The sequence below is a fragment of the Clinocottus analis genome, unplaced genomic scaffold, assembly GCF_023055335.1.
Source record: "Clinocottus analis isolate CAN_PGR_092001 unplaced genomic scaffold, fCliAna1.0.p SCAF_10, whole genome shotgun sequence".
NCBI classification, from domain to species: Eukaryota; Metazoa; Chordata; class Actinopteri; order Perciformes; family Cottidae; genus Clinocottus; species Clinocottus analis.
The window spans coordinates 7,583,677-7,727,855 of record NW_027175821.1 but is presented as its reverse complement, the minus strand read 5'-3'; the positions used below and the strand labels follow the sequence as shown (position 1 = coordinate 7,727,855).

The window sequence follows — 144,179 nt, the reverse complement described above, 5'->3', positions numbered from 1 at the left end:
GAATTCATCAAGGTTCCTCAGCTGTATTTCAGGAGAAATATTCTGCACTGGAAAAAAAACAAAAACTATGACTATGATCTATGGAAAATAGAGGATATTGTACAGATATATAAATATATATTTTTAAATATATATTGATCACATGTATTGCGTAACACATCTGAAGGTATTACCCCACAACAACATTCAAACAACAAAGATTGCTGCAAAGTCAGACACAAAGTATGTTGTTAGATAAAGCTTAAGGTGTTGCTGGGCAGGTTCAAAGGCTGACAGAGAGTTATTGCTTTGAACTATTGAATAATTCAACAATTTATTCTGTGGGGTGGGGTGATAATAATAATATTATTCCTGGACCCCCTTGCTGCCTCCTTCACTGTGGCAAATGTTTCCGTTCATTTTCCACACCACATTTTTCCAGATAAGGGAATTTGTGATTATTCATAGCAGTTGTAAAATGGACTGAATGAGTATTTTTGTTTTGATAGTTGTTCTTATGACGTTAGGTTGTTAGACCTTTGGAGAACCAAACCTATCGGTGTAAATGGACTCTATTTATATCGTGCGTTTCTCATCTATGTGACCACTCAAAGCGCTTTACAACATAATATCAGAGATTTGTTCCATAATGTTAACACAAGGACTTTAGTTGAGTCAGTCACACATGCAGGGCTTTTGTTTTTAATCAGTTACACGTACACTATTCTGCTGCTGTGCAACACCCGTCTGCTAAAAATAGCACCATTTCCTCTTGTTTGAGTAGCGTATGACAAAAACAGGGGCCAGCTATGTTTTTTTAATTTTTTAATTTTTTACTGCTTTCACTTCTCATGTGGTTTATTAACAATAAAAAGAATCGTGTTGGCTTAATCATTTAACCTTAGACTTGTACTTTTCTTTTCTACACATTATGTTATAGTTCTATAAATTCAGAGTTCCTTCTCATTGCATCTATGTTACAGGAAGAGGGGCAGACTGAGCCCAGCAAAGTTTAAATGTGCCACTTGCTATTAATTTGGCCAGTTAATCACAAATGCTCCATATTCTTCACAAATTAAACTTCTAATGCCCTCATTAAGAATGAATATGATCCTGCTTTGCACTTCACATGGGTGAGCTCATTAGGCAAAATCTCTGAACATGGCTCTTCTCCGGCCAGCCATGACAAAATACATAAAAATCCAGGTCTGGATTATATTGTTGGGGAATAAATCTGGTCCACTTAAATCAGTAGTCCAGCCAGGTCCCTTATTACCTCCTTGTTTAATCTGGATCTGGATCCTAAATTATACTGTATTTTTATGATTGAAAGGTCCTTGCCTCTGTCCTCTCTTCTTTCTTTTCTTCTTTATTTCTTCAGCATGAAAAATAGCAAAACACTTTACAAACTGGCCGAGACCTTTTATGACCCTTATTCATCTGCTGTAGAAAATATAACAGGGGACCAAATGATGGAGCAGCACTGTGTTCTTCTGCTACCTAAACTGTGGAATACAATCACAGTGCAGTGGGAGAACTCAAGTGAAATTCTGCGGGGATCTTTTTCATTTAAATTAGAGCTGAGCGAGACTCGCTCTGTCTATCACACTGACTTACAAAGGAAGCGGAAGAGGCACCCCAGTCACACAAACATCCATCAACAAATGAATCTGTCTTGTGTGTTTGTGTGTATCGAATAAATATTGTACAGGTAACATATGTGTGTGTGTGTGTGTGTGTGTGTGTGTGTGTGTGTGTGTGTGTGCGTGTGTATAGACGTGAGGACAGCAGGAGTTTTTGCAATATCACAGCAGGCTGCATCCGAAAGATTTCATTTCCAACATCTCCCTGCCTCTTAATCTGTGTTCCAGTTTAGAGCTGGAGAGTCAAATTGAGGGAGAAAGGGGAGAGTTGTATGGAACATGCAAAGCATCAAAGTACCTGGAAAGATTTTTGAGCAAGAATCAAACACAAATACATTCTTGGCAATGTTAGATTTAACCACCACTGGCTACATTTGACCACTTGTACGTTTTACTGCAATGGCTGCAACATGTGGATTGATTACTTTATTTTTGAGCATAATAACAAAATCGTACATCCTCACGCAATCTTGTGCATTCATACATGTCTGCTTACTAGCCTTTAGTATATACATCTTTTGTGAGGTTCATCCTGGACACAGATAAACTAACACCAGGTGATGATCAACCATGCGAAAGTAAATCAATGTCATTCATGTAATGATCACTGGACCAACTTGAGACCTCATGAACATCCAAGTATTGATCCTCACCTGCAGACGTCACACTAGCCATGACAATAACCACTCTCATAACTCTGCTTTGTGGTTTCTGCAGGGCTAATCTGTCCAGCAGTGATGTGATGAAGCTGTTTCTGATTCTGAGGTTACTATATTTGACATGTCATATTTCCTGGCCAGCCCCTTATTGCATTACAATTGCTCAGCCATATGAATGAATGTATGGAGCAGCACATACTTGCTGAGACAACATGAATTCCCATTACAATCATTTCAGAACAGTGTTTGGCCATTATGCAGCAGGAGTAAAATAAATAGAAACCCCATGCCCTGTGAAATATGTATTTGTATGCTGCACTTTGAATTGGTGAAATGCTGTGTGTATAGTATGTGTGTGTTGGCTAAAAGAATATGAGGTTTGTGCGGATGTGAGCTGAATGGGGTGGGAAAGCCTGCAGGCTCTAGATCAGCCCGACATAATCAATGGGATCAATTAACACAGGGCCGACTGAAAGCTAACACAATATCAAATCCATCTGTGATCCACTGGTGTTTCTTCAGTGTGTGCATGTTTGTATTTTGCACAGGTTCATGATAATAAATTTAAGATCAACATACAATATTTAGTGAAAGGATAAAGAATAACTCTCGGAACCTTCTCTCACTGACAGAAGACCGGCGGGAAGCAAGACATAGCACATTTTTAAAGGTTCTCTCTACGGGATTCAGAATATTAATATAGCATCAAACAACTCGGCCTATTTTCAATGTAAAGATATAGTGGACTAATGTCTACATGAGCAGAGAATAAAGTCGCCCATCCACTGTGTGTGTGTGTAAGACGAGTTTCTCCTTGCTTTCTATTCATAGCCGGGCGACCAATAGCCAGCCCAACTGGCTATCTAATGGCCGCCGCTCTGCACTGTGTCATCACTTGTGGGAAGTCCTGGTGGAGGGATGTCAAAAGTGGGCTTCCTTGGAATGCTGATGTATAGATTAGATATTGTGACCACCAGCTAAGGACGAAGCAAGTGTCTCAGCAGGTGCGGCTGTAGTTCATTGGGAGCGTGGTCAGGATTTATTTCTATTTCTTCTTCTTATGCAGTGGTGAGGCTTTGGTTTAACTTTAACGCATAGGTAACGATTCCCCTTTAATTCTGTATGTTGGTTAGACTACAACACCACTTAATCTAAGGCTTCCTTTTATGCTATCTGGTAAATGCTCTCATCTCGCAAAGTTTGTAACCTTTTGTTAAAAAAATGTCCTCCCCAAAACCAAACTGTTATGACCGGTAATTTTCTCAGACATGACAAAGCTCCTCTAGAAGACATTACACAACTGTTTTTACAGACGGAGCAGTCCTCACTGTGACCATCAAATTAACTTCATCTTTGTAAATTGTCACCGTGGAGTGCGGCCCTTTATCGATCCAAAGGGCCCAGATGTGTTGATGTGCGTTTCAGTCAGTCACGTGTTCAAGGTAATGTGAAGACAGCTATTTAGTATGTTCACTGTGGGTCTTTGACGAGGAACATTAAATAAGTATTTTGTGAGACAAATACCTACTTTGAGTCTGAAACAGTATATGTGGGCATCATCCAGACACCCTTTAGACAGTAAGTGTCTGTCTGTGCCTGCTTTTCATTTACTCAAAGCCAACATGACTATTTATGTGGGGTGCTGGGAAATGATAAATGATGGTGTGCTGCCTAATAAATATAAAATCCCGGGATCATTAGCTGAATTAGAGATTGGAGGGAAAAGTGCATAATCAGCCCGTGGATGCACTGTCGTCAGGGAGCCATCGATATTATTGCATCAGCTCACCCTCAGAGAGACAGAGATAGTTCGAGAGGGAGGGAGAGACAGTGGAGAGACAGTTCTAGACCAGGGGGGATAAGAGAGAGAAAGAGAGAAATTATTAATTCAGTAATGGACAGTGAGCAGACTGAAACAATTATAGAATATGGCTGTCTATTTAGCCTTGAAATGAGAGCACTATTGTCATGTATAGAGAGACTCTCAAGTCTTGAAGCTTGGAGAAGGCTGCAGGATGTAAAGCAGAGGAAGAGAGGAGGAACACATACATTTTCTGTCAGTACATGCTTTTTTGTGTCATATTTATTTTTGCTGACATCACATTACATCCAGTGTTGCTTCCACCTTTTAGCTTCCAGCTTATGCACAGAGGTGGTAGAGAAGCGGTGCCATAGGTTGCTGCAGCGGGCCATCCCTCCGGCCCATTGACAGAGCACTCGATGTGTTAAATCAACCAAAGACAAGATATAGGGAAACAGGCTCTGTGTCAAATAAGTGCTGATACATTGATTAACTTCACCTCCAAACATAACAGCCTATCTGCTTTGCTCGACAGGAGCACATATGGTCGTCATGACAGAGAGAGAGAGAAAGCTGAGAGACAAGATATTTCGTAGGAAATGGAAGATGTGTGCTACTGGAAAATCAATATGGCTCTAACGTCAGGGCAACACAGAATTGATCTGGACATCCTGCTCAATCTGAGGGCTTCAAATTTACATTTTTCGTGTTGTCCTGACACTGTCATCAAATACAGTTGAATATAAAATGTGAAATTATAAAGTTTCACAACTAGCAACGCTGTCGGTAAATCTCCCCTCATCTGGATTTGAAAGCTGTTCACCAAATCATACAGATTGGCTATTATCTCCTCAATAATTGGGCTCTGTCTTACTTCCACTGTGTCCCTGTGGGACCTTAAAATTGAGCAATAGCAGATGTCATTGTCTTTCATGGGACAGTAACTTTTCCCAAGCAGTTTTCTTTAAACAATAAGATATTGTTTAATCTCGTCCTGTAAGCCCTCCTGTATCCTCATACTTCAAACTACATCGCTTGTGTGTGTGTGTGTGTGTGTGTGTGTGTGTGTGTGTGTGTGTATGTGTGTGTGTGTGTGGCATACATGTCCAACATACATTTCCATCATATCAACATCAGCCTTTTTAAAATAAGCCACTGAACTAATTGTCTCTGAAGAGGTTTTTCTCTGGTGCAGATTTCAGTGCCAGTGTAGGAAATAGGTTTGCTGTAATGTATCCTCTTCATCCTTTGACTTGGTTCTTCTTTCATATGAATACACCATAGAATATGCACCCTTCACTTTTTTGCCTCATACATTCAAAGAGAATAACAGCAAAACTAGTTTTCTTTGAGGATATAGCTTGTAAGATTACATTCCCCTTTACATCATCCTTTCTCATCTGCTCCGACTCCTCCCACTCCCAGAAAAGGCGCTGATGGAGGCACGGCTGCAACCCTCTAGGTTTCCTTATTCGTCCCACTGCCCCTCGCCCAGGCACGGCATCGTTAGCTCACCGCAGGCCTAATTGGGCTGCGTCTAATAACTGTGGTCCTTAGGGTATGCTCTAACGAATAGAGAATATAATTAATGCCACGGTGACGGATATTGGCTCACAGCCCTTAGGCAGGAGCTGCTCCGCATTCAACTTCTTCATCAACTTATCTACGTCTGTCTCTTTCTGCCTCGACATCCAGTCCGCTGAGCAACCGCAGCATTATAAGCATTGTCTCTTCACCCAAGTTTCACAAGTGGGCTTTGCTCCAGAGAGTTTCGAAACAGCTACAGATGCATGAACTTACATTTGATATCGCTAATTATGACTGGAATTATAATCACAATAATCTTATCGTGAACAATGCTGTGGCTGCCTGCCCCACTGCTCTGTGCTATGGCTTTTTAAGCATGTTTGTGTGTGCTTGACTGGCGGTGGGTGGATGCATGAGTGTGTGGTACCAGTGCTGTGTCAGCATATGTGTCAATGAGGCATCCAGGTGAATCCAGCAAAAATACAGAGGAGTGAATAGCCAGCTGCTCTGCCCTAAGTGGGCACACCTACAGGCATCCGTCTAGCTGTCCGGCGCTCTGTCACGCCTCACAGGAAGATGCTGATGGATTCACCCTAGATCTCGCCATCTCTCCTCTCTCTCTCTCTCTCTATGTCGCTTCTCTCTGCCCTCCCTTCTCCATCTGTCTGCCATCTGCTCCATCCTTCTAACTTCCTCGCTCCCATGTGACCTCGAGTACAGTCGGATTTCAGTTCGGTAAAGGAGTTCCGAACTTATTAATTCAGTCAAGACATCTGCTGATGAAACACAAGGGTTCACCTTATGATGTGGGCATTTTGAGCTTTGAAATAACACTTTTTTGGTTTGGAAAGAGAAGCTCTTTGTGGCAGATTACCGGCCCCTGGTGGTAGTTTGTGGCCACTGCACCTCACAGGCACGATTACCTCCAGTTTGACTGGAAAGGGTCTCTGGCCAGGCATGAGTCCATGGTAAGCTCTTAATGAGCATCTAAGGAAGAAAATGAGGGAGGAGATGAAGTGGAGGATAAGAAGACCTGAGAAGGAGAGAGAGAAAGAGAAAGATAGAGTACAAAGAGTTGCATTGAATGGGGGTAAAAAAAAAGGAAGTTATAATGAGGTGTTGCTCATGTTGCCTCAGTTGTCTGGACGTAAAACTTTAGCAGGATTAGAGAGTAAAAAGGCATTTGCACAACGAGAAGCACGCTAATGACCATGCCAGAGATTATGGATGTCTTTGACCAAAGAAATGCTTTGTTGACTAAAAATAATTATGAACTAATTACGCCAATTTATCAATTAGATGATATAATCGAAAAATATGTAAAACTAAGTTTCTCCCCAAAGATTCTCTGTTTACCAGAGATATGTTCATATGTTTCTTAGAAATAAATCAATTAGGATGAAAACACATTAAAAAAAACACTTATCAACTAAATAAATAAACCATCTTAGACCAAAGTCTAAAAGACAAAATGAGTAGAGTAATAAACTAAAAGGGGGCAGCCCTACTAAATGTGGATGAACCAATGAACAATGTGTTTGTTTTAGGTCATGTTCATGCATGAGCATACCCGTCTGTGGTTGCGTGGTGCCGCTTCTGCTTGACTGACAAGTTATTAATGAACATGTAATTCTGCATATTTATTAGACTGGCAGAGTAAAGCTTTATAATTAAACAATTAGCAGGAGGCTGAATTCATGACATGCTTGGCTTCTATGCCAGTTCACTGAAATAGCTTTAAATGGATTAAATTAAGTATGGAAACATCCTGACTGACATAGAAAACATGCTGCATTACATTTGTCATTTCACAGAAGGTTTTGGCCGCTGCAATGTATTTATATGGGACAGAAATAATGTCTTTGTTTGAACGAAATGGAGATTACCTTTCCCTTTTGTCTGCATAACTGTGTGTGTGTGTGTGTGTGTGTGTGTGTGTTTGTGTGTGTGTGTGTGTGTGTGTGTGTGTGTGTGTGTGTCTATGCATGACAGGATAGGGATGCCATAAAAGCCTCCGTTCAACATCTTAACATTACGGCACACTGCACTGACCTTGCCTGTAATTGCAGCAGGACCTTTTCTTTTATGCATTGGTCACCAGGATGGAGATTGAAATGTCAACCAAGCCTGAGGGGAAAGAAGCAAAGGTATCGGATTGGAAGCTCTCCAAAATGTCCAACATTCAGTCCCCACTGTTCCCTCTGCTCCTCATGAGAGAGCTCCAGTCTCACTTAGCACACACACACACACACACACACACACACACACACACACACACACACACACATACACACACACACACACACACACACACACACACACACACAGTACTTGGGGAGATGTCAGAAACAGAAAAAAACCCTCCACTGAAATGGATACTAATGGAATTCTGTGGGAGTCGATCTAATTGCAGAGGAAAATTGCGAACACAGTGAAACACATCCATTCATGCACGCAGCCAGAAGCAGAACACATACACAAGAGTACAAAAATACTGTATGTGCATGCACACATAGGCACACGCAAAACACTTGTCGCTAAGCGGTACGGAAGACAGAGGGATTGAGAGTATTCACATTTGGAGGGGAAATAGAGCATGTGGTGACAGCAGAGCGGTGGCAGCGTCCAGAGGGAGTCGGTGATGTGCGGCAGAGAGGAACAGCTTTGAGTCAAGGTTTCTCAGAGTCACAGAGGGAGGAACACAACACCAGGCTGTCTAAAAGGTTTTTCTCATTCAAAAAGTGTCCCAGACAGTTTTTGGTTGTGCACTACCGTCACACCGGTACATTGGAGTGCTGAATGTTCAGGCGTCTAAAATTGATTCGAGATTAAAATTTGATTGTTTCTGTGAAGCGAGTACATTTGTATTCTGCCAGGACTTGTGTGGACATGAAGTACCAAATGATACATTGGCTGATCAGGAAACACTTTTACATGACGAGTTTTTAAGTTTATAGCACAAAATACACGCGTTTATTTGATATTGATCTGATATCTGTTGCTATTCACCACGTGACACACAGCAAGAGTTCTCTTCATGTTGTAAATATGTCATGGCAGATCTTTCTGCGTCCCTTCTTTTGTTCATCAGTGGAGCAGTATGACTTAAAAAGTATAAGATTAATTAAAAATCATGTTCCCTCATGGATTTTACAATCTTGGAAGAATGCATCATTAAAGTCTAAGATCAACAACACTGATCTCACTCAAGCTTCAAAAAGCTTTTCAGGCAACTTTTAATCATGCATGTGCTTACTGTGTGATCTATGTGTCCAGCAGTGAACACAATGTACTGTATTTTCCCAACCTTAAGACACTGAAACCAAGTATTTTGCCTTGTCATCCATAGTAAATTATTTTTGAGCAGGCCTCACCACTAGCTTAACCTGTCTCGAAGGCATTTAGTGGATTCATTGCTAGTATTGTCTTCTTTAGCCGGGGCTTTTCCTTGCAAGGTGGTTTTCAACAAAAAACATGTTTTAATTTGTTTTCCCCACCAGGTCCCAGTGATTGTGTAGAATTGAAGAAATTGCTGTTTTCTGAAAGAGGTCTGAGACAAAATTGCCCCAAATCATGAGTGCAGGTTAAGTCATGCATCTCAGTTCGGGGAACTCGACCTTGTGCAGAGTTTCTGATAGATCATGGCAGTCAGCAGCACACTAGAAGTGAGAGCGTGATCTTCTGGACCGACTACTGTTTCAGAATGTTGGACATAATGAGATGGTCCTCTGCTGCTGGGGAAAGATAGAAGAAAATATAGTAATTTTAGTTCTGTTAATAATGGTGTTCGGCAAGCACCGTTTTTGTCCCCATCAATCACCCTCCAACTCTTTTAAATGAAACAAATAAAACAGTGTGATACATTTTTAACAGAAACTGACGGTTACACTCTGAACAAATTGTACGTATCACACTTTGAGTGACACCTTGGGCTGTTGGTGAGTCAGTTACGTTTTTTTACTGCGCTGTGTGAACATTCTTGTATTGCGTGTGTGTGTGCGTGTGTGTGTTTGTACGTGCGTGCGTGTGCGTGCATGTGTGTGTGTGTGTGTGTGTGTGTGTGTGTGTGTATAGTATGCATGTATTTTTCTTCGAACCTGTCGCCCAGAAATCCAATCACACAGTGAAACTCAGCTCAGTTTGTCACACCACAATGACCCCTGTATGTAATCACATCTTATTCTGGAAAAGTTTCAAAAGTCCGAAGGAATAGGACATTTTAATCACCAAAAGCAGCTCCCTCAGCAGATATTGCTTTAGCAGAAGGCATTATATGCTTTTTCCTACTTTGAAATGGAAATTAAAGGCTTATGCACAACTACTTACATCCAGTATGGCTGAGCTTTGGCTGTGAATGGTTTGCTATTTTTTTTTTAAAGATATATGTGCAACTGTAGTACATTTTTATAATTGTAAGACCTGGCTTACAATTCTGTTTTAGTAGGCTGTAAATGGTCAATTTTACAGCCTGTAATGCAGTATTTTTCAAAACGTTCGTTTTGAAAAATATGTTGTCTTTGATTACAGATGTATGATTCTTCTATGGTTCACTGAGACGAGAATTGAATTAAGAATCAAAGTGAAATGTTTCTGATTTGCTGTTGGATCATTCTGTTGTAAAAAAATAAAATAAACTACACACACATACCCACATACAATGCAGGCTGAATACCACTATATGTCTTGTGTATAATATAATTTTACTGTTCAAGATTAATAAAATTCTATGAAGACAGGGAAACAATACAAGTGTAGGTAGTTTATCTGTGAGCTTTAGTGTTTGAAGCTTACAACTGTGTAACTTGATCACATCTTGAGATATAAACTGTCCTAAGAGGCATCAATTACAAATTAGGGGTATGATATTACATACACAATGTGTCCTGGTACCAATGTTACAGTCAACAATATCATAATCGATCAATATTTGTGATATTAACAATGATTTAATTGATACCCTCTGATGTGAAATAGGTATTTGTATCAACATTCCAGTCTACTACTCTTCACAAGGTGTTAAACTGTTTTGGAGCAGCTATTCGTACAACAGATGGATGAGATTATAGTTTCAAACAAATAAGGTCACGAAAAACCACAAGGTAAAAATGCGACATTTTTCAAAACATGCATCGTAGCACACATAAAAACCTGCCATTTGCCAGCAAACTACAGTATAACAGCAAAAACCCATAAAAGATGCCGGGAATGGAATTAGGCAAAGCTTCACTCATTTGAAACTGTGTTAATAAGGAATTTGTGGAATAACAAGCTCACGGGGAATGCAAAAATAGACTCTGAAGAAACACAAATCACAAACTACATCCATTTGTAATCCCAATAAAGTTTGTATATTTAACAACGCACAATGAATGAATTACTATTTGTATTAAACTGTAGATAACCATTGTTATATAAAACCATCAGTCTATCACCTTTATCAAACCTGAAATAGAAGCCATCACCAAATTGTTTGAAACTTAAGTAGTCCAACAAACACTTAACTTCATATTGATCAGCAAAGCACAGATCATAAAGTCTGACAAACTGTAGCACTTCACATAAAACCAGCCATAAACACAGCATGTTTATGGCTGGTTTAGTGTTATTAAGCCAGTTTGAGGGCTAAATGACAGAGCAGATTACTTTAGATATATCTATCTGGGTAATTGTATACTCTAAGCTAAAAATGAAGTTTTCCTCTTGAGATATTGAACATTTTCCAACCATCACTTACTGCTCGATATGCTCGATCTCCAGAAGAGTAGCAATTGTTTCTGTCAAGTGAGGTGAGTAAGTGAGGCCAGCAACAGTGACAACTAATCATATACAACGGCCAATCGTGGAACATAAATAAGGATATGTGGTTGCTTAATTTATGTATGTGGTCCCTCAGGGGAACCAAATAAGCTTTGATAAAATTCAACAACCTTTGATGAAAGAAATTGTAGAAAAAGTCACATTTGCAGACTTCGATTGTGAGTTTACCGACACTGACATCACCCGACTGCAGTGTTTACAATGTCGGCCTTAATTGCATCACCACAACATATCAGGAAACATATAAATTCTGAGTGAGAGGTCGATTAACCTAATAAATATTCCCAGAGGAAGTGACAGATGGGTGAGTGGAAAAACAGATGTTTTTGATTTTTTAGAAAGCTTCAGACCAGGTGAGACAGTAGTGAGGAGATACAAGCGAGGGAGATATAGCTGCACAAATCAGCTCTGAGTTGGTGCTGTGACACTGGAGAACTATAGTCTTCAGAATGAGAATTAACACAAATTTGCACATATTAACATAATCCTTTCCTTTCTTCCACTTTTCATGATGTCTGTCGGTTTGGGCATCTCTGGTTCTCCATCCGGTCTCTTTATCGCTCCATTCTAGTGTCTTTGAGAGTCTTTGCCCCATTGAACTATAACTAAAAAGGCAACAACTCCAAATCCGCTGAATTAGTTTTTGCTGCACAGGCCGATAACAGATGTGTGACATTAGTGATCTGTGAGATTAAAAAACTGGACGCAACACAGAAGAGAAAAGAAGACAACGAGGAATTGGAGGATTATAGAAGAGTGACTGAGGCTGTTGCTCTGAGGTCATGGGCACTGATTGAGAAACTGACAGCCCAAATATATTAATAAACTGGACTGATAAATACTGCATACCTGAAACAAGATTGGTTTAAGGGCGAGATTCAGATGAGGCCATGTGTATCCAACAATATATCTCAATATTTAAGGACGGGTGGGTGACATTTTCAATACTAATGCCAACACGATACCAATACAACAGCAAGCCACGCTTGTGTGCTCTGCTCTTGGGATGTTCATGACAGTCGCTCCAGCACTTTGTCCAGAGATCCAAATATCTAAACAACATGTCACGAGTAACATTAAATTGAATAAAATTTGGTAAAAAAAATCATGGTATGTTGGTCATACTGACCAACTTTGAACTTTGGAGTTCAAAGTTGCTGAAAATCATGGTATATCATGGTATAGAGGATGACTCCCCTGACTCATCCTCTAGTGCCATCGTGAGGTTGACAGTTGTCGTTTTGACCGAAAGTATTGGACAAATTGGCAAGAAATTTTGTGCAGCCATTCTTGTCCTAGTTAGTATGAATTGTAATAACTCTGAATTGTAATTAGTGCCATCATCAGTTCAACATTTCAACATTTTTCCAGTGAAAATAATGACATTAGCATCAGTCTCGACTTGAATGGTGATGGTGATTAGGATAAACAATATGGTGCCTAAAGCACTGAGCCATGTTGTTGGTCTTACAGAGCCACAGGAATGGTGTATACGTGGCTTGTTTCAATGCACAAGCACATAAGCAGTTGGACAAGAACTATTTTGAAATTGGCAAAATTGAAAAAGAAACCAAGAAATTACAAGATTGGAGTATGAGTAAATAAGATCACAAATCTGATCAATTCCAGTTTTATGGAGTTCAAAGTTGCTGCTACGGACATCGCAGTAATTATCCTGAAGATACTAACATATATAAATATAAATAAGAATAGATAATTAAATACATATACAATTAAATTAAAATATCTAAACTATATGAAAAAAACACATATGGATAAAAAAGGTTCAATCAAGTCACAAAAAATGGTTTCATATATTGGATCTTTAACCTGTGAAATCATATACTCAAAATGAGTATATTCTACTTGCTGGTTTCAATACTGATGAATATCAATGTAGCATTCTCCACACGGCAAAGGATAACACAACATATATTTGATATATTGAGATATGTTATTAAAAAAAAACATATTCAATTTAAATTCTACCACTTCCATGCATTTCTAAATTGCCCAAATTTCGAGAGAAACCCACATATGACATGACCTCAATGTCCTTAATAGGAGCTACTTCCCTGGAGACAGAGATATATGATTCACTCCAGCTCAATAAAAAAGCATATATATATTTAAGAATAATGCCTATCTGATATTCAACATGTCCTCAAATAAGAGGATTGCATTACTTGCTGTGTCGCTCCACTACTCTCTCAATTTATCTTATACCCTGAAATCCATATCCTTGGAGTTTGAAAGGAGCAAAAGAATTGAAGCAGTCATTAAAAGCAATGATGTCAGACTCTGGGGCCGGTTGGCAGAGAGATCCGCCATCCAAGCCTCAACATTTAGATACTCTGTGTACACTCACACACAGACAGAGAGACAGGCTCTCGATATGTGTTTGTGTGTGTGTGTTTCAGGTCTTGTGTTAGGTCCTGCAGCTCTCTGACAAATACAAAAATACCTATTTTATATCAGCTACTACTGGCGGGTAACAACGTCATGCTCCTGCTGCCTGGCAACGCCTCATCACTGGAGGATGAGAAGTGCTTCATTGTTTTTCTGCCATTCGGAGCAGCCGTCTCAAGGTCCCTGCCTCGAGGAGAGAGGAGGACACGTTTGTTTTTCTCTCTGTGTGTTTGTGTGAACCTGCGTGTGAGACAAACCGACATTTACTGACTGAAACAAACAAGGTGGACCCTTGAGCACACAAGGGATGCAACGTATCCAAGGTCTCCATTGAATGGAAACTAAATGAAAACGAGGAGCCCAGATCCAAAAATAATCCCAAATAAGTTTGGTAGACCTCGAGAAGAGATGAACCCCCAGTGGGAAAAAGACTATCACTGTCATATTGTAAGTCCAATCACGTAAAGCTACCTCACCTATGTCATACTTAGCTCCAACTTGGCTGCAAATCAATGAAATGTCACCTGTGACCAGAGGCATGGTGTCTCATACTAACCCTGAGGACAAGTCTGTTTTTAAACCATGCAGATTCATCACACCCGCTCTCTCTCTCTTACTCTCTAACTTTCTTTTCCCTGAAGGTATTAGCAGTTTCAAAGCAATGTTCATCCTTCTTCTACTCTTCACACTTCAGTGCCTTCGCCAAAGAAAGTCTCCCAGTTGACCCTTTATTCTTACAGTAATGACCGGTCTATCAAATCAGAGGATGGGCTATTGCGGCCTGTAAACAAACAGCTTAGTAACATATATACTCTTCTTGCGCGCGCACACACACACACACACACACACACACACACACACACACACACACACACACACAGCCACACACACACACACGCACAACAGAGATTGGAGATGCATACAGTAGAGGCGTGCGCACACACATAATCTGACGAAAGCGAGGCAGTGGAGTGAGGGACGAGACACTTTTGTACTTGAAAGCAATTGCGCCGTCGGGATCAGAGCAGATAAAATAAGGTTCAGGGAAAAGAAATAAAAACGCCACTCCAGTTTTAAACCTTTGATATAAGAGTCACCGCCTTCGTTTGATTCTCAGGGCCTGCAAATTGGAGAGATGGTGACAATGCACCTTATCTTTTTTTCGGCACTCTGTCACTCTTTTGTGCTCATTTTAGTTGGGCACATAAAGAGACTGGTGTCTCTGATAAAGGTGTCCAGTGTTGGACTCTTTCACCTCTATTTTAAGAAGCATCATTACTCATTCATATGGGCTGGAGGACAGAACAGTATGGACGGTGTTGCTTATCACTCTGTGGTATTTAAGTCACTGCCCAGGCTCAGATGTTTGGATTCACAACAAATAATGAATTACAACCAAACTGTGCTGATAAAATGACACAATCTAAACCAAACCAGACAAACAAAACCAGCAATCTTTCAAAACAAACGTTTTATCTATATCACAAACATAACCACAGGACCTTGAAATGGTGACTGCACATTGTGTTATGATAGATAGCCATTGTTTTTTTTAGTTAATTGAGCTCTTAGCTTTCCAGTAGAATAGTTTATTTTGTTCGCAGAAAGCTAATTACAAAATGGCAAAAAAAATAAAAGCCTCAAAAGTGATAAATAAGGTTCATAATAGCTTTTTCTCCCAAAAATCAAATCCAGTTTTGTGTCAAATAAATATCCTATGGTGATTGTTTGCTTCATTTCATTAAACTGTATCGCATAATTTAAGAACGCTGTAAGAGATCGTTAGATCAACAATATCAGTGAAGTTGACGAGTCATTTTAGCCTTAATGGGTTCATGGGCTTGGATGATTAATGGTTTAAGGAAAGGATTGACGGCGCGTTCCTCTGCCTTGGATATCTGAGAAAAGAGGCACTTTTACTCTCTGTGGAATAACTGGATTCGAAACACACTGTTTTGTACCTGGAGAGATAGACATCAAAGTAAAATATAAACTCTGGCAGAGAGTCAGATGGTATCAAGCTCTTATTATGAACAAAAAATTTCTTTGGGATGTTTTGCAGGTATGATTTCATATTTGGGCGAAAGGAAGCAATATGTAAATGAAGCTAAAACTCAATAAAGTTGATGTAGATGAGATGTGACCCACAGTGGGATGTGTGTTACTCTGGTTTGAAGCAAGAACACAATGATCTAGACCGTTGTGGATAGAGGGAGACGTGTTCTCAGTGTTGGTAGCAGCTTGTTTGCTCATAGAAAAATTGAAAACTGAAATAAATGTTTTAACTTGAGAACACCTTTGGACCTAACCTCAAGGAATAAATTCAAAGTTCAATATTTTCATTAGCACTATTTAACATGTTTTGAAGAGAGAAAGCCCTTTAAACATTCGTAGTTTTATTAAAAGACGTATCCCTTTTTTGTAAGTGTGTAGAGATCAGACAACAAACCTAAACTGAGTGAAAAGAAAAAATAATGGCTCAATCCAATAATAAAACTTAAAAGCTTTTCACTGATTTAATGTAGCAGTTAGAGGCAAAAGCAATTTTTTAGGCCGCCATCAGAAAGTAATGTTCTGAATAATGATATATGCTGCCGGCGGTAAGCATACATTCTGCTCCGTCTGAATCCTATAAAGTGAAAATGTTATTACACACATCAGGACAATCCAAGAGAAGACTTTGGCCTCAGATCTGAAAGTGTATATTATCCCAACAGTTTATGAAACACATGTTGTTGTGAGAGTCACTTCTGCTTGAATGATTAGTCAATTGATCAATTAGTTGATCAACAGTTATTGACCATCAGCAATTTAGATACTCAAATGAGATGCGGAGGTTATTTTTCCTTTTATTTATCTATTAAAGTATACCAATGACCTCAAAACTACAACAATGTAACACACACGCCCACGCACACACACACACACACACACACACACACACACACACACACACACACACACACACACACACACACTAGTGTGTGCATGCATGTATCGCAACAGTGTTTAATCATAATTAAAGACAGACGAGAACCAAAAGGACAAGCAGTTAAAACAAAACCAATGAGCCAACAAGACAGGACAGCCTAGCACAGCGGCAAAATAACCACACACACACACACACACACACACACACACACACACACACACACACACACACACACACACACACATACACACACACACACACACACACACACACAGACACACACACTTGGCGGAATCGTCGATCGTTTCATTTGAATGCCTGTGTATCCTTTCAGGGTCACAGAAATAGCTTCATACAATTAAATTGCACTCATTAGGTTTCCATTAAAAATATGCCCAATAAACAGTGATATGCAATATACGAGGATAAAGAAGGAAGCTAGCTTTCCCTTCATGGTAACACAATACTGGTATAATTTATTTATAGTCTAATGGACTAGTCAGATATCAACTATGATATCAACTAAGTGTTCAGCTTCTGTGTCTTTGTGATGAAAACAGTTTATCTACAACTGACAGCTGAGAAGACACTTTTCCAAGCACAGCTTTCAGGTGGCGCCTGAGGCCATTTATGTTGGCAACTATCTCATTTGGACAAGTGTCAAGTGCTTCAAAAAATATGGAAAATCCCTCCTATTTCTGACCTTTCTCTTAAACTGCTGTACAAACACTCTACGTTATGTACTCCAGTGATGGACAAGTGGTGCTGGCGGGCTGTGTTAGGGCTGAATTAGCAGCTAAGGGGGAAAACAGTGCAGATGCATGCTGGCTGAATCCTCTCCATTCTTTCTGCTACTCAGATTGTTGTTTTGTGACAAGTCTATGTGAAGTACTCCATTTCTCCATTTTCTAACCTTAACATTCCTTACATTAATGCAAAAAGAATACATTCTTTCATTTAAAAAAATGTGTCAAAGAGCTGTTCAACAATGACAATATAATAATTCAGAAGGCTGAACCAGTCGTTATTGTTGCTCGACTGGAGTTCACTGTCACGTGCCATTGTATCAACCCTTGTGAAAGGACCTTTGCCTCCACCAACAATCTGCCGCTGTTCTGTTTCTGCTCTGATACCAGAGAAACAACAAACATGGCTGCTAGGTTGAATATCTACATTACTGCATGAGGGCCGCTATCACTTTAGTTTCTGCACCCACCAAAACAGTTTAAATTTAATGGCCACTTGTGACTGAATTTAGTTGCAGGATACTACAGTTCGGGGTGAATGTGTGTGTGTGTGTGTGTGTGTGTGTGTGTGTGTGTGTGTGTATACAGATTCCACCCTCTCTTCTAAGAAAGGCAGGATAAGCTCTTGGCTTCAGGCAAAAAGATGACAGATGCTGAGAGTTCGGGAGTGAAGACTCTCTGGGTGTCTCCAATGTTGAAATAAGAACGAGTTTAAACAACTTTTTTTTCTGTCACTGAGTCACTCTCAGTCTGGGAGACTTGGTCCCTGTGTTGGAGTTGTCTGAAAAAACTTTGCACAACGAAAGACACCAGACAGAACTGTGACAAAAGTGTGGGTATAAGTGCAGTACTCCAGTGTGGATTTTCAAATGGTACTCCGCTCACATGGTAATGGGGTTTGTCTTCCTCTGATCAGCCGGCCGGTTCAACACAAAGCACACAAGCTCAATGCCATGTTCAGACTGACAACAGTGCTGTATCAATATCCTAATGTATTCCTATGTGGCCACTGCATTGGCACAGCAAGTGATTAAGAGTTGAGTTCATCCTAGTGCAACTTTCACCATTTCACCAACGTCAACAACAAAACACTGCACTTGCAACATTACATTTTGGTTTAAAAACTTTAGCAGTGGCGGGCCGTCAGGGTCTGCTAAGCCTTCTCTGCTGGCCTCAACAGATTCAAAAAGGTAAAGCTATTTTCTAATTTTAAAATTGTTTTTATTGAAGTGTATCAGCATGGCAATTCAGTCTCATTATCAGGTAATTACAATACCAGATATTAGTATTACCTAAAACAGTTGCTACTTTGCGTTGAGTTATACAATCCAGTCTCATAGTATATACTGGTGTGCAGTGTTTTAACACCTGGAAAGCCTGTAAACTTATTGCGAGATTACACTTCCTCACTGCTACATGGAGCAACACGCCAACACCAACATGGCCCATCGCATTTTATTTCAACACAATGCTATTTTCAGTCTGAACACAACTCAAAGGTGAAGGAACGGAAGTCTCAGCCAAGAAAGACTTTATAGGATTATTGATGTGAACATAGACAATTCTGTCCCAATCTGGGTATCCTATGGTGAAAAGTGCATTTGTAGTATGTGGCAAAAAAGTGTAAAGCGTCTGGCTTCCTCTTTTCTTCATCATCAGGTCCATTAGCTTTTCTCGCCTTCAGTCCTTCATGGCCAATAATAGAGCTAATTCCTCTGGGTTCATAGGTGTAAATCATACATTTGGCTGGTGTTTAATTAAATACTGTGGCCCTGATATCATGGCTGCAGGGATGTCAATCACTTTACCCCATTGCATAAAGCATGGAGGTCCTGGTTATATGGGAGAACCTCATGCCTCGGTGTGTTCCTGACTCAATCAGCTGAAGCATACAGCTACAGCTTTAGCTTATAACCACAGATGGCTTGAATCTGTGTCTGCATTCATAATAAGGTGGCGCACAGATAGCACGGTCTTTGGTCACAGTTTGTCTTATTGATTCACCGTCTCTGTCTCTGTGGGTCTGTGTCATCTTTTTAACTCCTTCTTTCTGATACTCTGCCAACTCGAGCAGTAATAAAACATTATATTTCATGTGATTTTCTGTTAAATCAGACTCATTACAGGTACTTTGCACTCCACATTCTGTATCACCGGAGGAAACTACTTCTATAAGCTCCATTTAATAGGCATACCATGTGAAGACTTGGTTTTCACATGCAAAAACATTTATTGGAGACCAAAGGAAATATTCATAATGGAAATAGAAACTGTCTTCCTCGGGCGACCACTGAGAACTAAATATGCAAAATGTTTATCCACCCACAGAGTTTCTTTTATTGTAACCTGACATGCAGAAAGTGGTCTGTGGCATTTTCTTCTTGAAGGACAGAGGCCAGGTGGAAGTGCACTTTCAAAGATTTGGGGAGAAATTGACAACGTTTGTAATGTACATGAACAGCAGTAAAATGTCAGATAGAGAGAGAGAGAGAGAGAGAGAGAGAGAGAGAGAGAGAGAGAGGTAGGTTGTTTAATACTACCCACTCACTGACTGAATGAGAAGAACACATCATCTCCAACCAATTAATTTAAATCTATCAGCAGACTTCAATCTTCCAAGGTGCTTCTGAACACTGAACAAGGCTCACATACATACACATAGTGTTTGAGTTTAGGCACCACAGGAAGTCCCACTGCAGAGAAGCACACAGGTCATCGTATGAACAACTGTCACATACTCAGTGCACTGTGATAAACTCGCTATGCTGCAAACGGAAATCACAGGACTGTGACAGCGCCTATATTCTGCAAAGCTTCCCTTACTGACATTTACATGAAATCCACTTTTAGGTGGTTCATCTCGTCGTGCCAAAAACAGCATGTTTGCATGAATGAATTACTTTGCATTTCAAATTTCATTTGTAAAGTAAATATTTCATTTAGACAAGACACCCTGAGGGTATTGATCATGCAATATTACAGAAGCAGTTCGTGCATATTACAATATGTCGGTCTCTTGATTTCACGGTCTTTTAACACTTTACAGCACAATGTTATAAAAAAAAATGTTAAAAATGCAAATGAAGAACAAAAACGCATCACATTTCTTTTTTAATTATCGCTAGCTGTAGCATACAGAATGAATCCACAGCACTTCAACTGTATAACAGTTTTTTGGACTGAGCTACAGTAAGTAAAGAGTTCACTTTTCTTTCCCTGATCATCCACATCTGAGTCAATATACTTTGTCCTCCATGAGTGCTGTCAAAGGACTATGGTGTAAATTACACCTCTGCATATTAATGTAATGCAGTTAGTCTGCTGGAGTGCTTGACCCCCCTAAGGAGAGATAAACCAGGACACGCTCCTTTGTCTGCCCGCCTGCTTGGTTAAATATTGATGCCCTCAGTGCTGTCTCAGACTATTGTTTTGGCTGACTGTAACGTTGCTATAGTCTGATTACACTGATGCGGCCGCAGCTTTGTAAACAGGCTATCCCTTGTGTGTCGGCCAACCTGTGTTGCGGTGTCAGTCAGCCTAATCAGATAGCACAGTCTTTTTGTTCTCCATCACGCTGAGCCAACAGCTGATGGAGCCGGAGTTTAATGCACTTGCCAATCACAAAACCTGTAGGTGTGCTAGAGGGAAAGTCAAGCTGTCGAGTTTACTCTGTTAAAATTCATCAGCTTTTAAACTGTGTCTAGAGGGATATTTTTCATATATCCCATCACTTCACAGTTCCCTGGATACCAAGACTAAGGTTAGAATCCACTGTATCATGTGATTGATTGAGCAATTGGATCAAGGAAACCAATTGCAGACCAAGTGTCGTCCATCCAGCCAGCCATTTAGGGAAATGTCTGCATTGAGTGAGAGTGCTTTTCGTTGGAGCGCCAGAAAATGTGGTTTGGCACAATGGATAAACCATAATTTCCCAGTTTGAGGTTTCAAATTAAAACATTTTTGTCTGTAGGGAGTTTTTCCCAAAGTGGTCATTTTCTTAAATTTTCTGGCTCAACTTTTCTACTCCATCATTCCAGCTGAAGCCAATGGAAAAGAAACAGATTGTATAACTGTGCAGTCAACTTCTTCAACTTCCCACTCAATAGCAATCGAGAAGTAGCAGGGACTGGTGGATGATTTCCTGTCGGCTCGTTGTAAAAAACACTATGCCCCTCCCACTACCCCCCAGTCGAGACTTTTGTTCTGTAAAGTTGAAGGGGAGTGAATAAAGCTGGTTCTCTTTGAATGATGAGGTCATTAGCAGAGATAATAGGACTTTGCTGTAACAATCTTAAAAATGGGATAACACATCACATTTTAAAAAGCTAATCTGTACAACCATAAGTCACAGGCCTCATTTTCCTGCTCAGTTCTCCCCCATCACTACCGTAATTTTCAACAGGGACTTAATTTAACACTTGCATCGCAACACCCATCTGAACTCCACAGTCTATGACAAGGTGAATCATTTCTGCTCCCTGACGAAACTTCTGACACTCAAATTATTTCTGCGTTGAGAAAAGGTTGGTCATGCATACTGAAAGCCATTATGTGTCAATGGGAATGAGGTTATAGACTCTCGCCTTTCTCTTGCTCTCTCTCACTCTTTTTCAGTGCGTTCGTGTGTACATCGAGCGAGTGAAGAGTTCAGTGGTCCTTTTGTGTGTAACTGTGGAATGTGTGATCATTATGATATGAGGCAGATGTGAAAACAACAAGGTCACTCTGACAGGGACGTATCTTAACCGAATAAATAAACAGCAAGGAGAGCTGTGAGGTTCAGTCATATGTAAAGGTGCAAGTAGACAGGCTGCCTATCTTCATGCGTTGTCTGGAGCAAACAACAGGAACCTATGGCTCATAAGCCATACGTGATGGTCAGGCACTAATGCCGGCTTATCTCTGTCAACCTCAACTGCACATTAGGATTAACACTAACACTGTATGTTAATAGGTATGTTATGCAATCAATGAAACAAGCCACATGTCGGAAGGAAATAAAATAAAGTATTCATGATGTGAAACATGTTGACTGAACTTTTGTACCCATGCACTGCAAGTCAACTCCCACAGCAGTTTAAAATAGATAAATAAATGCAGTCAAGTTCTGAGTTGAATCTCCAGAGGTGAGGGCTTTTTTTTAAAAGCACAATCGATCCTCATAAGCAGAGAAAAATATGAGACAGGGAACACACTTCCATCCTTCACGCTTTCTTTCTCTGCCGTCGAAGCTCAATGACACCAGAAGCTGGTGTTCTGAAGTGTAAATGGAGGAGATGTTATTTTTATGCTGAGCCAAACCCATCATTCCATAGATGAGAGGTGAGATTTCAGACTGCCAATTACTTCAGACTAGCAGGAGGTCAAGCATAGCAGCCAGGATCCGTCAGCTCAGCCAACTCTGTGCAGATGACCGCTGGGAACATCAGCAGGCTAAGCTGAACCTAAACCCCACAGAGAGGTGCTCTGAAGAGCTGGCCTTGTTGACTATGGCCTTGTTTACACTGGACCACAATTACACAACAACATCATGTGAATGCTGAATCTGTACATTACATTGTATCAATGCTAAAATTAACAACTTTCACTGCAACCATCATTTTTTTGACAAGCTCAGTGGTGAAATGTTTTACTTTGCAGTTTGTAGCGTCAGCAGGTTCACACAAGGTTAAGATTAATTATCACAAATCATGCAGGGCCTCCAGTTAATACTAGCCTGGTTCAAAAGGCATTTATTGAAGCAGTGGGACAACATTATACACCTCAAAACAGTGCAATCTTCAACATATTTTATAACAAGCAGGCTTCTTCTAAAAAGATAACCATTGTTTGATTTATAAGGAATAAAGGTAAGGTTCATGGTATGTATTGCTTATGAATGAAATCAGCTAGCAGAGGTGAACATGTGAGTGTATTACCTCTGGCTTGTTAGCCTACAGTCAAGGAAAGGCTGTGACTTTGCTCTTTCGAGTAGCAAGAAGGTCAGCTCACCCCTGTTGACCAGGTAGAAAAAGCAGTCTGGGCCTGTGAAGGCGAGAGCAAAGCACACCGTTGTGTAAAAAAGCAGAACACAGCCCTTGTAAGTGTCCTTGAGGTAAATGGATTCAACACCAAATGTAATGTACTGGCGCTGTGATTCCACTGCTCTTCCTTGTAGAGCCCAGAGGACGTGTCCACACTGGTCACATCTGCCACAATCCAATCACACTGTACCATTCCTTAGACATTTTGTGTATTCATACTTGTTTTTATTGCTAAGGATCTAGGGGGCGACATGTTAACCTTGGCTCATCAATTTCTTTGTTCTTAAAAGATATGACTAAATGCATTATGAATAGCACAAGTTATTGTTATTTTGAGCCAGGGTTTTACCCTGAGTCAGGGTAAAAGTGTAGATTATTAACTAGAGTAATCAATGTCCAGCTGGAGAGGCATAACAATAACAAAAAGGTGAACAGTGCAAGCCAGCTCAGTACCAACCCAGCAAAACTGGTTTACTAGGCCCATTCGTCTTGTTGTTGCTACTGGTGAAAATGGGCTGTGTGATAGATGATATGACAGAGACACAACAGGACTTCCACCCTAACATTAATCACCAGGTTGGTATTTACACACCGTTAACAAAGACAACTGACGAGGAGGGCGGGTTGAGTAACAAGAGCATTTCAGAGCACTATTCTGCTGCTAAATTGGGCTTTCATGTATATGTTAATTTGTAATTATTGAATATTGCATAGGTTATGGAGTGGAACACCTGTTGTATTCTGCTTATAAAACATATAACCACACACACACACACACCATCTGGCTCTGACACTTGTGAAATCCCACTAACAGACCACAAGGCCATTGGGAAATATAGATCTCAAAGACTGAGTCTAGCTATCAGCTCTAAACAGATCAGCAACATGAACCACAGGGCTCCTCATTGCACTCATAAAGTTGTCATGCCGCTGTCGAGCTAATCTCTCATTGAATACGACTTCCCTTGCTGCAGATAGTCCGTCAATTACTGGAAATCTGTGACTGTATATTATATGTTGTAGTTTGTGGCAGATTTATCCGCATCATGGATCTCCTTTATATTGTCAGAGCTGTTTGACAACTTTACTTTTGTAAGTAAATGACAGCTGCCATTTGGGGTTCACTTTATGGATTCAAATATTCCCAGAGACCCTGAGGCCAAATTTATTTAAATGTCAATGAATAAATGTCAGTGTGTGTGTGTGTGTGTCTGCATGTGTGTCTGCGTGTGCATGCGCGTGTGTGTATGTGTGTGTGTCTGCGTGTGCATGCGCGTGTGTGTATGTGTGTGTATATGTGTGTGTGCGTGTGTGTGTGTGTGTGTCTGTGTGTGTCTGTGTGTGTTTGTGCGTGTGTGTAGGGGGATGTTCGTGACTTTGGCCTGTCCTATGTGGGGTAACATAGGCATCTGTATATCTTTGCACACCACACATGTAAAGTATTTACTGGACACACTATATCTGACTCTATGTGTGTTTTGTCTCTGAGGGAAGAACAATAAAAACATCTTAATGTTTCACTTAAAAGAATCATACCTTTGCATTTAAAATCTTAAACGCAACTACAAGGACAATATAAATGCAAAGACAATATAAATGGGCAAGGACAATATAAATGCAATTTGTGTATTCTTTAGGTCCAACAAACGTGGTGAATCCATGTCCTTCCTCAAAAAACATTTGCGATCTTTACATCCATGTTTGCTGCCAAACCACCTTCTACTGCATGGCTTTCGATGCCTAATGCCACTTCTGGCAGTGGCATTAATGTGTATTGCGTAACCATTTAGAAAAACATTGCTTCACAGTGTTGATAGTGGTCATTGACTGCACAGGGTAACAAAGTATGAATGTTTAAGCTTAGTAAGCAATACAACAGTTTAGAATTTCATCCGTACTTACTTTTGTATAGAGCGGATGAAGAGAAGATTAAGGAGAATCCTTTGTACTGACAATGATATCCTGTTGCCTCAATGGACAATCAGTGTGATTGGATGATCAACGGTCAGCCAGTGTGACTGGCTGACGACTAATTACATTGTTAGTATAATCAAATGACTTTGCATCATCCATTGTTCTGCCAACTTGATAGAAGATGTGCAGTTATGAGACTTTAACTACTAAATGTTTGCAGTATTCTAACATTGATTGTATATGCCTTTGTTCAGTTGCACAAGGAAATATTTTCTTTCAAAGACAATATAACAATGACGACTTAAAGGGTGCCCATCTGTAGTCACACAAACCAATCAAGTGTCATAAGTTAATCATTCTGTGAATAGCATCTGGTCTCCCTCCTGAACAGCAGGATAGAAGGCAAGTCTGGCCACACAATAGATGGCTGATTCCCAACCTGGGGGCTAATTAAAAGAGGTGACATTCAACTAACAACAGAGCCAATGGAGTATGGCAGCCGTGCTAATGACTATCTTCTCTTAATCAAAAGTGTTTATGGCTTAAGTTGGGAACTCATAATGGCCACACTCAGGGGTAAACCAAAACTAAGATCCAATATACACCCTTATTTCATCATTAGTTGCTCTTATGGTGAACAGAATGGACAGCTGAGAGTGAATAATTACTCGTTAAGTCAGTTATTGTTGTGTGTAATTGCTTTCATAGTTTCATTATTATTATTGAGGAGAATTCTTAACATTCAGTTTCCAAACATCTGCCACGTGGCTGTCCATGACCAAATGATAAACATCAGAAAACTACATAACTGATTACATTGTATTAATCTAGTCAATACAATACAAACACCCTTCACCGTAACACACCATTTGGCACTCTTAAAAGTATGCATGATAAGCAATTAGCAGTCTCTGTGTGAAATATGCCTATGGAGGATGCATCACTGCTTCAAAACTTATTGATTCTCAGGCAAGTCCTGGACTTAAACCATTGTCTTTTTCTTATGATTTTAAAGCGGCTTTATGGATGTTTGCATTAGAATGGTAACCTCAGAATGTAAGTCACACCTCGTCTGAATATGTGAATGTGTATCATGTCTGTGTGTTCAAATATGATTGAGTTATGACTCCAAGAAGTAGTACAATTACAAATTGCAACAAGTGGGCACTACTGGTAAGTACCTTATTTGACACCATAAGCTGTGTGTCACAGCCTCTGCTTCAACTGCTGACCATGCTGGTCAGTGGGCCAAACTACAACTGACTTTGTGTTTCCATCTCTCTCTCCTGCATCCCACTGGCTGGGACAGCCTCCAGTTAAAAACCTCTGTTTTAAGACAATTTGTTTGGTAATGATATGGGTGATATTAGGTCATAAAGGCAATAAATCAGCGTAGTGTCTGTGTCAGACTACAGTCAAGTCAAGTAATTTATTTTCCTTGCAGATATATCCCTTAGATATATAATCAAATCTCTGTATCTGTATATTTAAAAGCTACGACTTTGAATCAATATGTGGTATCATGTTATGAAGGAAATTAAAATCCAGATCACCACTAAAAATTAATCAATTGTTCCTTGGCTCGAGGCCTACCTGTCTGCAATATTTTATAAAAAAATCCCTTTATATTTTAATAAGGGTAACGCTTAACCTCTTTGGCAAAGTTGATGAAATTAGATCCACCAAACAACTTAAAAAGTCCTCAAGGAGATGGCTTAAAGAAGTAAGCAGGTGAGAATGGCAGGCAGTAGAACAAGAGGAGAGTTATTTGCAAGGAGTAGATTGCATGATGGATTCATGCTGCCTGGTATTTGTCCTAAATTTTACAAAAAAACAGAACTTGTGCTGTCTTTACTCTGGATTTCATCATCTGTATTGCTGGTTTCATGTCCTTCGCCGCAGCTTGCAAACCCCGACTCTCTCACACAGAGAGCCAGACCTCCAGAGGGCCTTTGCAGTATCTTTTTGTGGATTACACTCACTTATCACACAGTTCATTAGAAAATGATAGTTGATGAGGTCAAATGACCAAAACAGGACACTGGGAAGATCAGAGCAAAGTCGCTGAATAACAGAATCAGGCTCAGACAGCATCAGCACGCCATGTTGTCATACTTGTCTGTATGAAGTCAAATCAAACATTTACACACAAACCAAATCTAAATGGCAAAATCCTGTTTCTCCACCATTCTGCTAGGAGTTGAAGCACACACACATGTACAAACATTGACAATTATTGATGTCATGATACAGCGTAACACACACACACACACACACCTGTGAAAAACCTGCAAACCAAACTCGACATCTACCCCTCTCTAAAAGAATTTCTCTTTTTCAATACAAGGCCCCAGTCCTCCTGCAGTATATTTTTTAAGGTTGACGTCCTCTCTTCGACAAAGTGGATTCTGGACACTTCGATTGCTATGATTCAAGAGAAGACCTGTCAATCTTTGAGCACTCTGACTCGTTCTTCGGTTGTATAGTTCACTGAATGGCTTTTCCTTGAAATTGACTCTCCACTCGTCTCTTGTCTCCCACATCCGTCACGACCAGAGCAGACAGGACACGGTCATCCTCAAAGCTAACGGGTCACATCAGAGAAGTTGAGCTCCCGAGGCCAAGACCGCATGACATACAATGCATTCCTCAAACTTCTGCCCAAACTTGTCTGTGTGTTCAAGCATGGTTATCGAAAAACTCTGGCGGGTTTCTTTGCGTCAAATTGTCCAATTAATGATGCTGGGCGATAACTTTATTGGTGCAGTCTGTTTCTCTCCCTTTCCCTCTCTTTCCTCTTCTCCCTCTCTCTCTTCCACCTCCCAAATCAATAATTTCTAATAGATTCAGGACATGATTGAGTATGGGCATCATTTTTCTGAAGGCTGGAAGAGTAGCGTATTAATCACAGAAAACTTATTTTTATTATTTTGCACAACAGAGCCCTGTAGCAAGCCTTCAGCAAAGTTTAACTAAAAATTAGTGTGTTTGTGTGTGTGTGTGTGTGTGTGTGTGTGTTTATGTTTATGATAGACACTGTCATCGTAAATGCACATTTATTTGTAAAACTATGACTACACATCACAGTCTGAACATAGTTTGGTATGAGAGATTGGTCAAATTTAAGAATTATTTCACAGTCTTGTATCAAAAACACTGGTTTAAACTTACTGTGAACTCTAACTTTGCCTTTTTTAACTAAGCGGATGATTTCCGCTCTGTGTTTTCTGTGCCAACTCTGTCTCACTCAGTGATACAAAACACACTCAGGCCAACACCCATTGCACCTGCACATTGTGCACCTGTTTCTACACACAAGGGTACATACATACATACAAAGACACAAGCAATTCACAGATTAAAATAAACTATAAAAAAACAACTCTGTGTTGTCTGCTTACAACAGAATATGAAAAAAAAAATATGTATGAATGTTAACAAAATGTCTATCTAAAGACAAAGTAACAGGGTGACCTCTATATACAAAGCAACACATAAAGGCACACAATTATCCCAAACCAGAAAAACAGTGGTCCTCTCGTTGGACTTGAAAGCTGACAGCTCTCTGGTACATTTAACCTCAACAGTGCAATCACTGTCCAGAGTATTCACCAGGGAAACAGACACTCTGTGCTCTCAGTCTCGTGAAATATGTTTCCCAGAGCAGTCGGCTTATATTTGTGTTGATTCCACGGAAGTATTATCAAAGCCAGTTTGGTTGCCCTGTATGAGCCAGCTCAAAGCCTTTACATTTAATTTTGCTGAAATGCAATGTGGGAGTTGTAGTTAACTTCTTTCTCGAGGTGTCTATGTTCACACGGTATATTTTTTCACAGAATTCTTGATCTGTTTTACCCAGAAGAGTTTCTTGCTGATTCAAGCAGTAAAGGAGCTTCAACGGTGATGTATCCTTGGGCCTTATGCAGAAATTATCTCGTACATTTTTCTCATATTGAGATATAAAAAAATAAGAGAAGTCAACTTCAGATGCACCAAACGTTCGTAACCATCCAAATCTTCTCAGGTTTGCTGAATGAATAATTCCTCTTGATCATAAATTGGTTGCAATATGGGTAATTGTGTATTATTAGGATAGGTAACTCTATAAGGAACACTTTATAATGGCAGGTGTTGTGTGAAATAACTCTGGCATATGCCCAATAACTTAAAGAGATGCCACAAGGCTGTGAGAAGAACACACAATATCATCCATGTTATTGTCTTTATTATGTGGTTATTATGTTCCTCAAATATAAAACATGTTTACTAGCATAAAACAATGTGTGTACTGCAAAAGGAAGATGTGTCTTGGTAAGATTACTCTTAAGCGCAAAAATAAGAAAACGTTGGTGAGTGACAGAAATCAATGGGTACTATCAAAAATATGAACAAATCATGGATACTTTTATCATGTTTTTATTCTGAAATCGCATCCTTCTCGAGGCACAATCCTAATCCGAGCCTTATGATATTGTTATGTTACATTAAAAAAAAAAACATTATTTCTACACTTCTACACTCTCAAGACAAATGTTCCTGCCCTTTAAGTAACCCGCAGCAAACAAGAACATGAATTGTCATTTCAAATAGAGATTTTGTCAACAGGGATCTCATTTTCAAACCAGTCAGCCGGAGAAACCACAAAGTCTGTCAGAGACATTCCCCTCAGGGATTAAGGATTCAGTGTCTCACTCAAGGACTCTGCAGCGGCTTGAGCCTGGGCCCTTTGATTAAACAGCATTCTCTGTCTGCTCCTGTTCCCACCTTGCTTTCTGCTATACAAGGTACAGCGTGATCCCGGAAAACTAAAACTAAGGCAAAGCAAACAAAATCCACACAGCATCCACATACACATTGCAATGTGTTAAAATAGAGACATGCAAGAGTGAATTAAATCCGTCTGAAGGCTCATCAGCCTGCTTCTTCAGAAAATTGGCATCACACATGGCCAGACCACATGGCAGATGCGAAGTCAGAGGAAACTAACTGGCTCCTGCCAACGTTGCCCATTATCTGCTGGGCATGAATGCAGGGCACAAGGTTAAACTAATAGGCCTGCTTGTCCCAGATCAAGCTTTGCTGACTAAACACACCAACACCACCCCACACATGACACAAACAGCTGACACAATAGTAACGCATACTGTTCATGTAGATGTTAATGCAGACAGCTTAAATCTGATTCATTTCAGCGTGTGTGGAGGTTGCATTGGTGACAATCTTCATCACAGTCAAGATGGAGACGCATGCAAAGGATATGTACGTAGGACCTGTGTGTGCATGTCAGGGAAAGAAGGGAGGAAAGCACGAGAGACTTGCTGCTTGCATGTAAACAACTCTATTAGCCAGCTGTCCTTGGATGATGAAGAGAGCCACGGTCTTGATGTCTTTCTCTCGTCTTCTGTCAAACCGCCTTCTTCTTTTCTCTCGCTCCTTTTTCAGGCAGCACAAGATGGCACCTAATGGAGTACTTAACAGAATGTGGTCACCTTTATTGTTTTCCCTGTCACCTCTAATGCACCTACCACTAGTCACCGCACCGTGCAGGCAAGCCTTCAAGCTCTGATTAAGTGTTGCTTGCCTTCTGTTCAGACGTCCATTTGACATTTTGCATTTCCCGTTCATTATTTCAATATTCAATCCCCCCAGACGCCCACCTCATAATCCCATTACTGTCAAAAGCCTGCTTTGTGCCCCTCGCTGTCTCAAGTTCTCATTTTTCTTCTCTGACAATGAGCCGGCACAGAAATGAGACTCATTCTACGCTCAGGAGGGAAGAGGGAAGAAAGAGAGTAGCAGGGAGACGTTGGACAAAAGAAGAGCAGGAAAAAAGATGAACGGACGGATGAAGGTTTGGGTTTGAAAAGAAGGGCAAGGGAAAAAAGAAGCAACTCAAAATAAACAATTTTGAGTAAAATAGGTAAATAACAAGAAGGCAGGACAGGTTTGGGTATGCTAGGGGATAAATAAGTGTTTGTGCTCACTCATTATCTACTTTTCTCATTTACTTTCAGCAAAGTGCAAAGGTTTATAGCGCCTCTTTTGTGCAACTGTGGCATCATGCTCAAAATGTATTGTCGGCTCACCTTCAGGTTCTCTGCAGTCTATTAGTTCACATAAGACCTCCTCTTATCTCCTGCTCCCCTGCAGCTCGCACATGTTCAGTGCTACTTCATCAGCATCCGAAGCACCACACAGATGAAAGGGCAGTAGTGTTGACAATCTTCCTCCCTCATCAGCATAACCTGGCGGGCAGAACACACAGGAATGTAAACGCTTCACCTTGGAGCTGTCTCTGGTTAACAGTGTGCGCCATTATGTCCTTATACTGCAGGACAATAAAAGACTGATGATACCGTAGGGCATGGTGTGTGCGTGAATGTTTACTTGTAAAATATTTGATACACGACTGTAATACCTCATTCCGCTATCAGCAGGAGGAAAAAAACATTGAACAGAGGAAATCTCTCACACACACACACACACACCGGCTGAAACAGTGTTATCTTTAGCATCTTCACCTCTGAGACACTGCCTATTACCGTACATCCAACTAACAAAAACAGAGCACGTTCATACACACACACCAACACACACACACACACACACACACACACACACACACACACATACATACACACAGCTGTTCAGAGTCACAGCCTAGGGCAGAGGCCGGGATACAGACAGAAGCATACTCTCATGAGAAACGAGCTATGTTATCTCTGTTATCTTCCTCCCCAGCTGGGCCCAGCAAGACACAATAGTGTTGTCGCAACGATCGATGCATTTCCACAATTCACGGAGCTGATGGAGTGGGTGTCAAACTCTGTAACTTACTTTTTTACATCACACTCCCCGATGCATGTACACGCACACACAAACACCTGCCTACACAATGCCAGAGCTCTTCAATCAAACACCGTTATCTGAGTTATGAAGAAGGTCAAAAACATCAAAGGTCAAAGCGGGGAGTGGATGTGTTGGGAGGAAACTTTATGATGTCATCATGCTGCTTGGCAGCTTTTATTTGCCATTGATGAAGCTGGTGCTGTGTCACAAGAACGTATCTCTCACAGGGAGGAAGAATAACGGCTTCAAAGGGTGTGAATTGCATACTAAGTATCTTATATAATAGGCCTGGTCATTCACAATGGTTGCTGCAGAACTGAGTCAATGCTTAATCAATTGAAAGAAAGCTATTTGAGCAACTAATTATCATTATTTACGTAAGCTAAAAAGAAAACATGCTAATTACAGCTTTTCATCTGTGTCGCGGTTTTTCGTTGTCTCATTATGTGTGATTGATCTGAGGTGTAAATGTCAAGCTGCAATGCAAATCATCATCATCAACTCAGAAAGTCTGTGCAACAACTGTCTCTCAGAGGAAAATAATCAGTAAAGCTTCTGTAGGTTACCAATAATCATTATTAAGGTTATTCATAAGGTTATTCATAAGTACAATGTATACAAAAGAAAAGACTAATGGAGCACATGAGCTTATTGTGTGTGTGTGTGTATATATATATATATATATATATATATATATATATATATATATATATATATATATATATATATATATATATATATATAGTAGCAGCATATGGACTGTTTTTTCTCTTTCCTGACAAACATGGTCTTGTAATGAAAAAGAGAAAAACCTCAGAGATTCTGGGAGAGGTGATGTCAGGTTTGGTTTGCAGGTTTATTGTGCATCTCTCTGTGTATGTGTGTGTGTGTGTGTGTGTGTGTGCGTGTGTCTGTGTGTGTGTGTGTGTGTGTGTGTGCAGGATGTTTATGCCATCAACATGCGTCTGTTGTCTGTGTTTGTATTTGTGTGTGTGTGTGTGTGTGACCACGGGACTTTGCAGTTTCCTGCTCTTTATGAGTTTCGTGATTAAAGGCCTGTGGCCGTGAATACTCTTCTAAGTCTTTGTCCATTTGTCTCTAAATGGTTTTCTCAAGAGCTTCCTCTCTCCCTTGTCCAACATGGGCCTGGACAAAAGCCTCTTTCAACCATCCTGCTCCATCCACAAAAGACGACGTCTTTTTAACACCCATTTACAAGACTATAAGAACTACTATGATATTATGAAATAGTAAAATTAAATTCATATCGTACAATATAAGGATTTAACTGTCAAACACAGACAGTGGAGAGTGCCTCAGTGCAGAGGGGGAACAATACATTGAAGCTGGGCCGGGCACATGTGTAGTTAAAAAACGATATATTCCACTTAGATAATTGAATTTCCAAGAAACTCTCTCAATCCCAAGTGGAGAATAAACGAGAAACCTGTGATTAAGTTGAAGGTGAGTGTGGAGAAATAGAAAATAAACTCTGTAATTAGCCAGTGCATTAGATTTAATTTGAATGGTGTCGAGCAGTATTCCCATGTTTCCTACAGCGGAGCTGTGGGCTAATTGAGACAAACACCTGTAATCATTGCCACGGAGCATCTGGCTTCACTTGAAATAAAGGACTCAACCTTTAATGAGTAAATTATTTTTTCATCTATTTTAAAAATGGTAAATAAAGAAAGCAAATATCAATAACAATGTAAGAGGCTTTAAAATCACAGCACTGCAGTTGTATATGTTGTACACTTTTTTAAATAAATACAAACATTCTGATCTGGCTGACTCAGTCACCAGGCAGGCTTTCCTGCAGCATTTTTTAGCTGAGGCGCCTCGCCTGAAATAAAAAAAAACACCCAGATAAAGGCCGTAGAAAATAAGAAGTGGTGTTTGCATCTCATTGGCCCTCATATTTAATGAGGCAACTGTTTCAACTGTTAACAATTCAATGATCTGTTGGATGGTTTACCTCATACGATGGATTCACGTCGATGAACACAAGGCTGACCTTATAATCAGGTGAACACAGGGTTCAACCTTCAAGGACTTGATGGATTCAAAGTTAATTCAAAGTTAATTTGAATGTCCGTAACGACCATCTGGACGAGCACAACGGTCAGACTGTCAACTGTACTCACCATGGAACATGGAAAAGCCAGTCCTTCATTTATCTCTGCCAGTTGAGATCATACGTTGTCAGGTAAACATGCTTTTATATGGCTCAAGTCCTTGAAGGTTGAGTACATGTAAATATCGAAATAGATTGTTTTTTATTTGACTCACAAAGTTTGGTGTTATTTTAGATTCTTGAAGTCAGAGACAACACGTTAGGAGAAGTCTACACTGTCTGTTCCCGCCTGCACATTTACGAAACCACTATGGACTTTCTGTCTTTGATAAAGCTGCCAAGATGCTCAAAGCAAAGCTATTGGGTACTGCCTGCAGGGAGTGCAGAACAGAGATACGACGATACGTCTTAGTCTCTCTCAAATGTTAAGGCTTTTCAGTGTCTTTTTATATTCCCTATTCAATTTCTCAGAAATGCATAGAAGTACTTCTACCCTCGCCTCATTTTATATTGTGGCTTTTTGGATCCCAGGCGCTGTTTGGGATATCAACAAAACATAAGCGTGTGTGTTTATATATCCAGCAGAACTCTGTTGGACTTTTCATGTATTTGCGATACGCTGCTAATGAGTACAATATTATCCAATTATCGGCACAGCAATGTAAACATCTATGTTGGCAGGAAGAAAACAACACTCACAAACCTCTCTCTGTCTAAACACTGCACAGCGTGGAAACACTGCAACGCTTTCACAATCTGTATCATATTTGTATTGACGGCTCCAGTGTTGAACCTGACCCTTGGTTCACTGTGTATACACACTGCTGAATCTCTAGGCAATTACATTACATTTTGTTTGCATTGGTCATGTGCAATTACATTCTCAGTTTACAGAAGTTGATTATAATAAGAAAATGGCACTGTGGCATGCAACAAAACCAAATAAATGAATCGGCATCAGCTTGGATTTGGCAGCATTGTCTTTGAGCCTCTCTGATTTATTAAACTAGTTTTCATTTTCAAAACATTTATAAATGTGAATCAAGGCTTCATCTATGTGTTTCTGTGTTTTAGCAGCAGAGAAAATGTGCTCTCATAAGCACCGACGGCAGTTAAGTGACCTACCGTTTCCATCATAATGAGTTGTGTGAGTACGCTGGCGAACAGGAGAGAGCTGCCCTGTCTGTGAAACTGCTGAGATATACAAATTCACTGTTGAACCAATGCAGTGAGATGACAATCTCAGTAGGTTTAGTGATATGAGCAACACTTACACATAACCGACGGTTTCAGTCAGAGTTGCATTCAATTACATTTGCACTGAACAGAGTTTGCTTGAAAGTGTGTCAACATCGTCATCAGCATTGTCCTTTTTAAATTGGACCCAAGGTTTGTTCAGTTTGCCGTCACGCTGCAGCTATAACCAGAGAAGGTTTGGTGCTTTTAAAAATCACATAAATGATGAATTGATTAATCAACTAATCGTTACAGCTCTATTGATTTCCAATCACATATATTGTGTTGATAATTTGGAGTGGACAAATTAGGGTTTCAGGTTTATAAGAGAATACAAATGTTGAGGAAGTGTAAGTGTGAATCTGTTCAGATTGCTGAATTGTTCTATTTGTCATGTGCTCAAGTGGTCTGAACATTCTTCTTCTTTCTTCTACAGCTCCAGGGTTGCAGAAGGCTCTTAGACACAGCAAACCAGTTGTGTTCAATCATTCTGAAATTTCATCTGATAATGTCAATATTATTCCGGCATATCAAAGATACTAACACGGATCGAGTGTGTTTAATTCAGAATCACAGCCATTCAACAGGTTCTTTGGGCAATGGGCAGCAAAGTGATCTGTGAGAAGAAAGGAAATGACTCATGCAGGCAGATGATTTCTAATGGCAGGAAATAGGCAGCTTTTCTGGTTTGTAAAAAAAAATAAAAAATTCTAAAAGCCTCTTGCCAGACAGAAAAGGTTCCTCTAACTTAACAAAAGCGATAAAGGATATATAGGCGGATGAGCCACTGATTTAAATGTTTTTTCTCTCTGCTTCATTGACGTGAAGGAGTTGTCAGCTGGTATCTCTACAGGCTGCCAAGGATGAGTAAAGGTTTTTGCTTGGTTATAATTCTTTGTCTGAATTAAGTGTACTGCTTTGCAACAGTGCTGACTTTGCAAACTAAAGTATATTGCCATACATGCCCGGCATAGTCTAATACCCCTCATTCCCATTCAACACGCAAGTTATTTCCTATAATAAGCATTTTTCACTGCACAAGAGCGAAACTCCTCAGGCGGCAGTGAGAATATTTCAGACGGAATAATTGGATCAACAACAGCTAGTGAAATATTAAGAAGATAAACACACACACTCAAAAACAAAAAAAATCAACCAACTGTAAGTTATCCAGCCCAATGAGACTCCTATTTGGTTTGATTAGAACCAATTGGTTTCAGTTTGTCAATGCTAAAGCAGTGAGTAAAAACTGAGTGCTTTTCTAACAAATGTTAGTCTCATGCAAAAAAAGGGGAGTAGTACGGTTAGCGGGACGCTGAGACAAATTTAGGAAGGTAATATGGAATCCAAACACATTGTTCTGTATTTATTGAAGAATAGAGGCTTTATGGTTTGCATGCACTTAGATAAAAGCATTTGTTGCAGTGCCACAGAGGGATGTTGCTGAGGAGCATCAGTGAGGAGAGATTCATAAATGAATAAATACAACACTTTGACACTTTTGACTTATTCATGCTGAGCTTTCAGTTGCTGAAATGTACTCTGGGTATTCTCATGCAGCTGAGGATCCTTGAAAGCCGAACATGCAAATCAAAAATCTCCATAAAAAATGAATCCCTGTCTTTTTCAAGCTCTCTAATAATACCACTGAGTAAGTCTGTTGTGTGATTAAATAACATACATATTGCATCCAAAGTTCAAAAGTAGTCATCTTACAGTTTTTTGTCATAAAACTACTGTTTTGGCTAACCTCAAATGTTTTCATGAAAACAAAATGGATGTATTGTCGTGAGGCACAGTGTAGAAGGTCCAATCAATGTTGAAGCATGTTGTGTGTTCCTTCTACCGGCACTTTGGGGATTTATACGAATTGAAACGCAATCTCCCCTTGGTCATCTTTCTCACGGCCTAATCACAGTTGCACCTGTAAAGATTCATCAATAAGAACATAAGGAAGTTTGCACAAAAATCTTGTTGACAAAAAAAGTAAAAGATTGGCTCAGTTGTTTACTGACAGTTAAAGTTTGTTCTTTGTATGTTCGTCCAATCTTAAAATACATCTCTTGAATCAGAAAGATAAATATTCCTTGTTGGCTTGTGTCTCTATTTCTTAAGCAAAATGGCTTTCTGCTAAAGCTATAATCTCTTTTTTACCAGTCTCGGATTAAATAGATTTAGTTTAAGTCCGTTAAGATGTCAGTCATAAAATTAAAGGTGAGGGTAAACAAAATAATAACCAAATAAAATACTAACAAAATACTCAGAATATCAAAAGAAGCCTCGTACCCAATGCCATTTTCATCATTCAAGAACAACATAAAATCACCATGTCACCAGAGGCAAGAGAGGAAGGAAGAGTGAGAGCCACGATGGATGAGGATGCCATGAAATATGAAGCAGTTGGAGAAGCACACGCTCAGTTGTTGTGCCCACTCAAAACAAGCAGATGTGAAGAATTATGAAAAAAACATTAAGTAGGAGGACTCAACACAAACTAAATTCTCAAAAACTGTTTTATCACAACAGGGAGTTAGCTCCAAAGAAAATGTGTATCATGAGAAAAAATGTCTGCTTCCAGCAGTTACATATTTTATCGTAGGGTCACATAAGTAGTCAGACTCTCAATCAGAGGGAACTGATAAATAGGATTTAATGTTTCTTTGGAGAGAAGCCGCTTACGGTCCCATCCAGCAGGAACTGGAATGGCCAGAGGAAGATTTTGTCTGCTGCAATTTGTATGAACGTAGGATTTGCTATCAAGTATCACAATTCCAAATGCAAAAGCACCACATATTGACAACAGAGCGCTAGTTAAAAAGTGCACATCATAATAAAAAGTCCAGCAGTCGGCGTATCCTCGTGATCAGAGGGGAGCTTTGTGACACATGTGAATGTTAAAGAGAGCCTCACAAAGCTTCTGCATGTGTGCACACTGTAGGAGTATAAGTTGGTTGGGGAAGGATAATTAATAGGAGAGCAAACAGGAGCAGTTCAGTGTTGGCACTCTCGTTCTGCTCCATTAGAGGGAGAGAGCATCATTGGCCTAATGTGCCCAGAACCAGCTGTAGAAGAAGAAAGAGCTGTCTGGAGTCCAAGTGGAAACACTAATGAGCTGCTTTTAAAGACAAAGCCCTGAAACTGGCCAACAGGCTGAGGCTCAAGGGATAAACACAAACATGTAAACAGGCACACACACACGCACACACACACACACACACACACACACACACACACACACACACACACGCATGGTCAACTTGTTATCCTAAACTAAGGCTGTCTTCTCAGCTAATGAGAGGAGAAGTGGGAACCGGCTGCGGCACGACATGCGGATAATTGTGAATGGAGTGAAAATAGTCCGAAAAAAAAGCAAGGGAAGTAAAAGGAGGGTAATGCCTGCTGGATTGGAGCACATGACAATACACTTCCTCCCCCTCCCACTCCTCACTGCTCCCAAAAAATGATCTCGACGTAATGGCACAGCGGTTTACATCCACATTGCTCTCACCCTCCCCTGAGAGGGACTCACATTGTTCTGCAGAGAGCTGCTGCTGCTGATGATGGGAGCAAATCAAGGACACTCGCACACAAACAAACACGCCCTCAAACATGCATTGACCTACGCAGACACCCGCCCACACAAGGGCAAAGTGATCCATTGCAAACGACATTGCTTTATAAGCCAAGACCTCCGTGGCCTCAACGATCCCTTTAACGGATCTCAAGAGAGCAGAATTACAGAAGGGGCCATTTGCCATGTGCGCTGCTCTCCGACGAACTTTTCTGTATCGCATCAAATCGAATACTAATTTTAGACTCAGTGGGTAGAGAGGGACGTCCTTTAACCACAGGGTTGGTGGCGTGTCAGTATGTCAGTGACCTTGAGTGGAACACTGAACTTCAAGTTGCTCTCCGGGCGATTTCCAGCGGCCCGTTTCTCCTAAATGCTGAAGATAGGTTCAATTCATATGTCGAATTTTATGGATGTACCTATATGTATATGGCAGTTGAAATTTTTTTTTTTTATTTTGGACATAATTGTTCATCCATAAGTCGTAGTGATGTTTTACAAATTAACTGGCATTATTATAAGATTTTTTTTATTTATTTCATTTCTTTTTAATTAGATTTGATATAAAATGTCTTAAAACATTTTACAAGTGAGTCTACAGTAAACTTTGACATGCTGTATTATCGATGTCAATTGTTACTTTAATATTGGTCGTGTATTGGGCCATTGTGGCCGTTGTTCACAAATCCTTGAACAAGACTCTTATGCCAATACTAGATTATCATGAGATTTTCACATTATTAGGTATAGAATAATGTCTGAGTTATTTACTTGTACTGGATTGCCAACCACAGTCTGGGATAATAAATACACTGTTTCTTCATTTATTTACCAAAATATTCACTATATTAACATTTTATTTGGTATTTTAATACCGTGATGTAATATATATATATATATATATATATATATATATATATATATCTATATATATATATATATATATATATATATATATATATATATCATGGAAATATAGCCATTATATATCTCTGATGTCTAGGTATTTTTATTAGCTGCAAACAATAAAAAATGGTAACATCAAAGCTGCACTACAAAAAGACAAAGTGCCACTACTAAGCACTTGCATGTTTCACTCCAGGGTATGATCAGTAAAACTAAATCAGCTGCACGGGAACATAAAAGAGACACTTGCTATATTCACACGAGTAAATCACGCACCATACATCCGCTATTGACTTCTATGATAAGCAAATAATCACACAACTAAACAATCTGTTGCATTGTTCATTGAAGCAGAACATCTCTGCTTGGGGTAAAACCAATGTTTAAATCCAGAATTTCCTCAAACTGTGCCCAGCTTTTTTAGAAACAGAACAAGCAACATGACCTCACTGTTCCCTTATTCGTTGTACAAGCTGTATGCCATGTGCAGTGGCTGTTGGAAACACTAATGACACCTGCATGTAGCCTACTTTTCCCACTATGACAAGTCAAATTATCCACTGTGAAAAAGGCTTACAAAGCAGATATGCCTCAAAATCAAACTAGCAAGCACTTTCTGCTTTTGATATATTTTTTAAATAAAACACTGTTAAAACATATTTAGCACTGCAAATAAAGTTAATTGATTTTTTTTGTTAACTATTTAAGTGACTGGCATCCATGTCACACATGGGTTTAAGAAAACAAACGACAAACTTGCCGAAACACATCTAAACTTCGAAAAGTATTCGTAATGTACAGATTAAAAAAACATGATATGAAGCGAGAGAAAAAGCAACCGTGCTCTTTATCTTGCCAAAACAAACACCTTCTCATTAAAGAGCTAACTCAACATTATACCTTCAGACAACCAAAACAAATTAGGAGACAGTTTCTCCTGAGGTTGCTGTAAAGGGGCAGAGACAATGACATGTTTTCTCAACAAGATCCTCTCTGCAAATATATGAATAACTTCAGATTCTTCGCTTTCACAATCTACTGACAATCAAATTGAGGGATGGAAATTCCCAATTCGGGGCTGCAGCTAAGGCAAGCCAATGCATGCTCTTCAGGTGAATGAATTGGTCTTTTCTTCTGGTTTTGACATTTTCTTCAGGTGGTTAACAATATATGAGATGAATCCAGCATTCAAAACGATATATGCTCACAAAATCTGCTACTTGTCATTTCACTCCGATTTTAAGCTACTTTCACATGCATTCATGTCTCACTATTGTTGTGACAGGCTGCCTTCTGTCTTGTCGCAGCAATTTATTCATAGATGACTGGGCTGGTAGCTCGGGACAGTTCTTCGGGGGAAGTACTTCTACCCTCGCCTCATTTTATATTGTGGCTTTTTGGATCCCAGGCGCTGTTTGGGATATCAACAAAACATAAGCGTGTGTGTTTATATATCCAGCAGAACTCTGTTGGACTTTTCATGTATTTGCGATACGCTGCTAATGAGTACAATATTATCCAATTATCGGCACAGCAATGTAAACATCTATGTTGGCAGGAAGAAAACAACACTCACAAACCTCTCTCTGTCTAAACACTGCACAGCGTGGAAACACTGCAACGCTTTCACAATCTGTATCATATTTGTATTGACGGCTCCAGTGTTGAACCTGACCCTTGGTTCACTGTGTATACACACTGCTGAATCTCTAGGCAATTACATTACATTTTGTTTGCATTGGTCATGTGCAATTACATTCTCAGTTTACAGAAGTTGATTATAATAAGAAAATGGCACTGTGGCATGCAACAAAACCAAATAAATGAATCGGCATCAGCTTGGATTTGGCAGCATTGTCTTTGAGCCTCTCTGATTTATTAAACTAGTTTTCATTTTCAAAACATTTATAAATGTGAATCAAGGCTTCATCTATGTGTTTCTGTGTTTTAGCAGCAGAGAAAATGTGCTCTCATAAGCACCGACGGCAGTTAAGTGACCTACCGTTTCCATCATAATGAGTTGTGTGAGTACGCTGGCGAACAGGAGAGAGCTGCCCTGTCTGTGAAACTGCTGAGATATACAAATTCACTGTTGAACCAATGCAGTGAGATGACAATCTCAGTAGGTTTAGTGATATGAGCAACACTTACACATAACCGACGGTTTCAGTCAGAGTTGCATTCAATTACATTTGCACTGAACAGAGTTTGCTTGAAAGTGTGTCAACATCGTCATCAGCATTGTCCTTTTTAAATTGGACCCAAGGTTTGTTCAGTTTGCCGTCACGCTGCAGCTATAACCAGAGAAGGTTTGGTGCTTTTAAAAATCACATAAATGATGAATTGATTAATCAACTAATCGTTACAGCTCTATTGATTTCCAATCACATATATTGTGTTGATAATTTGGAGTGGACAAATTAGGGTTTCAGGTTTATAAGAGAATACAAATGTTGAGGAAGTGTAAGTGTGAATCTGTTCAGATTGCTGAATTGTTCTATTTGTCATGTGCTCAAGTGGTCTGAACATTCTTCTTCTTTCTTCTACAGCTCCAGGGTTGCAGAAGGCTCTTAGACACAGCAAACCAGTTGTGTTCAATCATTCTGAAATTTCATCTGATAATGTCAATATTATTCCGGCATATCAAAGATACTAACACGGATCGAGTGTGTTTAATTCAGAATCACAGCCATTCAACAGGTTCTTTGGGCAATGGGCAGCAAAGTGATCTGTGAGAAGAAAGGAAATGACTCATGCAGGCAGATGATTTCTAATGGCAGGAAATAGGCAGCTTTTCTGGTTTGTAAAAAAAAATAAAAAATTCTAAAAGCCTCTTGCCAGACAGAAAAGGTTCCTCTAACTTAACAAAAGCGATAAAGGATATATAGGCGGATGAGCCACTGATTTAAATGTTTTTTCTCTCTGCTTCATTGACGTGAAGGAGTTGTCAGCTGGTATCTCTACAGGCTGCCAAGGATGAGTAAAGGTTTTTGCTTGGTTATAATTCTTTGTCTGAATTAAGTGTACTGCTTTGCAACAGTGCTGACTTTGCAAACTAAAGTATATTGCCATACATGCCCGGCATAGTCTAATACCCCTCATTCCCATTCAACACGCAAGTTATTTCCTATAATAAGCATTTTTCACTGCACAAGAGCGAAACTCCTCAGGCGGCAGTGAGAATATTTCAGACGGAATAATTGGATCAACAACAGCTAGTGAAATATTAAGAAGATAAACACACACACTCAAAAACAAAAAAAATCAACCAACTGTAAGTTATCCAGCCCAATGAGACTCCTATTTGGTTTGATTAGAACCAATTGGTTTCAGTTTGTCAATGCTAAAGCAGTGAGTAAAAACTGAGTGCTTTTCTAACAAATGTTAGTCTCATGCAAAAAAAGGGGAGTAGTACGGTTAGCGGGACGCTGAGACAAATTTAGGAAGGTAATATGGAATCCAAACACATTGTTCTGTATTTATTGAAGAATAGAGGCTTTATGGTTTGCATGCACTTAGATAAAAGCATTTGTTGCAGTGCCACAGAGGGATGTTGCTGAGGAGCATCAGTGAGGAGAGATTCATAAATGAATAAATACAACACTTTGACACTTTTGACTTATTCATGCTGAGCTTTCAGTTGCTGAAATGTACTCTGGGTATTCTCATGCAGCTGAGGATCCTTGAAAGCCGAACATGCAAATCAAAAATCTCCATAAAAAATGAATCCCTGTCTTTTTCAAGCTCTCTAATAATACCACTGAGTAAGTCTGTTGTGTGATTAAATAACATACATATTGCATCCAAAGTTCAAAAGTAGTCATCTTACAGTTTTTTGTCATAAAACTACTGTTTTGGCTAACCTCAAATGTTTTCATGAAAACAAAATGGATGTATTGTCGTGAGGCACAGTGTAGAAGGTCCAATCAATGTTGAAGCATGTTGTGTGTTCCTTCTACCGGCACTTTGGGGATTTATACGAATTGAAACGCAATCTCCCCTTGGTCATCTTTCTCACGGCCTAATCACAGTTGCACCTGTAAAGATTCATCAATAAGAACATAAGGAAGTTTGCACAAAAATCTTGTTGACAAAAAAAGTAAAAGATTGGCTCAGTTGTTTACTGACAGTTAAAGTTTGTTCTTTGTATGTTCGTCCAATCTTAAAATACATCTCTTGAATCAGAAAGATAAATATTCCTTGTTGGCTTGTGTCTCTATTTCTTAAGCAAAATGGCTTTCTGCTAAAGCTATAATCTCTTTTTTACCAGTCTCGGATTAAATAGATTTAGTTTAAGTCCGTTAAGATGTCAGTCATAAAATTAAAGGTGAGGGTAAACAAAATAATAACCAAATAAAATACTAACAAAATACTCAGAATATCAAAAGAAGCCTCGTACCCAATGCCATTTTCATCATTCAAGAACAACATAAAATCACCATGTCACCAGAGGCAAGAGAGGAAGGAAGAGTGAGAGCCACGATGGATGAGGATGCCATGAAATATGAAGCAGTTGGAGAAGCACACGCTCAGTTGTTGTGCCCACTCAAAACAAGCAGATGTGAAGAATTATGAAAAAAACATTAAGTAGGAGGACTCAACACAAACTAAATTCTCAAAAACTGTTTTATCACAACAGGGAGTTAGCTCCAAAGAAAATGTGTATCATGAGAAAAAATGTCTGCTTCCAGCAGTTACATATTTTATCGTAGGGTCACATAAGTAGTCAGACTCTCAATCAGAGGGAACTGATAAATAGGATTTAATGTTTCTTTGGAGAGAAGCCGCTTACGGTCCCATCCAGCAGGAACTGGAATGGCCAGAGGAAGATTTTGTCTGCTGCAATTTGTATGAACGTAGGATTTGCTATCAAGTATCACAATTCCAAATGCAAAAGCACCACATATTGACAACAGAGCGCTAGTTAAAAAGTGCACATCATAATAAAAAGTCCAGCAGTCGGCGTATCCTCGTGATCAGAGGGGAGCTTTGTGACACATGTGAATGTTAAAGAGAGCCTCACAAAGCTTCTGCATGTGTGCACACTGTAGGAGTATAAGTTGGTTGGGGAAGGATAATTAATAGGAGAGCAAACAGGAGCAGTTCAGTGTTGGCACTCTCGTTCTGCTCCATTAGAGGGAGAGAGCATCATTGGCCTAATGTGCCCAGAACCAGCTGTAGAAGAAGAAAGAGCTGTCTGGAGTCCAAGTGGAAACACTAATGAGCTGCTTTTAAAGACAAAGCCCTGAAACTGGCCAACAGGCTGAGGCTCAAGGGATAAACACAAACATGTAAACAGGCACACACACACGCACACACACACACACACACACACACACACACACACACACACACACACGCATGGTCAACTTGTTATCCTAAACTAAGGCTGTCTTCTCAGCTAATGAGAGGAGAAGTGGGAACCGGCTGCGGCACGACATGCGGATAATTGTGAATGGAGTGAAAATAGTCCGAAAAAAAAGCAAGGGAAGTAAAAGGAGGGTAATGCCTGCTGGATTGGAGCACATGACAATACACTTCCTCCCCCTCCCACTCCTCACTGCTCCCAAAAAATGATCTCGACGTAATGGCACAGCGGTTTACATCCACATTGCTCTCACCCTCCCCTGAGAGGGACTCACATTGTTCTGCAGAGAGCTGCTGCTGCTGATGATGGGAGCAAATCAAGGACACTCGCACACAAACAAACACGCCCTCAAACATGCATTGACCTACGCAGACACCCGCCCACACAAGGGCAAAGTGATCCATTGCAAACGACATTGCTTTATAAGCCAAGACCTCCGTGGCCTCAACGATCCCTTTAACGGATCTCAAGAGAGCAGAATTACAGAAGGGGCCATTTGCCATGTGCGCTGCTCTCCGACGAACTTTTCTGTATCGCATCAAATCGAATACTAATTTTAGACTCAGTGGGTAGAGAGGGACGTCCTTTAACCACAGGGTTGGTGGCGTGTCAGTATGTCAGTGACCTTGAGTGGAACACTGAACTTCAAGTTGCTCTCCGGGCGATTTCCAGCGGCCCGTTTCTCCTAAATGCTGAAGATAGGTTCAATTCATATGTCGAATTTTATGGATGTACCTATATGTATATGGCAGTTGAAATTTTTTTTTTTTATTTTGGACATAATTGTTCATCCATAAGTCGTAGTGATGTTTTACAAATTAACTGGCATTATTATAAGATTTTTTTTATTTATTTCATTTCTTTTTAATTAGATTTGATATAAAATGTCTTAAAACATTTTACAAGTGAGTCTACAGTAAACTTTGACATGCTGTATTATCGATGTCAATTGTTACTTTAATATTGGTCGTGTATTGGGCCATTGTGGCCGTTGTTCACAAATCCTTGAACAAGACTCTTATGCCAATACTAGATTATCATGAGATTTTCACATTATTAGGTATAGAATAATGTCTGAGTTATTTACTTGTACTGGATTGCCAACCACAGTCTGGGATAATAAATACACTGTTTCTTCATTTATTTACCAAAATATTCACTATATTAACATTTTATTTGGTATTTTAATACCGTGATGTAATATATATATATATATATATATATATATATATATATATATATATATATCTATATATATATATATATATATATATATATATATATATATATCATGGAAATATAGCCATTATATATCTCTGATGTCTAGGTATTTTTATTAGCTGCAAACAATAAAAAATGGTAACATCAAAGCTGCACTACAAAAAGACAAAGTGCCACTACTAAGCACTTGCATGTTTCACTCCAGGGTATGATCAGTAAAACTAAATCAGCTGCACGGGAACATAAAAGAGACACTTGCTATATTCACACGAGTAAATCACGCACCATACATCCGCTATTGACTTCTATGATAAGCAAATAATCACACAACTAAACAATCTGTTGCATTGTTCATTGAAGCAGAACATCTCTGCTTGGGGTAAAACCAATGTTTAAATCCAGAATTTCCTCAAACTGTGCCCAGCTTTTTTAGAAACAGAACAAGCAACATGACCTCACTGTTCCCTTATTCGTTGTACAAGCTGTATGCCATGTGCAGTGGCTGTTGGAAACACTAATGACACCTGCATGTAGCCTACTTTTCCCACTATGACAAGTCAAATTATCCACTGTGAAAAAGGCTTACAAAGCAGATATGCCTCAAAATCAAACTAGCAAGCACTTTCTGCTTTTGATATATTTTTTAAATAAAACACTGTTAAAACATATTTAGCACTGCAAATAAAGTTAATTGATTTTTTTTGTTAACTATTTAAGTGACTGGCATCCATGTCACACATGGGTTTAAGAAAACAAACGACAAACTTGCCGAAACACATCTAAACTTCGAAAAGTATTCGTAATGTACAGATTAAAAAAACATGATATGAAGCGAGAGAAAAAGCAACCGTGCTCTTTATCTTGCCAAAACAAACACCTTCTCATTAAAGAGCTAACTCAACATTATACCTTCAGACAACCAAAACAAATTAGGAGACAGTTTCTCCTGAGGTTGCTGTAAAGGGGCAGAGACAATGACATGTTTTCTCAACAAGATCCTCTCTGCAAATATATGAATAACTTCAGATTCTTCGCTTTCACAATCTACTGACAATCAAATTGAGGGATGGAAATTCCCAATTCGGGGCTGCAGCTAAGGCAAGCCAATGCATGCTCTTCAGGTGAATGAATTGGTCTTTTCTTCTGGTTTTGACATTTTCTTCAGGTGGTTAACAATATATGAGATGAATCCAGCATTCAAAACGATATATGCTCACAAAATCTGCTACTTGTCATTTCACTCCGATTTTAAGCTACTTTCACATGCATTCATGTCTCACTATTGTTGTGACAGGCTGCCTTCTGTCTTGTCGCAGCAATTTATTCATAGATGACTGGGCTGGTAGCTCGGGACAGTTCACGTCTGTATGTTGTTGTCAGAGCAACTTTGGTCTGAGGGGAAATTTTAGAGGAGCACTAACTAATTGAAGGATTGAAACAGAGTGGTAGAGGCCGGGTGGCATCACTCTCTTGGTGTGAGAGAAACAAAGAGCGGAGCCCTGAGGTAAACAGTGATGGTCCCAGTAGCTGGCCCAGACAGATGGCTCAAGTCAGAGGTGTTTAGATCGACTACGGTTGCTGGAGGCTGACAGACGGCAGCACAGAGCAGCGGGTCTGCCTGTTGGTTTTCTACCACGACAATTTAGTTAGTTGTTAAAAACGGATCATAAAAACACGAACATATGAACTTCAGTCACCAATTGAATTGAAACTGTGTTAATAGTAACAATAACAGTGCCAGACATAACAGTGCACATGGTGGCAGAGGCAAAATCTCTCAGAGAATTGTGCACAGCATTAAAAGAGCGTGTTTTCACCAGCAAATAAGCTCAAATTAAACAGTTCTTGACAGAATGTTAGTTGACTGATGAACCTTTAACTCTTACTCTGGGTGCTGACCAAAAACATTGCAGGTTAGAAAAAAACAGCAAAAATCAAAGAAATTATCGACACACTGTATTGATCTTAAGACACAAACCAAATTCATCTTTTCAGTGATCAGTGCTTAATTTTTGTTTAAAACAAAAATACAGAATAGATCAACACTGATAAGATTATAAGTTACAACAGAAATACGTGTGTATTGATCAGATCATTGTTTACAATAGCATGGCTAATGCTAGTAGTGGCTTCAAAAGACAGCTGTCTTTTGACATGAGGTAAGCTGTGCACCACTCACAGTCAAAACAATAAGTTAACAAAACTAAAAACTCAGCACTTGGAGTCTCTTGTTTACCTCTAATAGTCTTCAGTTAGATAGCAAAGTAGGAAGGACGCAACATGCTGTCAGTTTATTTTACTCCTGTTATGCTGGCATCACAACGGAAGGTACCCTGAGGGGGTTTCTATTTGTTTCTTATAATTGGAAACTACAATGTGTGTATCCTTGAAATCAAACAAAGCTGATGAAGAGATTTTCTAACTCAAGTGTTTATTTTTAGATACATGGAAACGTGTATCATTTCCCTCAGCATGATTGATTCTCATCTTTTAATATCACAATATTGCCAATTGAAGTATGTATGCATTACTATCCTCTGCAGTCAATTAGAAATAGTGTCACTCCACTCTAGTGCTTATGAAGCAAAATATTACTCTACAGTGACAGAAGTCAAATTATTATTATTTTCTGAGATCAAAATGTGTGTTCATGTAGTCATAAGTTAATAATCATGTTACCTTTATGTAACACAATACTTCCTGGAGATCATGACTCAAATGGTAAGTAATTATAGTTGCAATCTCAGTGTCAGATGTTAATTAATGTAAACTCTCATGGTGCAATAAGTTAAGATCTCTCTGTCTGACTTCCACTTGAATCTGTCTACAGTGTGAGTCCACTATCAGGTCTACTTCAATTGCCTTTCATGAAGGTAACGGCAATTAGTTTGAAGTTCTGACCTTGAAAAACCATTCATATTCTATCTTGAGATAACAAGATAATTAAGTCAAGATTGTGAGATTAGGAGTTGAAACGCATGTGGAACGATGGCTGCTGAGGTCAGATATTTGGCTGAAAGACTCGACCGTCAGCCAAATGCATGTTTAATGACCAACTTTTCACAATTTGTGATCTCACCAAAGATAATTTACACAACTCATGCCAATGTATTATCTCCCTGTAATGACCTACATTATAATAAGATGGAAATAAAGTTGCACAGTGAAGCTTAATTACCAAGATCACATTTTGAAGACATTACATTGAATAAAAAATTAAAAGAAATCATCAACCAAATGCAACCAGGGCTGCTTTGAGCTCAAGGAACCATCAACATATATGTGTAGGTATTGCACATCATCAACCCGTCACTTCAGGGCCAACACTGTGCAGTTTCTCAGACTGTTACACAGGCCTCCGCAAGCTGATTCATCTTCAGACTGGAAGTTTAGCCAGCATTTGTCGGGCTTCAGTGTGTAGAGTGTAAATTCAGCTCTGCAAGACTGCCAATTGTAATCAGTAATAACCAGACCTCCTGTTGTTCTCACAAAAGGGAGGAGGTGCTAATTGGTTTAGTGTAGGTTCAAAAAGATCCTTAAATTGATCGGGGGCACAGGATCCCAGGAGCCCCGGGTCGTGTGCGAACATGCCTGCTTTGTGTCTGTCTGTCTAATGTGCTTCCCTTTGACTGGCTGGAGTCCCGACGGCTATTTTTAGACTCATTCCCTTGATAATGTTATCCAAGTTCTTGATATGTCTGGACAAAGGCTTATGGGAAGAGATAGTTTGTATTGTCTGTAAATGTGGACAGCATGGGTTGAGCCCGCAGCCATATGCTTTTAATCACTTTAGTGCTGGACAATTGGTTTAACCTAAACACACACACACACACACACACACACACACACACACACAAACACATGCAGACAAAAGGGAGAGGCAATCTTCATGATTGTTATTTCTGACTTGTGAGATTTTGTGGGGAATAAAAAAAAGCACACACAAAACTCAGCAGGAAACACGTGCTTCAGCAAGATAAACAACCAACGCTGCATGGGGAGTCTGGTAGAAAGACCCATTCCAGGTGTGGCAGCTGTAATGTCACATGCATGTGGTGAGAAAGGCCACTTAAGTTCAACTTGTCCCCTCTGGTTGTTGAATTAGATACCCCAAATAACATCTGTCCAAAGGGCAGCCTGCATGTTGTGGTGAAGTGTTAGATGTTGTGATTTGCTTGTGTGTTGATGTCAATGCTCTTCGCAGATCAAATTTCAATCTGACAGAATAAGGAGCTAATTTGAATTCAAAAGAACAAAAGTGATATGAACATAACTAATTTGAATTTCACTTGATTTACTTAATCACATTCTGAACATATTAGAACACAGCTGGGGAGATGACAACAAATGAGGCAGCACTATTGTCAAAAAAAATAAAAAGAAAGCCATGACAATGGTCAATGTGAAGAAATCTATATACATAGAGAGAAATAATGTGCTTACATGTCAGTCAGACATCTCATTCCTGACTCAAAATCTGGATATTTTGACAACCTGTCATTTCTTAATATCTTTAAGGGCATAAACCCAATTGTTTTGGACATTTGATCCAACAGAAGAATTTTTAATCAATTTATCCAAATGAAATGGAATTTGTGAATTAAACCTTTTTCGGCGAAAATGCAGATATAAAAAAATATTTGATGAACTGGGAATTTTTTACAGGTATTAACAACTCCTAATGATAACGATATGGCCCATAACACGTTTAGCAACGAAAAAGACCTGAAGTCCGAGAGCTCCAGTCTGCCATTTAATAATTTAAGTGCAGAATTTCTTTCGGAAATGAGAGGAAAATAAATCGGCTTTTGAAAGCATGGAATTACATTATATGAAAAGAGCAGAAAATCAGAAAGTCCTTCATGCTTAATATTTATTTGGCAAATGTCTTTTTCCACCTCTACAGCAGAAAAAAATAACTGTGCATTTTACATTTTTTTATTTGTCTTTTCTTTTTTTGAACCGTGTGTTTTCACTTCAGACCTGTCTTCACATAATCATAAGTCAATATGTCAGTAAGACCGGGTGTCACGTCATTACGGCCGGGTGTCACCTGAGTTCAGCCGGGTGTCATGTTAGTACGGCCAGGTGTCATGTCAATAACTTATTTCTTAACTATAGTTTCATTGTTTGGCCACTCATGAAATCCCTTAAACACTGAACTTCAGACGCCAGGTTGACACCTGACCCCTGAAAATGATGAGGATGAGGAAGATGTACATGTAAGTGCATGAATCTGTTGCGCAAATCTGACCAATGGAAGAGAAGGTGGAGCCATGTTTTCTGAGTGGGGAGTCTGTGTGTGCAATTTACACAGTATATATGGGGCGATCTCGCGCTGTAAACCACAGGGATCAGAAGAGATCAAAGGGTTAATCGACTGTTAAGCCTCAATGATGTGGAGCTCAAACACTGGCAAGTCTTACGATCACAATCAGCACCTTCAGCATGCAAGCTTCTGCGACATCCTCTCTGGCAAGGTCACCGCTGACAGAACTCTGGATTGGTTGGTATTCCTGGTGTGTATCATGTATCAAATGAATAAAGCTTAAAAAGGTTTGTGAGTGAAAGTATGTCTCCGCCTCTTTAATTTCCTTTGATCTAACCACGAGACAGAAGATAAAAGCTCCTCTAGCTTCTTCCCCGCTATCAATGTTAATTGTCAGGTGGGTCTTTTACCACGAAACTGTTCCCAAGTATATCATTATAATTTTTAAAAAAACAACATATATTTAATAATACTATAATTAAAATGTGTTACAGTGTAATTCACCACAGTCCTTTTAATACCATACTCATATCATTACAATATTAATATTCTCACGTTGTTATATTGTATTACCTTGTATTATGTTATCCTGTGATTAGAGCCTTCTGGGAAATTTATTGAAAAATAAGTTGTTATCCCCTTTTTCTTTAAACTCTTGTCTTCTCCTATTGTACCATGCCACAGAAAACGTCTTCCTGAACCAGAGTGGTCCGTGACTAAAACGGGTAGCGGTCAAATTGAGCCGCTGTCGCAGAGATGGACGACAGAATGTATTCCATTTCAGGTGATTTCACACCTGCAGAAAGACACTGTGTGAACATTCTCCTAACAAGTCCTGGACTGCTTTATTTTATTTATTTTGTGGGGATTGGATTGGAAGATTGGAGGAAGCCCATCGACCAAATGTTTTCAGTTTTTTACTCTGAACTCACACTATCACTCCTCGGCTCCCACAATACAAAATAGCTCATTTCTAATTTCACATTACGCCTCAAGACCTTCACCCTAACTGCTGATATTATCTGTCTGCGCTGTTCCACTGTTACAGAGACCTTCACTGACTGTATCTGTAATATGAATGAATGGAGACAGCCTTATCCAGCCAGGATCAGAGAATGACAGCTTTCCTCTCTTATAGTCCAGATTGACTCTGGTTTTCTCGAGCTTCTCATGCACAGGGAGAGCAGTGATTCAAGCTGTTAGTGACCATGCTGAGTATTCACCTTTTTTAAACCGTATTCTCCATAATCCCCGAGTAAAAGCCTATGGAGCCCAAGACAGAAGTAATCTTTAATCCGCTCTGGGTTATCCTCTCTCGCACCACATCTCACACTGTTTAGCTGTTCGCACATGACGAGGTGTCACAGAATCACAGGAGAGTAGGAACGTCATCTCATTTATCCTGTACAGGTGTTTGGCCACATCTGCCAGCGGTCCCGAGAGTGGCTCTGGATTCTACTGCAGGGGGTGCTGCTGGACTCTTTCCACTGTCGCCTTGCAGATGTACAGGGATGTCTTCAGCGCTGGGCTCCTGCTCTGAAGCTGAGTCTGAAAGAGCTTCTATCTCTCGAGTATGGCTCCTCTTCCTCCCTTAGGGCAGCCACCCTGGCCTCTTCCTCGTAAAATTTTGTAAAGCGCTCATCACTCTGCCTCACCTTGTGTCGGGCCCGGACCTGAACGTGTCGAACCATAACTTCGCTTTTGTCCTATAAGAGCTTAAGGGATCACTGGAGCAGTGGGTCTGCATCTGTGGTCAATGTGTGTTTTTGAGAACGTCAGAAGCTCTCTGATCACTTCTTTGATGCCAAGTTTTAAGGTGCTTGTTCCTTTGAAAATCTTCCCAAATAGAGTGGACAATCATGTTATTTTTTTTTCTCCCTCTAACTGCTCTCCAGACAGTCCTCATCAGGTTGTGGCTACATGACAGAAGAACTTGAGACTCAAAGATTTGACAGCAGAGATTCTCGACAGGGAAGCCATTTTACTTCTGTGTGAAGCTGAAACACCGTGAACAAAAAGTACAGTCAGTATTTTTTATTCCACTCCAATGTTTTCACTTTTTTTCCTTTTTCTCACATTCAGAGTGGGGTATGTCAACAGGTCAAAGTGGTGGTGCTTTGGAAGATGTGTTTCATTTCAAAGTTTCGGTCATCGCTGAAAGTGAAATGTGGATTGATGATGTGCAGGGCTATAAAACTCACCCTGTCTCTGTTGTTACTTTATATATACGGCATATTAAGATATAACACGTTCCCAGAACTCTTTGCTTCCTCCAAGAACCAACATATTTAAATGTCTGTACTCATTCTCATATGTCTATTGGTAGGTATACACTTGAACTACCAATCTTGGAGATGCCATGGCAAAGTAGCTCTGCAGCTGTCGGCTGTGTTTTGTTTATGAAAATAATTGAGCTGGTTTAGTTGCTTAATGTCTGTATTTTATATTTCTTTTCCATGCAAAGTTTTGGTCTAAAATCGGCTGCACGTAAATCCTATTAATCAATATTACAAATTTGAAAACGGAAGATTTGGATTGTGTAAAGAACTTTTCATTATTTAATTAAGTTGTAATAATTAACAAATACGTGCAGATGACAAATGTGCATATTTTTTGCTTGAGATTTGAAACTCTTGAGCTTTTATAATTGACTTTATTTGTGCATTTGCAAGTGCAGAACTGATCGCTTATAAGAAAGTGAAACACATTACCATACTTACTGATATTTTTAACTGCAAACTCGATGGCTTTTAGAAAGTGAGAGTCCAAAGGGGATTTCTCCCAACCAAATTAATATATAATTACTCATCTTCAAAGATTAGAAAATGGTTTTATTAACCATTAAAAAAGCCTGCTTATGTTTCTGGAATTTCCTTTTTTCTTCCAGCTGACACAGCAGTGTAGCATTGGTGCAAACACAACAACTGGACCTCTATGACTGCTGTAGCACATCTGTATGAGAGCAGGTGATGTGTGTTTATGAATAGGTACCAGTGCATTTGTAATCCAGAGGTCTGCCAATAGTGCAGGAACCGGAGGGAATTACCATCTGTTAGTCCTCTGCCAGCATCCAACGCGGTACTAACCGTCTTCCTCATGCATAATTACCTCCACACACACTCCACAAGGCTGATTCTTCTCCACGAGATTGCACCAGTCACTGCTACGGCTCACTCCTAAAGCCTGATTTAGCAGCAGATCAACACAGCCGAGCGTCAGGAATTGTTTCAAAAGCAGACTCCAGGTCAGCGCAGAACTGGTTCCCATCAATGATCAGGTCTGCATTCAGTAAGACTACTCCAGGCAATGCTCTGGTAAGAATTACAAGGCACATTCTGACGCAACTTGAAACTGTTGTTAATCAGTTCCTCCAAATCCATGACTTCCTTGTTATGATCCACGACTTCCTTGTTATGTTGTAAGTCCTTTCCATAATTTGAATTTGCTATAGACGGTACAAAATGTTTTCTTTTTGGTTAGGATTGGTCATGCACTCATATCTGGGAGAATCAGTTTATGTAATGCAGAACGCTGTTGATTATCAAGAAAACAAAGCCCGGAAGTTGGTGCGGAGTGGGGTGCTGGAAGTTACAATCTCTTTTCGACTGCCCTCAGTCCAGCCACATAAAACTGCCTCGCGGCTCTCACCGGGCCCGAACATCCTGAAAATATTGAAACAAGTATGTCTGTCTGACTAGACATTTGCAAAGATTCTGGAGATGGTCCATAGATTGGTCTGTTAGGTTGTTTGGGGTGACCACTGTCTTTCTCTGCTGTTTCAACAGGAATCTTAGTTTCAAGCTGACCATGGGACAGTCACATAGAGAGGTAAGAGTGGATTATTCTGAAGACAAAGACACAATGAAAGAGGATAGAAAGGCAAGGACAGACTTATCAAAGAAAGAAAGACATTTTGAAATGTTGTCTAGTATGTTTCATGTCTTATTTATCTCTCTCTCTCTCTCTCTTTCTCTCAAATCTCTGCAATCTGTTTCTGTCTACCCTGTCTCTTTAATTCTTGAGGCAGTCAAAGCAGAACAGACAGCATGCTCAGAGAACAAAACAGAGCGCACTGTCAGTGAAACTGAGCCTCCACATTTCACCTCTTGTCCATGTCATTTTCTTTACTTCCCCTTTTTGTTTCTCCCTCTAATCAAATGGCAAGCCTGCCTTTGAGGTTCGTTTAGGAGAGGTGTCTCACCACAGGGGCTTTACAAATTCTTCCTCTTCTCTCCTCTCCTGAGGATCCTCTGCAGTGTGACATATCATTCCCTTGGGCATTGAGGGAGACAGGTAGCCTATTCAGGCGGTAGGTTCTCAGGGCTGTTGATATCCTCATAGTTTGAAGAGATCTGAGGCGTTCCTCTCTTCTGTTTGGCTGTGTGTACATTTAAGATGTGTGTACATGATGTATGTGTATGCATAGTAGGCTATAAACATCTCAGCTCGCACAGTAAAACATGTTCATTTACATTCAAATGATGATGCATTTGTACACAGTACACGTGCAAGCTATGCAATGCACACATAGTATGAAGTCTCTGCTTATGCACAGTACATCTTTGCCTCTCTCTCCTTGTCTGCCACACAGCGACATGCGTCTAGGTATAGATGACTCATTAACTCAGCCATAGACATCCATCCCTGATGGAATTGATAACGATGGATGGAGGACAAGCAGGAGGGAAAACAACCTTTCCTGTTCTTTTCCTTGCCATTCTTCCTCCGCTGCTCCAACACACGCACACCTCTTTCTCTCTCTTTCTGTCTGTCTCTCTCTCTTCCTCTCTCACACTGCCTCAGCATCTCGGAGCGAGCGGCAGCATTAACAGTTAGGGAAGAGACTCTGTTTTCACACACCGCACACAGAGTGGAGCCAGCACTTGACGCGCAGACACAAAAAAACGCACGCACACACACACACACACACACACATGCATCGCAAGAAAACGGGAGGTGGACCGAGACTCCAGCAATAGCATGTCCACTGGCTGCAGTCAGACATGTAGGAGGAAGTGCTCTGCTTTCCGTTCCATGTTTGCATCAGTCCTCTAAGCACCTCCCATCCCCCCTCTGAACGCTCGCTCCCTGGCTCTGCGGTTGCTGAGGGGCTGGCTGGAATGACCCAGGAGAGCGGGAGACACAAGGAGATGCGCTAGACGGGGCTGCCAGCCGGGAGATCTCTCTGATCCTTGATCCCTCCTCTTCTCCAGGCTGACATATACAAGGCAGACCTCTGATCTGCCCCACAGATACATGCCCATGTAGGAGGGCATGGCTGTGTAGAACGAGGGTCTTCATCAAGCACAGCCACAGAGAGGACCAGCACAGAGGCACACAGGTAAGAGGCAGCACAGCTGGGGTTTTTCTGCTGGATTTCCATCTTTATTGATCTGCGCAGATGAGAAGGGATCCGCTATGTGTCGTCTGCGAGATGGAATACTTCACTCCGTTGATTCTCATCTTTTTCAATCCCATTGGCTTGATAATTTACGAAGGTTCTGCCATGTGTGTCTAGTTTGTTAATGCCTGCTGTGCTGCATGGTCATTGATTAGAGGGGAGATGGGTCTGTGAATGAGCGCTGTGGCGGCATGATAATGGAATATGTCTCCTGGAGAGCGTGGTCCGATATCCATCATATGTCTGGGGAATGTCAGCAGGAAAGAAAAGGGTAAAACAGGGAGGAAAAAAGAAAATAGAGACAGACAGAAACAGAGGGTGAAAGTCCATTGCATAAGTATGATTTATGTGAGTGCCATTGCCTGTGGGCTTCTGCTGTTTTGGGGGGGCTGACCATTTATTTGGCTTTGCTGTTCCTCAGTGTTTCATTTAGGATTCATATAGATTCACACTGTGCAAATTTTTCAATGAAAGTCTGAAGACTGTTTTTCAGTGTAGCTGATGTTGAAGGGGAAAAAAGGGGCTCACTGTAGCCAGAGAGCACGTACACACCATGAGTGTGATTATGGCGTTTCACCCACAAGGGTGGAAGTTGGGGTAGAAGACCTGGGACAGAGAAGAAAGCTCTGATTTGCTGCATAATTAGAGTTGCAAACTGAGAACACATATGTTGGAGAAAACAAATGTTTATGACAATAATTGTATTAAAGATGTAACATTGCTGTTGCAACCTTGAGACTGGCTGCAGAAAAGGGAAAAGGTCAGTTTCCAACTGAACAGAAAATGTCTCCCCTCAACCTTCCATTAATACTCTGAAGTTTCATTACATGACTCAAAGATGATTATGATGCGTTTCTTCTTCTATGGAAGTGCAATTCCAGAGGTTGACCCCAGCTGGATGTGCCTTTTCAGAAGTGCCCGTGTGGCTGAAAGAGATGAGGTGTCCTGTGGCGTTACATGAAGCATACATCACTGGACGCAGGGCCAGAGACTAAACAGAAGCAAAGCCATTACTCAGATGACCAGGCTCTCTGATCTCATCATGTGACTGGGCAAGTTATAGAGCCACTGGACAGGGCCAAATGAAGGCAATGAGACAGATAGAGCGCCGAGGCAGCCCGGCAGTGAGAGAGCACTCTCCTCAATGCGACAATGAATTCTCGAGGCGGTACATTCAGCATATGCCAAAAAAATATCAATATGTTCCATCATACAGTGTGTTTCAGAGTGGATGGTGGCTGATTTGGAGGTTGATTTTAAAAGCCATCCTGCAACATCCATCGAGATGCCACTCAGGCCGACACTGGCTAGACTTGCGTTTGATGGAGTGGATGTCTGAGGTTGTTCTTTTTTGCAGAAAATGCATTTGTTGGTTAATAGTGGCAGTTTTTAAAGCAGTAAATATACGCACAAGAATCATTAGTTTACAGATGCAAAGTTATATTTATCATTCTGACTTCAGAGTGACATTATTTCTTGAAATTCTGAGTTCTCCCAAATGTAATCAAAGCACATTGAGATAATTTCTGTGTTCTTGCTATTGTACTTTTACACTCAACTGCTATTTTATCCTCTTTATCAACTACTCCTTTGTCCTGAGAGAGAGCAGGACATCCCAATGATGGTAGGGTAGAGCATAGTGATAGAACTTGTGGTGCAGCCTTTGCCCAAGACAGACACCAAATTCTTGTAATATGGCTCATTGAGACATCCTGATTAGCAGCAAATATAAAGCCTCGACATGCTTTCAGAATCCAATCATTACCAAAGCAGTCGGATGCACATGTAAGGAGAGCTCTTGGCACAAGCTGGCAGCTCTGCAGAGGCACATAAAAGAACCTTATAAAAACAGACATGCCACTCAATAAAACATACAGATCACACCAATTACAGTGTAGGGCATTTAAACACTTTGCGTTGGTAGTTAAGCATGAGTGGATAGCTCTGTTGCAATATGTGTAAACCCTCTCTGAGACACGCATGCATGCACACACTCACATCAACTGCTTCCCCAACTAGAGTTGATTTTTAATCCAAGCACAGCGCCCATCTTCAGGCTTGTTTGGCACAATTATTTATATTTTTATATATATATATATATATATATATATATATATATATATATATATATATATATATATATATATATATATATATATATATTCTTGTAAAGCTCTGCAGGATCTAAACATTTACATTTTATATTTGTGTAAAAACCACCAGTGAATTGATTCTGAAACGAAAGCTGCCTGACAGCTGTCTAATGTTTTAATGTCATTGCACAGGCAAAATGACTTGAACGTGTCAATGCAATGGTATCGTTCATGTGCTTTGTATGGAGTTCAGTGGCATGCAGCTACAGGCTGTGGCTACACAGATAATACTTGGTGAGTAGAATCTAAATGCTATCATAATGTCGTATTAGGACATACTGTTTTAAGCAGGTATGGGGATATCTAGTAAAACCTATCGCAATGACATTTACACAATGGACTCCAACACTCCAATGTGTGAAGAAATCACTTTAAACGGTTTCGTTCCTATAGAAACATTTTGCATGTCTAAAGACTCGACAGAAGAGAAGTAGTCACTTGACTGCGAGGCAGCACATACCATGACAAAACATGTCTGACAAATTTCTCTTTCTCTCTAACTTGCGTGCACACTCTCTCTTGTGGTCATGACAACCAGTTGTTCCTGCCGCTGCATCCGAGGACCAATCTCGCCGAGCTGGATTCATGGCTTCAGATGCACACGAGAAACAAAAAACAAGAATATACAACCACAGTAATAAACTGGCAATGTTACTGGGGCGATAAATATCTGAGTAACACCGTGCATATTAATTGGTCTTTTGTGTCAGCACATATCTGAGAATCACGCTAGTGCTCAGCAGATGAGCAATGCAGTGTGAAGTCATTACTTTACTTGGCCAGGATCCCAAACTGTCAACTGGGGAAAAGAAAACACTTGCAGGAAATGGTAAAATATGACCACACTTTGAAGACTGGATTGTAAGATGTGTGTGGGCTATGGGACCAGCTTCCTGCCCTAAATGAGAGCGAGAACATCTTACTTTGTCTTTAGCGCAAGTTTACACTTTGCTAAGCCCCGCCCCCTACCATTACTTTAGACGTTCAGCGCTACCATGGAGCCCACACTGTCACTAACTGCACTCCCTGCATAATTAATACCCCATTTCATTTTAGAATAAACAAAAAAGCGATTTCAGAGGGAAGCCCACAGAGGATTCTACATTTAGGGGGAGGCAGTATACCGGTTTAATTGTTGTGCCTATGTTAACAGGTTAGAACAGCCACAGAGCTTAAATCTAACTTCCTGTGAAGTCAAACATTTATTTTGAAATGACACCATGCGTATATTGACACACCCTAGTGACACAATGAAAAATAGCGCTCGGGTGTTGCAGTGGGTTGTTCTCTGATGCCATGAAGCGATGACCAGCGGCAGCTATCTGACGAGTTGGGAGTAAAATGTGTTGCGGCGACTCGTATACTGCCAGACCTCAACAGATCATTTATTGTGACAAATACAATACATACATACATATAGATAGATACTGTTTATATTTGCGGAGAAAACACTTGTCTGAATAGATATGAATGAATAAGGGGCTTTACAAAAGTCCAGAAGTGTAAATGAACGTGGCCTAAATCTTTTTCCTTTTCCTGATAGTGTGTTCATTTTGAGCAAATTCTAGCATTTGGCTCACTAATGGAGAGGGAAATGGTTGAATCAATTACCATAAAACAGTCATGGAACACAAAATCTCTCCATAACTTTAAAAGCACTCCGGCCAAAAATGTAGACTTTATGTTTCTTGTCTAGCAACAGACACAGTTAAAAATGCTCGGGGTCATGCAGCATTTGGGAGATGTGTGCAGTCTTTGGGGAAAATATTTGCATTTTCTCCTAACACACACACAATTATAATTTTGCACATAAATATGTATGCTTTACACACAAACACACACATGCTTAAAGTAAAAGCACAATCATTACTGCTAAGATCATGTTGATTACTTTTTTTCTTGTTTCACAGGGTACAAACATAGCCACGGGCTACAAAGCTAATTACATTATTAACTGTGGTTCCATGTTCCCTTTTCTGTCACAGTGGTGCCCCAAAGGCCGCTTCAAAGTAAAGCATTTCATGGTTGGGTATCACAAAACTCCCATCTCGTCCATCTCAGAGTGTGTCTGTACGTGTCCTTCTGCAGCCAGGTGGTAAAACAAATGACTGCAGGGCTTTCTGCAGTCAGAGCAGCACCTTAACTCTCTTTTTTTCTGATAATCTTTATCCCATCAGGTTTGTTTTTCAGCACTCTTAATTTGTCAACAGCAAAAACGTTGAAGTGTTTTAAACGTGCTATAGATTTGTGTGTCGTAACAAAAACTCCATTTTACAGGCGAGCACCGTTGTAGGAAAATAGCCAGGGGGAAGCTGTACACGAGAGGGAGGAGTGGTGGGCATAGACGGTGCTACTGCAGGAGAAATGAGGCGATCAGTGAAGTAGACTAAACTGAGGCGCCTTCAGGAGTCTCATTCGTAGGCCACACGTGTGGACATTTAGAAAGAACTCAATCTTTTAGTACAGTAGGTCTTTCCCCAAAGGAATGGAAAACATATTTGAAAACAGATAGATATATTTACTTAATATTTCAAAAGAATTTAATGGATTTCTCATACTCTCTCTCTCTATTCCACTCTCCATCACCCCAATTCCCCACTTCCCTCCTATTCAGTGTTGTTTCTGCCTCGCTGTCGTCTTCTTGAAATCTGGTTGACGTATACCCAATGTTGAAAGATATAAACCTCAAGGACATGGCACGGCAATATTCCTCTTAGAGGCTAAAAATGTTACACTGTTATGATCTTTTATTAAATGGAGCTGGTCTTGAGCTTTTATAGGAGTGTCGGACATTTGTTTGTTTTTATCATTGTTGTCATGTTGGGGATTTTTTGTTCAATTGAGAATAACATCCCTTCAACCTATAAAATCTACTGACTAGATATATAAATCTTCCTTTGTTCATTACAAACATTACATTTTGAAGACACAATGTTTTACCGCCCATAAAAAAACAGCACAACCAAGATCTTATCCTAGCCTCCAAATTAACAAATTCAATTGTAGTATTTTCCTACTTTTGTCTTTGTTACCGTCAGAATATTCTCCTTTTCCAAATGTCCATTACACATCAAGTATCAGTTTGGAATCACCATCTATTTCCAGAAAATTCGCAGAAAATGGCTATAATCAAGATAAAAAAAAGAAGTCAATATATTCCTCGAGTCTGATAGCGGAGAGAAGAAGAGGGAGAAAAGAAAAGAGATGCACATAAGTATGTGCAGTTGAACATGATTGATGATCTTTATTTCTTTTCCATCGACAGAGAAGAAAACAACCTCATGGAGCGTTAGAAAGTAGATTTTGACAGCAGCATTTCAAGTATTTTGAGATGAGTTGGAAAATAAAAAATAATATGAACGCTTGAATAGCTTGTCACTGTCATGCATAATACAGACACAACAACAACTTTCTCTCACGTGGCTTAAGAAAATATTTTAATTATCTCACACGCGTAAAATCTGAGAAATCTTTCTCTAATAATGGTAACCAGCAGTGAATGTGGGGCATTTGCTAACAAGCTGTCAGAGACTGAATTGCTTCGCTCTTAAACCAGATATAGCTCTCTAAAGTGGAACCACTACATCAGCAGCAAGTGTAGCTCTTCCAGCTTTCTACATCACAGCCTGCTTGATTCACAAGGCATCACTTTGAACCTTTTAAAAACCAATCCCCCCTATGGGAGGGGAGGGGAAGGGGGGCTGAGTGATTGTTATATAAAACTGTAAATCATAGCTTGTTTTATGAAAAAAAAAGCCCCGAACTGCTGTATTTGGATGTATTGAACACCATAAGTAATATCCCTCTCAAACTTTGTTTTGCTTCACTTTATCAAAGTCAACCTTTGCAGCGAGAATGTTCACACATTGTGCTATGATTTGGGTTAGAGTTAAATCTTACAGCTGCATCATTTTTTTTCTCTGTGTCATCTTCTCTTAACCAGTAACATGTATAGACAGATATTTACACATCCTAACAAAATCTCACATGTGTACATTTTATTAAAACAACCAGATTATTCAATGAGTCCTAGTTTGGGTATGACATTTTTGAGGAAATGGCCTAAAAATAGGTTAATGTTCTATTGGTTTTAATACATTTTTATAAAGTCTGGAATAAATCAAACAATTCTTTGTCTGGTTGTGTTGCTCAAGACTGCAAATCTTTGAGTGGTTCAGATCGAGAAACAGATGCAGTGCATGTTACATAAACAGTAGCGAGCAAGACGATGAGAAGAGCATTTTAATCAGACAGGTTTCTAAATGTGACAATACAACCCAATGTGTATACACTACATTGAATAATTGACCTACAGAAAGACCTGTACAAGCAGAACAATATTTTTAAACAATTTTTCATCCAATGAAAACTATTCATTGATTGTAGCGCAGGACCATTGAGCAATGTATCAAGCCCTGCTATTCTATAAATCTTTTAGAACTGTGGTGTCACAAAATGGAGGGTACAAAGTCAACATTGACTTGTGGACAGAGATTAAAGCCATATATTCAACTCAGTGATGCACATTTTTTACCTCGATTACCATACCAGTATCAGTCAAGTCAAGAAGCAGAAAGAAAAGAGGAAGAAAGAAACCAAACACACCAGTCATACGTTCAGTATGCAGGGGGGCTGGACCGGAGAATACAATGTTAATTAATTAAAAGCACAAAATCAATTCTCTAAATAGCTTAAGGAAGCTAGGACATCATTTTGCATTAACTTGGGGAAAAAAATATTTTTAATTGGAGCATAAATGTACTGCATTACTGCATAACAGTTCACGTTTGATGCTTTAAGACACTGTAAACTACCACTGAGCTGGTTTCGATTCGTGGACAGATTTTGTCATCACTCTAGGGTCACAACCTTGCAAGATGCAATCATGAAACTTAACAGGAGCGTGGTTGAGATGAAAAGAAAGGCAGCGTTAGAAGGTGGGCGTGGAACGAGCTAAGGTGTCGGTTAGTAGCAAGGGGAGGTGGGAAGTTGGGAATGCTCCTCCCCCGAACAAATTGGTGTTTCAACTCGTGTGATCCCATTGCAAAATGGTCAATTGTATATGTTTATATATGTAAGTGCAATAAGTGGGAGCATGCATATTTACAATTGAATCTACAGTGGAATATACATTTCAAAGTTCAAATAAAAGGCAGAGATTTGAAGTGTTATGTGAAGATGACAAGTGTGATGCGATCAATTTTTTAGAGAACAGCTTTGTGTGGTGCATTAATATATGTAACAAACATGAGCCTTGATTAAACAACAGGTGGGTGAGGTAGTAGAAAAACACCCACTGAGAACTGTGATGGTTGCGGAGACAGATTAAATGCTGAAATGTTTCACTTAACTGTGAAATTATTAAAATGTAAATTAATGTAATACCTGGCTCACCGTGTTCTGTCTCCTATTTTGTTACCAGCCAAACAAGTACATTCATTGTGAGTGCCATCAAATTAGCATATTTTGTGCAATATTCATTCGAAGCTTTAAGAAAAAAATTGAATAATTATCGCAGTAAACAGAGCACAAGTCTATTCTGTCTAATGACAGAGAATGTTGTTATCGCTACAGGAGAGGAAAGACTCTCCTGGTGTATGTGAATAGTGGGAGTAAATAAATCTCAGGATTCACTTCAATCATCAGCAGTTGTCTTTCTGTGGAGATTTTGGGAAAGGATCTGATGTTCTTCTTTACTTCAAAAAGTGTAAAAAAAAATATTAAAAAAAAAGAGAAATGCGGACGACTCATGTGGTGCTAACAGCGCTAAGAGTGCAAACTCCAGGAAAGTGCTGACGCAGCACAGTGTTTACTAGAGGGGAAGAGGTGGATGGGCGCTGCACCTCCACGACAAAGCTGTTGGTAGATTTTGCGCGACCGTTAGTTATCGTTTCAAGCTTGACAGTTAACAAACATGTTTTGTGTAAACTTTGATATTTTGGGGGAAGGCCTCTTGATGAGAGTGGCAGCGGTGAAGAGCGTATTTGTGGTACCTGGTCCTGCTGCACAGTCAAACGATGATACGGCTTACAAATCAGGAGAGGAGAGCAGATAACGCTCTGAGCGAGCAGACTAATTAGTCGGGAGCGACTGCGTAAAACCGGAAACTAAGATGAAGAATGAGGGTTTGATCACAAAATCGTGATGATTTCCAGTGAGAGATAATTACCGTCAGTAATACCCTGACGCGAGGCATGTTCTCTAAACATCATGGAGGAGGAAAAAATTACGGACAGAAGCAGCGAGAGTACTTCTTTACATCGCTGGCTGAGGGTCATCATCCACCCTGCTTTCAACCGGCCTGGTCAGTAAATCACAGACTCTCTCTCTCATGTCTGTGTGTGTGTGTGTGTGTGTGTGTGTGTGTGTGTGTGTGTGTGTATGCCTCTCCCATATACACAGGACTATTTTCTTTAGGCTACTGAAGTGCGGTACACAATGTTTGGTGGCTACAACTATTTTGTGCTGAAAGGCAGCTACTATTTACTTACTATTTATGTCTCAGGCAGCCGTATTATGAAAGCAATGAGGTACTTGAGGCAGTACTGTATCTACATGTCGGGCCTAACAACACCCTTGAACTGCAGATTATCGACGATACAGTACTGCCTCTCGTACCTTATTGCTTCATTAATCTACCGTTTGAAAACAAACAACTCTTTCTCAAAACTGCTCAAACTCAAATATGTGATGTTGAACTGCTTCGGAGACCATGAAGTCGGAAATATGTAGATGAAGCTAAGAGCAACCAGGGGAATGTTTAAGTATATGTATAAGATCACAAGTCGCAAATGTCCCCGCTGTGGGACTAATAAAAGACTATCTCATCTCATTTTATCTTAAGTTTAAGACTTACTTCTTTGGTGTCTGGCTTTTAAGAGAGGGCGGCTCATGTTCACAGATACTGATTGAACCTTTCTCGGCCGTGGAAAAACATATTGGAGTTCCTTATTTAGACGAAGTTCCTCTTCAAACTGAGGAAGAAAAGTAGAGTTGGAGACAAGCTGAGACACTGAAGAGTTTCAGGTTAAAAGCCCTGTCATTGTGGATATGCTTGTACTAGACAAATAATCTACAGCATGTTCAGTGACAGATTATAGTGTCGACTGTGAGCTCAGCAGTTTAAAGATACATGATGTTATTGCAAAGTCTCCCATTTTACTCTGGCAGGTATTTTTATCACGCCATTACCCCTCTTTCCCTATTTTTTTTTATTTGCATTTGTCAGCTGTGAAATAAATATAAAATGCCTTAAACTTCCAAATATTATTATACGACTACTTTGCCACAAGTATCCGCTGTTCATTTATATACAAGAGTTAGTATCGTAGGGTGCAGAGCAGACGAGTGTGGATTAAATGTTCTGCTTACTTCGTCAGGACAGACGTTGTGATTCCCCTGCAGATAAAGATGCTTTCTTTCATAAAGCCCCGCTCGATTTTGCTGTCAACACAACATATCTATGTACAAACACAAGCTAAGACTTCGACAAAAAGCTCAGATTTGTAGCTGGATGCAACTTATCACATTCTGTTTGAATCAGACTAATTGTGTGTGCAAATTGTTTTGAAATGCCACACAGACAAGGTTACTATTTATTCGCAGACTGTTTTGGGGAATTGTAGCTTTCAGCCCACAGGTCTGTACTACATGCTGTGTGTGTGTGTGTGTGTGTGTGTGTGTGTGTGTGTGTGTGTGTGTGTGTTATGCATGAATACGCTCAGTAAGAGCAGCCTAAGAGGAGTTATTACAGGAAAACAGATTCTTCCCATCCCTCCCATGCACACGCACACACACACACACACACACACACACACACACACACACACACGCACACACACACTCATAGATTGTGTGGTGGTACGTTTATTCTCATCACTGAAGCCTAATTTAAATTGTTAATGTGTTCGCACTCTTTGAGGAAAACAGAGAGGTGGCTTCACTGAATGCTTGTAACACTCCACCCCAACCACCAACCCAGAGGGAGAGGATGGAGCGCAATATGAACATTTAATGTAATTGGACAAGCTAAATGTGGTATTATGCAGAACATGTCCTCACGTAAAAAAAAACAAAAAAAAACAGTGTTCTCTTCATTTCTTCTCTCAAAACCTTGGGCACGTTATCAAGTAAAGTACCAGACTCATGTCAGGATATCTTAGGTATTCATAAAATAATAATACTTTTTGGATGTTTGCAGAAAAGGCTTTGATTGTCATCTAGAATTTAGAATCCTGTTGATGTATCACATGAATTTCTGCTTGCCATAGTACGTCTATAAATAATACAGTGAAGATTCCAATAAACAATTCAAAACACTGATCACTTATTTGTTTGATTATAGGGATTATTAAGTAACAGTAGGACGTTGCAAAAAAATCAACATGAACCATAACCAACAGGACAAATATCAATTGCATATTTTAGTCAACTTTAATACATTACTCATGGTCAAACAACTTTCCATTAAATAAATTGTTTTCACATACTGTACAGTAAATTAACATGCAACACACACACACACACACACACACACACACACACACACACACACACACACACACACACACACACACACACACGCACAAGGATAAGGGTCATCATTCTTCGATATCTTGTCCCTCCTGACATTAGCTGATGGTGACTGCCGAGCTTGATGCCTTTTAGGTTGAAATATAAAAACAGGATCACCATCAATCTTGTCCAGAACTTTTACAGCCTCTAACCGACGGTGGTTTGCACAGCCGAGGGCCACTGCCGAGACGAAGCTCTTGTCTGGTTAATTAATGGTCTGCAGGTAATGTGGGCGACCCGGTCTCCAGCAGCAGTGGAGTACATCCTCTGGAGAAGGATCGGCCAGTAATGAAGGGCACTTAGCCCACCTGCCAGGAGACCGCAGCCGTAATTAAAAGTCACGAAGATTTTCATCCGACTACAGAGGACTGCGTTACAGAGAGACGCTGTGCTGCTGTCAACCTACAGGTCTGAATTTGTATTCAAACGGAGTGCATGCCAAAGAAAACAGCAGACATACAGCAAAGGACATGTTTGCTTATAATCTCAGTGTTTATGATGAAGTATCTTTCTGTGAGGAGCAACAGTGATTAATTGTGCGTTGCTCGGCATATTCTCATTCAGCGACTGTCTCAAAGGTGAAAAATCTGAATTCATACAAATCCTTTGTTAATGGCCTGCCATTCCTCCTGGGAATACAGTAAACACTGGCTCTGTAAATTATATTTCAGAGACAAATATGCTGACAACACACAGAACAACAAATATAGCACATGAATAATGCACTCACTTATCAAAAGGAAAAGTCAAAATAAGACAATATATTCATGCAAAAGCCTGTTGGGAAATGTACATATCAAGCCTGGATTTGAATGAGTAAACTGTAATCAGTTTTCAGAGTTTGATGCAGAAGCACAGAAGGATGCGTCGTCTAATTTTGGCAAAAGCACTTTCATCCGGCAGCAGAGGTGCACAATCACAGCTGCTGACCTGCAGGTTTTTGACTGTTTTCCAGAAAACACAATGGAATTAATTATGAGTTTTGCCAGAGAATGAAGGCAAACAAGTCTATGGGAGTGTCAGTAGAATAGCATACTGTGTTGCTATATAGCCTTTTTAAGGATTACAGGTGGAAATTATGAATGAATATGCCTTCAATCCAAAGTTCTGAAGGTAAAAATAATAATAAGTTCCTGACATTTAAAGATTTTAACAGTTCCACGACTGGGAAAATTCTGCCGATGAAGATCATGTGATGTAGAGTGATTGAAAGCCTACAATTCCTCCGACCAACTGTTAAAAGGTCAGCTGATGAATGTGTACACATGAAGTCGGGAGTGATGATGGTGTTGTTTTAACCATTGATGTCTGCGCTATGTGATAATGTCTTGATAAACACTCAAAGTTTTGCTTCAGCAGATATGTGTGTGGTGAGTTTAAGGATATGTTTTACAATATCAAATTTCCTCTGGAGAACAAACAAAAGTCGAAGATGATCAATTGATCTGTGATTTTAAGAAAAAAAGGTGAAACTGCTCATAAAACTTTGTGTGATGGTAATTTGGCCTCACTGTAAAAAGCCACTACCTAAATGTACAGTAGCTCTGACTGTACTGATAGGGGACAGTTACTCAACATAATTATTCACAACAGGCACAAATAATGTTTCAGTTCAGCAGCAGTAATGGAACAAGTGAACATGTGAAACAAGCTGATAATGGAGCGTGACAGAATAGATTCATTTCTGGTCCACTATGTGGATTTGGCATATCTTGATATTTTCATAATGTTGGCAATTTTTGCACGCAATCTGCCGAGTGCCAGCTATTATGCTGCATTTCCATTATCCGCCACGTATACTCACATGAATATAAAAAATGGGTCTCTCTCTCCAGACTGGTTGGCGGCAGCTGATGACTTCATACATCTTTCGGGCAATTTAAGGCTCCAGCAGCACATGTGGCCAGACTCTCTCTTGCCAAACGTCTCACTGCAAAGGTGCTGCTCCCAGCTAAAGGCTGTAATCTCTCTCACACCTGGCTAGTGTGGCCTATGCCAATAACTGTCTGCCTCTCAAGCTCATCAGTCTGGCAGATAGGAAATCATCCCGAGCCCCTGCAGGAGCCCTGGAGCTGAGCCGCACGTCACAGACAGCACTTTAAACCTTCCTGCAGGCTTGAACAGGAGATTTGAACACAAGCGTGTGGAGGAAGACTTGGGTGTATTCTCAAACACAATTATTTATTTTTTCACTTTTCAGTTTACAAAAAGTCCAAAAACATCATTTTGATCGTTTATGATGCAGAAACAGATAACACGCATACCTTCCATCCAGAGGGAACACTTTGAGCTTTTCTGAAAAGGCTTTGAATGCTGCTCCTCTGGTAGTCTTTTGTCAGAGCATCAAGGAGAAACTGACATACATTTCCATGTGTTTCTGCTGGTGCTGGGTTCTGATGTGTGTTTTTTTGTCAGTGTGTGCCAACATGTGCATGTGTGTCTGTGTGTGTGTGTGTGTGTGTGTGCACGTGTGTGTGTGAAGTGCTTTCTGAGCCGGATGCAGGGGCCTGGTATGACAAAAGCTTACAGCTTCAGACAGACAGATGTTCCTCTTTAGATATCGATCTCATCATGAAACACGGCTGTGAGAACAAAGCCGTCTCTTGTGATTATGTTCCCTTTAGAGCCCGAACCTGGGGAATACTTTGTGCACCGTGCAGTCGGGAACCAGCTGATTGGAGTCACACAGAGATAAATGATTAATGCATTTATGACCGTTTCTATTTTCGTTTCTACCACATTGGCTGTTTGAAGTCAGTGAGAGGGAAAAAATAATCAGAGCTGCTTACCAACTTATTTTGCCTTGTTTTTACTGTGATTTTCAAAGGCCACTGAGATAAGAGAGGAGGGGATATGGCAGCTGGCAGAGAAAAAGGTTGTTTTTGAAAAGCAGAAACCTCAGAGCCACCTTCTCACCAAATATCATCCCCAACAGCTGGGAGAGGAGGACCTCTCTAACCCAGTTGTCCTAAAATCTAACTGAAGTGACACCAGTTTCAAAGGAGTAAACACATCTCTCTCTCTCTCTTTCTCTGTCACACACACACACACACACACACACACACACACACACAGAGTTCATTGACTGACAGCTTCAAGGCTTCTGTGAGTGAGAGCTCCTGATAAGTTGAGGGCAAAAGGTGAGGGCTTCAACATTCGATCAGGCTCCGGCTGACGAGTCAGCTGGCATGCCGCACACGGTGATGAATGGAGTCGGTAGCCTTAATGTGACTAAAGGCCCAAGGATTTGGCTCTCAGAGGAGGCCAGAAGGCTAAACGGTGATGGAAATGCAGTGAGGAAATACCATCTTATTGTGAGGGGGGGAAAAACACAGGAATGGTTTAAGGTTTTTTCCCAATGGAAAGGTTAATATCTAAAGACAAATTGGCACATTAGTTTACAAGCTAATACTCATCTAACAATGAAGCAAGAAATCTCAGTCGGTCTGTCTTTGTGTGTTCTTTGCATATCTCCACAATCGCAAATCTGATCTCCTTCACACTTGGCAGGTGTTGACACAGTACTTTGTCAATATTGGTACAAATTTAAATACTCAACACATTCAATGTTATTACATTTTTTCTACTCAAATACTGCACTTTTTACTTGTGGTTCTCAATGTTTTTGTCATGTTACCTCTTGAATAAAATCAGTGTGTAGTTGATTTATTAAATATAGTCTAATATTTCTCTCAAATGGGATGAGTGCTTCCCATTTAATTTTTGAAATATTTTTTTTCATATCCAATTTTAGTTGTCCTGTTTTGTACATTTCACAATACACTTGCAGTATGTACGAGACTGTCCTAATTGGCCACTCGTACACACAGCTTTTAGCAACAAATTGAAATACTCAACACATTCATATGGTTCATTCTGAAGCAACCTCTCGTGGCCATAGTAATTATGATGGGATCAAAGGTGGAAGTCAGCTGACTTAGTATAAAGAGCGGCGACATCTGATTCCACTTAATTCTCTTTTTTTTCCCACACATGAAAGCCATGTACTGCTGGAGATTTAATATGTTTCATATTTTAGCCAATGATCCCATATAAAGTAAGAAAATCATATAGCTTTGACAGCCAGAGATTTGCAGTCTTTACTGTACAGAGGAAAAGGGCAGCGTTGACGTATTGACCCGCTCTGCTGTCACTAATCAATGTTCACCTCAACCTTCAACATATTCTGCAGAAAGAAATCCCTTGTGTGCCATGCGAATTGGACCGCTTCTCTACTCACGCTGTTTATGTCAAGGTTTGAAATTTGTGACTGTGCGCTCTTCTGTTCAGATGAGAGGTGAGCTTTCGTGGTCCAATGCAGGGGCTCTTTAACGATCTTGGTTTTATGGTGCTACTTAAAGCATGACGTTAGCAATGCGTGACAGGGATGCTGAGGAGGCAAAAGGAGATGGTGCACGGCCACCTCCTCCCTTAGCCACAACCCTCATGAGCTCCTCCCAGTTCCTCGCTGCAAATGCATGGTTTCTGCTGAACGCCGGCTGCGCTGTTTTGCACATTTTCCATCAATCCTTGGGGACAGCACCATGAATATTAATTTGTTCAATGGTTTGTAACTGGATGAACTATACAGAGAAAAGATGAGACGATCCAGGCATTGTATCCAGAAAATAAAATAGAGAAGGCTAAACGGATTTTGAATATATTATTACATTTCGGGTTCCTCAGTACAAAACATATATTTCTGTCGATGCTGTGTCTCCCTGTGCCCTTATACAGATATTAAATCAAGTTTCAGACTTGATATTATTTACATCACGCATAATCATTTGACCTATTGTTAATATATCAATATGTATCAAACGCAGCTGCACGTTTGATATAATTATCACCCCAACACGTACAATACCGACATGTCAGTGACACTAAGCTTCAAACTATGATGTCTTTAGATTCACTTACATGCAGTGTCTTTTCAAAATGAACTTCTGTCTGCTTGATTTAGGGTTCAGGCAACACAACCACTTAGTGAGTTATGAAAAGAACGTGGATGACATTAATGTGTTTCACTTAGGGCAGTTGTCTCTGTGGAAAAGCTGTTTGTTTGACTCATCCACCAGCTCTCCAACCTAAATTACGTAAACTAACTCTTTTACTACCTCATGGGTCTTTAAACACAAACAGACAACACTAATTGTCATATTAAACCACAGTTACATTGTCTGACTCTCACCTAGAAGAAGACAGCCACAGCAAAAAGAGGATTAAAATCGATTCTCTAGCTTTATCAACATGCCTCTTTTTTTACTTCTACTAATTGTTAGGCTCTCTTGTTACAAACCATCAGATGGAGAGCAGCACTCTTTGAGTCATTCAGTCCTTTAGTGCGTCAGCACATGAAGATCTCTTCAGAGTTATGAGTGAGGATACATCATCCCCAGAACAATTTAATGAAATGGAAAGCGAAGGCCTCTCATTCTCATTACAGTGTTGTGACGCTCGCTTCATACCTCATTTACATAAACGTTCTTGACATCTACTTTCTATACTTAAAAAAAATAAATAGCATTTGCTTAGAAATAAAGTCGACCAGGAATGTGTCAATGCTATAGAAAAACAGTGACTCTGCCATTTTACATTTTTATTGGGATGTTTTGTTTTACTCATTGGCTTATTAAAACCTCATTCTGCTATGTGATACATCTGCATTTGTACATTCAAATCTGTAAGCAAACCTTTGAAGAGGTCATTTTTGTAAAAATAAATATGTTTTGTCTTTAATTTGATTGAAACATAAAGACAAATGCATGACCATCCGCCCCTCTCAAAATATGTTTGCACCATCCATTATGAAAATGAATGAACATCAATCTTGCATGGTGCCTCAGTAAATCATGCTGGACGAGTTTGTGCAGCGATTGTGTTTTGCTGCATGAGCACGTGTTGGATTTAAAGATCATAGTCATGGTAGTCACATTGTCAAATGTAGATTGATCACCTGCAAACACTCGCAGCACACATGCAGTGTTTTCTTTTTTAATGCCACCCTGTTCTTACAAACTCAGAACAGGTTCCAGGTCAGGACCGGCTCTAAATGTAGCTTCTTGATTTATAAACTCTATGCGACCAGAATTCCTTCCTTCCTATAGATTTTCAATACGCTAAACATATAAAAAGGTCATCGGACTGTGTTTCTGTGACCCTCTCTGTGTAATAGCTTTCTCTGGATGACTAGTAGGCTGGATGGCCTCAAGCTCTTCAGTGGGCCAAACCTGTTATGTTGCAATGCTTTTACCACTTTCCCTTGAGACTTGACTTTTAAAGAGTTCATGACAGTGCCCTATGAAGTATAAAGTATTAAGCTCTAGTTTATGTTAGAGAGCTTCTCACGTTTACACTGTAGTGGTGTACAGTATGTCAATGGACTCATGTTCCTAGTGTGCCTTCAGCTTTTCTAGACTCCAAATAAATAATGCATAACGATATGAGTGTATTCAGTTACAGTGAATGGCTAGACTTACATGGGTTGATTAGCCAAGGAGGGTTCAAAAGGACAATTAACAAGCTTTGGCTTATTTATGACAGAGGAATATATGCATAAAATAAGACATACTGCAGGGTATATGAGTTCCAGCTCCAGTTTTTATGTTGCTGGCCTGTTGCCATGAACTTATTGGCACCTCTCTGGCATGAGGACACCACATATTTGACATTTACTTGTATATTTGTGGGTGAAAATTGAACCAAAATAATGAGGTTAGAGATGTATCATGTTTCCACTATGTTTTACATGTGTTACATGTTGTACTGCGGAGACATTATTTTGATTATTTACAAGAAAATATTGATTTTTTCCTGATATGTATGAGCTAAATACAGACATTATTAAACATACAAGATATTTTGTTCAATCTATTTACCAATAACAGATGAGGGCATGATGATAAAGACGAGCAGAAGAACCACGGATGTTTTTGTTTTGTCTTCATAGTCTGCAGCTCAATATCAATCTAAACTAAACGTTATTGTTGGCAACACTTAATGTAAGAAAATGAGCGAGTAACTCTTTTTTTGAAAATCAGACAAAGGTTAAGCCGGTTATTTGTAATCAAAAGAGTTTTTTGATGGCTCCAAATTATGATTGCAAATCATCAGCAGCCGGATGTTGCTGTCTTCTATACTGCGGCGCTTTGTTTCAAGCTACAGCAAAGTACCGCATGAATAATAGTCATTTTCCCAGCACAGAGTATCTAAGTGTTGGTGGTGCGGGGGTGTATTTTGGGCACTGTTTGACATTATAAGAGAAAAGGGGAGAGTGCAGTGAAAGACATGATTAGTCACAGGTGTTCTGGCTGCTGACGTAAACTCTGCATGCTGGTCACAGGGTACATTCATGCAGTAAAGTACATATTCCAGAGCTGAGATGAGCGGGCTGTAAAAAAGATACTATGATGTATGCGCTTACATTACCTGTTATGTTTCCATTGAATAGTTCATAGAAAGTGTCCATAAACAAGGAGAATGGCATTCTCTCTCTATTGAAGTGTGTATAAAACATTGGTAAAGATTAATTTTACAGTACTTTGCCAGCCAGACAAAAAATAAATGGAAGACCAAAGCAAAGCTCGGGTCTCTTGTTTCTAAAAATCAATAAAATCCAAACCCTAAGAATCGTTTTTATTGCACCATGATTGATAATGCACTGGTCTAAAAATAAACCTGTGTGATCATGTTGGCTTTTTAAGTGCATTGAACAATAAGCTAACATTCTCTCACAGTGAAGAAGTAATGAGAAACAATACAGCACGGTGTGCATTAATGCTATTTAAGCTATAATGTTTCAGAAAGAGATTCATTGAAGGTGGAATGAGAGCATTGAAGTAGTTTAATAGTGTGTCTGGTTTGTTGGATCATCTTGTAAAATGGCAATATCGTCTTAGAAATGCAATTTTACTATGTTTTATGTTGTTATGAGCTTTGCGGTTCCCTTTTTATCAAGTATTATTTTCCTGATGAAGGTAAAAGGACCGCACACAAGTCTTCTCAAGATTTAAAGGGGCACTGTAAACTAGCCTGTTTACACCTGATGATGATGATGATGATGATGATGATGATGATGATGATACAAGGGTAATGGAAATAGTTTTTGATCATTTACAGAGGGAGGAATACATTATTCTGGTTTCTTCAATGAAAAATAAAGTAATTAGTTGGCACAAATGGTAAGACATGCATAAGATATAAATGGTTAAACCTTTATTCATGATGGATTGTGTGCATAGGTGCTGTATGCAGTGGTGGAGGAAGTATTCAGATCCTTTACTTAAGTAACTGTTCCACAACGACATATTATATTAGTGGATTATTATTACTAATGCATCAGCATTTTACTGGTGTAGCTAGTCAAACTACTTAACTAATGTAGTATCTAAAATAATGAACCATACAAAGTAGCAAGTAACTGTAACTGTCAATATAAATACTTAAAGTACTGCAGTATAAAATGTGTACTTAAGTAAAGTACTTCAGGAAGTCATGTTTCTTGCGAATGGATTAAGACGGCAGTCTCACAAGATTGTTTTGATTCAAATTTGAAACGTCTTCTCGGGATACTTAAAGATGTGGGACCTAACAGTATCTTCCTGATCTACAATGTGAATAGTCAGAGCTTGAACGTTGAGCTTTTCTGCTGTGTTATGTTGTGTTGTGGAGACACAAACAAGCACAAGACAAGCTCGAAATCCAAAGGCCTGCAGGGGGAATTGCCAAATAAATGATTAATTCATCCTTACATCCTGACTCAAGCCTAACTTGTACTTGTTTAAAACAGATAAACAAGCTGCTGTTGACTGGTCAATTTTAGGTGTACAAAGAACATCCTGTTGATTAGCCAGTAGAACAACAAGCAGATGTAAAGCATGTCATTTGCTTTCTAGTATAAGGTGGTTTCTTCAGATTCATATGATTTTAGCTTGTCAGCAACTGACTTTATGGTGTTCAGTCCGAGCTAAAATCATGTTGGTCATTTGGATGATTCCAAGACAAACAAATAGCAGGTGCCCTAATACTGCAGCCAGTTTTACCTCTCTGAGATGTGCAAGGAATTAGACATTTGAAATCATCCAATAACCCCCCATTAGCGCCACTACAGACTCTCTGACACGCACAAGACTGGATCTTTATTCTAAGAAAAGACTGCATTAATTAGTTGTCCACCTTCCTAATCATTGTTCTCATTTAGTTCTCATCCCTCTCCCCTCTGCATTCATTGGGAAATTATGTATGATTGGTCTGATGTGTAAACATTAAGCTGAAAAGTTAATCATCATAATGAACTTAAATCTGTGGAACAACTGGCCCTCAGAGGAAAATAATCAGTAAGTTGTTCTTCTGTAGGTTACTAATGAGCATTACTTAGGTTATTTATAAGTGCAAGGTATTGAAAAGAAATAGAGTCTAATGGAGTTTAATGGAGACTAATGGACCACATGGTATGAGGAGATAATACTTAAGTTATTGTCATTGTCAACTTATTATATACATGTGTATATATCAGAATTTCTGCGCTTTGTGCTTGTTTACAATTTATATTTTTATATAAATTTATATATATTCGTCTGATTTGTGCTGGTGGAGAAAGAGAAAAAACTATAAAAAGGCTGTCATACTAACTTTGTCTGCTCAGGAGATTTTTGACATTTCCATTTCACCAATAAATGGGATTTACATCCAGAGAAGTGTGTGCCACTTAAGCATTTTTTGACATTGTGAGGCTTGTGTAGAGCACTGGTGGTACCCAAGGAATAACATGAGCACCAAATGTAGCCGAGGGTGGGAGGAAGTAGCAAGAACATCTTGTTTTCGACCTTATCTGGTTCGACTGATAGTTATAATATCCACATATACGATACAATCGATGAGTATAGTGAAGGTGTTATTATTTGTCCGTTTATAAACTTTTTTATTTTTGGTTCATAAGTCATACATTTGAGGATTCATTGATTCCTGGTTTCAAGACAAATCTATCAATAAAATCTAAAAAATCTATCAAAGATACCGATATAGTTTTTTTTGTAAAACTGCAGTTTAATGGGCAATCTTCCTATAACAGCCATGATCACTTGGATCACGAGTCTTGCAGAGTCAAACAGAAAACATTTGAAACAGTTAAAATCAGAATGACATATTTCAGAAGTAGTGACTAATTTTTTTCCAGAGGAATTACTAAACTGTCACGTTTACACAGCAAAATATCACATATATATGTTCACCTCATTAGTCCATTATTTTCCAGCAGTAGTTTCCACTGGCTCCACCACAGAGGGCCCTTCTACTGCATGAAGTCCACTCTCTTGCATCCTTCAATTTCCATAGACACTTGTAGTGCCTCCAAACCTGTCAGCCTCTCATTCCCACAGTGAGAAAAAACTGTCTGCTGAGAACAACCCCTGGGGACTAACTATCTTAATTAGCAGGTATTCCATTTTTCAGTGAAGCATGTCACAGCAGAGGGCACAGTGAGAAAAGGCCAACCCGCAGCTTTCCATTAAAAGCTTTAGGAGGTAAAGAGCTAGCAAGAACCTCTAACAGCAGGGGGATCAAAGACACACACAAATCAATGTGTACTGGACATGTATGAGCACACACATACCGTACAAATGTGTGTGCACGCAGTAAAAACTCACAGGCTTGTATTAAATTGAAATCATTTATGCTTAAAAAACAGCTGGACCACTGAGATATCACTGTGTCTGGATACTTCAGCAGGTTTATTATGGATATTTAAATAGCTTTCACGTTTTTTTTGCGCTCACAAACATCCAACAGCCAGAGCCATGTGTTATCTAAGAAAAAGCCAAAGCACCTCCTCTTATAACCGCAGAGGCTTTGAAGGCACGATGATGCATATTGACAATACAGGACCCTGGGCAATTACAGGCCTTATCTTCCTGACTGACAAACAGTCCGCTTCATTATGAGCTTTTAGCTGACACCTTACCTTAGCCTTCGCCACTGAATCAGCACTGCTAATGCAGAAAATGGAATGGCTAAGAGGTTTGTTAAATATATCTGAATTGTTTAACTGTAATTTTCCTCCTTGATAGTCCTTTTAAAGCTTCCATTAGTGAGTGGCTGTAGTGAATGGCAATTGAAGAAAGGGCATTGGGGGACGCAAAGGAGGAGGAATATGTAACGCACAAACTTCTGGAGGAAAGCAAGGAGGATTATGGTTCGAAATTGTTTCAGGCAACTATAATAAATGAAGTGGATTCTCTTTTCAGTCTAACTTTGTGAAAAGATATCAATAATAAAGATTACAGTTTTTGGTTATTTATTGATTGAGTTATCCCTTTGCGTCAGAAAGAATATCCAGGTGCATTAGTGTAGGCAGCAGGCTATACTTGTTGCCAACTAATGCACTGCACGTCTCGATCAATTTAATACTTAAATAGTATATCTAAATTTAAGCTGTAAATATTTAGGTTTAATGGGGAAACTCTTAAATAAGGATGCTTGTATTTCTCCTCAGATTGCACCTTCGGGGTTATCACCTATCCTTAAATTGCACTCAAATTATCTTCTTTTGTAAGTAAGTGAAACTTAAGGATAGTCTAAACTGAAATATATAACATTCAAAGAGCTTCCCAATCTTTGAAGCATGCAAATAGAGGGCTTGTTCCTGTAGCATGGTGCCAGTGACACCCATATGGGATGTGCTGGAAATAAAAGTCTAGTATAACGGCTAGTATTATGGCTGATTTCTAATGAAAAAAAAAACTCAGTGGTGAGGTGCAGACAAGGCTAACATATCCCCAATGTGCTGAAATGTTTTCACAAGACAGTTTGCTGTCCATGGTGCTGAAACATCTCCACCTGACAGTTTGCCATTCAAAGTGATAAAACATCTCCACCAGTCAGTTTGCTGTCCATGGTGCTGAACGTATCAACCGGACTGCTTGCTGTCCATGGTCCTGAAACATATAACCAGGCTGTTTGCTGTCCATGGTCCTGAAACATATAACCAGGCTGTTTGCTGTCCATGGTCCTGAAACATGTAACCAGGCTGTTTGCTGTCCATGGTCCTGAAACATATAACCAATGTTTATTTATTTTCTTCTTTCTGATTAAGGTTAGGCCCATGAGCTAATAGGTTTTAATTACTGATGATGGTTAACTCTGCCATTAGACATCTCATTGTGTTACCATAGTAACAGTCTTGTGGGTGTAGTGTTGATATATGGATGTAATGTGCTTCTGATTCATTAATTATGACAAATTCTCAAAGGTTTAAGGATAATGTTATAGTAGTACGGCTTGGGGCTTTTTCATGTTACCTAAACCATAGTTGGCCTTGTTTGGGTGTAAAGGTCACATGGGCAGCAGAGTATTGTTATGAATACAGTTAGCATCAGGTGTGTGTATGATATGATCAGACTTCACAAAGTGCACAGTCCAGGCTGTGATGGTTCTGGCCGCATAAATAATATCAGTGGAGAAGTATGAAGGAAAAGAAGGCAGAGAAAAGAAACTCCTGGCAGACATTGTTTGCACCGGACAAATAAGAAGTGTTACAGTGTGTGTTCAGTGAGAAGAGGTGCTGAAACGAATGCAGAGAGGCTTCTGCAAGAGAATAGTCTGGATGAAACGGACAAAGGATCAGGCTCTGTTTACTGAAGTCAAAATGGAGGGAAATAAGCATACTTCACTAGAGTGAACCAAATTGTGGTGAAATAATAATGAGATGAAGGGACAGAAAGGTGAGGAGCTTTCTAAACATTAGGACATGGATTAATTAATAGAACCAAGAAATGAAAGGGTCTGACTATAAGACACCTCCATAATTCAACAGGGAAAAGCACCAGCTAACCTGTTAAAACATGCAATGGTTAGTTGGGTAAACCTGAAACCAATTACGGTTCATGATGTACAATACAAAAATGGCGATGATATTACATATAAGGAGAATTGACAAACTAAAAAAGGAAAAGAAAAGAAAAATGCAATGGGCGTGTCATTAATACTGAAACTTAAAATATGCCACTATTTCCATATGATGCAATAAAGCTTAGAGTTGCAACATTGAAAGTTACACTTCAAAACAAAGAAGTTTTCTGTGTCAGAAATTCAGACCTTTTGATTCAAATGTCAACAACAATGCCATAAAAATGAAAAGAATTTACCTTTTCTATACTTTTACTAAGATTTTCAAACTCTTCTAAAATGGAAATCTTACTTTGATATTTGCTATACCCCTCATGTGCATTTCCATATATTCTTTCCATTCCTTTGTGTTGTTTAAGAGCTCTTTTGACACTCACAAATAAAATAAATAAAATATAATTTAGTACTATGGTATAAAAGACTGGTCTCTGCTACGTGCTAGCTAATGAAACACCATACCATGACAGGAAGCACCATTGGGCCTTGTTGGTGCTAATTAATATCCTCCTACTTTTATGTCAGATCTGATTCTTTTCTTGGATGCTACATTTAGCGTGTGAAAATATCCTCCCGGGTCACTTCTAAGAAGCAGTGGGAGACTGTTATGTGTAGGCGTTCTCCTGGTTCCAGCGAGTTTCCATCTCGTTCTGCCTCCCGCGATCATAGCTGGGGTCAGTCTCTCTTTGAAATGTACCATTTCTGCAATTATGAAATGAATGTAGATGTTTTCGGACCCATTAAAACTGGAACACTGTGCTCGACAAAAGTGTTTCGGTCTGTATTTAGAAAAGTATGATGAAATAGTAAATCGGGACACGTTTCAGTGATTAGAGTGTCATTACTTAATCCATATTATATTTTGAGACCTAGAATTTATACCAGTTCATTTTGAGTTTACTTGCATGAACTGGACAAGAAAAATATAGAAGATAATTAAATGGCATCATAGAGGGGGATTCCACAACATGCAATAATCTGGACAGATGTTTATCAATCTCCATCATGTTCATCATTACTGTCATTACAGGAATCATGCACACCAGCTATCACCTCACGCATGAAGAAAAAACTATTTTCAACCTCAAAGGAAACTGTTGCTGCCGAGATGCAGCACCTGAAACGAGCTAAGAAGACCCAAACAGCGCAGACTAACTTATTAGCTAACTCCTACACACACCAACAGACATGCAGCAACATGAATGAGCGAGGTCACGCAGACCAAGAAAACAGGATAGCAGAAAAAATATTGCATTGGCAAGAAACTAAACCCATGAAAAAATGATAACACAGTTAAACATTACGATATGAAGTAAATGAGTCACTTCCAGTAGCTCAGCAAAGCTTTAAAGAAGGCTAGTAGCACGGTGGAGCGATGCTTTTGTGACTGGGCTGCAGCTTTGTTACTTTTGTGCACGCATAGGTCACGTCGTACAAATGCACAGTTAACATGATACACATTCCTGACAATGGTTTACCACTTTGCCACTTTCTGGGCATTAACGTGCCAAGAAAGGCAGAGAAGAAGACTGGAAGTCCATTAACACAGATTTAAACAATGCAGGGTTCAAGATACTCACAAAACCTGCTTCACAAATGTTTTATGAGGAAGGAAATGCATTGTATTCCACATACTTCTTAAAGATAAGCACACAGCGGAGTACTTTGTTTACGAGAAAACTTCTCACGGCACTTTGAACCATAGTGTTTCAGCTACCTTTTACAGCACATTCTACCAATCGGTGTTGATGCGCTTTGCTTATATCTGTAAAAGTGTTAAGAACAACACCCGGACAATAAAATGATCGAGTGTCAATGAAACAAATGTGTGCATAAACACACATTGATGGAATGATGCAAAAAGCATGTGTCAAGTTGGTCCCGTGGTGACGTTTAATATGCAGCCTTCCAGGTGTAGTTATTGAGGTTGTTAATTCAGTTGACTGGGTTTATTCTGTTGAGTCAGTCATCTGTGCATCAGGGAAAATATAATATTATGAGGATAATGGAAGTTGCTTCAGTTCCATTTAAACTGCTCTGTGCCACAACAAGTAAACAATCAATAATGTTATGTATTGAGGTCCTGACACCAATCTGTGCCTTGAGTGTGAACATTTTTGTAAACATTTAAGGGGTCAAGCACCACTGTTCTGGTTTTCCATGTCCTATAATAACATAAAAGAGCGTTTGAAAAAGTTACTTTGAACTCGTTTTTAAATAGGGCGATCTTGTGTTCAAAAGACATCATTAGCAGAGAGACGAGAGCCATCATTACAGCAGACTCCAGCAGCAAAGAGAAAATCCAGCATTAAGACTCTTGAAATCTGCAGGTTTTCATGCATATAGATTCAATTAGTTTATTAATTCCTCACCGCCTTGTTTATGAATTCCCTACTCCTTGCAAAACAGACTTTATGTCGAGTAATTTACGATCTAATTTTAATAAACTATAAACTATAGCACTGTGTGTTGTTAGCAATAACATTAAAGGTGGTATTTAAATTATGATATACACTATCAAGGGTGCAACAGTATGAACTGAAGCAGCGCAAACATTAACCTGTGGATTTCAATTTCAGCAAAATGGCTGGCTCATGTTGATCTGCTCTAAACTATCCGTGAGCTCGATGACACGTGTGTGCTACTTTCCCTCGCCCACACACACACGTCCATATTTATTAGTATTTACTCGCGGCACATACACACACAAACATTGAGGCTGACCTTCAGTGAGTTATTCAGCATCTTTACTGTGACAAGCATTTAATCGAAGTCTGCTTTTGTTTCTCAACAGGGTCACACATATTACAGACCAGACGCTTGTGTGTGTTAGTGGGAGACACTTGCTTGAAAAAAAAGAACTTCCTGTCCACCAGTCAGCATTCAGAGATCGTAAGTACACATTCAATCTTCCATTTTCTCAGAGGTTTTAATGGGCCAAAGCTGTACCCTCTTCCTGAGATCATTCATATAGTAGGAACATGATCATTTTAGACAGAACATTAATCATACAAAGAACGATTCCTGTCTTTGAACTCCTTCTTTCATGTTGAATCTAACAAAAGGATATGAAACCTGATCTTACAAGGAGTGTATGCTAAATCCTTTATCAATGTGAGGCGTAGGCAAAACATATAGAGTTAAATTGGGATTAAACGCACACCATCTTTTCTTTCTGGCTTGCTGATCATTCTGCATTAATAGACAATTCAAAAACAAGTCACGCTTGATTAGTAACCTTCTCGATATCTCTCTGCCATTCCCTAGAAACATAAATGATATCATGTCAGAGGTTATGAACTTCCTCTTGGTGGGAAGCCTATGTTGTTATGATATTGCAGTGTAGCGTGGGTGAAGGCGTGATCATACCGCACGGCAGCGGTTTGTGTATGTGTGTGTGTCCTCTGCAGCTTTTGCTCACATCTGCATTTCTGCATTGATTCTATGCCAGTGAGCAGAAGCTGATGCAGAGTGGTGGGTTTTCTGTTGTAGCAGGTACATCAGCCAATGGCTATCGCCATTACAGGATGTGTGTGAGGGACTTTAATGCAGCAGAGGAAATGACTGCAGTCAATTCAGTAATCAAATTTGCTGCAGTCATATGCAACTGTGTGAAAATGTAATTCACTTTTAGAAATAGATATTTCCAAGCATTCTTTCTTCTTTGCAAAATACATTGTTAAGTACACTGTATTTTGCATTGGGAAAAAAGAGACACTCCTCAACAATTGGAAGTGTTTGTTAATTTGCATATGAAAGACAATGTTCACAAACATCAAAAATGTGTTGTCTATTAATACAGAGCTTCAGGATTATAATCAACTCACAGGCACACGTATTGTCTCAGAGAGGTGGCCACTTGTGCTTGTTCAGATCCCATCAATGTTGAATCACTGCCCTGCATTTCATTACCTTGCTTTTCAACAAATGAATATGTTTCAGCATCAGGAAAGACTGAAATCAAAAAGCCTGCTGTGCATTTTCAATTTCAGCAAAGAGTGGGTAGCATGCTGAGCTACAACGTTGTTAAGATTTTAAAACAAGTTAAATCTTCTGCAGTGCCCACCTGCAAGCCTTAATAAGTAATGCAGCCCCTTGATTCTCCATCCGACGTCAATGGACAGCGATAAATAGTAAACTGAGTGCCCTCCTAATCAGTAAACGGCATAGATTCATCAATAAGACAATATGGCTGTCCCGAATTGTTGGAAACTTTGAAGCTCCATTCTTAACTTTAGAATTATAAAACAATCTGTAAATGCTGCGGAGCTATACATTGAGTTTAAACCCTTTCTTTATGCACAGTTGCAGCGAGGGATACACAAATATGATCAGTCTTATTTTCACTGTATAATTCTATTTCAGTGGTGACTGCGTATGATTATTAAAAAACTTCAGAGAATCATAAAGTCCAAAAGTAAAAAATTATGTTAAAAAGATCGATGTTATCATTTCCCAAATTCTTGAAATGATCTCTTTTTAAGAAAATCTTTTGTTTCAATCCATATTTGTTGCCATTAATCTTTTCAAAAACAACATTTTTACTCCAGAAAAAAGTGCATGTCTTCAATTCGTGAAATCCACAGCAAGGCACCACGTGTAGGGAATAGGAAACGACATACTGATTGGTTTCAGCCATGTTACGCCCAAAACACACCAAAGATTAATTAGGAGAATGAAACTACCCCCTTGTCCCTTACTTTGTGCACAGATAAGATTCCATTTAATTAGCAAAAATGGAGTTAGACACGCCCTAAATGCACTTGTACGATGCATTTTAAACCATATACTACGGATCGTTTAAATAGAGCCCTTCGAGTCTCCAGGAGAAGCAGCTCCATGAGACTTGTACTTAGCATACCGCTCACAATGCTAACATGCTGATGTTTAGTAGGCTTGACGTTAATCAAGTTCATCATTATGGTTTAATTTGGGAACTTGCTATTTAGTTTGTGTACATATGCTGATAATAGTTCTGGGATAAATGTTGGATAATACAGAGAAGAAAAAAAATCCACACACTAGATGATGCTCCCACAAATGTCTGTCTGGCACCAAGTATTTACCCTCTGGATGTGTGTGCTTCGGTGAATATGTTCCTATACCTGTCGGATTTACCTAAAAAGCAACATCAGCAGCTAACAGTAAAACTAACCAGGACTCCATTGAACCATTTGCACCACCCGGAGGTCGGTTAGTGACCTGCTCACATGCTGTACATGTCCGAAAGGTTATCAGACGCATTTGCTTTAATACACTGACAAATCTCAATCAGCAATCCCTTCTAGTTAAGAGGTTTCTTTCTAAACGTTGCTCCGTTACTACTATGGAAACTGACCCTATTCAATGGTTGTATTGATCAAATTGATTGAATATCAGTCTGCTGTTCAACTTTATACTGGGGACATCGCTCTCTATTCGACCATCTGAGCTCTGCTTCAGGACCATGAAACATTTTCCTGTTGTACCAACTACAGACACTCTGTTCAAAGCCACCAGACAGACAAACACATCAAAGGCTGGGCTGGATATCCTAGTGAGGAAACATTTTCCAGTTAAAAACCAGCAAATTGATCCTCAACCTCTGGTACATTCAACACTGTGACCATTGTCTCGCTTCATCCCTGAATCTCCCACACTCAACATTTACTCATGCTTTCTTCAACTTCTCCACCTCTACTTTTCCCTCCCTCAGTTTTGTGTATACAGAGGATACAACTTTTTGTATTTTTCTTGCTCCTTGTAGGTAAATGTTCTGTGATGGTGAGCTTACTGCAGCAATTCAACACGGTGCATTCTCTTATCTCTTGACCCTTGAGCCAAGAGGCTCGGAGGTCTTTCTTCGCCTGTTCTGATAGAGAGATGCTTCTTTGGGGAAGCTAACAGATCTGAGCATTTGCTAACATGTTGATATCAAGAACTGTGGTAAATATTGAGGAAGCGATTGCCGTTGCTAATCACCGCTGGCAAAACTGTGAAATTGCAATCAGTCAATCACAAGTAGATTGTCCCTTCTTTGAGAAGCTGACTGCATTTAGAGCAGGTCTAATTCTAAAATCATTCTCTTGACGACAGTGGGCTCTCCATGCTTAGTGATGCTGCTTACAAATACATGTGTGTGTGTGTTTTACAAGTGTACATCCGTGTGTGTGATCATCACCAGACTCATCAACATGGTGCTCTTCTGTCACAACACTGTCTGGCAATGAGCAGCTCTGTCACACTGGGTGACACAGCACTCCAATTAATCACAGAGAAGGATAGCCTAATGAAGTCATTATGTATTCTGAGAGTTTCATCTTGACAACCACTTTTCCCACTAAGGAAATGATTGATACAAAGATAAATACACGTGAAAGGCTTGAAGGCATTGCGGTATTGGATTAGCAAACATGGAGTTTGACGAGTGAAATGTAGCTCTGAAGAAAGTAATGCTCCATTTCTGCATGTGTTTCATTTCACTCGTTTTGCTACCAGTGTTGATTATTTTTCTCTCTCTCTCATAAAATATAAATTGAGAAGGCTTTGCCTGTAATTATAATGTGTCCAAGAAAAAAAATGTCTTGGAGTTAAGAAAACTATCACCGTCAGAGTTGTATTTGTGTCTACATTTAATTTTTTTTTGCTTCTCAGACTACTGATGCAATATCCACTTCACATAGTTAGTAGTTTGAACTCGTCTGCTCACATTAACAACTCTTGAAGTTCTAGTGAGATATTAATGTTAAATTAAGTTTAAAAGTTTACAAATTGTTACATATATATATACACATATATATATATATATACACATATATATATATACATATACATATATACATATACACATATATATATACATATATACATATTCACATATATATATACATATATATACATATACACATATATATATGCATATATATACATATACACATATATATATATGCATATATATACATATACACATATATATATATGCATATATATACATATACACATATATATATATATACATATATATACATATACACATATATATATACATATATATACATATACACATATATATATACATATATATACATATATACATATATATACATATACACATATACATATATATACATATACACATATACATATATATACATATACATATATATATATATATATATATATATATATATATATATATATATATATATACACATATATATACACATATATATACATACACATATGCTATATATATAATCACTACAAAGTATCTCTATGGTGCGATAACAGTCAGGTATTTTTCTTTGTTTTTCAAATGTTTTTTCTGTCTTAAAAACACACACACACCGTATTCCCAATGCAGGCACTTCTTAAGATGGTCCAACAGAATAAAGAACAGAAGATGCTCTCATGCACAAACACTATTGACTGAAATGCAGTCCTGTTTTTACAAACGTCTCTAAGTCTGTTGATCCAATAATCTTTTAATTTGGCACACAGCCTATTTGGAAACTCCAGACTTAAAGTCATTATAAGACTGTTGGCACTCCTAATCGTTTAGCTGCAAAACAAAATGAGCCCAAACTTATGGAAACAAAGTTAAATCTTAAAAAAAACTTGACACAACTCAGGCAACATTTTGTAATCCTCCCTTAGCATACCAAATTTCCAGAATTGTTTACTGTAAATTCTACTTTTCTGATCAAAAACCCATTGCTCTGCAATGCTTTTCTGAATTTAATATCTGATGCAGTTTTGTAGAATCAAAATGCAGCAAATATAAAACACTACAGTGCTGAGTTTATCCAGTTACCATGGCGCTCGGACCTGCCAAATGCTATTTGTGGTTACATTTCATTGAACTACTCTCAAATGAGCCGCTTGACAGCTGGCAGGTACGCCCACAAAAACATACACACATTCATATATATACACATAAACATATACATATAAATAAATACACATTTACCATTTACACAGAGAGCGATAGCCAAGTAATAGCCAAGTGCACACACTATATGCATCATGCCATATTTACAGATGCATAAGAGTGCACATCAGTATGTTTGTGCACATGTGCTGACTGAGAAAAGATGAAAATATAAAATAAATAGTATATGGTTAATCATTACAATAAATGGCATTAGTATGTCTTTGTTTCACAATTTACTTAATAGCATACATTTAACTAACTGATGTACACCTTTAGGTATTTGCTGTTAGAGTGACATCTTGATACTGTTAATTTAATTAATAATTTTTTTTTAAAAGATAAGGAGTGAGCGTGTGCGAGAGCGAGCAAGCGAGAGAGAGAGAGCGAGAGAGAGAGAGAGAGAGAGAGAGAGAGAGAGAGCGAGAGAGAGAGAGAGAGAGAGAGAGAGAGAGAGAGAGAGAGAGAGACCAGCAAGAGTAAAAGGAGGGTGTAGAAATAGTCTCTGGGGATCGTGAAGTGTATCGTCTTACTCATAACCTCTCTTCACTCCTCGGCCCTGAGGCTTACATCTGCTACATTGGAGAGATGCGTTGTTCCTTGCTCCATGTTGCTATGGTAACCACTGACCTGAAGGATATGTACAGTAAATCATAACTTACTGAGTCCACAGGTATTTCATAATGAAGGATTGGAACAGATAAACTCTGGTCGTCGTATGACTGTCACCTCTGTCTTACTTACCACTATGTCTCTGCTCGCACATTTGGAAACACGCAGTTTGAAGACGCAGGTGTGTGTGTGTGTGTGTGTGTGTGTGTGTGTGTGTGTGTGTGTGTGTGTGTGTGCGTGAGTGTGTGTTGGATTAATAGCATATGAAGGCTGAATGTATCTGGACACACTAAAGTTCAAGTATAGCAAAGGGACACATTGTGTGCTTCCACACAGCTACATGCTTGAAGACTTTCCATCTGGGATTCATTGTTATGTGGGTGTGTGTCACACACAGACACACACCCACTCATGCGTGTGCACGTGTGTGATGTAAAGGCTTTCTGGAGCATGAAATAAGCTTTCCAAGGGAACAGTGAAGACGACAGGGGCCGCTGTCCCTTGCTATTTCTTAATTAAGTACACGCAACCCTCATCTCAAAATTGTGAATGTCACCTCTCCTGGCTACCATTCCAGCCTTTTCTCTTGGTTATGGCTCTTAAGTAGAAAGCTGGCGCAGTCCGAGGAATGCCGCACTTGGCTAAACTCTTAATAAGATACTCTGGGTGAAGGGCTCTGTCGCTAAAGCGGGTCTGTCATTATTTTGTAATAAACTCGAGGATGCGATCGTGCTCATGGTGTGTGCATAAATAAATAAAAGCAGTGTTTCTGTAAAAACACAAAACATTTTCGCATCGTTTTTTTCCCAAACAGGTAAATATCTTCTCTTTTCTCTCCCCCTCCACCTTGTGCCTCTATATTACACCCAAGGATGGGTGATCATGATGTGTGTGTGTGTGTGTGTGTGTGTGTGTGTGTGTGTGTGTGTGTGTGTGTGTGTGTGTGTGTGTGTGTGTGTGTGTGTGTGTGTGTGTGTTTGTCTATCTGGCTCCACGATAAGAAACATATCGGTGTTCAGCACCTGCCTCCAGCCAGCCTGCCTCTTGACTGGCTGACTTCACAAACAGGTTGCATGTGGTGCCCCATCTCATTGTCACAGCAAAAATCCCCAAAATATAGATGGAATAAAATGTAGTGTGCAGACTCAAGGCTTGCTGCATTTTCTCCGTTTGTTGCCGTGAAAATTAACCACATCAAATAACTTTTAGTTGAACTAGAATTTGTAGTTTGGACTTTGACTTTGAGCCTTTGAAGATGAAGCAGCCCCGAGCCTGAAAAACAAACAATTTTGTCTGGATCCTACAAGCCTCAGCACATTTGTCACTGTGTGACAAAAAGCAACATTCAGTCATTTTGCTGACAGGTTCGCTTCTGTGAGTACAGTTATAGGCCATTCAACATGTTTGACCTGTGCCGTAATAATGACTCTGTCAACTCTGATCTTATGTTCGCAATACATGTAGCTCCTTTTATTGGGCCCGAAAATATATTTCTGTATTACTGGTCTTATCATCTTGAAAGGTTCAGTAGCACTTAATCTGTCCTTCCAGCCACTGTTTTTGTTTCGTTTGGTTTGTATCTGCAGCTCCGTGGAAGAACAGTAAAACGGCTATAAATGTAGTTTCAGACAAATATCACCATGTCCAGCTGGTAATTACCTTAATGCAATCAGACATTTGTTTGCCCTTGGTTCAGAGTAAAAAGCATGAGCATATATGCTTGCATGACTGCACACATCTCTGGCTCCAGAAATTGCTTCCAATGTTTCCACTGAAGGTGTGTACACAGATTGCCTATGGTATAACCAATCATCTGACAAAGCTTCAAACTAAACCGTGGTTCATGAAGTAAACTGATGTATGGCTTGTTAGAAACCGTGAATATAGCTCGGTGAAATTCATCGAGCCCCTCCGTCTGATGCTATGAACTCAGACACAATAGCTTTTGCTTTTTAAACCTTTCTGGGACTTGCACAAGATGCACAAAGCAACTACAGTGGTTATTTGGGCCATGGTTGATGAGTATCTACATGGATACGTTGTTGGTATCTATATGGAGGTAAGTCCCCCTCCTCTCCGGGAGATTGAGAATGAGTGACATGAGTAAAGAGAAATATTCTTGCGATCAAATTTGCACAAGTAATACAATATTTTTTGGGTGTAAACACAGTTTAACACCAACCACGGTGTCTAATTTAATCAATTTCAAACTGTATTCCATGCATAACTTTCCCTCAGAAAGACCATATATTTGACAAGGTAATTTAATTTCAGCCCGGTTCCCTGATTTATCTGCCGCTCCTTCCTTCCGTTTCAGCCATCCAAACACATAATGCTGTATAACCTTTCAGTGCCCCTGTCAAGACTCCACCACTCTGCAATCAACTTTCTGAAACTGCGCACACATGGCTGAGCACACGCTACCACACAGTGCTGAAGAGGGTAGGAGACGAGCTGTGACAAGGCCAGGGCCTCAAGAAGAGAGGCATGGAGCAGCCAGGCAAAACCTTTTTAAGGCATTCAACACCTTAGGGACACTTACAAGTCCTCTGTAGGTCCTTTACTACCACAAAGATGTGAAATGAAACATTAAATGATTGATCAGTCATTAGTAGCATCTTTCATAATTGTATGACATCCTTTGCATCTAATTATGAAAAGATGGATCGGAGAGGTAGAAAAGGACAAGAATAGTGCTGAGTAAAAGCCAAACTGAAATGTCTACAAAGCATCAAGTTCACACAAAAGAGACCTATACATATTATCTGTGACCCAATTACACTGATATTTCTCCTATTCTCGCCTTCATCATCATGACACAAATATCCCCAGTGCACCGCTTTTTATACAAAAGATTTTCCTGATTGAACCCTTCAAAGAGTCCTACAAAAGGTTTGATATGACAGACCACCTAGAGCACTACCTGCAATCTTGTTGATTATCTCCACATTCACATCGATTATCATGTGGTTCTCGCCCCCTTCATACTCAGTTATCACTCTGTGGTTGCTGATGTGAAGCTACATTATTGATTGCAGCCCATTAACGGTGATAAGGGTGCAGCGTTGCAGCCTGATTCATCATCTCATGCCGAAGCCATCACTCAGTGGGCGAACTGCTCTTTTAACTGGAATAAATATCCACAGGTACAATTTACATCAGGTGCCTTCTATCAAACAGAGCTGAAATATGACAGAGGGTATGAGGAAATATATATGAGATGCTGTCTTACAAAAAATATATATTCACTCTCAATTAATTGTGTTGGTTGGGCGCCTATAGAATAGAAAAGTGTAAATCTCACTTGACTCGGTACTGTGCCATGTTGAATCGCCAACAACAAACAAACACTTAATGGTAAAATGGTCCATATAACACGGCTCAAAAAGTGCCATTGATTAAAAGGAGTGGCTTAGAAGTTAAATGAGCATCCTCATTAAATCTTTGTAAGATATCAAGTCACCAATTCGTTTGTATATTGGACTCTGGGACTAATGCTAGAAAACAAATTATAAATGACAATGACAGCTGGTACACAATTTGTACACAGTCAGCGGTTCTGCTTCTATGCAGTATTCAAGCTCTTTTAGATATGTGCACCACAGCCGGCTACATATTCCTCTCTCCTCTCCTTTGCCCAGGGTGCATTAAATGGGTTAAAGCACTAAGAGCAGCCAAGCATATGTTCATTTCCTCTACACAGAGTGAGAGCCACAGACAGCATATTATGGGGTGTCACAAAGTCCCTGGACCATCTCGCCAGATCAAAGCTGGAAGATTGAAATCTTGAGAGTAGATGCAATCTTCTTCATTCGGCAGCTTTGATCCAGCATGGTTTGTTTGCTTTTTGCCCAACATAAGCAGGAGTTACCCCACTACTATGTGAGAAAAGATAGTAACAATGTACTGGAATCAAATATAGAGGCCAAGAAAGTTGTGTTAAAAGCAAAAAGATGATTTTTCTCCACTCAGCTTTTGGTTCAATGGCCTGATTTAAAGTTAAGCATGAGCTAGAAAGAGTAGGCGAATGTTGTCGACACAGTGTGTCAAATGAGTATTTCTGTGCAATTGATCACATAATTTGCAAAATGCATAATCTTTAATGCTAATACAGGTATTGATGGCTGAAACTCTCCTTCAATCAGTAGCAAACTTTTGCCCACTACACATTTGCAAAAGTATTCCCGACCAATCAGGACAATCAGATATGTTTGGACTTTGGAGTATATGAAGCAGCTCTCATTGATGTCTGTGGTTTTAGAACTAAGGTAACGACATCGTAACCTTCGTTCTGAATCACGCAGGCTGCGCCCTCTACATGTTTCTCTGGGTACAGTGTGAGCAGGAGATATAACATTGATCCTGACTGACTGCAAGTTGAAGTTGGGGGGTTGATACACAGCTGTAGTGGTCATAAATCGCTGGTGGCTTTACAGAGGATGTTACAGTACCAGGCATGGGATATTGTCGTCTGTACATAATTTTTCAGACAAAGCCGGTGTCTCAGCTGGCTCGAGCTGTGGCCGGCACGGAGGCACACATTAGAACACCTCAAAGAGAACAAATGCTACACAAATGCTGCACAGTGGTGGACTTGTGTCCAAGCTGAGGCATGTGAAGAGTGTGTCCAGGCTGAACCCAAGCAGGCAGGCAGGCAGCAGCAGCATGGCAGTCCAGCAGGCCAGATAATTACACCTCCTGATGAAACTGCCACTTGGTATTCACTGCACACCCGCTAAAACATACCAGCACTAGATAAGACAGCGGTGAGGGAGTGAGACGGTGGGAAAGAATGGAAGGGAGAGCTGCTTCAGACCGCAGGAAGGCTGGGTTACAACCACTCGCCTTGGTCTGAACCTGAGCTGCTGTGACAAACAAAATCAACACGCTATGCTAAAGGACCAAATATGACAGTTTACTTTGATGCATAATCCTGACAATGAAGGGAAACACCTCCTCCTTGCCGGAAAGCTGAAGGGGAAATGCAGTTTTGACAAAGAGATATTCGGCACCTTAGTGAGTAATGTGATAGTGGAGCATTGTGCTGGACATTATCGATGAAATGTTTGAACACCTTTGTCATTATCACATGTAAACAAGAGATATGGGCAGAACTGTAACCGTGATTACAGTGAAGCTAATTAATATTTCCTCTTCAGCTCCTTATGTGGAGGGAACATTGACATGCGGGATCATCATTTTCTGTGCAGTTCAACACAATGCATGAATAAATATTACAGACAGAGAGAGTTTGTGGAAATGTGTGCCGAGTCAGAATATATGTTTACAATGTGCGAAATGCTGGACTGAATGTTAGTCCGAAGCATAAATACAGAAAGTGGGGAGGGTTCGTTGTTGGTAGTCACAAAAGGGTAGAATTTGGAGGGGCGTGAGGATGGTATCTCATCGGGGGCAGCAATAGGAGGAGGAGGGGAAGGCAGCCATGCTGTATTGCGAAGAGAATGAGTGTCACTCTGTGTCGTTCCGCTGTCAGGCGAGCTGCTGAGAGCTGTGTGCTTCACTGAAGGGTGACAGTAGAGAGACAGAGCCGCACTGCTGCTGTCTTGGACACTCTGGCTCTCCGCTTTCAGCTGTGGGCAGCTGGCTGGTGTAACCGGCTGCTGGACAAGAGTGGCTAATCATGTCATTTTCCCTTTGTAAGTGAAAGCTGTAGCCAACTGTTAGCTAAGGTCTCATTTGTAAATCCTTTTGCACCAAAAATATGGAGTAGGCTGGGATTCATTTAGTAAAGGTCAGTTGTAATAGCCTTTGGTAGCTCGGACACACTGCTAACACTTAAAATGTCTTATTTACAGTATCTATTCAACTTAAAAGGTTAGCTCAAGTAAATAGAAACAAATAGATCAGGAATGAAAGATGAATACATGCACACAATCTGAACCATGAGTCCCATAAGAGGCTGGTTGGTAGACTTTGGGGAGAGAATATTGCTACGCAGTCCTGACTTTCTCCTCTCAGCTCCTGACTGATAAATCAAACGCAGTCAAGTGGAACCTTCCAGCCTGAACATAGATTCAAAATAACCAGCCAGGGAAGCGGCATCTCCTTGCTATCTAAGGAGAATTATTGAACTATGACGGATGATTTTTTTTTCTCTCTGCCATTTCATTTGTGAAATATTCCTCATTGGCTATTCCTCTGCTCCATATTTCATTTTACACATTTCTGTTTTACTGCCCTGTGGCTTAAGCTACTTCTCTATTGCGGCTCTATTTTTTTTTACCTCCACCACACTGGATTTAAAAAGCAAGTAAACACATTCAAGTAAATGCACACACACACACACGCGCACACACACACGTGTTGGTGTTGATATATATATATATATATATATATATATATATATATATATATATATATATATATATATATATATATATATATATATATATATATATTGGGGCTGGGAAAAGTTAAAAAAAATTTAACTGATTAATTGCATAACTTTTTTCTGCGATTAACTGCAATTATTTGCAATATGCGCCAAATTCAATAATGAAGTAAAAACTAGTGTATTGCATGCTTTTATTTATCAGAACAATACAGCAGGCACTCCCGGAGCAATATAATCAATCATTATGCGTTCTGACTCATTCACAGCATTTCATGAATTTATTATAATTTTTATTAAAAGACCATAAATGACAAATGTATTTTTTTTTCAATATTTCTTCTTTCAATGTTTTTCGGCGTTTAATCGCCGAAAAATCTAGCGATTAATCAGTTAAATCTATTTATCTAGAGAGAGAGAGAGAAATGGATAAGGTGTTAATCCATTTAATTATTTGTTGTTCATTTCAGTTCAATCTGTAATCATTCGGCTAACAAGTAAATATCTGACTCAGCATATCTCACGGGGTGACCGGAAAATTGAACTCAATGTCGGCCTCTTATTTATACTGTGTTCATATTTTACCTTCATCAGACCAATGAGCGGGCTGTTTCATGGATGGGTAAAGTGGACCCAAAGAAAATTGCCTCTGCAGTATTCACCCAACCCCAGTGCTCTGGGGATGTACAGCTCTATACTTGGCGGACTACCACGTCCATCAGTTTAAAATCCTATTCTTCCTGATTGAAATTAGATGCAGCTCATAGAGGACAACGATTACGGCATTATGTCACGAAATGCAAAACATTCTTGAGTCAATGTAAAATTGTAAAAAGCCTGCAAAAGTGCATTGTGTATTCGGAAGCAGTGAAGGTGACTGAATATTGTGTATAGTTCTGAAGGAACGCAGAGGAAGAATAACAATAAATTGTTTTGGCAGTCATCAGACAGCACTGTCTTGTTTGCCTTAATATAAATGTTCTCCACTGGGGTGTCGCTGTCTCTGGACAGCATTAAAGTGTTCCCTTTGCCCCCAATAAATATTGTCTTTATGGCCTGGGGGGAATGAGGGAAAGTGGTAACAAGCTATTACATGGATGAGCTGAATTTCTTAACCTCATTCACCTTTTATCAATGAAGATTCCGCTTTGTGACCTGCAGAGACCGTCAGACCTGAACATCTGTTTGGCTAACCTCCTTCACCCAGCGTTCCTTAGTGACAGCATGCTGATCCATCACAGCTTGCTGTCCCTCCTCTCCATATCTGTCTGTCTGTGTGCCAAAGAGAGGGCCGAGCTATTGAGCTCAACCCAATAAAGCAGGAACAAGGTCTTTACAGCAAAGACATGTTTTTTAACTGACTATGATTAAAGGAGAAACCCGCTGTCAGAAAAGGTTTCCTCACATTGGAACAAGGTCTATGCTGAGTTGTCGGGCTCCACTGTCGATGTTATTGGCACAGCTTGGTCAAATTGAAATATGTTCTGAATGGAGACTGAATGTAAAGCATATCACTTGAAGCAGGACTGAACACTCCCAATAACTATGCTCAAGGGCTGTGCCTATGATCAACAACAGCTGGTTTACTGGCATGGTGCATCTATCGGGATTAATTATGTCCCAGTGTGCTTGTGAGAGTCTGCCATTATTTTATTATGATTCATCTTGAAATGATTTTCTTTAATAATAAAACAACAATATTTAGTTTACAATAATATAAAAGTATTTTCAAAATGTTGGAAAAACCATTAAAGGAATATCACAATTAAAGCTAATTATTGCATGTAGACCAATTAATCAATTAATCTGCCAATTGTTTGAGCTCTATTTACAATATTTACCGTCACCTGAGAAAAGACATAATCTAAACTCTTGAGACATCCCTAACCTCAATTATTATTGTAAAAGCGGTTACACTTCTTATTACTTGGCATCAGCATGAGGCTACATTTTAGCAGAGAGGTTGTGGTGTTGCGTTTGTGTACAGACCGATTCGTTTCCAGGTTGTGGTGAAGGTCATGTGATACAATGATCACATAAATCATGTGGAAGTAAGTCAGAGGAGCAGCTAAGTTAAAAAAACCAACAAGTCCGCCAGGGTTGGTCAAGTGGAACCAAAGGAAGTCTTCAAACATGTTCAAACAATTTTCATTATATTTCTTATATCCAGATGTGCATTGGAGATGTTTTCCCCCAAGTGAGAATGACACAGTACCAAGTCAAGAATTGGTCCACAAACAAAGTATATATATATATATATATATATATATATATATATATATATATATATATATATATATATATATATATATATATATATATATATATATATATATATATATATACTTTGTTGGACATGTCTAAATAAAGACAAAAAGGAAAGATCTCAAACTTTTTTCACTATAAAGCAATTGAGAGATTAAACACTTTCATTGGTTCATGTAAATACATCACTGATGTTGAACTCTGTTTATACTGTTCAAATAACGCTGTAGGGCATAGCATGACAAAGCCTGTCCGCCATCATTCATCTTCATTTGTCTTGGTCGAGGTGCTAACGAAAGCAGAGTGACTCAGAGAGGAGGAGAGAGAGAGATGTAGAGGGAGTTCAGTTCAGTGTGTTTACAAAGCTACAGCTTCCACTGAAATCCATTTCTGAAGGAGGGCTTGCATTTGTTGCTTAATGGAATTTGCAGAGGAAAGATAAATTATGGGCGGCATCTTCCTAAAGGTTGTGAACTCCATTGGGAATAAGTCACATCCACTCACAATCTTATTAACTTTTTCAGAACCTTCTTAACCTCTCTCATCTCCACCTCCAAGATAATGTCTTGTAGAGACACACAATAAAGAAAACACATGGGAGGGAAAAGCATATATCACACTTTTGTGATTGCACTCTCTTTTGTTAAGTTTGCTTAAGTCAAGTTTGCTAGTATCCAAAAACTTTTTGGACACTATTCATACATCACAGCAAATATTTTTTCAGGGACACTCAGGTATTCACAATTGTGTACATTGTAAGAAGGCATGGCCATATATACACGCCTATGATTATGTTAACACCTATTTTTGTGAGAGGAGACAACATAAGGCACACATCTAACATAACAACCTTTTACCAGATATTTATAACCTAATTAACTTGTACATCCTTCAGGCTTGCTAGGCCAGCATTAAATAAAGCAAATAAAGCAAATGGTTAATTGTTTGACAAGGCAAGAAAGGTAAAGGAAACAAATTTCCACCCTTAGGAGCAATCTCTTTGCGTATCAATCACCACTCAAGCTGTTGCTTTTACCCACAGCCACAATCCATTTTCAAATAGGCAGTCAGCTTTGGCTGTTAGAGGAGAGAGACCAGGTGGTGACAGACGGATAGGCCGACAGTGACAAAGAGAGGGGGAAACATGGAGATTAACAAAGAAAGAAAAAAAGTGAAACAGTATAAGTGGGCAACAAGCTCAGAAAGTTAAAGTGAGAAACAAGTCAGACGTGCTCGCTTAATGGATGTCATCTGACCCGACCAGGGAAGCCAATTGTGTAAAAAGAGGTAAAGATAAAGCCGTGCTGGCAGGCAGGCCGGCAGCTGAACACAGCCAGAGACAGACAGAGAGATGAGTCCTGCAGTAGCAGAACTGTTTTTTGCCTGTATCTGTATTCCATATGACCAAAATTACAATTGTGTGAAGCACGCAGGCAGCCAGCATGTCAATTGAGGCTTACAGCGATGAGAGAGTGGTTTCATTGTTTACCTGTTGGCAGGGATGAGAGGGGTTTGCTGAAGAATTCTACCTGGAAGAGAAAGAAAGATTGGGGAGATGTGAGATATATTGAGGAGACAGAAACTGTCAATGTGAATTACAAAAAGTGTCCGTGTATGCATGGGTGTGACAGTGTGTGTACAGGTAAGATTGAGAGACTTAATGCAAATTCATAACAATGGTAACTGTTGTAATAATGGTAACTAGAGGAAGGAAGTGTGAAATGAAGTCCGTTTTAGGACTAAGGGTCTATATTTTTAAGTGATCCAATACTGTAGATTCTGTATAATACACAATGAGACGTTTCAATCTTCCAGGAGGTTCTGGCCTTCATGAATCAGCATTCACCTTCCCCACAGAATGAATTGGTTGTGTTGTCCTGCATGATGGGACCGCCCGGCCAGACCTCTCTCAGTGCAAAAGCCTGTCTGTCACCATAAGTCACAAATCCTTTCAAATAACAGTACACATATTTAGGTTTTATCACAGCAATTGAAAACAGATTAAAGACAGTGGTGACCATGCTGCCAGAATGACTTTCATGTTTGCAGCTTTCTCGAGCCTAGACATGTGACAGGCAGAGTATCTTTGTCCAGGAAGGCTCATTTCACAGGACGCTGGGGATATCATTGTGTCCCCGCTTTCATAATCCTAAAGGGATTTTGGCAGATTCAAGGATTTGCTACATTTGATACATGTTGGCAGCCTGTGCTCTAGGCTGACAGAGGATACATCACTAATTGAATGGGAAGAATGAGTGTACAACATGACTTTGAAGACATATATGTAAAATTAGATATAGCAGTAATTGAAACAGAAAGATCTACCATTTCCATGCTGAATTATCTTTTCTCGTGTTTGATGTCCAAAATACTTTCAGCTATGGTTAAGATGTGTATTGTCACAAAGATTAAGGCTTTAAGAAGTTGCTTGTATTGCAATTTCCTACCACAACATAATCCTCCTCTGCAAGCAAGTCAATTTGTTACTGACTGATAAACACAGCTACGCAACACTGCTATTAGCTTGATCGACTTCATATCTGGATTTGGTGGATTTGTCTGAATTAGTAGCTAAATACATTCAGTATACATGTAGCTTGAACATTAGTCCACGGGAAACATATTGATTGATTGATTGATTGATTTATTGATTGGAACAAGTATGGTGCATTGTAATACAGATTATCTAAAATGTACAGCTATGGATATACAGTATGCCTAATGTCCTCTTTTACTGTCTGGCTATACTCCAGCCCAGGTACTTCATCAATGAACCTGCTGAAGCACCAAAGAAAATATCATTCCTCGCATTGATTGCAGTTCTTAATTACATTTAAAAAATATGGACGTCCTTAGACAAGTCAAAGAGTCTACAGCTATAATGCTGCGAGCAGTTCTGTGAGGCTGTACTAGGGCAAAGCAGTGTGTGTGTGTGTGTGAGTGTGTGTGTGTGTGTGTGTGTGTGTGTGTGTGTGTGTGTGTGTGTGTTGTGTGTGTGTGTTTGTGTGTGTGTGTTGCTTATTTCCAATGGACATGTAGCTGAGGCTGGGAACACTATTAGTTTTGCAGACATTTGGTCATAAATCAAAGTATAGGAAAAAAAATAACATTATTCTGAACCGATAATGATGCGAGAGCTAAAGTCAGGCGAACCCAAACATTATAAGGATTCATTGTCTGGGTCCCATGAATATCAAACGTTCATCTTATTGGCTGTGGTAGGTTTCCCGATATAATGGCATTTGGCATCAATAGAGCTACATGAATATAACACCTTGTAAGCTATCTGAGTACGAGCCTCTACAGATGACTGACATTACTGCTGCCGTAAATAGCTTCAGTTCACGTGATCAAAAGAAGTACAAGTTCACTCAGAGCAATTTCTAATATGGAACTGACCAATAGAGCAGTATACAACTGGGAGCACAAACTCCTCCTAAAAGAAAAACCAATATTAGATTAAATTGACAAAATACTAATGCATTCTTATGCTCATGAATTATTTTGTCAGCCAGAGGACACAAGCTCAGCCTGTTCATCTGCCCGTCCGTCATAAATAATCACAGAGATAGCACTCACCTATTGTCTGGCTTTTCAAGGCAATGATCCAATAATACACAGTCACTTACGACTCTCTTCCATTCTCAGTTAGTGCTGCACAAGTCCCAAGTTTCTGCAGTTGATCCCATCACTGATTCAAATTACAATTTATAATTCATGCATTTAACAAACACAGTTAATCAGAGAGCTTTACAGCTCACTGTTAGTATAACAGTGAAATAAGTGAAAAGTTCTCAAGCATCAACAGGGTAAGTAGCCAGATAATTCATGTTGAAGTGCTATGCTAATTGACACTGGAATGGACTCTTTAATTCCGATTAAACCATAATTAGGAATCTACATTTGAGACGCAGCATCCAAAAGGCTGAGCCGCAACCCTTGCGATTTGGAATAAGCTAAACTAATTAGGTCTGAATTATGTTGCACGAGCAGAATGAATGTTACATTCATTTATCCTAAATTCATTAATCAATATTGTTAAATAAAAGCTCACGGTTCTCTATGAATATGCCTGTTGACAAGTTAGCCAATAAATAAGCTATACGTTAATCTTCATATTTTCATGCAATATTCCCTATTCATGCATTTAATCAAATATGTAAAATGTTTCTATTTAATACTTGTGATTTATGGAGTTGTGATACTTTGCAGTAGTTCTAAGAAGATAAGGGGAACGAAGACAACTATCAAAACAACCTAATATCTCATCCTAATCCTCCAGCGTGCTTAGTGGTAGGACCAAGACAGGACAGGACTGCAGCTCTCAGGCTTTAGTATTTGTATTCGCAACATGGAAGTCTTTGCTCATCTTTGCTCTCAGACTTCACTAATTTGGAGTCTTTCACCTCAAAGAGTAAAAAGGAAAAGAGAAAGCAACATAAAAAGAGAGACAAAAAGGGCATTAAAGTGCGATGTTTGTTTCGCTGGCGTATTCTAATTATTCACTAAAGTAATTGCATGCATTTTTTTTATTCTTGTCGTCAAAAACAAAACTTGCTTCATACTGCACATACAAGTTGTAGTATACTCTAAGCTGCCAGATTATACAAGGTAACCATTAGCTGCATCCAGTGAAACCCAATAAATATTAAGTTCTTATGAAGCCTATAAAATGTATCTCTGTGTTTCTAAAATATTAGAAACTCTGTTTGAAAACAAACTAAATCCTCCAGCTTTAGCCTGACTTTAAACTTCATCACGTTTGTCATATTACATATTTTTACATACATACATGACATTTGGTCTCTGCATTCAACCAATCCATAGCAATTTAGGAGCAGTGGGCTGCTGAGAAGCGCCCGGGGAGAAGTTACAAGTTTGATCAACATGTATCTGAGTATATGGGAAACATTATATTTGTAAGGATTTTATTTTATTTTTGTATGCAGTGCCAATGAACCCAATAAACTGGAAGCTGGTTGTATCAGTATCTAAAGACTAACCAACTGATGGTTGATGGTTGGTTTCAACCTGTATCTCTCATTTCTGAACACCTGATCACACTGGAAGTGAAACGCTTCAGCAATGCTGCTGTATCAAATGCAGCGTCCCTACACGCCAATGAGAGCTCTGTGAGAATGCAGGCCTGGGAGGATAATACACAAAAGGTTATTCTTCCCAGATCCTGAGGCCTGATGAGCTGCTGCTGCAGACCGGGACACTGGAGCAGAGCAGGTATGTGATGCCCTGACCTCTGGTGCCCGAGGAAATGTTGGCATCTGGCCACAGTGGCTGCAGGGTGATCGAAGAGCGTCTAGCTAGTCTTCTCTGTCCTCGTAGCGGCCACATCACTATTCTCATCCACCCACTATCTCTCCGTCCATCCGAGCTTCGACAAGCTACCGAGAACCGTAGCCATAGCAACGGTCAGTCCTGCCGATGCCCTTGGGGATCGTTCCTTGACAAAATTCCTCGGTGTCCTCTCTCGGTAAAAGGTCTGCCCCTCTGCTGAATGGCTGTGTGTCTTTGCAGACGTGTACGCTCAGTGTCCCGCCGGCTACCTTCATCGATCTCCCTTCTGTTCAGCTCCTCCTCACTACTTATTTTGAATGCCAAAACTCTTCTCTAAATTAAGAGAAGAAAAGCTGTACATTTTGTGCGGCCTCCACAAAGCCACAGGAGAAACACTCACAGAGGACATATTCCTCTGTTACTGATTCAATAACAGTTTTGCATGCTTGTGTACGGATCATGATGATGGTACTTCATCATTTCCAGCTGCCAGTGTCTCTATTTGAGCTTGAGATGTAGAAAATATTCAGTGACTTTCAGAATACAATGAAGGCTCTATGAATAATAGACATGGTATAAGTGCAGACTATTCACAACAAGGATATTTATAAGGTGTCCTTGATGAGGTCAAATCTTGGCAATCTTGGGAGTCACTGACATTCATAATGACACACATATATATTGACGCACCTCCTTGAAGATCCAACATGATGGATGTCTTTTCAGCAACTGGAGAGGGAGAGCAAGACAAAGACATTAGTGGGAGAGAAAGTAGATAAATAAATGGGTAGCGGTGTGCACTGTCAAAACAATTTGGAGAATTTAAGGAAAAAGTAACATTCTCAATCAAAAACATTGAAAAACCCAGCTGGTGAAGTGTCATTTGTGACCGCTGTGCACCTTTGATACAGGCCGATGACCTTTTGTAAGTCAGCTGAATCTGAAAATAGAATTTTGTATTCAAATGTAATCTTTTGAACGATTAGCATAATTCAAATTCAAAGTGAACGTAATGTAATAGATTTTGTTCTCATGGACTGAGCTCAATATCTTATCTGTGATGCATCAACCCTCGACTGATACAATGACACAAGGTAGAGATCAGTAATGCATCGCTGGAATTGTAAATGAGCCATGCTCCCCTATAAGCCACTGTTATCAGAAACAGCAAGTGACAAGAATATGAATCTGAACTATTGACTAATGTGACTCAGCCTCCTGTTACTGGCAGTTTGTTCTCTGCCTGTGGCACTCAGAAAGATATTTGCTCTCCACAGTGTATCCCTGCATAATAATCAACACTGCCGTCGTGCTCTTTATCCGTGTCTCTGTTGTAGCCCATCTGCACCATTAGCATCACAATCAGTGTCTCATCTTTAGTCAGCAATCATCAGAGTTCTAGATCACAGATATGAGCAGAAAAATCTGGCTCTCTTTCTATCACACAATCATTTCCATCCATTTTTTCTGCAACAAACAGAAGCCCACGTGTCACATACACACTCACACAAAGTCTTTTAGTAATCTTGCTCTCGATGCCTCCCACACAGGCCTCTGTAAAAGAGCATGTGTGGTTCACAGCAGCAGCTTGGTCCACACTGGGAGAGTTTGGCAGATTCAGAGACCTTAATGTCTTAAATACTCTATGTCTGAATGTTATAGGTCCTTGATAATTGCAGTTATATAGTTTCTCAGAAAGGCTGGCCTCAAATGTCATGTGCTTTTAGTAACACAATTACCTACGATTTTACTTCCATCTTGTGCATATTCATTGCAACGCAGAACCTTGTGAGGAGCCAAATGCATCAGACTGTAATTTTGATGTTCCATTTTTTTAGCTTCACATCTATCCTTTCATTTTTCTGTGCAGCAGCGTTCCAAGATGTGGTCAGGAAAGCTGTGAACGTTTTTCAAACGAGTAACATTTTGAGGAGAAAACAGGGTATATTATTTCTGAGGTTGTCTCCTCCTTTCTATTGTGCAGGTGAATGATTGCGAAACAGAGAGTGGCCATTGCAGTGCGACCCTGTCCCATGCTGCTCCCTCCTCTCAGGGGATGGCAAAGGTCCAGGATGGACACACGAACGCATGTGACAGGTACCCTGTGCTACACATGACCTTGACACTTTTTCTCTGCACAAAGACAATATTTACAACAATTTTAAAAAGGATACATGAAGTTGTATCTTATAAAAAGTATATCATATCAAAAAGGCATGTGCATATTCCTTTCTCTATATATTTATGAATGTGTGTATGTCCTCTGCAGCTCTGCAATGTTAGAGGAGAGCCAAGATGGTATGGACAGTGGTACCCTAAGTCCTACCTCAGCTCGACAGGTCACCATCCAGCGCCACCCGACTGAAGGCTTCGGCTTTATTGCAGGCAGCCAGAGGCCAGTCATTGTACGCTCCGTCTCTGCTGGTTAGTGTGTGTGTGTTTGTGTGAGAAAAAGGTCAAATTAAAACTTCCCTTTTTCTGTATGTTTATGACTCGGTATGCTGGCTATATATTCAATCTCATCTGCAGACGGCCCCTCCATTGGCAAGCTTCTTCCTGGAGACCAGATCTTGGCCATTAACGAGGAGACGGTGAGCGACGCGCCCCGAGAGAGAGTCATAGACCTTGTAAGGTAACATCCTTTACTGTCCCAGGAGGGAGGGGGGGAGGGCTAGGAGGAGGGTATGGGCCAGGGGACCAGCAACACAGGCAAGTGGAAGTAAAGTGGACATGGTTGAAGAGGGTGGATCAAAACTAGCAAACTGTGTCTTATTGCCAGTGATGCCTGACATCAACACAAACCTGTGGATGAGACAGTCCTTTTGCAGCTGAAGGACAACGAGGATATGGCAGATATAAACTGGAGAAGCTCTCCAAATACCATGCTGTCTGTGGCGTTATCTAATCCCACTCCACTCTCTTTTGTCTTTCCATAGACACTGCAAAGACACTATAGTTCTCACTGTGCTGCAGCCCCATCAGGTAGTATAATGGGAAACTCACTCTTTTTCATGTTCCTCTCCCTCAGGAATTATCTTCCTCTTCATCAGTCTTTTCCTGTCTCTCTGAATCGTAAAGAAACACTGTACAGTATTCTGTTCCAACAGTGCGCACTAATGCAGTGCACAGATACATTAGTCTTCAAGGCCAGGCCTTTCATTAGAGTAACTTAGTTTTCTAGTAATACCTAAAAAACAGCTTCATGCAGGCACATACACAAGACCTTGTACATACACAAGATACACAAGATGTGTGTGCATCCATCTATATAGAAGAAAAAGAAATATAGCACTTATTTAGTCTACTAAGTGAACTAGATGCTTTCAGAAGAGGAAATACTTATTATTTGGAACCTTAAGTAGCAGTTCTGCATGAATTTGCATATATGTTGGCTTTAACATCTTTATTGTACTAAGAACAATACTTAAAAAACTATTTAACCTTTTAGCAGGCAAGTTTTTGTGTTGAAAGTAGGTTTACAGTGTCGCATTGCAGCAGCATTACCAGCTCTCCAACAAACATCTCTTTAGCACTGGCAGTCACAGGGGCTTTTCTTTCATTTGGTGTCTCTTCATTCAAGCCGATTCAAGAGTCTTTCTTTCTTCTTATCTTCAGTCACCTAAGTCTGCCTTCATAAGTGCAGCCAAAAAGGCCCGCCTGCGAACCAACCCGCCGAAAGTGCGCTTTTCAGAGCAAGTGTCCATCAGCGACCCAGACTCAGTAAGTCTCTCTGCCACATGTGCATGCAAACACATCCCATTACTCTGCCCCCCTTTCTCCAGCTGTGTAATTCTTTTGTTTGATTAGCAATCACAAAGGCCACAAGTATCCTCTCTCCGTCCTCTAATTTCAGGCTGAACTTTTGACTGCGTGTGAGTTTTTGGTCCAGCAGTTTAGCCTTGAAGAAAAAGCTATTATAATTCAATGTTTTGCCAAAAGGAGGCTCTTGTCTATTCCTTCCTTATATTTTTTATTTAATATGTTTTTATTAATTATATTATAAAGAAATAACATGGTTATCTCAAAGGTTTCAATCATCTATAGGGTGATAATCTATGGGGTGATATACAGTTGCCTGCACTGTAAATAAGGAAGATGACAAGAAATTGATAGGCGATGAAGAATTTGAAGTTGGAGGACAAGCTATTCCATCAGTCCATTTTCTATTTACCTGAACTAAATGGAGGAGATAGAGAACAGGATTGCTCATCACACGGACCACCAGGTCTCGTACAACCTTTAGGTAAAGCCAACGCAGAGTGTAAGGCCGACAGCTCAAACTTGTTTTTCATTACAGCTGATTTTATCATCCACTGTAGCTTGGCAGAATCATTAGTCATGTGAACACATATATTTCCTTTCTTATAAAAAAAATGAAGACTTCAGTGGAAGTGAGAGGTGTTCCTACAAACCAGCAAAGGCAAGTTGTTCCATTAATGGCAAGAGCAAGACTGTAGGAGAGCTGCATTTTAAGTCTCCCTGCTCTCTTAGAATTGTAAATCTAATTGATCATCGCTCAAGAAAACACAGGGCACTATTGATGCAGAGGTAGAAGGGAACAGTTATGACTGGCAACGATCAGAGGTTTCAGCCACCTCCCCAAATGCATGGCAAGACATTTCTAATCAGGAGCCACAGGCTGCTATTCATCATCTGAAGATCGGATCAGTTTTGGCCACCAAGCATGGTATTTATTTAGTGAAGAAAAGGGGGAAGTAGATGAAGCTATGGCACCAAGCTATGATTTGCCTCTTCTAACACTTTTCCTGCATGTGATGGCTAAAGCTCCCCCTCACTAACAATAACCAAGGCAGTGACTTGCCATGGGAAGTGATAGACCTTTGTGTGGGAAGAGATAGACCTTCACTGGTTCACCCTCGCTTTAATGCTGCATTATAGAGAAAGAGTTGTTCACACACAACTCAGGCTTTAGTTGCTTCCATTCTGCACAGAAGAACAGCTTGTTGAGCCTTCTGAGTATTTGAGTTCTCTAAAAACAGACTGCCGGGCATCTGTTGTGGACACAGCTCTCAACTAAATGCTGAGATACATTGTTGCAGTAAATCCAAATCCCTGTTTAGTGTCGTGAGTAATGTCTGCCTCGTGTTTTTCCACCATCGGAAAAACAAGTGCAAGTTCACATCGGCTGCAACCACATACTCGCATGCATCAATGCACTCATGCACTAACTCACACACACACAACCTCACATGAATCTGTTTTCAAGTGATACACCTTTTTGTTCTCACTGCCGCACCCCCTTTTTGGTAAACTGGCAGAAATACACGCACACACAAAACACACGCACGCACACTACACACACACCATGCCAGGTGATTTGATTTAGTTCTGGCCCAGAACTTACCCTTCGCTAAGACCCTTCCCCTGTTGCTACTTCGTCAAGCTGTCAGAGCTACCTTGGAGCCCACACTACCACTATCACAATTTCTAGACTCTCTAAGAACACCCATAGTGAGTCTACGGAGCAAAGACTGATAGTCGCCCCAATCAGAGCAGAGCCTAATAGTCGCCCCAATCGGAGCTAGTCAATGCTACGCTATAATTGGCCAGTGTTTTGAGGGTACTTAACACAGGGTCAATTAGGAGAGATTTCATCTGGGCTGTATCCTTGCTATGCATCCTCAATGTTACATTAAAACCCTCAAGTGTATCTTATAACATGTAGATATATCCCTTCCCTCTGGTCACAACTGTGATTCTTTGAAACTACATAATGGGAACGGAGTCATTTTCTTAAAAAGCCCTCAGCGAGATAAAAAAAAAAAGGCAGAGACTGCCCGTCACATCACATCCCAGAAATAATGAACAGAGCTGCATGTCAGAACTTTTCTTCTAACGAATGCTTTGAGTAACCTCCATCCACGAAACTGTCATGAATGCTTTCAATCCAATCATTAAATTGACTTTGCACGGCATACATATTGAATGGGCAGACTGGAGAAACTTAATTAGCCCTTCTTTGATCCTGATGCAATGCATGAGGTGAGCATCCTAAGGCAGGGTTTTGCACCTCGTAGTACAGTATCTCTCCCCTGTTCACATGAGCCATATCTGTTCCTTCACACTTCTCCTAAAAGACCGCCTTCTTTTTCACAACTTGTCTTGCAAAGCGGGAAACTACAATTACATCAGATTGATTTATATTGTACAAATAATTCCTTGTTCTCCTACTAACCCAAAGGTGTATTCTCCCTCAATCTCTTTCAGACAATGCTCAAGGACGACTCCTTGCTACTCATACCAAATGTGTTGAAGGTGTTTCTGGAGAATGGACAGATTAAGTCCTTTACATTTGATAGCCGTACCACTGTTAGGGTATGTATTCAATACAGCCGTGCACACGGGAAAGGCAACTGAATTTCAACATTATTGTGATTTTTTTTTAAAGCTTTTTCATATTAACAATGGTCTCAAACAGTGTAATGGCCGTTCATAGTGATAAATCCACAGGTTAATCAGACAATTCTACAGTTTCTGACAGTCTGTGGAGAATTTTAGTTACAAATCTTTCTGTTTGTGTTCAATCTACCTGCACCAAATGGCAGACAGACAAAGATGGCGGCTTGCTGGCAAACATAGTGGGACATTTAGCAGCTAAAGAGCTGAATTTCTCAGGGGCTGTTAAGGACCAAAAAAAAGAGCAAGATGCAGAGTGACTCCACATGAATGATAATGTCTTGAAGAAATGTTACAACTTAATGAGACAATAATTTGTTATGGTTATGTGTACAGCTTGATTGGCTGCTCCAAGTTTGCCAAGAAAAATCAGCTATATAGGCGAATTGTAGGTTTAACATTTTGCCGTGTTATAAATACACCCAATATGAGCATACCATTGTTCATTATTGATGGCTTTTTCATAATAAAATGTAAAATGTCTATGGATTTTTATGCACATACTCAGACACATATGATTATCTGTATGCCATCAAAGTCTGAACACTGACTATGAATACCAAGTCAAGTGTCCTCATTTTAAAGTTTATATTTAATAAGTAATTCTTTTGAAAAATCTGTTTAATTTTGTGATACTTCCCCATAGCGATTTTGTGAATGTATAATCTCAGTGCTGTGATTAAAGCCATGAATCAACAAATAAATTAAATCAGACAGAGGTCATTTATCTCTCTTTGTCAGCCTCTAAGATGAGTCTGACATCTCTGAGCAGACTCATTAGACAGACTATTAGATTTCACAAATGTCTCCTCTGCTCATGGTGGGAAACCGAGGGAGAAAAGGAGGAACACTGCAGCACTTAAAATGGTAGATGGAGGAAGCTACTCATGTCAGCCTAATTAAATGGAATTCCAGCCTAATTAAATGGAATTTCAGCATAATAAGAAGGCCCGGATCAATAAAACAATGCCATAGATTGAATCAATGGTACAATAGGATGCCCAGAATATGCACTTCAGACTTTCTGTGAATGAAAGGATTATGTGGCCTACCCAGGTGTCATTTAATTTAAATTTCACAGGTCAATACTGTTAAAAATGTGTATCCCTATTTTCAGACAGCAGTTGCTTAGGTTACATCAACAATGAATAACAATTCAATCGTTTATGGTGAGCAACCCATTAGTGTACATATTTTACAGCTCTTAATGAGCCTCCACACAGAGTTACAAACAACCGCAACATATTACTACAATATATTACCTTTTAATGTCCATGCCTCTAATATATTAAGAGGGCATAATAATAATAAAACATTATCTTAGGCATATCCTAGGGTAAGCTGTGATAAACCGGAAACCCTCAAAAGGTTTTCTCTATATATTTTAAAAGAGATGAGACAAGCTCTACTTTAATAGATACTGATCTGCAAAGGAGCAGGCATTTACCCTGCACACCCACAAGGATGTCAATTTGACAAACTACCCTACACATATGGAGTTATTTGGGGTGAAAATAGGCTTTAAACAAAAACAAATGTGCACTGGTATGCGTTCCTACTGTGGAAATTAATTTCAATTTCTAATCGGTTTCCATGTGTCGTCTTCCAGGATGTGATCTCCTCCCTGCAGGACCGCCTCTCACTGCGCTACATTGAGCACTTTGCATTGGTGTTAGAGGCAGGTGGTCTGGATCAGAACCAGAGGTTGCATCTGCTGCAGGAGAATCAGCCTCTGACACATGTAAGAAACCCAAAACAGGAAAATGTGTGGAAGATTGTGAGTAAAAAAATAGTTTCAATTGGTTGAAGTGTTTGCACTTCAACCAATAGAAGTACATTTCACCTAGATGTGCAAAATGTCTTCAATATATTTGGACATACAAAAAAAGCCTCTGGAATTTAAATTGTAAACCGAACAGGAAGGGAGCCATTTTGAGATAAATCTGCATTCAAGGCATTTTTTTGCATTTCCAGGCACTATACTTTATAGAACTCCTCGAGATTTCAGAAGATGTACGTCAAATTGGTTCACAACAATCTTAGTTTTCATTGAACTATGTAGCTGTGTTGTGTCAGCAAAAAAGTACATTTCACTATGAAAAGGTAAGTTGTTGTAATTTGATCCGACATTTTCCAATCTGCTCCAAATTTCAGTTGCTGGATAAGAGTCTATGTTGAAACACACCTGAAGGCCAAAATTGACTTAAGGTCATAGCGCCACCTACTGGCAACAGGCTCTGTACTTTACCAACCTTCTTCTCACAGATTAATCAGATCCATCACAAAATTGGCCGGAAAAGCCTTAGAAATTAAATTGAGACATGAAGGATGCGATGGTGATGTAAATAATAATAATGTAAATGAATTTTACGAATGTATTTTAATGTTCTGCACTTCATACAGAGCAACTTTATGTATGTTTAGCACGGATACTCTGCAAAGTAGACACAGGAACTGATGATAAATTGCAGTTTCTGATAGTCGCAGGAATGAATGACTGCAGGCCAGTACTAACAATGTGCCTTGTTCGTCTTCCAGAAATTCTACTCTGTTATGTATGATTAATGCTAAAGATGGACTTGGTTATCTAGCTGATATTGTTGTATTCCCTTAGGTGGTGCATAGAACCTATTTCCAAGGGATGAAGTGTCTGTTCCGCATCTGCTTCTTCCCCAAAGACCCTGCAGACCTGCTGAGAAGGGACCCTGCTGCTTTTGAGTACCTCTATATACAGGTAAAGCCCTGGATTAAAGGAGGATTTACAAGGATGTCATTCAATCATATGACACTGTTGGAGAGTTGTCTCCTCGAAGAGCAAGGGCTTTGCCTTCTTTGACAGATTTTACAGCGAGAAAGGGTGCATGATCCAGAGCTAGGCGGGCCGAATGGGCCCTTGCAGGCTCACCAAAAAACGCTTCTAGGTCAACTTCACATATCCAACAGTCATATGGAGTTGGAAGCAGTCTCTGGCAATTAAACGAATGCTAATACTTACATAATTATTCCATTCTTTAAGAGTGTTGTTTGCAGTCATCTTTGTACAAAACAAATATTCAACATGTCCTAACAGAGTCGCAATGACGTCATCAAGGAACGCTTTGGCATGGACTGGAAATCTGACATCACGTTACGATTGGCTGCGCTCCATATTTACATCACTGTGTCCTCCGCGCGGCCTAATCAGAAGATCTCTCTCAAGCATGTTGAGTAAGTGCACAAACTAAATTAGCCTTCAAATAAATTCATAAGAAATTACAGAGTAACAGTGATGTATTGCATTGTACCTCATTAATAATGCTGTGTACCATATCAGTGAGTCCCACAGTGAAGTTTGTTCATTCAATAATGTCTAAATGATTAATAATTAATCCCAATAGTATTAGAAACTCAAATTACTCAGGGATCATTTTCCCCAGGTTGCTATGAGACAAAGAAATCCATTGCTTTGTGAAATTACATCTCTCCCTCAATTTGCTCATTTATTCTTCAAAACCTCAACCTAGCAAGTAATTAGCTTTTGTCCTCACAATCACAGAAGCAGAACAGATCCACTGTAATAGACTTAGGGTGGCCATGTCGAGCTAGTAGTCAAAAACAATGTATGCTTGGCTGACCGTCTTCCCGTTGGACAGTGGGGACATCTTCCCCGGACTGTGATTAACCACTCTACTGTTGTTTTTCTCTTGTGTGTATACTCTTTCATCTTTCTCTTTGCTCTCGAACACAGAAAAGAGTGGGGACTAGAGCCTTTTCTTCCCCTCACTTTGCTTCCAACAGTCAAGGAGAAGAATGTGTGCAAGAGCCTGTCTCAGTTGCTGAAGACCTACCAGCATCCACCACCTTCTGGCAATAAGGTTCCTCCATCTAAAACATATATCCATGCAAATTTTCAGAGAATTTTATCTTTGGGTATACTGTCATTGTACCCTATTTATAAGCATTGCAAATGCAGACCTCTCACCACATTGCCATACTCTTGATTACTATTGACATTTCAATTTCAACATTTTGCCCCTTCTTTAGGGGAGATTTTAATTAATTGTTTTCTATTGTAATGTTTACTTGATAACTAGTCCTTTTTATTAGGAAGTCCTAGATGTAACTGTTGCATAACACTTTAAGATCCACATCTGTGGCTCGACAGCGCCCCCAGGAGGAGGTGTGAAGTGCTGGAGAAGGCTTCCTCTCAAAGATGAGTTTCTTGTTTATTATTCTGTTGACAGGTCCCTCCTCTCCAAGGAAAACTGCAGTATATGCGCGTACTGAACGACCTCCCACCTTTTGGAGGCATACTGTTCCACACTGTTGGACTGGTAATACATGTTTAAATACAAATGCATCTCTTTAGCTATATTATTTGCTCTATTCAATTAGTGTCTTTAAAGCTGTGCATGTTGCTGTGCACAAGGAGCATGCTTAAAAGGTACCTGTTCAACATTTGAAAGAATGATCTAAACAGTGGATTTATAAAGGTATTATGCAATGTTCTAATATACTGTATTAAATAGACAATTTATTGTAAACCTCTTGTTTTCAACAGGATGAGAAACAATCAGCAACAACACTGCTTGTGGGTCCTCGACATGGTATAAGTCATGTTATTGACCTGAAAAACAACCTCACTACAGTTCTGGCTGAGTTCAGTAGGGTTGTCAAGATCCAGCTCTACCGAGAAAGCCAGGGAGTGGCTCGTGTTGAGGTGACAATCCATGAGGCAAAGGTATTACAGCAGTAAAGATGTACACTATAATTATCTCTGATAATGACAAGACGCCATTTTGGAGCAGGGGAAGTATGTATTTTGCATGCCCTCTTTTTGTGAGTTCAAAATTGTTCAACAGTTTTAAACATTTTATTTCATCAGGTCATTACAAAATGTGCAGGCAATGCTCATTGCCTGTCCCCTAAATAGTCTCCTAATTCCCCTCCCGCCCACCTTTTGCAGCCCCTGGTCTTACTAATGGAATGGCCTGATGCCAGTAACTTTGCATGCCTCATCTCTGGCTACTACAAGCTGTTTGTAGACCCCAAACGGACGATTTACTTCCGGACTCCTGGTCAGTCTCAGCTGACCAAAGCAGGTATGTTAGAAGGCTTCTTTTTTTTTTTTACTTGTAGAGGGTTTTAAACAGGTCGTGAATAAACAATATACATCAAGAAATTATAGAAAACAATGTTTACCTAAAAGTTTATTATGAAACATTCATGTCACCCATTTAGAGTTGTATAAGTGTCTTTCTTTCAGCATCATAGTAGACACTGCATGTCTGGCAATGTTTGGTAATCATTTATGTTTAGTCTTCATGGACACAGAGCTGCTTCTTCATTGGCTGAAATCATTACCTGTAGTAACCAGGTTATCCTGGAACTAACATACCATGGCGCCCTCTGCTGTCTCTACTCTCATCTCAATCTTGACTCATTGGAATGAGATGGTCCATATTTCTTTTCCCAAGAATAATTAACATTATGGAGTTTTTACAGGTCATTAGTTTGAGATTATATATATCTATATATCTATATATTTGTATATATAGATATAGATATACACTGATCAGACATGAAAATATCTTCTGCCATCTACTGTCTCAACCTGTCGTCCACATAAAAGAAGGATCATCATACCATCACATTCCACCAGAATCTAACTCTCCAACCTTAAACAAACTTCAACTATCAACATCCATCTCTGAAATAACAAAATAATCCCCATGTGACCACCAGCTGTCACCTCTGCTTTCCCATCTGGATCTTCTCTATCGCCCTAGTTTTTACCACCTCAAACTTTCCACTGCTCTGACAATTCTATCCTCAGATTACAGAAGCTCCCACCATGCTCACCCACGCTCTGGGGCAACCAGCTTGCCAAGTGGAGGGCGCCGAGGGGACGAGAGGGAAAGCTCACACAGGGAATCAGGGTCTTCAAGGGCCCTAGTTCCGGCAGAGCCTCAGCATCTGGGCCTGTGTCATGTCCACCTTCGAGAACAACAGCAATTTCAAGTGCTCCAAACACATCCTGATGCTGAACTGGACATCAATGAAAACTTTATTTCCCATGAGCCCCCTGGGCGGCCCCGCACTAAGTCAGACCCAACCCAGCAGAGTACAGAGGAAATAGCTGGGATTGTAGAGAGCCCAGCAGTGGAGAATGCAGGATTCAGAATCCGATCCCAAACAATGTGTCAATCACAGAAAACTTCACGATACTTTTGTGACTCCTGCAAAGCCAGACATAAGGCAGAAGGTCTGTCAACATCAATGAACAGTAGTGGGAGTTCCGGAAAATACTGCTCCAGTGCTTGTGCCTCCAGAGATGGCGGCGCTGTTGACCTCATAGCACTTCCACCCCCAGGAAATGAAGAAGAGGAAGAGGCAGATGGTGGTGTAGAGAAACTGCAACCACCACCACCTGCTATTGCGGCCCCACCACCTGGATTCAGGGACAACAGTTCGGATGAGGATGACTCAAAGAGGGGGAGGAAGGCTCGAACCAGTGCCAGCACTGGGGTCACCTTTGGGAAGCTGGCCCAAGCCAAGGAAGATGTGCCCGTAACACTAATTGATAATGTGGCCACAAGAACAGTCCGAGATCATGCCCAGGAGCTTGACGACGCCCTGGTGTCCACCTTACAGGCACTAGAGGCGTTGGCAGCCTCTGAAGACTACCCCCATCACCCTCAACAGCCAACACAGACTGCAGGTCAAAAGCCTCAGTCATGCCAAAGCTCACATCTTACACACAGTATTAACAGTAGTACTGATCCAATAGTGTTCCAAAGTGTTACTTTTGCACAGTACCTTTGTAGTACACCATCTTTTTATTTTCTTGTGAAATGGCAAGAAAATTCTGTAAGTAGAAAAATCTTTTAATTTTGAGGTCGCAATGCATGTACAAAAACTGGAAAAATACAACATAAATTAAGGTAGATGGTTCAAGACAACTGAAGGTTGCTGAAGAGAGTTACCGAAAGCCCAAACTAGAATTATATCCATGTCAAGCTAAAAATATCATAAAAGAAACAAAAACAATAGCCGTTAATTACATAATGTCATGCGTCTCAAAAACATTTTAAAAAAACAAGCCCCCCAATCTAAACAAAAATGTAGCTTTTTATGAAGGAAAAATTGCCAATCAATATCATGAACATTGAGTAAGAACATTTTCTAGTCTTGGCACATTTATCCAGCACACATTACATGGAAAAGCAGATGCTCTTTCAGGTTTGGTGAGGCAAGCCCACTGGTGCATAGATCGGTCTGGAAGGGGATTGTATGTATCTGACCCCAAAGCACTGATTATGGGAACAAATTAAAACTTTTCCAAAATATATATTTGCTGTCTTGTAACACACATGAAAATGGTTTAATAACTCACTGACTAGAATAAATACAAATATAAACTTTCAATATATTTATGTTATTAATATTTATTATGTCTTGATTATCCTAACAGTATGCTGTTTGCCTTCATCCTCAGGGCTGATTGTCTTAGCTGCCATAACACCCGAGTCATCATTGGACTCAGGCCATGAGACCAACTCTTCTGAATTGACTGATGTTTCTGAGATGGTGTCAGCTATGAAGCAAAACCAGAACCAGGCCTACTTGCTGGCTCATCATATCAACAAAGAACGTATACTCTGCCGCCGTGACTTTCCCCTGGCTATTCCTGGCTGCACAGCAAAGACCATTGGGACTGGGGCCTTCTCTGTGGGTCAGATTCGTGCTGGCTGTCCACCCAAGCAAGTAATTCTCAGCAAGACGGTTCCCTTCAAAGTCAGTCCCAGTCAAGACTCTCCAGTACTCAGTATTGTGACAGAGCAGGGAGGCAATCAGGAGACTCAGACTGAACAAAAAGAAGAGAAGAAAGCAAACCTTGAGTCCACCAAAGTAAACATCCCTGATCGCTCTTCTAAGTCGCTTGATGAACTTAAAGTGGCTGGTGCGTCACTGACAGCTCAAGTCAAAAAAGATCAGAAGTTATCAAATTCTTCTGGGGAGACCTTGAGCCCAAATTTATTGGATGGTAAAAAGGGGAAGACAACAGCACCTCTTATAACAAACCCTAGCAACAAAGCCTTACCTATCCTCCTACCTGTGGACAGAATTGCCTCCGCCAAGATTTCTCCCACTAATATGTGCCAAGATGCCAAGACTGCCTCTAGTGAGACCATGAAGCCTTCAAGCTCTACAGAACTTTTGCCAGTTGACAACCTTTTCTGCACATGCCCAGTGCAACAGGAGCCTGGGCCTCAACTAAGACTAAAAGACCCACAAGTTCAGAAGATAGCAGTGTTCCAATCCTCCTCCCCCACAGATGACGAGCGTCTTCGGGCCAAAGGCCTTCAGCTTGCTAACAGCAAAGAGAATGCAGTAAGAGTAGGAGCGGATCCTAGTTTGGCAAAACCCAGCCCTCAAATACAAACCAAGCACTCCCCTCGTTTGCCTGTAAAGGCAGAGAGAAGAGAGGCAGCTGAAAACAAGACTGAGAGTGCGCCAAGCAAATCCCACCCAGAGTCACAGAAATGCCTCATAAAATCATTACCTATTTTAGATGACCTGACAACACCTAGCCCCTCTGTAGATAAGGTCTCCACTCTCCCTGCCAGAGACTCAAAGAAGCAATGCAGTGGTAAGGGGAAGTCCCAGCGGAGTGCACCTTTCTTGAGCTTTAGAAACCTTCTTTCAGCTACCTTCCCGGCACGAATGCGAAGAGAAACAGATGAACGAAGGGCTCAGTTGCAGAAAGTCCGCCAGTATGAACTAGAGTTCTTAGAGGAGCTACTGAAACCCAAGTCATCCCAAGGAGAATTTCTGCCCCAAGGATCCTCACCTGTGCCCTCAGGCACTCCTTGTGCCTGCCAGCTCCGCACCAGCCCTGTCCTAAAGGCTCCAGGTATATCCAGGGAGCAGCGACGCAGCTGTGACTGTAAGCGAATGTGTAGGGGCATGCGACTACCAGACACACCAGTTGGTTCCACAACAGAGACACAACATAGAGGCAGAGAGAGACCTATGTCTAAAACCCCTCCAGGTGACTCCAAAACACCTCACATCCAAGGTGCTCCAAGAAGACCTCAGACCTTGGAGATCAAGACCACACGAATACGCTCTACCAGTCTGGAGTCAAGAGAGCCGAGGGGAGAGCAGGGTTCCTGCTTGCCCACTTGTGCTTCTCAAACTGATAGCATGGAAGCTCCACAAAATAAGAAGCTCCAGAGGCGATACAGCATTGGAGAGCTAGATAATAGCAGTAGCATGCCTGTGTATGCTGAGGTGAGACCCAAAGCAAAGAGTCTAGAGAAGGAGATGGAGAGAGTGAGGGCCACAGGGCTGAGGCTCCCCACCCCAGTAGAGCCAGTCCACACTCAGTCTCACCAAGTAGAGGGGAAGGGTAAAAAGGGTGTGTTTTTCATTCAGGGAGAAGAGTTATTGCGTGAAAATAAAGAAGGGACTAACGAGGTGCTGCTGACCATGCCCAGTGAAGACAGTGATGACAAGGATAAATGCTGCTCATTCTGTTTCTGCTACAGGAAGTGTGATGCTGCAGATGAAAGCAGTGAAAAGGATGAGCTCTCATACTCCATACCCCTTCAGGTCCTTCCAGGCATGGAGCTCGACTCGCATACCTTTCCTGTAGTAAGCAAAACACTTCAGGTGCTTGATGCAGAGGATTGCAGTGGGGAAGAGGAAGAGGAGGAAGAGGAGGAGGAGGAGCCACAGACACAGGAGATTGACCTGAGAGCCTGTGTTACAATGGAGGGGAGCCTTGCACGGGTACAGGCTTTACAGGGAAAAACGTTTAGCTTGCCTGATGGTTTCCTAAATGCCCAGTTGGATGCTAATGAGTTGCTTGCTATTCTGCGTCAGTGTGCTAACGGCCCACAAGCTGAGGGCGAGGCTCGCCTACAGCCCTCACAGATTGCAGAGTACAAACAGGAGCTGGCAGTGCGCTTCAAAGAATTCAGAGCATCTTGTCGACGAGTGGCAAGTGTTGAAAAAAGCCCGACACGTATGCTTGCTGTGGTCACGGCCAGCTTTCAAGTGTTGTGTGAACTAACTCAGACCTTCATCAAATTGGTCAGGGGGGTTCGTTCAGAAACCCAAAGGCTGCAGCTGTTAAGAAAAGTTGAGGAAGTAGCTATCAACTACACTTTGCTTCTGCGTGCAGCAGAAGAATCAATGGGGCACTCAAGCAGCTTGCCGACGAAATCAGTGAGCCCTCAAGTTTCCTCCAACACAAATAACATGAGCTCACTCACTCGACCCATCAAAACTCTGCCTGACCAGTAAGAATACATCTGGAAAGGACGTGATGAAAATCGTCCAGAATGTGGGTGGCTACACTATCCAAATTCATTATTTGTTTATTGTTTACAATTTTTACAAGACATGCAATGACTCATCCTCAGTAAAACATTGCAATGCAGCTGTTCCATCTCATGTTTACAGGCCCTGAGGTAGCCTTGTGGATCTTGTTTTGAAATATAAAGATACACCAAACTAATGCACAATGGAATAAGAACCCTATAACAGACTGGGTGATACAGGGCTAATCACCTTATATCAACATTCACAATCTACATGAGTCATTGAAGTATAACATTTTATATGTAATGTATATTTGGGTTGTGTCTACTTAGCAAATAATATAAAGTTTTGTGAAGAAAAAAAGTGAAGAATATATTTGAAATGTATTGAGTTAAGAGAAATATAAAGATTATAATAAATCATCAAATAAATGTATGCTCTGGACAAAAATACTTCAGAGATCTCGTCAAGTAGCGACTCCTGTAAATTGCGTAGTCCAAAGCATTGGCTGGTTAGATGGTGATGTGTTTGTTTTTTGAAAATATTAACTGTTGTAATGCAAAATGGAGATCTCTCTGTTAGCTATGGTGACAATGTCTGGCGTAGTGATACATGAGTAAAAATTTAAGTGACAGTGTTGGAAAATGAAAACCGCTGAAAAACGACGATGACATTTTTAACTATATTGACTGACAGAAGCCCATTCTATCACTATAACAGTGCAGGTATGAAACACACCCGCTCTGGGCAGACAATGTAGCAGAGACCCAAGTCAGTCTTATCCACTATACAGTAATGAGTGCCGTTACCTGACTCAGCTGTGGAGAATGGATGCCCACACTGTACTAAAGAACGCACGGTGTATTTTACATCATCACTGATCCATGGCTCGTTTGCAACTCACTTGTCTTGAAATATAGTTTTAAATATAGCCATCCACTTGTAAGTAGGTAAACTTACCACTAGAATTTTGCACAACCTCTGAAATTAGCTCTGAAGTTGGAATATATCTTTTAATGTTTGATTAAGTGTTTTTTATTCACACTGCTGCTGAAAACCTCACTTGAGTCCACACTACCAGTTTTACATAATCCACCACCTCAAAAGCTACCAGTTTACCAGTTTCGAAAGGATCCTTTGTTTTTAATTCAGGTTTCCGGATAAAGTATAAACTAATTTGCTTTCTATGTGCTGTTATACATTGTGCAATCTAGCAAATATATAAGAAACACACAAAGTAGTTTTCTATGTATTTTAATAAAACTAACACATCTGTTTCCTGTCTGAAATCTTCTTTGTGTCTCATCCTCTTGTTATTCCTTGAAATTCGTCAGAGAGACTTTATATGTACTGGCCTACCATGTATACCGGAAATACTGTTAAAAGAGGGTGCTGTGAAACCAAAATTGTGACGTGTATGAGGTTGATATCCAGCCTGGGTAAAGGTATTTCAGTGTTGGCTTTATATATATATACTGCTATAAATCTGAGCCGCTTACAACTTTTTTGTTTTCAGCTTTTAAGATTGTTTATTAATATGTATGTGACTATTTGATTTATCTTCAATTTAGCAATAAAGCTCCCCATACTATAACACATTTTATTTTACACAAAGAATGACCTCCAATGTATCAGTATATCGGCTTTGTTGTACTTCTTTTCTTGGTTTCAGAACCCATTGGTAGTGTTCACAAGCACTCTCTTTTAACGGTTGGTCCTTTGCTGTTGATGTGGCATTTTCCAAAGGCATATGCAGTGTTCTCTCTTTCACTGTACTGCATGTTTTTCTTTACGTATTAGACTTTCAGGGGCAACTACTTTGGCCATTGAAGGTGATGATACTGATTGTATAGATCATTTTCCATTTCTAAAGTGGAAAAAAACAGCAAAAAATAAATATGTTAATGTTTTGCAAATGATATTCAGTATTGAAATGTATTATTCTTCACAAATGTAAATAGTAAGATAACATATTTGAAAGAATAAGACACTTTTAAAACATTACCTGTAACATTAATATTTATGCAAACTCTTCACTCTTTTGTAAAAAGAAAAAGTTAAAACATGTCTGTAAGGTAATTATTTATAGTAGTAATGTAACATAGAGACTAATAGCAAAACATATATTTTAATGAGTATATATCAAGTATAAAGCATGGGACATGTTTATTTTTATAAGCAAAAATATCAGACAATGTTTTCTCATACACTCTTGAACATTTTAACATTCTGATAAACATTTTCTGTGGTTTGTCATTGTTCAGTTGCTTTGCTAAACTATGTGGATTTGCCCGTGTTTCATTCTCACAATGAGCCTGCCTAGGCTTAATCCATTGTTTCATTATTTGCACTTATTCATTCCTGTCTTTATTTACTGTCAATGATCTTGTCGTCACTGTGGTCTTCTGTCTGTGTACAAAGTTAACTCATGTTTTACGAGCAATAAAGTATATAATATAAACTCTTTCAGAGAATTTGGAAATGACATTGCATGCAGTAAACGTTCCATAGTGACAATGTGTCCATTAGAATGGCTTTAAGCCAATGACGTCCAGTGAATGATAAATAGACAGTAAACATCTCTGTTACTGGTTGATTGTTGTTGATTCAACATTGGAAACCTTGACACAACACAAACCACTGACAGTAAAATAACTTTGTGTTGTGTACATTTTAGATATTTAGAAAATATATATTATTCCTGAAGCAGATTGAAGCTGAGCTAACCCAGACTCTCTTGTGCCAGACTCCTTTTGCGCTTCAAGTTGTATAATTTCTAAACTGGAAACAAGAAAGATAATCCACTAAAAATACTGTCTGTGGTTGTTAGAGTTCTCACACACCAGTCAAATCTAAACAGTAATATGCCACTGCTAATAGTTAACGGGTGTTATTGACTGTAGTCAGTGTGACACAGTAGGAGGTCTTGGGATTGGGCATGCTGGCTCTACTCTCACACTTTCTTAGCTTCAAAGGCCTACGGGGACATTTTAATTGACGTCACAGGCATTGAAGTTATTAGTAACGGCTGTGATTTTCCTACTTTGACAGGATATAAAATGCTGTAAAAGGCATAGTTACTACTTCTGCATTTTAGTGAAGTATATTTGTCAAAGCCCAAAAGTTTGCCAGGTTGTTGCTGAGGTCTTGAAGGGAGTGCCAGCCAGGCACATGTCAGAGAGATTTTGATGTAATGACAAACAAAGTGGAATGAGCAGTTGTGTTACCTCTGAAAATAGACAGGAAAATAGAACTAGAAAATTTCGCAAGAAATTTTGAAAGTGTGGCTACTACTGCCGTAAGACGTCGCAATATATAGCTTTTGTTTCTGACGCCCGTCTCTCCTCCAAAACACTTGAGTTGGTTTGTGTGTTAAACTGATTGGCTGATATGAAGCACCTGTGTGCTGCCGTCGTCATGGTGACCAAGTTAGCGCCAGCAGACTGATTAGAGGCAGACTGGACTGTGGACTTAAGGAAATAAACTACTGAACGTCCTGAACACACACAAACGTATATGAAATATCATATGACCTTATTAATGATCACAGTGTTGACAACTACACAATATAAAACACACGTAAACGTCTTTGTGTGTGTGTGTTTGTGTGTGTGTGTTTGTGTGTCTGTGTGTGTTTGTGTATGTGTTTGTTTGTTTGTGTGTGTGTATGTGTGTCTGTGTGTCTGTGTGTGTGAGACAAACAGACAGAGAGACAGAAGTCATCTGTGTTGTGTGTGCGTGTGTAAGTGTCTGCGTGTCTGTTAAACTGCCCTAACGAGAACACCTGTGGGTCGCTAGATCAAAGGTTGCCATGGTGATGACTTCAAAGGGACTTCCTTACGCTGAGCTTAATAGACCTAAATACTGTGGAACTCCTTTCAAGCTATTTAAAAAAAATGGTACTTTAAAAGCCACTATTGCTTCGATATCGCATATTGAGCGTTAGGAAGACCTGATGAACAGATACTGTGACTGGCGAGTCTGTACGATAAAACATGTGTCTGTACGGGCGATTTACAAATCAGGTACGAGCTTCAGGGGAGACGTGGTTTTGGAGGGAGATTTAACATGGCGGCGGATGGCAGAGCGAGGTGGACTTTCTCTCACATTCAGTCCGATTTCAAGACGTCTGAGTCTGTTGGATTCCTATCGACCGCAGTTTATGACAGAAGACAATATTTCCAACGTTTCTATCCAACAATGGTGTATGAAGAGTGAACATTGTGCGAGTAAAGACAAAATACGTTTTATTTTTTTAACAGTTTCTGTCGCTTCTTCTCACTCTGTTAATTGGCGCGCCACCCTCTACGAACGTTTCGTGAAATTTTTTTTATGTTTTTTGCATTTTTCGGGAAAACGTACGGGCGAATCTCTTAGAAAAGTCATACCTCACGATTCCCGCGCAAACCGCACGTTTCGACGTATTTTTTACGCATGTGCTGGCAACGCTCTGGGAGGAGTAGTGGTTTGACTATAAGAAGAATAATAATAATAATAACTAGAAATTGCATTTCCTGTGGAAAATGCGTTGGAATGCAAAAAGCTGAAGCATAAAGCTGAAATATTTGAAAGAAATTGCTGAATGTAGCTGAAAATAGTGAAATATAGTTGAATAAAGCTTAAGTGTCTGTTAAACTGCCCTCATTCCAAGGGTTGCCATGGTGATGAATTCAAACATCGGCAGTTACAATTAAAACAGGTGAATCTATATGAAAATAGAGGAATATATATGAACATGTAAAGAAAACTACCTGATGAAAAGTGTTGAAGCCCAAAAGCATTAAACTGAACTGTTGAAAATCCTTCTTGTTTAAATGTATAATTGGAAAAGTTGAAAGGAAAACTGCATCGTCTAATTACTGAACATAGTGAAATTTTGTTGAATAAAGCTTAAAAAAGCTTTAAAAAAGCTGAATATATTTGAAAATAACAAAACAACTGAATATATATGAAAATAGTGGAATATATATGAACATGTAAAGAAAACTACCTGATGAAAAGTGTTGAAGCCCAAAAGCATTAAACTGAACTGTTGAAAATCCTTGTTGTTTAAATGTATAATTGGAAAAGTTGAAAGGAAAAGTGCATCATCTAAATACTGAACATAGTGAAATATTGTTGAATAAAGCTTAAAAAAGCTGAATATATTTGAAAATAACAAAACAGCTGAATAGATATGAAAATAGTGGAACATATATATGAACAGATAGAGAAAGGGAGGGAGGGAGACAGAGAGAGAAGTCCTGTGTGTGTGTGTGCGTGTGTAAGTGTCTGTGTGTCTGTTGAACTGCCCTCATGTCAGAGGTTGCCATGGTGATGAATTCAAATATCGGCAGTTACAATTACTAACTGCCGATGATTATATGGAGTCAATGCTGGGAAACACCTATCCAAAAATCACCCAAAAAACATACTTAAAAAGCCCCAATTGCTTAGATATCGCATATGAAGCGTTAGGAAGACCTGATGAACAGATACTGTGACTGGCGAGTCTGTACGATAAAACATGTGTCTGTACGGGCGATTTACAAATCAGGTACGAGCTTCAGGGGAGACGTGGCTTTGGAGGGAGATTTAACATTGAAGCGGATGGCAGAGCGAGGTGGACTTGCTCTCACATTCAGTCCGATTACGAGACGTCTGAATGTGTTGGATTCCTATCGACCGCAGTTTATGACAGAAGACAAGATTTCCAACGTTTTGAGCTATAAATTATGCCCAAAGAGTACACGGTACGGAGTTTACGGCAAATTTAAAAAAAAAAAATCTTCAAGATCTGACGTGGGTCTGCCCTCTAACATGACATCACGTGCTCTGAGCTCCGCAACACACACTCATGCAAAAGAGAGAAAAGGCGGCAAAAAAACATAAAACTAAAACGCTGACAATTATGACAGTATAAAATATATCAATAAGTGGAGATATACGGTAATAGCTGAAAGTTTTGGCAACATTTTAAACTTGGAATGGTGTCTCTAGCTGAAAGCATGGCAGAGCCTTAGGCTTTTGGAGCTGAAGAAGTTTAAGCGGATTTTAAAACGTTTTTCCATTGGAAACCATTCATTTTTATTTTCATAAAAAGTTTAATAATTTAAATATTTGAAAAAATATGAAAAATGTAAAAGCGTAGAATAATAGCTGAACGTTTTGTCAACATTTGAAATTTGAAATTGTGTCTCTAGCTGAACGTATGAAGAACCTGTAAACGTTTGAAGTTGAAGATGATTTGAAGATTTCCCCATTGGGTCCCATTTTAAAAAAAATCATAAAAAGTTTAATAATTTAAAAATTTTAAAAGTCTGAAATTTGAAAAGGAAGTTGCACACGTGTGCTTAAGAAGCTGAATATTTGAATAATTGAACTTTTTTCTGTAGCTGAAAATATGAAGGAGTTGAAGAAGTCCAAAATACGTACGGAAGAAATAGAAGAATAATAATAATAAGTTTTTTAAAGATTCGAAGAACAATAGTTGGAATGCTCGAAGCATTCCAACTAATAAGCCCGCAGGAGAACATGAAGTGTGCTTCCAGCATGGGGTCTATGACCCCATGCGGCTGAAGCCACACTTAACTATATCCAACACATGCTTTGGCCTACAAATTCCCTGCAGTGCCCTCCAATTATCAGTAGAGGAGGTGAATACAGAAGTCTACATTTACAGCAGATTCTCAATCTATAGACATTATCTTATAGCAGATATTTTGTAAGAAATGCACACGTGAAACATCATATTAACAAAGGCTCAGTTTTTATAGCTATCCTAAGCTTTTCCAGTGAGCCAGCATGCACAAAACAGAAACTCAGTGGGATGCTACCATAGTTAATGACAATACATATACACGTGTGCTTTTCCGCTGTGACATGTACAAATGTCACTCGTGTTACCTTATGTTACCAACATCGGTATTTCTTTTATGAAACAATTTGTTTTTTAAATTCTACCAATTGTTGGTAATAACAAAAACAGCTACAGGTCAAAGGGCCGTTAAAACTCTGTGTATCTGTAAAACACTGTATTAGCGTTGACTGACAGTACGTTTCCATTGTGCAATAGCATGTAAAGGTAAAAGCTTGAAGACTATCCATGGACGTACCTCACTCGCGCGCGCACGTGCCCCTGTTCTTGGCTTCTTCTACCCATAATGACGTCATCGCGGCAGAACGTAAAGTAAAGCGTGCGCGCCGCTCCGCGAGGAAGAGCCGCACGCGTGATGTGTGGGACATAATGGTGGATAGGTAGGGAACAGTCTACAGCTCGATAAGAGTTGCACATCAACCGTTGGCCGATCTCCAGTTGTTGTCGCGGACTCGACAGCTGCCGCTGCCCGCTCGGATTGAACGTCGCCCTGGACCACAACAAAATGCCGAATATCAAAATATTTAGCGGGAGCTCACATCCGGACCTGTCTCAGAAAATAGCAGACCGCCTGGGTCTCGAGCTAGGGAAGGTCGTTACGAAGAAATTTAGCAACCAAGAGACATGGTGAGTTGCACTTAGTTGTTTACTTCATAGAGGCACACTGACAAAGGGAACTTGTACCAGCTGCGCAAACGTTGTAGCCTTGGCCATACGTTGCGTTATTTCATTAGAAACGTGGTGTCATGGTGAAATTGCCGCGCAATGTTGTTCGGAACTTGTAGTCCGCGCATGGCTTGCTCGCAATGCTAACAAAGCCACCGTAGTCCCCGCAGTTAACTGCAGCTATCATGCTAGCTCCTATTGAGTGAGGCGCTTTCCCCCAATGTAGCCCCTGTTGAATATCACGGGCCATTGTTTACGCCACGGCGTGTTCAGTGCTGTTTGTCTTATCGCCTCTCCCTTCTGGCAGCGTGGAGATCGGGGAGAGCGTCCGTGGGGAGGACGTCTACATCGTGCAGAGTGGCTGTGGGGAGATCAATGACAATTTGATGGAGCTGCTGATCATGATCAACGCCTGCAAGATTGCCTCCGCCTCCAGAGTCTCGGCTGTCATCCCCTGCTTTCCGTATGCCCGGCAAGACAAGAAGGACAAGGTGGGGGTGAGGGATATATGTCTAATTACTTCTGTCATGCCATTTGCCATCCAGTATCATGACAAGAAGCCTGCACTCATGCCCATCAGTAACCACGTGATAAGGCATATGTGCTTTTTTTTAAATCTTTTTTTTCTCCTTGTTCTTTGTGCTTTGCTGAATCAACTGCACTTCCTGTTTGTTTGTTTGTTTGTTTGTTTTGTTCTTGGCTTCTTGCTATTTGCCTGTTATGTACTCCCATTCCAACATCTTATTGAAATTACATGACTGGAATGTTTTACACTTGTTTTTTATTGTCATGTAAGACCACAAATGATCCAGGATTGTCACAAGTTTGTTATATAGCAGTTAGTGTTTTTCCAGTGTTAAAAGCCATTATGCAGTTGGGCGGCCAAACCTTTTTTATTTTTTAACTTATTTGACTGTGTCTAACTGTACATACCAGTTATGTCATATATTAGATGTAGAGTATCAATAACTCATTTGAGGTCAAGAGTCTAAAAGATTGTAATACTTTTTCTGCCATAATTTTACTAAATGGATAAGCGTGAGTGTTATTTTTAGAAACAAGCAATACTTGCCAGTTAACTTTTTCCATGTGACTGAAGAGATCTATTTTCATTGCAGAGCCGCGCTCCCATCTCTGCCAAGTTGGTGGCCAACATGTTGTCGGTATCAGGCGCTGACCATATTATTACCATGGACTTACATGCCTCCCAGATACAGGTGAATAGCACATAAGTAGACCGAAACAAATGCATCCCATTCAGTATCCTGCCGATAATCTGTCCTTTGGGTGATATTTGTTGACCCACATTAGGAACTTGACTTCCATAACCTAGTTTATATAGATGTCAACAAAGGGAGATATTAGCCTTGTGTTTGTCCTTCGTGCTCAGCTTTGGTAACCCAAGTGCATATATCTCTCTTTCCAGGGATTCTTTGATATCCCTGTGGATAATTTATATGCAGAGCCAGCTGTGCTGAAATGGATCAGAGAGAACATCCCTGAATGGAAAAACTGTACCATTGTTTCGCCCGACGCAGGAGGAGCCAAGAGGTATGCCAGTAACACTTGCCATACTATACTCTAGGTGTTCTACCCTTGAGCATATCTTCTGAAATTGACTTTAGATTAAAGTTTTGTGGGCTTTACTTATCTCTGACAAGGTTCTAGTTTGATGTGCATGTTCACAGTGTCATTCACTTTGGCATGCACACTATCTTTGACTCATGGACATTATTCTCTCCCATTGCAGAGTCACCTCTATAGCAGACAGGCTGAATGTGGACTTTGCCCTTATTCACAAGGAGAGGAAAAAGGCAAATGAGGTGGACCGCATGGTTCTTGTTGGAGACGTGACGGATCGGGTCGCTATTCTGGTGGATGACATGGCTGACACATGTGGCACAATCTGTCATGCCGCTGACAAGTAAGCCCTTAGATTTACTTCCTGCGGTAAAAACATTAAGAAATTTACATCATAAAAAGCCTTGATCCCTAAAAAGAGGGCTACTGTGGGTTCCATGGTCCTGATGTCAAGCTAACTTTGAAATTGATAATTAGTGAATTAATTGAAGATATAACTAGTCATGTGGAGCATTATACTGTTTTTCTCTCTCTTTATAGACTAATTTCTGCTGGTGCCACCAAGGTGTATGCCATCCTAACCCATGGCATCTTCTCTGGCCCAGCTATCTCGCGCATCAACAATGCCTGCTTTGAAGCTGTGGTGGTCACCAATACAATCCCCCAGGAGGAGAAGATGAAGCATTGCCCCAAAATACAGGTCAGCATTTATCATTTTGATTATCTATTTCTTTAAGTGTCACGCAGAGTGAGTAATAAAATGCATAACTGTCTAACAAAGAGCTCTCTTTAAAGTGTTGTGTATTTATATTTGGCTTTGTAAACAAAGGTCCTGTCTTGTATATTCACAACAACCCATCCTCTCTCCCTCCCCAGGTTATTGACATCTCCATGATCCTTGCAGAGGCCATCCGTAGAACTCACAACGGCGAGTCTGTGTCGTACCTGTTCAGCCACGTTCCCTTGTAACAAATGATGTCTCCCGTCTACAGTGCGCTGTTACACCAAATAAGAGAGGAGGGAATTCTCCAACCCAAACAAACCCATTAGCAAATATGTTCTGCTAACTAACTGTGAAAAAAAAGAAAGGAAAAAAAAAAAGAATGAACTGTCATGTCTGTTAGTACTAATGCTGAACCCCCCCCCCCACCCCCTTTCACTTACGTCCAGTCCCTCGTTGAGCAGTGTCCCTTCGTGTCTGGGCACCAAAGCAATTGCAATCTACTAATTTAGGCCAACATATTTATTGTACTTGGATAAATAGTTGTTTATCCACTGTGAATGTTGTCTCTCCCGCCCCTTCTCTCCCCTTTCATAACATTTAGGTACAGAGTATCTCCTGACCATTTCACCTCACCAGAGGGCTATACTACGAAGAAAGTCAAACGGAGCCAGGGTTCTTTGCCTTAGCTGACTCGACAGATCAGAGATAACAGGAAATGCGTCAACTTGCTTTGTTGACCCAGGCTTTCTTTCTCCCACTCCAGCATTTAGGTCTCAGCATACCGTGATGAAGGATCAGTGGAGAACACTTTAGATTTTGGCCAAAACCATTGATTGAATATTAACTGTCAAATGCCAATTGCTTACTCATTTTTAAAATTTATTTTTTGCAAATCAGGTCAGAGCATAAAAACATCCAAAGTGGTAATGTAATGGTTTGAAGCAATTGTACTGCATTTCATATGCAAGTAGAGGTCATACTGATTTAATAATATAGTAAACTGTTTTGGTTTTTCTTCGAGCCAATGTAGGCAAATGGCCATAGAACACTACACACCCATCAGTAGTCCAGTAGAGCTGGAACAACATTGAGAATACAATAAAGCAAAGCTGTATTCTTGCTTAGATTTTGAACTGTGTTCAGTTTCATCTATAATGTAACGTTATGGCTCTACAAATTTGCGAAAGGGATTCCGCCAGACAAGATTCTGTATTTCATAGATTGACCAGTCACGGCATTGTCACTATTCCCAAGCAAATGGATTAATGAAAGCTAAAATTATAGCAAATTTTAAGGTAAAACTGCTCCGGACCAGGTTGGTTCTGCGGCATAATTTCCCATGGTGTTGTAGCCGGGTTAAAAGAGAGCCGTCTTTTTAATGCAGCAATTTCTGGCTTTAGGCTCAACGCTTTCCTAACCCACTAATCTCGATTTGTAGTATAGCCCTCAGGTTTTATTTCAAATATATGGTCAAAGAGTTTGTATGAATATGGTCAGGAGATGTGTCTGCCATATAAAGCTGTTACATTGCTTTTTGTTACAATGAACTATGTTGTTCATGTTTTTCCTGTGTTCGCTGCAGTTTGAAAGAATATAATTGATGAAGTGAATGTGTATTGAACTAGTTTACAGTGCCACTGAAGCTCCACTCAACCCAAGAGTGCCTCAGCAGTCTGAAATGGAATTACTTTCCCTCCAGCTCCTCCTGTTCCTCCCATTTAGGTGTGTTAATTTTCGCACTGGATGAAGAACTTTCTTGTGTCTTATTAGGCAGTAAAATATGTTCTGGGATGTTTATTTCAACTCTTGAGGTGCCCTCCATTGAGTGGGGTGTGGCCAGGGTTTTCCCTTGGAGGTTCTACTTTGATGGGCTATTTATAGAGAAGCTGTCTGGGGTGGGGTTTTTAGTTTGGGGTCTCTGCAGGCTGGAGCTTCCTTAAGAAATGTTCACCTGCTTTTTTCTTTCTTTCTTTTGTATGGAGGAAGTATTTGTCATTATTGTGCAGTTCCAAACATTTGTGTGTGCTTCAGTAGGGTGAATGCACCAGTTATCTGAGGCTGTGTTCTTAATAAAATAAATATGCCTAAAATCTTAATACTTGCGCTTGTTTCGTTTCTGGATCAATGCATTGTACATGTTGGCATGTAACAATTTATTATGCATTTAAGATCACTAGGAAAAGGTTAAATACCTTTTTTTTTTTAACTATGCACAATACATTTTTATAGTGGCTAGAAATTAATTTCCATCTGAAGTCCCTAAGTTGATGTCATGAATGATGTCCATAGGCCTAATTTTTTTTCTGGGATCTTGATCCTTGGTCTGTGTTAAAACAAATTGTCCACGTTCAGATTTTCCCAGCCAGCGCTTGATGGTCTGGACAATAATCAAGAATGCTTTGAAACGGCAATAAGACATTATTGTTAATGTTAAATCCAAATGTATTGTCTGTTAGACCCATGACGTCTGTGTTTGTCAAAGGGTAAACTAATAAAAAAATAATTAATGTTACGATTTTTCACTTGAAACACACCCTTGTTCCGAACCAAGAAAACACTTTGATTGACGGTCAAATGAACCAATTGCCAACCACGTGACGAAGTCCGTCTTGGCCAATAGTTATTCTAGAAGAGGCGGGCCAATCACCGGCAGCTTAACGCTCAGTGCGCCCTGTCATCTAGATACCGAAATGTTTTTGAAATAGGTCTCACACGTTATCTTTCCCGTATTCGGGTAGAAACGAGGAGAATAACCGAAATTTATTCGAACAGTGGAAGGAGAACAACTAGACTCCCGTGCTGCCTTCATCTTCCAGCAGACGAAGGACATTTGAGCAGATAATAGGCTCGATATTTATATATATATATTTAATGTTTTATGGACTACTAATAGCTGACTACGTAAGTAAAATGCATCTTAGATGTGTATGATCTCAAACTAGTTAACGTTCATATGTCAAGATTGTACATTAATATATGATTCAAGTGTAATTTTATCGGCTGTGGTTTTCTACCTATTAAGTTTCCGTTTTATTTCATATTTGCTAGTAGGCAGTTTCAGTGTCCTTTTGTTAGGGGGGGGCACAGAAATGATTTGTGATTACATTTTTTGCTCAGCTCAAGGATGTCTGGAAGCCCTGATGAAGAAGATGAACGGGGCCTCGGGGATCAAATGGGTCGTTTCCACAGCTACTTGCACGGAGGGACCTCCAGCTTGCTATCCACCCTCCCCACCCTCATTGTCTTCCCTGTCTACAAAACTGTTTTCCGTCAACAAATCCACAACACATCTGTTCACCGGGCAGTGGGACAGCTCCTCAAAGAGGGGCCTGTAAAGCTCTACAGGGGCGTGGCCCCGCCATTACTGATGAAGACCCTGAGTGGCACGCTGCTCTTCGGCCTCCAGGACACCCTGCTCCACCAGCTCTCCCGGTCATCCCAACAAGTCATCTCCTCCTCTGCCCTGCCTGCTCTGGCTGGTTTTGGTGCAGGTTTGGTCGAAGCTGTGGTTTTTACCCCCTTTGAGCGCGTCCAGAATGTGTTGCAAAATGGCCAAAACGACCGGCAGCTACCGACGCTGAAGAGAGTTCTTGTCAGGCTGAAGTCACAGACGCCGGCCTCAGGGTACTATAGAGCCTTGCTGCCCATCACAGCCCGCAACGCTCTCGGCAGCTCCCTCTACTTTGGCCTGAAGGGGCCAGTGCGTGCTGTCGTGGAGGCACAGGGGCTCTCTCCAGTGGTTTCCTCCTTCATCTCTGGGGCGCTGGCCTCCATGGCCATCAGCTTGACTCTTTACCCACTCTCCGTGCTAGTGGCAAACATGCAGGCACAGGTGGGAGGGGAGGTGAAAGGGGTTATGGCTTGCTGGAGGATGCTGTGGGAATCTCGGCAGCAGAGCGTTGCTCTGCTGTACAGGGGAGGTTCACTTGTTATTTTGAGATCATGCATTACATGGGGAATCACCACTGCTATCTACGACAGGCAGCAGACACGTTCAGGCTGAAGAAACAACCATAAACAATAGTTTTTTCTTTTTGTATTTTGATGGTTTTTCTTTCTGAAAATAGTTTTAAAAACTTTTGATTGGAATTGCAAGTGCAGGAACAAAGGACAATGTATCAGAATGTAGATGCAAGTTCAAGTCACCACAGCCAAGACTTGAACGGTGGTTTCTGAGGTGCCCATTTATTTATCACGAAGAACAAGTTAAATATATTGATAGTATAAATATGGTGCTGGTGAATCAGTCGCCTGGTATTTTTACTGATTCATGGGGAATATTACCAGTTTACTCATACTCAGGTTAGCAACAGTTGAGTAATGTCCTCTGTGGCTTTGGAGGTACTTTGTTTACGTTCTATTTGTGTATATTTTTGTTTTTATTAACATTTAGATAGAAGAAATTGCAAGAAAGAAAAGTGGGAATAAATCAAATCCAACAAAGGTCACTAGCTTGTATAACAGGATGTCCATAGAGTTCTCTAAACTCTGATCTGTAAGGGTGATCTCTGTTTGGAGACGATGACAATGGATGGAAAAAATAAGTGTTTTCACAATTTAGCCGATCAAAAATTTTTGACTGTGAAAGAAAAATGTCCACTACCTGTCTGTATCACCCAAGTATACCTGTGAAATGTGATGGGAAAAACGTTTCTTTTGAGTTGGCATTTTGTACTAGATTCTTACCACAAACACAATACCTTGTACCAGAGCCAACCACCAGAGCCAACCACTTATAATCGTTGCAGGGTTGAATATCCTATCATATTATATTCAATATAATCATGTTGTGCTTATGCTCGCAAGAACCTTTATGATGCCCCTATTTTGTAAAACTCCTCGACCAGACTCATTATTATGGTCATGGATGGTATATAACTGAACTCAAAACCAAAGTGCATTTGTGCTACTCTGCAGGATTTTCATCATTCTGCAGACTTGTAGCTTCCTGCGCAGGAATAAATACTCAGTAGCTTAAAGGTTGTTGTTGTTGTTGGATCTTATTATTTTAAACATTTCATCAGAAGCTTTTCTGGAATAACCTTTGCTCTCCATGTGTTTAACTGTGTTGAGTTGGACATTTGTTGTTGGACAGCACTCATCTTGGTCACCATCATTGAACCTTTGCTGCAGCAAATTATCCAACCAACAAAGCCATGTTCTGTTTTCTCAGTATTCCTTATTTCAGTTTAAAAAGATTTACGCCCGAGACGGATAATAAGAAAATGTCCACCACAGAAATCAACAGGGGATAACATCATCATACTAATAATTGCAGAATACAGGCTTGTCTCTCTATCAAAGTGTATTTATAAATTAATCGCGTGCATTTCAAAAGTTGTGTGATATTCTTGATGTTTTCGTAAATCTTTTATCGATTTTTGTCAAACCATGTCGTGTCACAAGCCGTCCACTAGATGGTGTGTGGAGCGCGTGAAATACAAATAAAAACAGCCACATCCACCATAATGGAGGTTCAGCGTTACTCTACGCAGGTAAGGGGAGGAACGATTGCAACATTCCTCAACAAGTACGGGCAGCTGTCGACTATGCCCAGACACCACGATTGACCAATCAAAATTCGTCCACTGAGCTTTGGGAGCCAATAGGAGCCAAAGCATTGGTGTCCATGTTGGCGTGCAGAAGGGCGGGTTCCTCTACTTTAAGCGTTGGCTCTGGACATATTGCACAGACGCATTTTACCTGCAAAGGACGCTGCGCACTTCTTCACCAGGTACAGCCATTCTGAGTTATCGCTGTTTATCAGCTCGAACCCTTTAAAAAGCGTTGTAATGTAACGCAAACATTAATGTCAAGGAAATGTAGTTATTGTTTTGTTTTTTAAAGTTAAGTGTTAGTCAACATTTGTGCTACAGGCCAAACAATTTCCTCGACAAACTTTTCCTCCATTATTCTGTGGGGTGTGGTCTGATAGGAGTTCTGCTCGCAAGCTGTTTTCTTGCAGGCGTTTGTTAATCACGAGCAGGGAAGTTATGTTATTTTTGGTGACTGGTTGATGTAGTTCCAGAGTTCAGCCAAGTAGTGCCCTTTTTTTCCCCCTTCTTTTTTAAACCGATGTCGGGTTTAATTTGCAAATCTGTGTGGGACTGAAGACAGCTGGCAACGTCTTTAGTGATGAAATGATAATGGAATCGTGTTTTTTTGCTTTCTCACACACTTTTCTCCAGGTCGACTCATACAAAATGACCACCAAATGTCAAGTCGCTGAGGGGGTGCAGAAATTCAACAGAAATAGTCTCAAGAGGACTGAAGTGCCAGAAGGAAACACTCTTCCAACGGCCGAGGGTACGTGTTCAGAGAACCCGCCCTTGTGCCAGGTTTCACCTTTTCCTCAGCTCCTTGTTCGTCACAGCTCAACTCTTTCCTGCCTATCTTCATGAAAGGCAACTGCAAACATTGCTCTACTGATTAACTGCAGGTGCACACCCAGCTACCTGATCCTTTGTCCTTGTTCTGTTTAATGCCAACCTGTTCAAAGAAACGTGTATCAAAAGATTACTGTCTTCCTTAAGAGGCTATAGGGCAGATGGAGCTGCATGCTATTCATTCGTGGAGTGAAACCACAACTAATTGTTGTCCGTTTTTATTTGAGCAATAAATCAGTGACCCAGACAAAATACTGCACAATAAAAAGGCCTCACCTCAGATAAGCAGGAAGAGGAGAGTTTAAACTGTGGGCGTATTGTACTCATCTTGTGGGGACATGAATCTGCTAACACAGTTGCGTTGTTGGGACTCTCTATACTTTTGGAAATGAAATGCTCATCCCCAATAACGTAAATCTAATTTAAGGTAAGGGCTTGGTATAAGGTTGTGGGGGGAGGTAGATATCAGCTTGGGTCTTAAAATTATTATTTCGCTGTTCTGTCATCTAATTAGCACTCCTCTTTGATGAACCTACGGCCCAGTTACACATTGGTCCCCTCATCTTTGTCTCTCTTGTGATCACATAGATATTGAAGCGGAGAAGAAAGCCATCGAAGAGGTAAGTACCTAAAACCTACGTGCCATGATTGCTTTCATTCAGTCCTTTGCTGTTGGCTGCTCATCCTCCAATTAGACAACCTGTCCATTATCTCTGCCTTGCTGACACAACTCCAGAGTTCAGCCCAGTACTGTCTTTTTAAACTGAGGTGGAGCTTGATTTCATACTGCACCTCCAGTGATGATAGGATGTGTGTTTATTCTTTCTTGTGCATTCTCTAAACATTTTATCATTTTAATTTTCAAAGTTTTTGATTTCAATATTTATTTTTTTTTGTTCTTTGTCATTATTTTTTTTCCCCCATTAGGATGCTCAGAAAGAGCAACTCAATAAGAAGTTGGGGGAGTTCAAGAAGGAAAGTGAGCTCAAGAAGGCAGAAACAACAGAAAAAAACCCTCTTCCAACTAAAGAAGGTAGGTGTTTAAAATCTTATCTGCTCCGCCCTTGATCATGTTTCCTCAGTTCTTGTTCGGCGGCTTTGTGTTGTGCACTGCTGCTGAAGTAATAAACAGACAGACATTACATTAAAGTCTTTTCATGGAGCGTACTCTCCAACTTGTGAAAATGTTTGTATACTACTGTTTTGTTTGGTTTTTTTTTGCATGTTAGCGTTTCCTGGGCTTTTTTTTTTTTGGATGGGGGAGGGGGAGGTTCTAGGGGCTATGGTATGTTGTAACGGAAGGAGAAACCTGCTTTGTTAAAATCAGTTTCTTCTGAAATTGTAATTTGGTTTTACTGAAATATCTGTGCCACGCCTTGATACATTCTACATTACTAGACAGCCTGTATAACAATTGTATACGGTCTTGTATGGCCCTGAAGAGAGCTGTCTTAATCTGACATCAGAGTGATGTAATCTGAAATAGAGGTTTAGGCCGGAAGACGACAAATAATTCACAGAAAGCTTGTGTCAGAAACTGGGAATGTGGAGTTCCAGAGAAAGTTTCCATTACACTAAGACAAGATGTCATTGAGTTGCATTATGGGAAATGGGAGGATCCAGTGTTTTTGGAGCTCAGCCCTCACTGAAAATGAACATTCAAGACATCCTCTTTCTTGGTGTACTTATTACAAAGTTACTTGACATTGTTCTCAACAGTGTAACTTTGACATAATCCATTGTTTATCTCCTTGTGTGTTCAGAGTTGAACTGGTTACTGCATATTCAAATTTGACACTGATGCTTTAGATAAAAGTGCTTTAGATAAGTTGAAGTGTGGCAAATAGTCCTGGCCTTTTGTCAGTGCGGCGGAACCAAAGCACTAAATCAGGTGTTTTTAACTGGTACATTGCTATTCTGACCCACAATCCTCTGTGCACTGGATGTATGAGAAAGCGGGTCAAAGCTCAAGGAGTATTGTTATAATATATAATGTCTGTCCCAATCGAATGAATACTTGTTTTCTTGTTCTCTCATGTAATTAGCACTGTTTTGTGATGAACCTACGGCCCAGTTATACATTGGTCCCCTCATCTTTGTCTCTCTTGTGATCACACAGTAATTGAACAGGAGAAGGAAGCCATCGAAGAGGTAAGTACCTAAAACCTACCTGCCATGATTGCTTTCATTCAGTCCTTTTGCTGTTAGCTGCTCTTTTTTTTCAATAAGACAACCTGTCCATTATCTCTGCCTTGCTGACACAACTCCAGAGTTCAGCCCAGTACTGTCTTTTTAAACTGAGGTGGAGCTTGATTTCATACTGCACCTCCACTGATGAAATGATGGGATGTGTGTTGACGTTCTCTAAAGATGTTATCATATATTCATTTTTGTATCCGTGTTTTTAACCTCTTTGTCTTCCCCCTTTTTTTTTCTTTTTTTTTTTTAGCAAGCTAAGAATGATCAAAAGAATTCGGAGCTGGCGCACTACGATACACGCAAGCTCAAGACGACCAAAACGGAGGAAAAAAACCCTCTTCCAACTGCAAAAGGTAGGTCTAGCTGATCCGCTCTGAAACCAGGTTTCCTCCTGAGAGCTTGTGCTGCTTCATGCTAAACTGACACGAAACGGCAGGAACAGTTTAGGTTAAAGTATGGCAAACAGAACTATCTGTTCACTAGTTATTGCATATTCAAATTTGACACGCCATGTAGAATATTTGACACTTTATTGAAAAAATCATAATTGATTGTTGACAATTATGATTTCAATATGGTGGAGAGGTGCCCCACTGCCCCACTAGAATAATTGACATTGATGCTTTAGATAAAAGTGCTTTAGATAAGTTGAAGTGTGGCAAACAGTCCTGGCCTTTATGTTAGTGTGGCGGAACCAAAGCACTAAATCAGGTGTTTTTAACTGGTACATGGCTATTCTGACCCACAATCCTCTGTGCACTGGATGTATGAGAAAGCGGGTTAAAGCTCAAGGAGTATTGTTATAACAAATGAGACTGTCCCAATCGAATGAATACTTGTTTTCTGGTTCTGTCATGTAATTAGCACTGTTTTGTGATGAACCTACGGCCCAGTTATACATTGGTCCCCTCATCTTTTTCTCTCTTGTGATCACACAGTAATTGAACAGGAGAAGAAAGCCATCGAAGAGGTAAGTACCTAAAACCTACCTGCCATGATTGCTTTCATTCAGTCCTTTTGCTGTTAGCTGCTCTTTTTTTCAATAAGACAACCTGTCCATTATCTCTGCCTTGCTGACACAACTCCAGAGTTCAGCCCGGTACTGTCTTTTTAAACTGAGGTGGAGCTTGATTTCATACTGCACCTCCAGTGATGAAATGATGGGATGTGTGTTTATTCTTTCTCGTGCATTCTCTAAACATTTTATCATTTTCATTATCAAAGTCTGTGTTTTGATTTCAATCATTTATTTTTTTTTCCATTAGCAAGCTCAGAAAGAGGAACTCAATAAGAGTGTAGAGGGTTTCCAGACAAAAATGCTTAAGAAGGCTGAAACAACAGAAAAAAACCTTCTTCCAACTAAAGAAGGTAGGTGTTTAAAATCTATCTGCTCCACCCTTGATCATGTTTCCTCAGTTCTTGTTCGGCTTTGTGTTGTGCACTGCTGCTGAAGTAAAGTAATGGACAGACGGACATTAAAGGTGCACTTCATAGATTTTACACACAGAGTTAAGTTAACTTTTCATGGAGCGTTTTTTTGCATGATGGGAAATTTAAGGATCCAGTGTTTTGGGAGTTTGCCACCATACTAGAAACTGAAATGTGTGATATCTCGGCCTCCTTTAGCTTTCATTTTAAAACAGTGCTTCTCTTTTAATGTTTAAACACCATGCTATATTGGTTTGTCTTTTGCCCGGTCATCCGGATCAGTTATAGGTTGATCACCTCATCTGTCTCTCTCTTATGATCACACAGATATGGCAAAAGAGAAGAGCGCCAAGTAACTGAAACACACCTACCATGATTATGCACACCGGCCCTGTTCCCTGCTCTTCTTATTTGTAATCTTTTCTAGCATCTCTGCCTGTTTTCTGTGCCACCATGTTTGATTAGAAATGGTGTTTAGGCTGATGCTACACGGTTAAAATCTGTAATCCCATGTCGATGTTTTTCCATGCTGTTTGAAAAGGGCTAAACAGAAAACCACAAAAAAATGGTGGTGTTATTGGGAAGCCATATAAGATAAGGCATTGTTAACGTTCAGAAAGTGTAATGACAAATAACACATGAGATGTTTTTTTTCTTCTTAATAAACATGTATCAAAAATGTTTGAGTAACATCAAGTCTTTCTTTTTAAGAGTATTTGAACAGATTTTCTCATGACAAATGTATTTCTAATGTTAGTGCTGCATATGGTTTAAATAATTGTCGAACATGACTAGCAAACCAAAATAATAAAAATAGTAATTTAAGTTATTGCAATAAATATTCCAGACCTCAAGCCAGAAGTAATGTTGTTGCTTAAGTATTCCATTGCTGAAAATATGGTAGTTTCCTAGAACTGGGCTGTCCATGCAGTCGAAGGCCACCGCGTGACTCGGCCTCTTCCTCTTCCGTACTCTGTCATTCCTCCACAGTGTATTCTGGCTCATGTACTAAGTAGACCAGCCCTGAATGACCGATTCCAGCGCTAGGCTTTGCTCTGCCCCTCTCGCCAAGCAGTCATACAAAAACTACAGAAGTACAATCTGTAGTTTGAACCACAGAGCCGGAGAAAGTTTTGTCAACTGGTGGACCACTGCTGGAAAATAAGTGTGGAGCTCTGGGTGCTGGTAACATGGAGAGAAGTTAAACATTATTCATTTGTGTAGCAGCCATGTTGTAATTATACGAAGCTCATTGCACTGGTCTGACATTTAAGCTGTACCAGTTGTTTGTGCAGCTCTATTCAATCTCAGAGGAAATGAAACGCACACGAGCAGTCAGTGTGAGATGAGAGAAGTATTTCAAAATAAACTAGGACACATTGAATGAATGATATTAAACAAATAAAATCATCGCCTGAGGAGAAGGTTATGACATGACAGTCTTCCAACATAAAACTGAATACCAATTTAAATCCATAATCTGTAGAGTGGCATTTAATAATGTGCATATTTTAAATATTAGAAGCCATAAGGTTAAAAGTAGAATTGTCATTCTTATACAGTATGATAGTTTTGTGAACAATAGTGTTCCAGTGTGCACAATATGGGAACGATGGAAACGCAAGACAGTAGGCAATGAAGGTCTCAGTGAACTATTTCCGCATGTGACACTATGAGCAAAAGTCAGGTTATTTTCTAACCAACAACATATTGGAAATGGAAACTCTCACACTCCTGTTACTTGATCATGTTTGGCTGAGAAGAAAATGATCTTAAATAAGTATGTTGCAATATTCAAGTTTAATTTTTCAATAATAAAACTAAAGCCCTTATTTGTGAGCATGCATAGCCGGTTTGTCTTGGCTTCATTTGAACAACATATATTTAAAGGTAATTTTGAATCGTTGAGTGATTCTTCTCAGTCAAAACCGCTTCCATCTAGAGTAGAACAGGTCTAAGCCTGCTGGAAAAAAGGGAGTGGATCCTCTACAGATGTTGTACATTCCACATTGCCATGAAATATCTTTGGAACATTGAGTTTTAATATGTTTTTTTAAAAAGTCGTGTGGTGCAAAATGTTAGCATTATTATTGTATCGTTGCAAAATGAACTTGTGTTGAGGACTCATCATCCATACTGGGTGTGGATTGCTTAACTCTGACCCTATGGCCGTTTTAAGTTGATTTTCTCGATGGTGCAGGTTGTGCTTTTCCACAGCAAGCCTGTTGAAACATGCTCATACAACAGCATGCAAGTACTAGAGAGAGAAGACATACTTTCTACCATCTATTGTAATTGTCTTTGGTTAGAATTATGTTACCAAAATTACAAAGACTAATCGAGATTTACAAATTCCCTTCTGTTGTAAGGAAGCTGTAAAGCTCATGAATACAAATTTAAGGAGATGATCGCTTTTATGAATCTGCAAAAAAGGGATGGTTTGCATATTGTTTTTTTTTTTACAATGGTCTTTCAGTGTCAGTCATGTCTGTGCACCATGACAGAGACATTGCAACAACAGAAGAGAAAGAGCATGACTAAATGATAGGAGGTAGACACAGACTTATGATTTTATTCAGCGTCCTTAAAAAATATTTTAAAGCCATATACAAAAAAAAACACTTATTTGTAGATTGCATTGTCACAAGGTTAGTGGTTATTGACTTCCCTGCCTATATTTGTATTGGATGCTGTCTTCAATTAAAGTGCACATGATTATTGTTTCTTGCAAAACAAGTTATAGAGGTTATTTAATTAGCATGATTACTTGCATAATAATAATACATTATATTTGTACAGCACTTTAAAAGGTACTCAAGGCACTTTACATGGCAAAGACAAACAATAGAGGCAGCAAGAAAGATGACAATAGTGAAAAATCAAAAACAGGTTTAAAAAATGGGTTTTAAGTGCTGTTTTGAAAGTGACGAGTTATGGAGAATGTCTAAATGACCTTTGTCCAACAAAACGTATACAGAACAAATTTGCCATTCTCTTTTCAGCATAGTGAAGACATAATTGACTACCATTGCAAAACAACTAAAACATTAGTATGAAATCACTTAAAATCAATTGTAATGGTGTGAATTGTGTAAACAGCGACATCCAACGGCGACAGTACTGGATACAAACTATGACACGGCAGTACCACATCTTTCCCAAAGGCGGCGCCAAATAACAGCAACTCCACAGAGGGCGGGGCGAGCGCTGCTGGTCTGTTCATTGGGCTAACTAAAGTCCATCAACAAGCTAGTTAACGTTAGCTGTGAGCGATGCGATGGACGCCATCGGTGATGCTCGAGCGTCAAGAAAACATGAACTAGCTAATTGAGATTCTTCCCGCTGTGTTGACGACCATTGCCGAGGCGGGGACCGTCTCAGGTGGAGGTGATTAGCTGCTCCATCCATGCAGAGGCTGGTGCTCAGAGGGGTTTGAGCTCCAAGTGGCGGGCTCGCTGGGACGAAACAACACGGCTCACTCACCGGTACGCTTGTTATTGCTGTTAGCATGCTAGCCGAGCTCACGTTAACTTGATATTACATGATATACTACGATGTAGCTGCTGCAAGTCTTCAGCTCGGGGCTGGGTTTAATGGTCCTTATGTAGCTTCTTGCCAGGAAAATTAAAGCTTCAGACTTAGAAACGTGATGAAGAGAGGGAGAGAGATAGAATGTAAATACATGTAAAACGAGTGTTGGCTGACATCGCCTCGTGTTAGTTAATGTAACCTAAAGTGGCGGACTGATACCAGAGCTACTCTGTGTGATTCACGTCCAAAGTTCCGCATGTGAACGAAGTATTTACATAAGATGGATATGTTTGTTTTGCTGCAGTAACCATGTGTTACGTTGCTGTTTTACGAGTCCCCATTCACTAAAAGGTGGAGTCAGCCACACACCATGAGCCTGAGTAATGAAGCTTGGTGCTGATGCTTTAATATGGAGGCATGTATTGTCATGGTGTAGATTATAATCTTACTCTTCCTCCCATTAGAGAAGGAGCATGGTGGTCCCGGACAGTGCCAGCATGGTCCTCCAGGCTGACAATGGCAGTCCCACTGGCCTCAACGAGAGCTCCGAGCCTGGGTGCGAGGAGGAGGAAGGAGAGGGTGGTCTGGACCTGGTAGGGGGGGAGCTGGAGGAGGTGCGAAAGCTGCAGGAGCTTGTTCGTAGGTTGGAGGTCCAGAACGAGACCCTGCGCAACA

General features: G+C 40.0%; 5 protein-coding genes across 9 annotated transcripts in view; all 5 read left to right on the top strand.

Annotated features, from left to right (window-relative positions):
- Positions 1-56,882: 56,882 nt before the first annotated feature.
- On the top strand, positions 56,883-122,126 carry frmpd3 (FERM and PDZ domain containing 3). Of its 4 annotated transcripts, none has more exons than XM_068586637.1 (17): positions 56,883-57,291; positions 83,770-83,867; positions 105,390-105,502; positions 105,675-105,829; positions 105,935-106,037; positions 106,342-106,387; positions 107,021-107,125; positions 109,634-109,741; positions 111,432-111,563; positions 112,437-112,556; positions 112,893-113,029; positions 113,550-113,676; positions 114,046-114,135; positions 114,363-114,542; positions 114,768-114,903; positions 115,638-116,522; positions 117,300-122,126. In XM_068586637.1, exons 3-17 carry the CDS (start codon positions 105,462-105,464, stop codon positions 120,113-120,115), a joined length of 5,181 nt encoding a protein of 1,726 aa, XP_068442738.1. In that variant the 5' UTR covers positions 56,883-57,291; positions 83,770-83,867; positions 105,390-105,461; the 3' UTR covers positions 120,116-122,126. The 4 variants fall into 4 exon arrangements, with proteins under 4 accessions (XP_068442738.1, XP_068442729.1, XP_068442755.1 ...); XM_068586628.1 differs by having other exon boundaries at positions 114,735-114,903; XM_068586654.1 differs by lacking the exons at positions 56,883-57,291; positions 83,770-83,867; positions 105,390-105,502 and having other exon boundaries at positions 105,727-105,829; positions 105,935-105,996; positions 114,735-114,903.
- Positions 122,127-127,308: 5,182 nt separating this feature from the next.
- On the top strand, positions 127,309-132,056 carry LOC137790775 (ribose-phosphate pyrophosphokinase 1). 2 transcript variants are annotated; one of them, XM_068585304.1, is made up of 7 exons: positions 127,309-127,616; positions 127,963-128,146; positions 128,774-128,872; positions 129,082-129,206; positions 129,406-129,579; positions 129,777-129,936; positions 130,113-132,056. In XM_068585304.1, exons 1-7 carry the CDS (start codon positions 127,495-127,497, stop codon positions 130,203-130,205), a joined length of 957 nt encoding a protein of 318 aa, XP_068441405.1. In that variant the 5' UTR covers positions 127,309-127,494; the 3' UTR covers positions 130,206-132,056. The 2 variants fall into 2 exon arrangements, with proteins under 2 accessions (XP_068441405.1, XP_068441395.1); XM_068585294.1 differs by having other exon boundaries at positions 127,963-128,152.
- Positions 132,057-132,646: 590 nt separating this feature from the next.
- On the top strand, positions 132,647-135,014 carry LOC137795441 (solute carrier family 25 member 53-like). Its single transcript, XM_068592919.1, has 2 exons — positions 132,647-132,861; positions 133,078-135,014. Exon 2 carries the CDS (start codon positions 133,085-133,087, stop codon positions 133,961-133,963), a length of 879 nt encoding a protein of 292 aa, XP_068449020.1. The 5' UTR covers positions 132,647-132,861; positions 133,078-133,084; the 3' UTR covers positions 133,964-135,014.
- Positions 135,015-135,491: 477 nt separating this feature from the next.
- On the top strand, positions 135,492-140,652 carry tmsb1 (thymosin beta 1). Its single transcript, XM_068581194.1, has 9 exons — positions 135,492-135,694; positions 136,149-136,266; positions 136,935-136,966; positions 137,274-137,379; positions 138,466-138,497; positions 138,796-138,898; positions 139,484-139,515; positions 139,811-139,913; positions 140,301-140,652. Exons 1-9 carry the CDS (start codon positions 135,590-135,592, stop codon positions 140,327-140,329), a joined length of 660 nt encoding a protein of 219 aa, XP_068437295.1. The 5' UTR covers positions 135,492-135,589; the 3' UTR covers positions 140,330-140,652.
- Positions 140,653-143,221: 2,569 nt separating this feature from the next.
- Positions 143,222-144,179, top strand: part of zgc:66447 (SLAIN motif-containing protein-like) — an 11,738-nt gene continuing 10,780 nt past the window's right edge. The window contains exons 1-2 of the mRNA XM_068593462.1: positions 143,222-143,458; positions 143,969-144,179. The exon at positions 143,969-144,179 is cut by the window's right edge and continues 442 nt beyond it. Coding sequence (XP_068449563.1) covers positions 143,978-144,179 — 202 coding nt within the window. The 5' untranslated portion in view covers positions 143,222-143,458; positions 143,969-143,977. The remainder of the gene's footprint in view (positions 143,459-143,968) is intronic.

What these genes read in the sequence shown, in the direction of transcription:
- LOC137790775 (XM_068585294.1), top strand. Translation starts at nt 127,495, where the DNA reads ATGCCGAATATCAAAATATTTAGCGGGAGCTCACATCCGGACCTGTCT. An exon ending in TTTAGCAACCAAGAGACATG is followed by an intron (nt 127,617 to 127,962) that starts GTGAGTTGCACT and finishes CCCTTCTGGCAG; the next exon opens with CGTGGAGATCGGGGAGAGCG. An exon ending in ACAAGAAGGACAAGGTGGGG is followed by an intron (nt 128,153 to 128,773) that starts GTGAGGGATATA and finishes TTTTCATTGCAG; the next exon opens with AGCCGCGCTCCCATCTCTGC.
- LOC137795441 (XM_068592919.1), top strand. Translation starts at nt 133,085, where the DNA reads ATGTCTGGAAGCCCTGATGAAGAAGATGAACGGGGCCTCGGGGATCAA.
- tmsb1 (XM_068581194.1), top strand. Translation starts at nt 135,590, where the DNA reads ATGTTGGCGTGCAGAAGGGCGGGTTCCTCTACTTTAAGCGTTGGCTCT. An exon ending in AGAAGAAAGCCATCGAAGAG is followed by an intron (nt 136,967 to 137,273) that starts GTAAGTACCTAA and finishes TTCCCCCATTAG; the next exon opens with GATGCTCAGAAAGAGCAACT. An exon ending in CCTTCTTCCAACTAAAGAAG is followed by an intron (nt 139,914 to 140,300) that starts GTAGGTGTTTAA and finishes ATGATCACACAG; the next exon opens with ATATGGCAAAAGAGAAGAGC.
- frmpd3 (XM_068586628.1), top strand. Translation starts at nt 105,462, where the DNA reads ATGGCAAAGGTCCAGGATGGACACACGAACGCATGTGACAG. An exon ending in CACACGAACGCATGTGACAG is followed by an intron (nt 105,503 to 105,674) that starts GTACCCTGTGCT and finishes TGTCCTCTGCAG; the next exon opens with CTCTGCAATGTTAGAGGAGA. An exon ending in TGACAATCCATGAGGCAAAG is followed by an intron (nt 114,543 to 114,734) that starts GTATTACAGCAG and finishes TCCCCTAAATAG; the next exon opens with TCTCCTAATTCCCCTCCCGC.